The 130,501-nt window shown below is 42.7% G+C and overlaps 2 protein-coding genes across 3 annotated transcripts; one reads left to right on the top strand and one right to left on the bottom strand.

Moving 5' to 3' along the window:
- Positions 1–7,838: 7,838 nt before the first annotated feature.
- Positions 7,839–64,519, top strand: mgat3b (beta-1,4-mannosyl-glycoprotein 4-beta-N-acetylglucosaminyltransferase b). 2 transcript variants are annotated; one of them, XM_085356781.1, is made up of 5 exons: positions 7,839–8,616; positions 53,220–53,649; positions 55,469–56,106; positions 58,256–58,538; positions 58,705–64,519. In XM_085356781.1, the coding sequence occupies exons 2-5, from the start codon at positions 53,221–53,223 to the stop codon at positions 59,200–59,202; spliced, it is 1,848 nt and encodes a 615-aa protein (XP_085212907.1). In that variant the 5' UTR covers positions 7,839–8,616; position 53,220; the 3' UTR covers positions 59,203–64,519. The 2 variants fall into 2 exon arrangements, with proteins under 2 accessions (XP_085212907.1, XP_085212908.1); XM_085356782.1 differs by lacking the exon at positions 7,839–8,616 and adding an exon at positions 45,184–45,260.
- A 34,955-nt stretch (positions 64,520–99,474) lies between these two features.
- c1qtnf6b (C1q and TNF related 6b) lies at positions 99,475–114,082 on the bottom strand. The gene is made up of 3 exons (XM_085355610.1): positions 114,029–114,082; positions 108,664–108,856; positions 99,475–100,786 (listed from the first exon to the last, which is right to left on the bottom strand). Exons 2-3 carry the CDS (start codon positions 108,842–108,844, stop codon positions 100,239–100,241), a joined length of 729 nt encoding a protein of 242 aa, XP_085211736.1. The 5' UTR covers positions 108,845–108,856; positions 114,029–114,082; the 3' UTR covers positions 99,475–100,238.
- Positions 114,083–130,501: the final 16,419 nt, after the last annotated feature.

The raw sequence follows: 130,501 nt of genomic DNA on the forward strand, positions 1-130,501 counted from the left end.
CCTTGTATTTGGTTTACACACTATATCCGTCTGGAAAGTCCAGTGCTCTCGCTCTGTCTCCATATCCAGATTCCTGTCGCCCTAAAATTGTATCCAAGGAAAACTTGGAACAAAGGTGTCATCTGAGAAGAGTCTTTTGCTGAATATTTTATCCTGTGTGTGTTGCCTTGGGTGCAGACATTCTAGGAAACTTCTGTGAAAATGAGATGCGTGTTGAGAACTGGATCTTTGTTTGTCCCGTTTCTTTTAAACTGAGACTTTTTTACAGAGACTGTTTTGTTCCAGTTTCATGAACCGTTTAAATCTGCTGGTATAAAGGTGTGATTGTGTTCTGGATGTGAGATGGAGATTAAATGACTATCTGGTTCACCCGGTAGATTTTCCTCTGGAAAGGCACGCTGGTGTTTCTCCTGTTCTGTGCTCATGTTAGAGCCCTGAACGCGTTCTGTTACATGCAGAACTTCCTAACATCGACCAGGATAGCAGTGACCTGGTTTGGTTCAGACTTCTCACTTATTTTCGGAAAGCTGAAAGGAATTATTAACAACTATAAGGCCAAAAGATAACATCTCATAGTTCCTGAAAACACTTGTTTCATTCATGGCTTAAAACAGAGCCTAACCCTAACCATACCAGTTTTTCCAGCGACTTGCAGAAAGTAACCAGGTTAACACAGTTTTGCTGATGTTACATGGTAAGGCACAAGGGTCAAGACATATATATGTTTTTCCAGAGACAGTTTTAGTGCAGTGAGCATAAAATAATCCCTGAAATCAGCCAACGTACCCATGATTGACCCAGATGAATCAGAGGGTGTAGCTTTGGGTACTTTAACAGAAGCTATGACCCCGACAGCAGAGTGACAGTATGTGTCAGATCTGCTTTGGCTCTAGCTATCATTAAAAGCATCTTCATAATCCTGCTTCGTGAGACAGGACAGACTTCTGGTGTGAGCCATAAAAAAAAAAAAGTGTCGCACTCAGACTGCTGACAGGCTGATATCAATATTTAAAGTGCAGACACAGTGTAGGTCTCTAACCCCCCTCCCCCCACCCCACAGTGGCTGCTGATTGCTCAGAGGGCGAACAAAGTGAGGCTTTGAGGTTGAAGATCTCAGGCTGTTATGAGGGATGTTACGCTCTAGGGGGCTTAGCATCCAGCTGTATTTACTGTATCACTAATAAGAAGAGATGTTGCCAACTTCACTGGCTTACTGATACAGACACTTGTTAAAAAGCAATGGATCACAGGCTATTTAAAATCTGAACCATATCACAGCTGCCAAATAATGAGCATCTAGACTCCTTGAGCTCCCTCGAGACCCGAGTCTCAGAAAAAGGGACTCAAGTGTAACCTGAAACTAAAATGGAAACGGGTGAAGTCACACAAAGTTGGGGAGATATGTAAATCCTTTGTTACACCTGCTAGCGCCAGGCAGATGTACAAAGGATGAAATACTAGCTGACTTTAGATCTCTCAGGTGTTCCTTTCAAAAACCCTGGACTAAATTTGTGAAGGACAGCGGGCTTTGTTTATCCACATGAAGTAGAAACCAGAGGGCAGCTTCTGATGCTTGACAGCATCGGTTTGTATAAAAACGTTTGCGTGATCAACTCATTGAGCCTCTTATTATTGTAACTCACAGCTTCGATTGCTGTAAGGCATCTACACACCGGACGTGTAAGATTCATGAGAAAATTCATGGGTTCAAAATGTTTTTCTGACTCACCTGTTGTTAATGCAGCTGTTTACACCCACTGAGTAAACGTTTCCAATTTTTCACATGCAAATAAAAAGATCTGACCAATCAGATCACTGCAATCTGGCAGTGACTGGCAACAAGTGGACTCGTAGATCAAAGTGCGCACTGCTACTTATATAGACATAAAATAATATTGTTTTACCAGGCGCTGCTCTCTGGACAATCAGCTCTCTACCTGCTCTGGTGCTAACTCTGATAACGACAGCTCAAACTACCTCACTGACATTCTGATTTACGTCTCTTTCTAAACGCGCTCGGCGTGTGAAGGTCTTTAGGCTACAGATCTACATTGAAGCGATGGCGGTCTCGGGTACTGAGGCAAACTTGTGCAACGTGAGCTTGTAATGTGCACATTAGGTGCATTAGGAATCACTTCCCCTGTTTCTGTCAGTCTTGAAAAGAACAAGCAGAGATGTTCTTTCTTCTTTAAGCAAGAGGCTTTCGGGCCTGGTCTCACTGCATGACTTCAGTGAAACCCTGAGTTAAGTTAAGCAATGTGACAAAGAGGAACATTCACCCCTCGGAGGTTGTTTCCTTTTAAGGGTTGGTGCAGTTTATTGTTCCAGTTTATTCAAGCATGCATAGCCACAAATAGCATGAATAGTCCTCCACCCTTTGCCACAGGCAGGAGGAGGACACAAGTTGGTAGACATGTTAGAATAATAACCAGCTTATTACAGATAGCCATTAATTTTTGCTAGATTAACTCTTACGCTTCACACTGTGTGCATGCAGGAATTTGACTTTTTCTCCAAAAAAACATTTGTGTTTGTTTGAGATTTACTTTGGTAAGCTAATTAAACCAATGGAAACTTTAGATATTTTATTTTTTTATTAGTTTTAAATTCTTTCTCTGATTTATTTATTTATTTTGCATGTAATGCGTCTTAATAGAGACGTGGGGATAAGGGAGGGGCTCGACGTGCAACGCTTGTCCACACTTGTTCGGTACCAGAGCCATGATGTTAGTAAAGTACAAACTATGAAGACTGTAGCTGACGATAACAATGGAGATACAGACTCACACTTTGTGTGCTTATTCTGACTACATCTGTCATTTCTTGGTGCAGAATAACTCAGGATGAACCAACTTTAGCTTCTGCCTGGACTCTCTTGCGTGGCACAGAGTAATCACAAAACCAGATAGACATGCTTTTGTTACATACTAGCGTAGAACATAATCGTGTCATTTAAAAAAATGTTAATGATACACAAATGTGTTTGCACACTCCAGCTCTCAGCAGATGCTAAACATTGCATTTGTTTGCCTGCTGATAGTCATGGTAGCAGACACTCTCTCCTCCTACCTACGCTCATATCCTGAGTGTAATTCATTTGCCATAAAGGGATAAAGAAACATAATCAGCACACTTACATTAAATCTGACCTGAAGCATCATTATTAAAGGGATTTTTAGAAAAAGAAATACATCGTCCCACGCCTTCAGCTCTTCCTCGTTTACTGCATACATCAAATTTGAAGTTTTGAAGTCTGCATATGTGCAAGCTGTGGCGTATAGAGGACCCAGATACAGGACGCAGAACACTAAATCAGAAGTGAGCCTTTGTTGTAGCTGATAGATATACCCCCCCCAAAAAAAATACACAAAGTCTACATAATATCTAAACATTGCCAAAACAAAGAAAAAACAAACAAGAAGACCAACAGAAATGTGCAATCTAAACAGGCAGAATGAGCACAGAGGCAACGATCAGCCAGAAGAAAGGAAGAGCACGACAAACACATGGGGAAGGGAATTCAGGATGCACGCACGCACACATGCTAAACACACGAAACACAGGTGCATGCAATGAGCAACAGGTGGAAGGAATGAGGGAATCAGGGGCCAGACAGGAAGTACCAGTAACAGTAACCTCCAAAATAAAACAGGAAGCCAACAAAAGAGATTGATAGAATAACTTTGGAGACAAAGAGGGACAATTGGAAGCAATGGGGAGATTGCTGCTACTCCTTCTACTACTACTAATAGTAAACATTATAATAATAAAAGGCAGTAGGATTAGAAATGAAAAGAAAACAAGCCAGGGCGAAGGCAGGAATTAAAAAAACAGAGTAGGAATAGTTACGGATTAAAAATGGTGTATGTGTGTGTGTGTGTAAAGGAAGGTGACACTGGGCAGTGTAGTGTATATGTGTTGGATTTGTTTGGGAAAGGTGCAGGTTTACATCCAGCTCTGCACTTAATGGTGCCTAAAGAGCCAAATATGGATTTGTCATAGCAGCAAAGCGGCCGTTCAGCTATCTAAACACATGTGTAATGGATAGTATTATACTGAACTGGGCCATCATTTTAACCCGCTCATGACTGAAAATCACATGTTATTACTTTAAAAAAATACTAAGGGAGAGGGAGAAGATCTGGCGTTCTGGTTCGACTGAGACGGCGCACTTACAGACCACCGTTACCCAGTTTATTACTGGCTAATATGCAGTCTCTGGAGAACAAGCTGTGCGAGCTTCGGGCACGGATCTCATTCCAGCGAGAGATGCGGGACTGCTGCGTGATCTGCCTCACAGAAACCTGGCTATCGGACAAAGTACCGGACTCCGCAATACAACTGCCGGGGTTCTCTGTGCACCGCGCGGACAGGTCACAGGATCTTACTGGGAAAAGCAGAGGCGGTGGTGTGTGTTTCATGATCAACAACAGCTGGTGTGATTATGCAAACGTGCACCCGGTCAAATCCTTCTGCTCACCGGACCTGGAGTACCTGATGATTAAGTGCCGGCCATTCTGGCTACCGAGGGAATTTACAGCAGTGATTATTACGGCTGTTTACATTCCCCCACAAGCCGACACTGACCGAGCACTCAGGGAACTGTACAGCGCGATCAGCAGCGAGGAAACCGCACACCCAGAGGCAGCGTTTATCACAGCCGGAGACTTTAATAAGGGAAACCTGAAGAAAGTCTCACCAAAACTCCATCAACACATCCTTTTCAACACACGTGGAAACCGGCAACTCGACCACTGTTACACCTCTTTCCGGGATGCGTACAAAGCCCTCCCCCGCGCCCCATTCGGCCAATCAGATCACTGCTCCATCCTGCTCCTGCCCGCCTACAGGCAGAAGCTGAAACAGGAAGCTCCAACCCGGAGGGCGGTGCACTGTTGGACGGACCAATCGGAGTCTGCGCTGCGGGACTGTTTTGATCACGCGGACTGGGAAATGTTTCACGTGGCCGCCAGAGACATTGATGAATACACAGACTCAGTCTGTGGATTTATCAGGAAATGCGTGGAAGATGTCGTCCCATCCAGAACAGTCAAATCCTTCCCAAATCAAAAACCCTGGATTAACGGAGATGTTCGCGCGGCACTGGCGGCACGGAACACCGCCTTTGCCTCCGCGAACACATCGGACTACAAACACGCACATTACCAACTCCGGAAGACGATCAAAGCAGCCAAACGTGAGTACAGGGACAGGGTGGAACAACAGTTTGACAACCCTCGGAGTATGTGGCAGGGACTAAACACGATCACAGACTTTAGAGGGAAAACCAGCACACCGCAGACCACGGCCTCTCTGTGTGAGGATCTAAACGTATTCTACGCTAGATTCGACACAGCGAACACCATGAGACCGGACAGTGTGCGCACCGCGGATGACGTCAGTGCGCACACTGTGTCTGAGGAGGATGTGCGGAAGTGCTTCAGGAAGGTGAACGCACGCAAAGCTACTGGTCCGGACGGGATTCCCGGCCGCGTCCTCAGGTCATGCGCGGCTCAGCTGGCTGGAGTGTTCACGCACATCTTCAACCTTTCCCTCTCTCTGTCTGTAGTCCCAGCCTGCTTCAAAATGGCCACCATCGTCCCTGTACCCAAATCCTCCACCATCTCCTCATTGAACGACTGGCGACCTGTAGCCCTGACCCCCATCGTAAGCAAATGCTTCGAGAAGCTGGTCAGGGACTTCATCTGCTCTGCACTACCCGACTCACTGGACCCTCTACAGTTTGCATACCGCCACAACAGGTCCACTGATGATGCCATAGCCCTGACACTACACACTGCCCTGTCACACCTGGAGAAGAGAGACACGTATGTGAGGATGCTGTTTGTAGATTACAGCTCAGCATTCAATACCATCGTTCCCTCGAAGCTGGACAGGAAACTGCAGGATCTAGGACTGAGCAGCTCCCTCTGCAGCTGGATCCTTAGCTTCCTGTCTGACAGACGCCAGGTGGTCAGACTGGGCAGCATCACCTCATCCCCCATCACACTGAACACTGGTGCTCCACAGGGGTGTGTACTGAGCCCTCTCCTGTACTCACTCTACACCTACGACTGCACAGCCACTAACAGCTCCAACATCATTGTGAAGTTTGCGGACGACACTACAGTGGTGGGTCTTATCACCAACGGTGATGAGACGGCTTACAGGGAGGAGGTCAGCGCCCTGACCCACTGGTGTCAAGACAACCATCTCACCCTCAACGTCGCAAAGACAAAGGAGTTGATAGTGGACTTCCGGAGGTGCAGAGAAGTACACACCCCCATCACCATCAACGGCGCTGCTGTGGAGAGAGTGAGCAGCTTCCGGTTCCTTGGAGTACATCTGGCTGAGGATCTTACGTGGTCAGTACACACAAACAAAACAGTGAAGAAGGCGCAGCAGCGCCTCTTCTTTCTCAGGAGACTGAAAAGATTCGGCATGAGCCCCCGCATCCTCAGGACCTTCTATCACTGTGCCATTGAGAGCATCCTCACTGGATGCATCACCACCTGGTATGGCAACAGCACCGCCTACAACTGCAAAGCTCTCCAGCGAGTAGTGCGGTGCTCTGAACGGATAATTGGAGGTGAGCTTCCCTCCCTCCAAGACATCTACAGGAAGCGCTGCCTGAGGAAAGTGGGGAGGATCATCAAGGACTCCAGTCACCCCAGCCATAAACTGTTCAGACTGCTTCCATCAGGAAGGAGGTTCTGCAGCATCCGGTCCCGTACCAGCAGACTGAGAGACAGCTTTTTCCACCAGGCCATCAGACTGCTGAACACGTCATAGACACCTCAGCTTCACTACTGGAACTTCAACATTATGCACTCCACACTGTATATAAATGCCACTTGTTTTGCACATATTCAACTCTGTATATTTTATATATTTTATTATTATTATTATTATTATTATTATTTTATTTTATTTTTTTACTATTTAATTTGTAAAAATGTGTATACACACACACACACACACACACACACACACACACACACACACACACACACACACACACACGTAGGAAAATATTTAGTATACACATCCAGAAATGCATACACTATTATATATTGTACATATATTTATTAGTTTCAGGTTGGCCATTCTTGTATTTTGCTCGTTTGTGTTGTTGTGTTTGCACATCTCTGTTGCTTGTGGGGCTCGCACACAAGAATTTCACTCGCATGTGCTGTGCCAGTGTGCCTGCACATGTGATGTGACAATAAAAAGTGATTTGATTTGATTTGATTTAAAACTGAGAGAAAAATTCCCTGTGTTCCACTTTTTCCACTATTTACACATAACCAGCTCCTAGTTCAATAACACTGAACGAATATAAGAGCTGCACCGTTTGCGTTTAACTGAAGGGCAACATTGCCCGAGGTGAGCTCCGAGTTACAACCTGCTGTTTCTCTGGCGCCCCCTTCAGGACATACATCACATTGCCTGACAGCAGTCGGTGTGTGTGTCTCCTCACACTGTATCCAACAACAGGGTCTGGTGTGCCTCACGGGGTCCCTGCTATATGGACATACAGTTTTCTTGCAGTTCTGCAGAAAAAAAGGGGGTGGGGTGTCTTAAATACAGGCAGCGTTTACAGGCGAGCTCTGCGTGGATCACAGGTGAGGTCACAGCAATAACAGTCTTATATGTTCCAGCCGCTGCACGGTCATATCTCATTTTTCAAATCTCATGATGGGCGCCCCCTCCGTCCCGCTGATAAGCAGCATAACGGGGGGAGGAGCTCTCTCCTCACGGGGCTCCTCCTTCCGCTCCCTTAGTTTTCTTCCACTTGCTCCCCCCAACGCCACCCACCCCCCCTACACACACACACACACACACACGCACGCACACTCATCTGCACCTCCTCCTGCTCTTCGCAGCTCCGATCGAGAGGAATAGAGGGCAGATTATGAGAATATACGTGAACGCCGAGGAGTAGCGGGGGTTCTTCTCCTCCTGTGAGCGGAAAAGGCGTCGCGGAGGACGGGAGAGAGAGGGACGCATCGTGGACAGAGACCGAGGAGACGGAGGGAGGAGGCGACAGCGGCTCGTAAACACGACGGAAAACGGCAATCAGCGCGGCAGAAAGCAGCTATCACCCCCTCTATCTCCCGCCTGGCACCACCAGCACCATCGACACTAGTGACACCCCCGAGTCCCTTCGCATCATTCCGTCTCCATCCTATTTTTGTACGTTATTGCTGTTTGGCTTTTGCTTTCCGTGCCTCTGCTGTGAGTATCTGTGGGGCGAACCGCTGCTCGTGTCTGTCGGAGGAGCAGCATCAGGGGCTGAGCTAGGAGAGGAGGCTGTGAGCCATCACCCATAGGATCCCCCCGCCCACCCCCAGTCGGGTCCAGCTTGGGACGATTATCTGCACATCCGATCCGGCGGATAAAGGAAAAAAACAAAAACAGCGAAGGCGAGATAACCGCACAGTAACCCGCCTTCAGCAGAGTGAGAGAGAGAGACCCCGGCCCCAGTTATCAGCCAGTCTCCAGCATCACCGATGCGATGGCATAGTGGCTTCTGCAGTGCAACCGACAGGCTCGACTCCGATCAGCAGGGCTCTCATCCACCATGACCCTCTGAAAGACATCCGGCACAGATGGGTAAGAGATGCTCCACTCTTTTTTTTTTCTTTCCTGTTGTCTTTTCCCTTTATGTTGATTCCGGGATGTGGAGGTTGGGCGGGGAGTGTGCAGGGGTGGGGTGGGCAGGGGCGGGTTGTGACGTGTAGAAGACCCCTGCCATTGCACTGAGCCCAGGGTATAAGACTGCAATGTAAGAAGGTGTGTTTGTGCCCGAGTCAGGTTGTGGAAGTTGCTGAAAACAGAAGAAGACAGGAGCAGATGTGTAGACATGATTGTTCCTTACTGGGTTCATTGGAAATGTTTTGTCCTGTGTATGTTAGACTTGATGTTCAAGCACCATGACAGGCTAGTCTGCTGGCCATTCTGGGCACTGGAAGGAGATGCGAAATATGTGCAGAGATGTATCAGCCTCAAAGAAGCAGCGATACAAGATGCTAAAGACTAAAGCTGAGGCTAATCGTGCTCATGTTTCACGTCACTCAGTGGGTTGACGGTGCACTGGAACTTTAAGGTTTTGGCATTTGATTCTCATTAAGATACATCCATTAGATTCCCAACAGTACTCTTCTTCAGGCTGTCTAAATTGTGAGGTAAAGATCGGGCAGCATAACGGAAGGAACCAATTGGCAATCAGCTGGCAACAGAAGAACTCCTCTTAACAGGAAGAATGAGAGCAGAACCTCCGTAGAGGCTAATTTCAGCCGTTTCAAACACCTGAAACGATGGAAGCCGTGAGTCTTGTCACCGCTGCTCACAGCTCAGCGTAAAGTTCTCCCAGCACATGACCTTAGAGGTCTGAATCATCCTTTTCCAAGCAGCTGACTTCTGTTTGCGACAGCTGAGGCCTTCACTGAATAACTCTACTTTCCATGTCTCGTCAAAGTGAAACCAAAACCAGAACACAACCTCTGCTAGCTGAATTCTTTTCTAATTTCCCACAGGAGTGAGTCTGCTGCTCCCTGACTGGTGCTTTGGGATATCCAACCCTGCTGCGGTGGGGGTGCGAGTACTACGGGGTTGAATAAGCTGATCCACCATTGAGCAGGCTTTGCGTGAGCTTGATCGAAGGTTTTGACTATTAGAGTTCTGTGGAAAGAAAACAGTAAACCTCTTCCTGTTTCAATACGTCAGCCGTTACTCTGGAGCATAACAATTAATCGGCTGTAGCTCCATTAGAGAGGCTCTGTGGTGCAACAATAGCAGACTGCACTACCTGGCAGATCCCAGGTGTGACTACACGAAGCGGTGCGTCAGTGATGAGCGCGCTCATTCAGTTCTCCGAGGATAAAGATGCTTCTTTTGGGCTTTTTCTTTTTTACAATGTCTGTTTAGTAACGACACAAATTTGAGAAGTTCTAAGTTGGTCTAAGCAGGTCTAAGTTGAATCCACAGTGAGATAGTGGGCTAACACTTCGACTTTTCCTGGCAGCTGTTTGGTACCAGATCAGTACCTGGCAGGGTGTAAAGAGAGCAGGCAGGAAATGAATTTGAGCTAGAGGGCAGCAGGAAGTTTCTCACCATGCTTACAGCTTACAGAAGGATTTCTGCTGCTGCGGTTGTCTGCAGTTATCACGACGTGCGTTCAAATGGTCCACCGATGTCCTAACAAACATCCCACAGCCCCACGTTTCAAACAGCAGCATCAACAAAGACCGTCTCTCACGGGAATGCTGGCCTTTTAACTTCACAGTTGATGCTGATGCTGAGAGACAGGGCCTCGTGCAAGAGTCTGTGAGGTGTGTGTGTGTGTGGTAACGGTGGTAGTGTTTGCAGGAGGAGGAGCAGAAACTGAAAGGGTTTGAAACACACTGCAGTCAGAATGAAGACGTGCAGCGAGCAAGACAGGGAGCGAACGGATGCACTGGATGACTAGTGAGGATGAGGGATTAGTACTCGGTAGGCCTGGGTGGAGAGAGGGGGGCCCTTAAAAACTGCCTGGACTCGGCAGATCCACCTGAGCCCCACAGCTGAAGCTCGCATCATTTGCCAGATTTGATTAAGAGCACACTCAAGAGATTTCTCCCGCTGTCGCTCATACGCTGTGAGTTTCTCTTCAGGTCTGCTTTACTGGCACGTATAAGAGAGAGGAAACCTCAGATAAGGGAGTCGAAAACGTGAAGCGTGCCGCGACCGTTACGGGTAAATCCTAATCTGCCAAATCTCACGTTTTGTTTTTTTTACCCTGCAAATGCAGGAACCCCTGACTTGTGTCTAACTCCTGACAAAGAGGCGAATAAGCGTTGAACCTGTCGTTTAAGGCCGACAGATGATTTGTCCTCTGTCTGTTTTTCCCAGCGGCAGCAGAAAACAAACTTCGCTGCTGGTCCCATCATCCGCCCGGTTTCTAATACGAGGAATGCTGAAGCTTTTTCAAAACGTGATCAAATTTTAGGTTATAGTATACACAAAACCTCTTCTCTGTAGTTCAATCAGCATGCATTCTTTCATCCTTTTCTCCTCTCATACAGTTTTTTCCTTAATGCGTGCCCTCTATCTTCCCCCGCCGCCACCCCCCCCAGCCTGCGACTCAGGTTGCAAGGCCGAAACAAATGGCTTTGCTGGCACACAGAGAGGCTGTCAGTTAAAATTGCCAGGGGTGATCTGGGTTTACGCGCCCAGATCAGCAGCCTTTTTCCTGTTGCACTACATCCTGTTTCGCAGGCTCTCCCTTTTCTTTTCTTCTTTGTTCTTCCTTTTTTTGTTAGGAAATCAGCTGTTAGTGCCAACTCGCCCAAGAGTCAAATGTCTTGTAATGATAATATTGCATTGACTGCAGATCAAGTTCGAGAAGGATTTTGACGCTCTCGAATCTCAGAAGGAAACGGCAGCCTCTCCGTTGCTTCTTGAGTCAAATGCGCTGAAATTTGTAATAAGAATTTTTTTTAAAAAGCGAGAATGTGTGCAGGAAACGGCCACAAACCAGTCTTGTTGTTATAAGCAGATGGAGGCGGACATCTGATATCCTGCAGTGTGTGAACGCCACTGAAGGACAGCAAAAGGGCAGTGAAGACAGATTTGCATGAACGAAGGAAAATCCCAAACAAAGCAAGAGCTGGCTGACTTTTGTTCACTAGGATTGGCTTTCTAGTATTGCAGTAGAGTGGATGTAAACACGGGTAGTGCAACAACCCACAAAACACACACAAAGGAATACTATTTTCAGAATTAGGGTGGAGCCACCTGCATGTGTTGCTTTAGCTGCTGGCAGTGGGTGTGCCCAACAGGTGTGATCATGTTAGTGCCAATCAGTCGCTCACCAAGTTAACAGAGCTTTGATTAGCACTCAGCATGAAGCAGGCCAGCTGCCTGCTGCCAGCTCTGTTCATGCGCTAACTCGCCGCCACCATCGTCACTTCCTGATGCCCAACAGCTGGCTGCACATGCAGCTGCTTCGACCTCTTGTTTTTTTTTTTTTCACAGATTGCTTGAAAAGTTCCGCTTTTCTTGGGTTTCAGCCTAAGAAGTGAAAGCAAAAAGTGACAAATTCACAGTTCAGCGTGACCGTGTGTGAGGGCACAGAGCGGGTTGAGGTAAGAAGCCTGAAAAATGTTTGTGTGAATGCCTCCTCAGGCCCCCTTTTTAAAGTGGCCTGCAAGGTGGACCGGGGTCCAGAATGTTGCGCCGTTTAAGCAGAGCTGTTTTCAAAGTGATCTGAAACGGGTCTTGAAGGGATCTTTGAGAAACGCGTGCATGTGCAGTGAGGGATGAAGTGAGAAGTGTCAAAAGTGGTAACCAAAAAGTGTTGCAACTGAAACTAGTTCTGATTCTGGAGCATGCAGTTTTAGCCCGTGCCACATTTTCTGCACGCTCCTGAAGTGGAACAGTTGTAGCCCGGTTCAGCAGCTGCTGGATGAATGTAAATGGATCCCGGTCGCCATCACTCGTTTGGGGGAAGCAAGTTTCCTGCTGAGCGGGTTTAAAATGGAGAACGATGTTGAAGGGAATGTAAAGGATGACTGGCTCCTGCTTAGAGTAACTCTAGCTCACCTCCACACTGAGGAGTGCTGCTGATGAAACTGGAGCTGAGGGAAGCCGAATTATCCTGGAGGCCACGTTGGTCCCAGCAGTTACTGCTAACATGATCTTTATTCCGTTTGTTGTGAGTGCGTTGTTTTCAGTGCTGAGGCACAGGGCGAGCACTAAAGCAGTTAGAAGCCATTGTCTCCTCCAGCCGGCGGGTAAACGACTCAGCAACACGGCAGGAAAAGCTTCAAAATAATCAGTGTAAATGTACCTGGATCATACAATATCTATGTTGCATCATTACCGCCATGGCTGTAATCTGTGCTGTGCACAAGCTGGAGTCGTCCCAGCTTCCAGGATGTGAAGATCGTACTGAGCTCACCCCACTAGCAGGTTACGTGCACAGCTTGCCTCTGCTGCTGCTGGGGGAATTGAGCTGTGTTCCACCTCTGATCTGGCATCTGTAGACAAACGCTGGGCCTGCTGGCTGTGCTCCCACTATTCCTGGAGAGTCAGTCTGACAAACACATACATCTCTTTCCTTGTTTGACATCTTATTTCACGCCGTGTGCATACAGACCCTGCCCTAGAAAAGACTGAGCGTTGCATGAAACGTGGATAAAAAAGGAGAGTGCTGATTTGGAATCCCTCTCATGTGTTTATCCAGTGTAATCTAATCCAGATCTCCTGCACATACCTGCATCACGATCAGCCCCTTCTGCCCACATGTGCTGCAGGATCAAGTGTTTAAAGACAGCACTCGGGAAGGGGTATTTGGGGGAAGTGGGAAGGTGCACCCCCCCACCTCGCCTTAGGCTTGAGTGTTCCCAGTCCTCATTAGACGGTCGGGGAGTGTTTGATGCCTGGATGAACGAACAGCTACAGAGTTTTCCCGCCACTGTCGCTGTCACGCGACGAGCTGCGCTGATAAAAATAACATCTCGCAGCTCAACAGGTGAAAGGTGGCGCTCTGGTGTTCTATGCTGAGAAGCTATCGTGTGTGTGTGTGTGTGTGTGTGTGTGATCGAGGCCAGGTCTATTAAATAAAAACACCGGTGGTTTTAAATTTGTGGAGTTTTTGCTGCATTTGAATCCGTTTTACAGCGTTTCCTGTTGATAAAGAGCTGCACCGTGGCCGTTAATGCACACTGACAGGAAATAAATAATGGGCAACAAGCAGCAACGTGACATTTAAATGACGCAGAGGATTCTGTTTTTTCACCGTCTGTTGATGAATCACTAAAAACTTTGTTTCATAAATACAGGACAATCTGGGCGCTGAGCTGCCAGAACTACTGCTGTAATTTTCTGCATTTGTCATGTAGAAAAAGTGAGATGCGCTGCTGAAATCTTCTTTAATGTTATTTTAGGGACTCATTGAGTAGCTAAACATCTTTACAATAACAGAAGGAAGCGTTTTCACTCATCTGACCCACTTAAGATCAAAGTGGGCTGTGTGTGGCCCACGATGTCAAACAAGTTTGCCATCCCTGATGTAGGCCTGTCGCGCGGCCTTCTTTCAGTGGTCACTTTTATATTAGTAATTCTTACAGGTTCATTCACAGAAACTCTCCACAGTGACAGAGACAGTCATAATACAATATTTGTTCTTCTCTCTTTCTGTTTTTTTTGTGTGTTTGTGTGTTTGCACGCCATATTTGCGCTCATGGCAACGAGTATTGTCAGTATCTAATTACGGATCATGAATGTTCGGTTCTCTGGATCCCCCACAGTGTGTCTGTTTTAATCTCATTGCAAACTAGAAAAAGAGCTCACTCGCCACGAAAGACACGCGGTGGTTGTTTTGCGTGCCACTGTTAATTTACGCGTGCAGTAAATTTGCTGTGCTGAAAGTGACGAGCAAGTGTTAATGTGGTAACTTTCACACCTCGTACAGAGAAGGCAGTGTTTCCTGATGGTGATAGGTTCATGATAGCGAGTGCAGGATGGGACGTTCACACACAGCCTTAGTTTGCTTTAGTTGTCATTTTGCAAAAGTTTTTTTTTATGTATTGTCAGATGATTTTTGATCACTTGGTTTATTTAGAGTTCATCAAATGCTTTGCAGGCTCTGCAGGTCTTTCTTTTCCAGTTCATTAGATTAGACACCGCACAATTGTTACATACTTCACGATATTATTGCAGTTTTTAATAATCTGTGATTATACTGTGTATTGCAAAACATATATTACAATTTATCAGCTTTTTTCCAACTACAGATTGTCCACAAAGTTAAACTTTGTGGCGCCATGCAACCCCACGCACGGGGCAATCTGCAGTAACTCGCTAACTGGGATTTGCCGCGTTAATGCGGTTATGGTGTTAACTTGACTTTAACGAGATTAACGCTGACAGCACTAATAGAAATATAACCAGAATACAACCAGCATGCAGACAGTTAAGTAGAGTCCAACTTGTACTCATTGACAGACTCATTCACACTGATGGCAACATGTTGGCAATCTGTGTTTACAATTTGGTGGATTATTTGCAAACACTGGACCATCTCTCTGAGAGTGATTGCAATCAGTCCAAATAAGAATGCAACTGTTTGCAGACAGGTTGCTTCCTAGCAGGTAAAACGAGCCCTCTTGTTATCATTAATAGTGATATTTGGTGTCCCTGTATCGATACAATGTTACCACACAAAATATCATAATGATATGTTGTATGCATGTACAAAGGTCTCTCAAGCATATATGAGTCTTGCTCACCGGTTATGAAAATTTGAAGGCTTGACTTATCAGCCTTCTGAGCTTTGTGTTTACCGAGACCCGACTATTGCTCGCTGTCGTATGTGTGCTTACTCTGCCTTTGTTTGCTTTGGCTTACAGCAGCATTCAGCAGTCTTTGTCTTGTGACATCTGCTAGCCTATAAAGATTGCTGTCGGACTCATTTCCGATGCAAATAGTTTTACGAGAAGCTGAAGGTGCTTTCGTCCTGAACAAATCTTCGGATTAATTTAAAAAAAACTCTCTCTGTCTCCCAGGCAGGGTCTTTAGGGTGCTTGTTGTGATGATTAAATATGGATTTCTGCTCTGGCAGGTCAAACTTGAGTGCGGCTGGGCTGTATGTGTGGGTGTATGAAGAGCACTCCTCGTACCGCTGCTCCTTGTCACGGATGGTACTGACCATCAAAGGAGCAACATTTCCCTTCTCTTGCTTGCTCTCCCTCTCTCCCCTGTCTGTCCCTTACCTCACACTGTTTGGTTGGTACTCCCCCGTTCTAAAAAAAGGCACTTTCTCCCCTCATGTCCTCACCCCTCCTCTTGCACACAGACACACACGGCAGGCCAAAATAGAAGTTGTTTGTCCCTGAGCATGTATCGCTTCCTTTTTTTTTTTTTTTTTTTTTTTTTTTTTTTTCTTCATCGCCCCATTTTCTCTCTCACCCACTTCTCGCCCTCTCTGTTTTTCTTGTTTTTGTTTTTTTTTGTTTTTTCCCCTACCCTCTTCCATGCTCGGTCACCTTAGTGTCACCTTACAGCCACGTCTACGCTGTGGAGACAGGAGACCCACCTAGGTGAGGAAATGGTCCTGACCTGCCCTCAGCCTGGCATGTGTGTTTATTAAGGCTGCAGTGCCGGAATGTACCACTGCCACTCATTTTATGGGGGTGGGTGTCAGTTGTATGCCAGCTGGAAATGACGCACAGTTCATGCCTGGGTCAGAAATGAATATGCAGATATGTCTCTGTGTGTTTTGCCTGTGCTGTGGACCCAGATGGTTTGCATTTGGCTATCCAGAACAAAAAAGAGGAAGTTGAGATAAAGTATCGAGTTCTCTGCTGGGTAAGCACAGTTTTGGCGGTTTTGCAGATTAAACGACATCTGTGTATTTAGGTGAAAAACTCACTTTGTGTGCAAACACTGTTTCATCATTTCAGTGACTTTATTTTGACCCTTGGGGTCACTTTTGTTCCCTAATGTCATGCAGGTCAAATATGCATATGTGCACATTTGCATTACAGAGAAAACCACACGTAATAATTATGTGTCAAAATTCTTCGAGTGGGTTTCCAATCTTTACGTGTGTCGTTGCGCTGCAGTGTATGCATTCCTCCTAGTCCCACTTACCATTTTATATAGAGGAAAATATAGAAAACGTAGGCTCAGTTACGACTTGGAATGTTTGAGCATGGGTACATGAACAGTAGGGCTGCCACGATTAGTCGACTAGTCACGATTATGTCGACTATTAAAATCGTCGACGACTAATTTAATAGTCGACGCATCGTTTGAAGCTTTGTAAGATCACAAAGGACGCAGGAATGAGTAGTAGGATTTAAGAGTGTAATAACGGACTGAAACAGAAGATGGCAGCACTGCATGTACAAGGATGCCAGCTGCCGTTAAACCCCGAAGAAGAAGAAGCTGTGTCCCAGAATTCATAGCGCAGCTGTCAACAATGGCGGCAGCTAGTTAGTTTTAACTTTACTCTTATTATTCTTTCTGGGTCACAAAATAAACGTTTAACATATTTTCAGGCGAGAATGTAGCTGTGTAAACCTCAAATATCTGCTCAGTTTATCAGGACACCACATATTTTCAAAAGCGCTCCGACGTTTTCGGAGACGTCTGTTACCCACTAGCTCGTTAGCTAGGCGGGGGCAAGGCTAACTAGAGCCGTGAGAACACCGGACTCCCGGCAAATCGTTTTCAAACCCACCGCCGTCTTTCGCTAGTCAGGTTAAACATATAAGTCACTTAGATAACTTAAAAATGTTATTGTTTGGCTTTCTTTAGTATTTTATTTGTTCCTGAGTAAATCGGTTTGGCTGAGATTAAAGTTATAGTTTTTTGCACAGCTAAAACTGTCAAGCAGACAGCTGATTATCAGAAGTGTGAGACGCTGGAGAATATACTCCGGTGTCCTGTTATATTTTAGAAAGCAAGGAGTTTATTAAACTTCACCGAAACAATCTGCAAATTTCATTAAAAATTAATAAACTACCATCTTGTCTTTATTTTTAGTTAGCACAAACACTTCAAGCTGTAAGCTAATGATAGTTATATAAGACCAGATGCTGCTGGTGCAATAAGCTGTACGCTGTACGTCCAATGGATGATGATCTGATTAGTCGACTAATCGCAAAAATAATCGGTGACTAGTCGACTATCAAAATAATCGTTTGTGGCAGCCCTAATGAACAGTAAATTCAACCGAAACATGCCTTAGGTCTGTCAGGGCGAAGCCTCTGACTTTATGCTCCTCATCACTTGCTTTTTGTTTGTAGCTTGCCTTGTCATTATCTACTTTGCAAATTAGCCATTCACTTAACGACTCAGTGATTCAGGAAGTCAGATTTTCATAATATATAAAGATAACCGAGATGCTACAACAGACTGAGGTTGAAAAGGATTTTCTGTGGGTGGCGACACCTGCTATTCAGGCGAAGGCCGCAGCCACTCTGACGCAAATCTGACAAATCGTCACAGGGCTGCGATGACGCCACAGTTGTCACATATAACAGTGGATGCGGTGACCACAGATGAGGCTTTAGGCTGGACTTAGGGCTGTTCGATATAACGATATATATCGGATGACGATATAAAAACGTCTATCGTTTCATTTGACGCTATTGTTTGTTGCGTGGTGTCGCAAAATAAACTGTTTACGGCAATATTTTTTTCATCGTTTTGAAAGTCACTGTAGTGGTTATATTAATTTCTTAAAGTTCTCTCTTTCTCTTATATTTAATATAACCACACTACAGACGGACAAGCGCCTGTTTTTATGCGTTGTTGTTAGCAACAATGACGGTAAAACCACTGCGTGTCCGCTTGTTTATTAAAATAAACTGAATCACGTGAAAGAGGATGCAGAGTGTTTACGGATGAGAAGTAAAAAAGAGCCGTCAGGTGCTAAAAAAAATCAACCTTAGACTCAAACGTTAGAACAGGCTCTTCCCCGCAGCACGACGTGTAATAAATACTCACAAAGAAAACGCCGGCCGTTACAACTTGCGTCTAAAAATGTATAGTTTCATGCATCGGTTAAAACACTCGACTCCAGGTACACGAGGCCCAGCTGCAAACACTTCACGCAAGTCGAGCTGCCCGAGATTCACAGAATTTACAGAAAATGTTACATTTTTGTGATTTATATCGTCGTCGGAACGTCTTATATCGGGATATGAGATTTTGGTCATATCGCACAGCCCTAGCTGGACTGGAAACAAACAAGAAAAAAGGCTATTAGAGCCACAGATATGAGATGGAGGAGGGGATTATGATTCATATTCACCAACAAATAAAGCAGTCCGGTGATTCAATGAGATTTGTAAGGGTGACACATGGCTATCACATCACATCATTTTGGCTGTTGAGAGATGCGTACGTCAATGAGGAGGCTGTCACCAGTAATGTGAGGGAGGTGAGACGTGAACACGAGGGTGGGAGAGGAAGATGAAGGCCAACTCTTTGTCTGCGGATGGACGGCCGGCTGAATGGATGGAGAGAATGAGAGGGAGAGGACAAGCAAAGACATTTTCATCAGGATTATCCTCCAGCCCAGAATCTCATCTGGGAAAGTGGCCCAGTGCTTACCGATCACACAAACGCGCAGACACAGACACACACAGACACAATGCCGCAGGAGGCTGCAAAAACTGGAAAAGCTGTACTTCACCTCAGTTTGCCCAGGAAAGCCCCTCTTTAAAGCTGCTTGCTACACGCCCCTCAAGAAATGTTGCTGGATGTTGTGACTGTGTGTGTGTGCACAGGTCATTTGTTTGTTATCCTCACTGAATCTCAGTGGATTTCCTCCTACCTGATTTTACTGTTTATTCATTGTGTATCTCCAAACTCCTGCCCACCCTCGGTGCACCGCAGCCAGGAGGAAAGCCTTGATAGCAGCTTGCTGCTTTGTATTCTGTAGCTACACGTGGAAGCTCGAGGCCAGGGGCCTCATTAAAAAAGTTCTTAGATCCTGTACTTAAACTTAGTCTTTGGTTAAATCCTGGCAGTGTTCTTACATCCAGTACGGAGCATAAAAACCCCTCTCATGCATGTCTGAAGAATCATGATTCTGTGATGTATAGACCTAATGGCCAAATGTATCTTGTACCATTTAGCAGCACAGTCATTATTGCTTTGTAAGTGGTAGTGACATTACTAGGGTTTGGTACTGTTCACAATTGAACTGATGCCGTTACCTGGAATTTGGTATTGATACCCAGCGGTACCTTTTCTTTTTTGGTACTCTAAGCATTTTTAATGATTATATTCAAAAATTTGTCTTACAAAGTAAATAATTAGTTCTCAATTAAAACATGAATTTATGTATTTATAACATTTTCCACATCATAGCACATAGATCAGTGTCTGACAATCTTTGAGACAACAACTTATCCAGTCACCTAATTAATTACCCGAAAAAGAGAAGCTGTCTATGTTTTAATAAAGTTTCATCCGTGGCTTTAACCATAGTATTCACCGCTGACCGCTGGTAGTGACAGCAGCAGGGGTACACAAGGGTTTACAGCATTTAGTGGTACCACCCGGTTGAATGTGGCTTATACGTGTGGTCATTTTTGTTGTAACTCTGGTCATTCATGTTACTGCTACTAGCAAAATATTGGAACTCACTAATGAGTCTACTTTGGTAGCGTTGATGAAGTCGTACAACTGAAACGTGCTTGTTTTGTTTTTTGATAAACTTAAACAAAACTCCTTTTTGTTTTATCAATACTCTCCACGCTGTAAAGATCTTAACATTCAGAATTGAAAGCCCATTTCACCCTTTACTGTTAAATTTCCCTGTGTTGCTCATAGTTGATGTAATTTAGCCGCTGAGCCTTAGCCTGCTAGTGTTAGCTAGCTATGCAATCTGAACTTCACTGACATTAGCAGTTCACCATAAACTCTACCTTCATTTTTTTTATTCATTTATCATTAATTTCAGCATAAACATACTCTGAAAGTTTTATTATAACCTTGTGTAGCAATTTTTTTTTTTTTTATTTATTTTTCTGAAGGTAGTTGGCTGTATAGTAGTCTGTATGAGTTTCACTACTGTTGGCTAAAGGTTTCTGTGGTTTTACTGGGAACAAAATCTTTTCTGTTAATATTTTTAATCCACTTCTAGGAAATGTATTTTCTCCCCCCGTACACCCAGGCAGCCTCTCAAGCTGCTCTTGGTTTGTGTATTTCACTTTTTGGGTTTTTCTTATAAATATTGTTGCTGCTCTACACCTGTAGAGAGTTTTCTTGACACTATTTTTAAAAGTAGCATTACGTAGAAATGAAAAGCCTTGTATTCAAATGCACACACGTTACGGAGACTGAGGTTAACTAAAATTAAAAAGTAATTTGACAAAATTTGCCTTAAGATATTGCATTACCCTTTTAAACCATGTTCTAGCGAGACACTTAAATGAATTCAAAAAGGTGTATTAAGAAACTGTTCTTCTTAAATTGCGTTTAATTTTGGAGTAATTTATAAAACCATAAACTCTGCTGTTTGCTTCCCATTTAGCTGTTTGCTTCCTCCCTAAAGAAAAGTAAAGCTAAAAACTGGAAACTACGTATTCACAGTTGACTCCTGCCCTTCTGAAACAGTCACTTCGGTAAATTATCAGCCAATATTTGAGCTGCACTATAAAGGCTGCTCCAGATGTTTATATCCATACAAATATTCATACATTTAATTTGAAATGTAATGTTTTTTAAAGTAAGCTTTGGTCTTGACCAGGACTGTTTTTTGTATTTTGGACCAAAATTAAAACACTTCAATGTAAAACTGATCTGGCGTCCATATGTTCAAAATTGGGAAATTTGACAGCGCAGACAATCTCAGTGTGACATGATCTTCTGGGAATCCCAACACAGGATACGAGAGAAAACCTTAACAATGGTACATATTATGCGTGCATAAATAGAGCTTAAATACATTGTTTTATGACTTTATTTTTTGGCTTATGTCAGCTAATACCTTTGCAGAAGAGCTTTGTCCTGCGATTGTGACATTCTTAAATTAATTTCCTAAGAATTACAAAAAGAGGAAATGCAGCAAAGTCAGATTAAGTGACATGTACAGCATCAGTCTTACAGTTATGCTAAAAAGTGTACTGATTAAACTTTTTTTGTCCCCATGGATTTTATACAGTGCGATGCACGTTTCCAGCGAAACAGCAACCCCCCGCGCAACAATCATGCGCTTCCTGTCTCCTTTTTTAAGTTATTATTTTTTTATAATGCTTCTTAATGCTTACCGCACAAAGTGCAGTCAAGGTTGCGTAAACTGACACCACTCCCATTTGCACTGGATTTCACATACCTACAAAGCTGAAATGGGTGTCACAGGACCACAACTATTATCTATCAGCAGCTAAGGGAGGACAGATTGTGCAGAAAGGCTGTGCGAGAGACCCAGTGTGTTCGGGGGTTTGCGTGTCCAGGTCGCACACCATGCCTTATGATAAAATATCTATTTTTAAGTTAAACAAATTTTTTTTAGCAAATGATTTCTATCAGTCAAACTGAGTTTCAGCCTCTGTGTGACATGCCTGAATGTGCACGTCAACCTATTGTTATTTTAGGATCGTTAAGCTACACAGAGATTATGTTAGAAAAATCTTACATGTACTGATGCAGTCACATTACTTTTTTTTTATTGGAGCTGGTTACATTGATGTAATTTAAATTCAAAGATGGCTTTTTAAGTTTTCTGTGTATGTGTTTGTGGCTGTTCGGACACACACAGTCCCTCCCCACCAGCAGCTGTGACACAGCACTATTTCAGAGACAGGAGGTGGTTCCAGAGTTGAATGGGCTTTATTGTCTTTGAGTCAAGAGACACACACACACACACACACACACACACACACACACACACACACAGCGTCTGCCTATGTCTAAGATTCTTCATATGACATTTGACACATAAGCACAACGTGGAATGCAGTCAGTTTTCTTGGTGTCCTGGTGGAAGTCTGTTGTTTTGACAGTAGTTTAGCATCAAGAGCTCGTTTAGAGTTGGAGACAAGGACTCGTTTTTACTTGTGTTGCTATTTCTGGAGGAAAAATAAATCATGCACAGGAAAAATGTGCTTTGGTTTCTTAGATCAAGTTTAGCTAAATGGCTCTATCTTTGAGTCTACTGAGGAAATCTAACTGAGATTTCACCTTCTTCTCAATGCTCTCCTTCCCCCCCCCCCCCCTTTCCTTTCTTCGTCACCTCACATACACGGTAGACATCTGACCTTCCCTGAGCCTCGTTCTGCTGGAGGCGTCTTCCTGGTTAAAGGGAATTCTTCCTTCTTGCTTTACCCAGGAGTTCGATCATAGAGAATCATCTGATTGTTGGGGTTTCTCTCCAGTATTGGAGGGTCTTTATAGCACCTCGAGGCAACTGTTGTGAATTTGTGCTTGATAAATAAAGCCTCATTTAGAGTGGCCTTGGTGTATCTATGGTCCTTATCTCCTCCTAGATTACTGGACCAATCTTCATGAAACTGCCTTTCAGTTTGTCTCAGGCTTGTTAGCATGTGTCTCTATTGGAAAAACGTTAAAAAATATAACTAAGATAAAGATTTTACCAGCGACTGATTGGCTTCATGCGTAGCTGGTAATGTAAACTGCCACTGTTTCTGTCCAGATGAGACCTGAGCGTCTAACTTTAAGAGAACTGTTAACACTTTTTAGTTACAAAAAATAGTTTTATCCCAATAAATTAACACTGTTTGTTATAACATGTACAATTCTATGCTGGCAGCTCCACATAAGTGGCTAACCTGATAGTAAAGTGTCCCAGGCTTATCAGTGCTGATATTAGAATTTAACTTGAAGCTAAAGGGCTGACTGTATTACCCAGTAATGATTGTGTTATCTATTAATGATCTCTCAGCTTGTTGACCTCCTACCTTCCTTTTAAACAGAGGCGTAACTAACAGCAGTTGCAATATTTGACAAAGGTCATTTGTTTTGTTTTATTGCAGGTATAAAAAGCCTGAATTTTGAACTACAGTCAATGTTCTACACACATGATAATGTTCAACCGACAAAGTTTTCTTATCATAAATGAAAGCAAGAAGTCAGCACTCGTCTCATTTGGAAGTGAAGAATTCTGATGAGGAAGTTGAGCATCTGGAAGTTTTTAAGGTTAAAAATAGTATAAATGTGTTCCAGGGAACTGATTCCTTCCTAGTTTTTGTTGTTTTCATTTCAAACTGGTAAAATAACATCACGCATATCAACTCATTTGTCACAATCTCCTTTACATAAGATTTGTCAAACAAATGTAGTCAAACTAATGCAGCGCCTCACTGCTTACTTAGATGGCACAAAGGAAAAGCGCATGACCTCTGATCACCACAGATATGCTGCACTTGACGTAGATATGACGTACTTTAAGTCGAATTTCCCAGAGGAACCCACCCGAGGGATTAATAAAGTTCTATCTTATCTTATCTCTCTTAAATGAAACTAATTAATCCACTGCATGTCTGTCTTTGTAGCGCTGTTTGAGCATTCTCCTTTAGAAAAGTACGTGAATAAAGATTATATCAGTAATAAAAGCAACTGATTGGCTTCACGTGTAGCTGGTAATATGAACGTCCATCCTTTCTGAAAAGAATCGTCCGATTTAATATCGGCTGTTCCAAATAAGTGTCTAATCTGATGGTAAAATTGATATTTATTAGTATCTGAGAATCTTTTTTTTTTTTTTTTTTTTTTTTTTAAAACGACCTTAATTTTGACTGTGTTATTGAACTGCTGATGGCTGTGAGCAGGAGACATGGAGATATTATGGATCTACGCTGATGGCAAAAAGAGTTAATAGAGGTGTGATGGAAAAAGTACACTGAGGTTGGGGGCACACACACACACACTCTTAAGCGGACACATGCTTTTAGATGTGTTGTTGTTCACACTCACATATGCTCTGACACGTCTATATTCGTGTCATGCAGAAATGCGACCTCTTTTTGCTGTCGTTCTTTGACACTGTGAAGCACAATCTGTGGGTTTCTGACCCACACGGAAACAACAATATAAATTAGCTTGCAAAACATAAAGCTGCACATAGGTGGTAGAAGTGGTCGTAAATAACTGCATGTATGCAATCGTGCTGTGCACAGTTCGCTTAAGAAAATATCTGCTTTTTCTGGTGTTGTACACATGCAACCTGCACGAGATGGATCTGAGCTGGGGTGAAACAGGTGGAAGCTTCCTCTTCAACAAAGGACCCACTACCTGTTTCCCAGCAACACTCACTTTCATGATGTCTTTGCTCTTTATCTGAATATCTAATAAGAGGCTTCCCAGTACGGAATACCTGAAACACAAAAAGTAGGAATAACAGCAGCCATTCACATCTCTGACATCAACCATAACATCTCAACGAAGCTCACTCAACTTCTTGCAGAGGCTTTTGCTAACAAGCATTGATTCTTAGTTTCAAGATTACCGCAGTCATTAGCAGATGCTTACTGAGCTGTTTATTCCACTGAGGCTCTGCTATGAAGGATCTTGCTCTGTGGTCGCCTGGGTCAAGCCAACCCGCTCGACTTAATCACACCAGAAACATACAAGCTTGTTTCTTTTTTTTTGATAAGTATTGCTCGTGACCTGTGAGGACGTTTGGCATATTAAATTGAGAAGCGCAGTTGTTCTCCGATCACAGGGCCGCGCGTCTGATCAGAAACTTGTTGTGACACATGTATTCAAAATTTCCTTTCTCGTCTTATTTCCTGTCACAAGCTGCTTCCCCTTTTTTGTTTGTCCTTTTCCCTGACTGAGGTACAGCTTGTGCTGACTCTGCAGGTCGTCATTATCAAGCTGCCATCACTGTTTTTTGTCAGTGAAGGATTGTATTTTTCATTAATCAGCAAATGATTTCTTGCATCTGCACTTGGCTGTTGAGCTCTTTAATACGCACTCATGCTTTCAGATTACCTCCGAATGTGTCTTAGCATTGTCTTGCTGAAGTAAGAAAGCACTTCCCCAACGAACATTTCCCAATAATAGGATATGTTGGATTAAAAGCTGGAGTGATCATCGCACAACTTTCGCTCCCCAACTCCTGTTCCGCAGTAATACATCTTACATTAAAACGTGCATGTACTCTTCTGTTTGAATAATGGTCCTTTGACTGATATATTTGGAAGCTAACATTGACTGATATTAGCTATTTGCTATCAGTATTGGCAAAAAAATCACGTGGGAGAAACGCCTTTCAGCCTGGTCGTGGTGTTGATGATGTTTGCCTACCAGAGGAAACTCTACTCTCCTTCTTGTTGGCAACACATTTAGAAAGCTGAATGTCAACCTCAGTCTGAAGCTTTCGGTCAATCGGACTCGAGTTTTAAGCATAAAATAAAAGATTGTACTGAGATGCCTTATGACAGAGGATGTATTTAAAACATACTTTTAAACCGTTCTGGCTATTGCTGCTTATCTATGAGCAATTTGACTTGATGAGAAACAGGAACTGTGTGTGTTTGTGTATTCAAAGTGATGTGTGTTACATTTGAATGTCCATAATTTGCTCTTAAAGACTCATTGACTGGGCATGAAGTTGGAGGAAAGCCCCCTGACTGTTATGTACCCCTCACTGTTTCAGGCACATAATGCTGCATTTATCCAAAAAGAGAGAGGCTGGCTGTGTGTATAAACGATCCAGTTTATCTATCTGTGTGTGTGTGTGTGTGTGTGTGTGTGTGTGGACCGAATTGCAATTCAACCAGATGGACTGTCTCGCCATTGTCAGCTTAATTCAAGAATTTGTTGTCGCGTTGTCAGTTCAAAACTTTCTTTGTGCCTTAACGGGAAACTTCATTTGCAGCGAATCAATGAACACAATGCACACTCACTCAATAACATATACATGAATGCGACACATTAAAATGAACAATGGAGGTGGGTTGACCTTCGTCAAAGCGAGAGTTGCTATATGCAGAAAACTCATCATGTTAAGAATGCACTCATTTCACCCCACTGAATCACGTTTTGTCTCCTACATTGTCCCCCTCCTACTCGCGCTAATTAATCTCATTAAAGAAGTCCACCCACCCCTCTTACTTCACTCTTCACACATGAGTCCTTTCTGCCACGAACCTTTTTAAGGTTAAAGGAATGTCGTTTTCCTTCTTGGTTGCTGGGGAGCAGAAGCTTTTCCTTCTGCATTTAATACAGCTGGTTGATTGAAACAGAAGTGATCCAGGAAATGAACCTTATTCTTCTCCTCGTGCCAGAAAATGTAAAATGTAAGCAATGCAAAGGAGCAGGAAATTGAATGAGCAGTGAAGTGGAGGGCTGCTGGTGTGTTTCAGAGGTGAAACTTTGCAGCACACTGTTGTCAGCAAGCATAAGTCACAGGCTTTGGTTTGTGAACTGTTGTCAGCGTATAGAGTTCAGTGGGCTGCGAGTACGTCGACTAAAGAAGGTAATTCAACTTCTCTGATGGTTTTATTTGAATGATTTATCATACAGTGGGTTTCCAACTGGGGTAGCTGTAGAGGTTCTCATATCAGCGAGGCTATAGACTGGCTTTAACTCTAAGTGAGGCTCAGTTCATGAAACCTCCGGGCATAAATAGTCAGATGGGACGCAGATGGCAAACAAAAAAGAACTGGGAGCAACAAATGTTATTATTAAACTAAGAATAGAGTCAGAAGCAGGTGTTTGGTTTTGGGAACAGGTAGCTCGAGCTGATGGATGATTTAGAAATCGCAAATCCCAGAGGACGGTCATCCAGGGTTTAATCAGATTTGGCTGCTTATCCCAGCCCAGCAAATGTACTGAAAAATGATATCTGGTGATGTCACTATAGAAACATCCAGTCCATCCACGGAGAGAGCTGAGAGAAAAAATCTATTTTGTTCATGGTCACCCGTCGGAGAATGTTTCTTTTAAAGGTAAAGTTGGATATTGTACTTGTGGATATACGCAGAATAGTGTTTAATTATATATGTTCCAACAAGCTGATACATAAAATTAGAAGTGGGTTTGGGGATTTTCGGAAGCCGCCATGTTCACCCACTGTGTTTCTATACAGTTGCTGGGAATGGCATCTCCCTTCTCACTAACTGCATTTTACATATGTGGCTAGAGACCACCCACACATGTAGTACGTCAAAGTGGAGGAGAAAAGGAGTCATGGGTGTTCACGTGCTGTGGAGAGACATCGAAATTCATGCCTGAACCTCCAGTTTCAAGATATGAAAGATCAAGTTGAGGTTTTATCGTCCAATCGGCAAAGGGACGCTACTGGCTAACTGTATGCCAGCTATCGTTAGGCTCGAGCGTTCTAAAAATCAAACTTTCTGCTGAGCAAAACTACCAATTCTCAGTTTTCAGTTTCAGTGGCTTTTATGTATGCAAAACGGCACACATGCAACTATACAACAGCTCGATTTGCAGGAACTTGGACTTCATTTGTTTATCAGGCGTGAGCAGTGCATCTGTGCCTAAATATACTTCATGTGAGTTTTCTGCCGGTCAGTCGAGTATCTCTAATTTATGCTCTCAGCGCTGCCTGCAGCATCTGTCCCAAAGCAGCTACGCCTTCACAGAAACTAGTCTGATGGTTACTTAAGAAAATGACCAAATTTCCAGTGTTATTTTTGTCTGCTTTAGTTGCCTGTGTGTGCGTGATTACATGTTCTCCCATCTTAGTAGGGGTAAGGCGCTAGCTGAGTGTCACATTCACCCACTGCCTGTATCATTAACAGGTTGTCTTGCAGAGTATAATGAGCTGCCAGTCACCTCTCCCTCCTTTCACTTTTCTCTCCAGAGGCAGGTGGAGAAGCCTGATGGACCGTTTGCTTATTTGCTTATTTTATTTTTTAAATTTGTCTCCCGTCACTCAGGGTTGTACCCAAGTGACATTCTGCGTCTATCAACGAGGGGCTATATTTACCTCAACAGAAAGGGTTTTCAGGACTTATCAGTGGCAGGTCATCACTTCTGGATTGTGGTGGCTTGTGGGCACAAATTGCACATGCTTGTTTTATTCTCTCTCAGTAATTTGGCATTAAAAATATAGCACCCAACGTGTGTTGCCAGGATTGGCTGGATATATCATTTGCCTATGTTCTTGCTTCTGCGTGCAATCTATGCAAAGCTGATGTTTTACGGTGGAGTTAGGAACCCAAAAACCCTCAAACAAAACATTTTTTATGTTGCTCCAGCGAACAGACGCACACTTACAATTCATGTCACAGTTTCACGAGATTAAAGCTTTCAATGTACAGTCACGAATAGCAAAATCTATTTTGTAGTTATTAATTAGCCTGTGCTCAAAAAACAACCACAAAACAACAAAAACATTAAAGTTCTTGCGAGACCAGACTTACATGGGTTCGTGAAACTGTCGGTGCTCCAGCACAGGGAATGCTTGAGAGAAGTGAGTTTCATCTTCCCTCTTCTAATGCAATCACTCCATTAAAGCAGGAAAAAAGCAGAGAGAGAGTGAGATCATTTGCATTTCAAAATAAAATGTTCCACTTGCCTTCAATCAAGCAAAGCAAGGCAGAAGCCTTAAGTGGTTCATCAAACCCCTGACAGCCATCTGCTCCAGTTTGATTTTGTAGAATGAGCCAAAAAAGAAGCAGCAGCCAAGTAGATGTAGAGCTAGTGTTTGTTTTTAATCTGTGTATGTCCTTATATATGACAGGGCTTAGCTTTTTGTTAAGTATATATGTGCTTGTGGGAATGTTGCCATCTCTGCAATGATTCCCCCTCTCGAGTTCCTTACTAGTCAGCTTTTGGCTGCATCGCTGTTGTGACGTTATCCCAGAAGGATCTCATCCTCTGGTCAGACGTGTTCCAAACTCCACCTTCTTGGACTGCAGCAAACCTACAGCAGGTGGAGAAGTCATTCGTGGGCCGGAGAGCAGAACAAAGAGTTGGGGACAGTCCGCAGGGTAAGGGCACTGGAAAGGCGCTGGAAGGATCTAAATGTGTGGGAAACACTGAGAGTAGATGCTCATTCAACACTGTGATGTTTGAAGAATTTAGTTTCTCCAAATGAAGATGTCACAAACGGTGAAAGGGCGGAGACAAACTAGGGGAATTTTAAAAGGTCAGCACCGGTCTTTATGTGGACAATAGTTTAAAGAAGGAAAGCTGTGCCACCTCCATCTGCCGACAGAATAAAACTCGATTTCGTTGCCTAGGTGTGATGAGGCCCGAGTCACATGGCAAAATATTAGTTGACATATTTCGATAAAGATGTGTAAAACAAAGTTATTTCCCTTCGTCATGGCGCTCCGGAGTGCAAACTCGAACCAGGTGACCTGGCTGTTTCCACTGAGCTCATGCACAACAGCTGTATTCATACCTTCATGTTGTGACTTGACCAGGTTTTCAGTCTTCAATAAGTCATTTCCAGGTTCATGTAGAGGTCTAGAGTGAAAATGTAGCAGAAACTCTTTGTGAATTTGGAGCTAATCTGACACATCATCATGATCTGCTGCTACTTGGTTTCAAGCCGATGACTGAACCAGTCATAATTTCCTTCCTTGCAATATATTATTATCATTTGACTTTGTTTGCACATTACCTATTAATAAAATGTGTTCCAGGAGCACTCGCACCTTGGAGTTCATTGTTGTGTTGTCTGGTGATTTGTCAGGGTAACGATAATGAAAAATGTGCCATGTTGAGTTGATGTGCTGAATGGCTTCGCAGGGAGCTCTGAGGATTTAGCTGCTGATGTGTTAAGCTTTGCAAACCTTTTTTTTTTTTTCTCTCTTTTGCCCCGGCCGCCATGGGAAGCAGAAACTAGTGGAGACTTTATGTTTAAAGGCCTGAAACAGAGCTGAAAGAGGAAGACAGAGGTGGTAGAGGATGGAAGGAAGGAGAATGACAATGAGGTATCAGCTGGGGGAACTTTAAAAATGTTCATAGTAGTTGGTATTTGTGTGTGTGTGTGTGTGTGTGTGTGTGTGCGCTCTCATCTCTGGGAAGAGTAGCATGAGCGCTAGCAGGCGAAGGAGCACTGCACAAAAGCACATCCAGCTGACAAGAAGCTCAGGTTGCCTGACATTTTCCTCCCCCACACACACACACACACACACACACACACACACACACACACACACACACACACACCGTTCTGCCTCTACATTCCTGACCTTTCCAGTTGGTGCTTTTGGGCTGACGAAAGGGAAGAAGGGGTCGTCAGAGATAAGAGCACTTGAGATGCAAGTCGGTTTGCTCCTCTCTCCAGATGGTCAAGGTGGACGCTGGCAGGGAAACGTGAGCCAGATGTAGAGCTAAAAGGATTGAATGGATGCTTGTCCTCACGTCTGCTGCTACAAGAAAATTGGGGGAAAAAAGAGGCATCGAGAAAGAACATGTTTTTGTTTTTTTTTGTTTTTTTAATATGATAGAACAACAGCACGACATGAGAAATATCAGTGGGTAAATAATGAAGCGCTCATATTCTAATCGGGTATTATCGTTGCAACACCAAAGTTTGCAAAAGTGATAACGTGAAAACAAGGTGACGTAGGAGCTTCATATTGATACCAGAGGCTCAACTATTAAAAATCTTGGACCAGGTCCAACCTCGGTGCTTGACCTCGAGATCAGAGTACGTTTTCTGAAAATCTTGTGAAAGTGATAACTAGAGAACCAGGTGCTGTGGGATTTTGAAATTGATACCATAGGTATGCCTACTTAGCAGGCTGAGGGGTAGCACTGGCAGTTCACCAGTAATTTTCAGGGCAGGTGACCAGCTCCTTACACACAGAGGTGCCATCCAGCAGAAGTATGTGCAAAACACTTAACTGTTGCTCTGGAGGGTTGGAGCCTGCGCACTACTTATTCAGGTGAAATCAAATCACCAAAATCCGCTCAAAGAAGAAACTGATGCACCTCAGAGGCCTCGTCGTGGGCGACCGTGGCTCAGGGGGTTGGGAATCGCATCTGTAACCGGAAGGTCGCCGGTTCGATCCCTGGGCTCTGTCCTGGTCGTTGTGTCCCTGGGCAAGACACTTTACCCTACTTGCCTACTGGTGTTGGCCAGAGGGGCCGATGGCGCGATATGGCAGCCTCGCTTCTGTCAGTCTGCCCCAGGGCAGCTGTGGCTACAACTGTAGCTGCCTCCACCAGTGTGTGAATGTGAGAGTGAATGAATAGTGGTATTGTAAAGCACTTTGGGTGCCTTGAAAAGCGCTATATAAATCCAATCCATTATTATTATTGTCGAATGTGACGCTTCTATGGCAACACCGCTGGAGGCGGATCTGAGGTGTCATAAGTGTGGCTCTTGAGTTGCACCAGTGTCTTGCAAGGTCTTTTCTCTTGTTTCACAAGCTTTTCTCGTGGTTTGCTTTCTTTTCTTTTTCCCCTCTTTCCGTTTCCCAGCTCACAGAATGGCAACATGTCAGCAGTATTTTGCAATTGTAAGTACAGTGGCAATAGGTGGGATGTCCATTGTCACTATTCACGAATCAGGAAGTTTCTGGAAGTGGAAATGGATCAAAGGTCAGTGCATTTTTTCAGAAATCTGCCCAACCTTTTAGAGCCACTGTTGAATCGGCATAATTAGGAACAGAGCACAGCGCTCGTGGTGCTGTTGGAAGTATCACAAAAGCCTCGAGCTAGTTCCCTGGCTGTTTTCTTTAAAACGATCCTTTTCATTCTTGGATGGTTCACAGAGAGGTTAAAGCGGGACTTTAATCCACAGGGCGGTCATGGATCAGGGAAAAGGCAGTGGAACTCTGTTTTAAGAACTCATATATGTTGGCTGACATTTTTACTGTGGCGTAGTGCTTCTTCCAGACTCTGCTTCCCTGTGCGGTTCCTAAAATTAACTGCCTAAATGTCAAGCCTGAATATGAAAGAGGGTGTGGCGTTAAGAACGGTGTGTTGGCGAGATAACTGCAACGGACAAAGAGCCGAAGTCTCTTTTAACCAAATCGTGCTCGCTAGTGCAGGAAAGCGGTGTGGGGGTTTTCCTCCTGCCGCGATGATACGCGGTCAACTTTCCAAATACACACACGGAACCCAGAAGCTTTGAATTCCCACCGTGCACGGCGCACTTCCTGAACTGTGCCTGTAACAGATAAGTGAGCTGCGGCGTGCACACACAGGCCTTGTGGTTGCAGTTGGCACTGGTCTTGCTACAAGTCTGCACAATGCATCAACCTCCCACCCTTCATGTGCTCAGGCCTACGTTATAGATGTGCCAAATTGTGCCAAACTCAATCGGACACTTGCTCTCTCACATGTGCGACAGCAACTGCTGATCAATCTGTCACTCTGCTTGAAAACTGTGCCTCAGGCTGGAAAAAGAACCGTGGTAAGGGTGAGAGACAGGAAACAAAGGTTTTTTCTTATTTTTACCCCGGGGTTGCACAAGGTGAGGCATCTGGTTATGGTATGAGTCAACAAATGGGTTAAGCTGGCAGGCTTACACTCTCTCATATGTATCGACAGTTTCATATAAATACGGGGGGATGACTGCACTTTAAAGCAATTTAAAGCTCGTGTCAACTTTTACAAGCAACTTTTTCAAAGCTGCGCATGACAAATGAAAAGCTTTCAAAGATATCTGGGGGTTTTAATTACAGGTGCCCAGCCGAACAAGAGAAGGACATTTATTATTATTATTATTATTATTATTATAATAATAATAATAATAATAATAATAATAATAATAAATAATAATAATAAAAAAAAGTCTCAAATGACCAACTGAGTGGAATCTGGGGGAAAAAATCCTGATGAGGATTTCATTTGGTTTTAAAATGTTGCCAGCTGTTCACCGCTGTGACAGAGCTGTGTCTGTGCAGCACTCTGACAACCATTAGCTGGAAAATTGCTCTGAATGTAAACAAGTCCAGATTTGCAGCTTTGTAGTGGCTCCAGCAACAGTTTAGTCACTGTTTGTGTGCAGAATTGTGCTTTATCCAGCAGTGAAGATGAGCCCGTATACGTCCAGTGTAGTGTTTAAAGTGACATTTAGACTTAAACTACAGTCCTTTTCTGCAAACTGCTAATATCAGAATCTATTTTACACTCGTCTTAGTTGACTCATTTTTTCCGCTATTTGTTTCTCTCTCTGTATTTGACCATTTTATTGTTGTGCTTATATCACCGTGGAGATGGATGAGTTTATATTTTCAAAGCATCAACCTCCCACCCTTCATGTGCTCAGGCCTACGTTATAGATGTGGACAGTGCTAATAGCTAAAATATACTTTCACTATGCCGATGCTTAGGTTGGTCAGCCAAGTCGAGCAACATATTAATCACCTTTGAAACCACCTTTGATTATCTGCAGGATTTATGTTGCCAGCAAGGAATTTACTGGCAACATAGAAACAGTTTGGCATACAGACTTTACAGTAAAGTATTGCCAACTGTTGGTTTGCAGTATTATTCATTTCTTACTGTAAAGTGTGTATGTGTGGCTGTCACAGCACTTATTTATACATTAACTCCCTTTTTTCCTGGGGAGTGACAGTATTCTACTTACTCAACTTATTAGCAACTAGCTGATCTATGGATATTTGTGTGTGTGTGTGTGTGTGTATATAATGGCTAATAAATGGAAAATTAAGGAAAAAAAACACCCTTGAGCCATGTTAGGCATACCGGCAAGAGTGTTTGGATCCCCACAAACACAAAAACAGCTGATTACAGAGCAATCAGAAAGAGGATAAACAAGGAAGCCTAACAAATGATGGCAAATCTGTTTATCTTCCTTGTCCCTAATTTTAAATAATCAGAGATTGCCACTGTATCAGTTTTTAAAGTCCTATATGTAACATTTCTGCCTGTGTGCTAATCACTCACTTGTTGGCTTTTTAGTTGATGAAGGTTAGGAGGCGGCTGTGGGAGCAGATGCTCCTCCTGTTTATCCCAGACAAACTGAATCTCTTATATATGTACTTTATAACACAAGACAGAATCCACCAAAGCCCTTAAATGAAGAATTTGTGAGTCTGACAGGAAGTCACATCTCATCTATAACCCGTGTCACGCTGCACATCTCACCTTTTTTACACCCTCCTGCGTCCCCCCTTTTCAGGAAATGCTCACGAAGGTTTTAAGTACGTCTGAAGGCACGCGAAGGACCGGTACAGATGCCAAGTGCTCTTCTTTCTTTCTTCCTTTTTTTTTTAAAGACTTTTTCACTGCTTGTGCTTTTGAACGGAGCCTGATAGAGCGTAAGGACTGATAGCAGCTTTCTACTTTTTCGTTTTCACACAGCTGACAGTGATCACCTGATCCTCTTTCATCTTTGTGGGCATCTCACTTCCTTCCCCCCCCCCCCCCCCCCCCCCAAATCTCTTTCTTGCTCCATTTTTCTCATGCACCAGTCTACCTCACTGTCTGCTCCTCTGTCACTTGCTGTGTTTACACATATTTTAATAATTTGATTAGAACCAGCGGGGTAATATTGCAACTGTCAGATAAACCCCTTAAGAGTTATCTTACTCGCATTAAGGTTGTAATCGCAGAAGCAGAACTCGATTAACCCAGCTGGATTACTCAAATTCCTCTTGGCACCTATACAGCTTAGCGAGTTCCTTCTGTGGGGAAAAAAAAAACTGTCATTGCTAACAGCGATGGGAAAGAAAAACAGTATTTTGCACGGTGGCAGAAAAACAGGCCTATTTTTAAGGCTGCGAGTGACTGCAGTTGTGTTAACATCTGGTGAGAGAAGCAGCAAAGAAATTACACCATGTTGGACTTTTTTGGTTTAGCTGTTTTATCATCCAGCTGCTGTGATATTATTTTTAAAAAATGCCTCCTCAGCCGGGCTGCTATTTTGAACGTGTATATCCACCTTAGCTAATGTATGTGCTCGCAAACGTGCCCACTGTTTCAACTGTGTCCCCCTCAAAACGAGTTCCTCGACCTGGCTCTCCTCCTCCCTGTGATCTAAATCACACATGACCTCTGGCTTTATTTTGTTCAGCTCTGCCGTTGCTTTCCTCCCCCACATCTCTTTCTCTGCTTCTCTCTCTTCCTTCCCTCGCTCACATCTGAAGCCGCATAGCGTCCTGCTGCACCACTTCTAGCGCTAATCTTCCTCTTTCCTCGCCCTCATGCTTTCGCTTCAAACTGCCTCCGTTTCTCCCTCTACGTGCTTCTTTTTTTTTCTTTATCTCATTCCTGTCCCTGATCAGGCTTTCTCAAACGAGTGCTCGGTGATTAAAAGCAGTTGAACGAGCTGCTTTCGTTAGCCTCTGTCATGCAAGACAGGGGGGAAAAGTTTAATTGAGCAACGCCTGCCCCCCCCCCCAAAATATTGGATGTTGATTTGGCTGCTTTTTAAACCGATGTGGCCTTTTTCAGTTATGCATAATGCAGCAGAACGCTCTCTGGGTCCATCGGGCCTGATTCTTTGCGTTCAGCTATTACCACCTGCCCCGTGGACTAATGCAAAGACCCATCAGGCTTAACTGGAGCTGAAATGGAGGCTTTCTAATGGGCTCCATCTTCCTGTTTCCATAATAACAATGTTAGCTGTGCAGACAATAGCAGCGTGTCAGTGAATTTTCCAGCCTTGTTGTTGTTGGGCTTTTTGGGGTTTTTTTTTTTTCTTTTCCTTTCTTTGGGTGTTGACCTACTTCAGTTAATCCCAGCTCTGTGCACACGCCTGCAATGTTAGGCTCAATTTACAAGTAAGCAATTTTAAAGGCTGCTGTCTTGACGCTTCGCTTTAAGATGGCGGGAAAAAGCTGAAGGCGTGTGGCGAGTAGGAGAGCGAGATGGTGATCGAGGGAAACCCGCTGGTTTTCTCCCACGATGGGACCTGTTGTGTTCTCCAAGTCGAGCCCGTGCACACACAGATCCACTTGCTCTCCAGCATCCGCCCCCCCAAACAATAATAATCACGTCGGTATTTCAGGCAGAAAGCCGAGCGACAGGCAATGGGTCTCAGACCAGGCTGCGTGGGGACGAGGGGGAGGAGGGGAAGGTGGGAAAAACCTGACAGGAGATTTGGTGTTTTAATTCTGTCTCGCCTATAATCACACGCCTTGGGGATAAGCCTTGCTGCAAGCCAGACATCTTTGTTTGTTGTCAAGCTGATTTGCGGAGCCCTGTCGTTATCGCACCGATATTATACAAAAACATTAGCGTGAGTCAGCTTAGCCCGCCCTCTAATCACGACACGCGGCGGTAACGGGCCGGCAGCAGCCTAGATCTCGCAGTTGGCCTTTTAACCTCTAATAGAATGGAAGCGAGTGGGCGCGGATAACAAAAGACGGGGTGGATGCTGCAAGTGACTAAAGGGGTGAATCACTGCAGCGAGAACTGCTTTTTAAGAGAGCGGCGGTCGTTGGTGACGCCGCACAGTGAAGCACGGCGATGTGGGAGGTTAGAGGAAACTGAGAAGAAGTGACAGATTTAGCAAGTCGGAACTGGTGGGAACTAAGGTGATGGTAACGCCTAGAAATACAAAGTTTGTATAGTGAACCTTCTTCTCTGTGCGCCAAGCTGCTCAGACGCTTCAGTGACCTCTTCAGCCCGAGGTTCACACTCTCAATATTCCCCTCACTCCTTCAGCAGGTCATTGTTTTCCTGGGAGAAACCAAACTATTTATCTCCTTTTTAGTGCTTTGAAGCCAGCACTAGCTGTGGCATTGTGTTTGTAGGATTTTGCTTTTATCACAAAGAAAGGTCTAACCTGAAGGTCACAGTGACGTCTGATCTGCCTCCTCGTAAATGTGATATGTCGTCAGTACCTGAAGGGTACATGTAGCTGTCTGTTCTATTCTAATTCTGGATAGACGAACTGTAGAGCGAAATAAAAATAGATTTGATCTTCGAATAAGTTTTTGAAGAGGAAATTCTTTTGATGGACGATTTGTAAACTGCAGTTTTCAGATAACAGGACTTCGCAGGCACAGTCTGCCTGGCTAAAGACCGCCGACACAGTAACACGTGTCCTTGATCCAACACAGCTGATTTAAATGGCTAAATGACCTCCTCAACATGTCTTGAAGTTCTCCAGAGGCTGGTAATGAACTAATCATTTGATTCAGGTGTGTTGACCCAGGGTGCGATCTACAACCTGCAGGACGCCGGCCTTTGAGGCCTGGAGTGTCTCTAGGTCACCAATAGGCAGACTGCAGTCCGGATCTGAACCCAGATGCTGTTTGTTACATACTCAGATCTGTTAGTGGGCATTGATGGTCTGTTTGTGTTTTACTCTGAGCAACTTTTCTCATATTTACGGTAAGGTGAGGTTAATCTGCGCAGCCTTTTCCTGTCTTTACGATAGTCAGTGTATGTACACGGGAGTCGCACAGATCCGTCGTCTGTGTGATTCTGATGTTAAATTGTACTTGACAGCCATTAAACGTAACTTGAACACTGCTGATCTAAGCCGTATGAAGTACAGTTGTTACCACGGTCACGTCTGTTACTGAAAATAAATGGCCCCGTATTAAATCAGCGTTTCGCACAGCTTGACAGATTTTCTGACAGCATCTGAATCATTCCAGGCTACAGGAACATGTGACCTTTACAAGTGTGACCGGAGGAAGTGCGAGGAGGACAGAACGCCATTACAGTCAGAGCCACATCCTCGACAGGAATGAGACGTTTGTAGAAACGGAGCGAAAGAACCTTAAAAACAGAGGAAAATGTTTCGGCATGGCTGAGGGGCTCTACGAGATCACAACCTGTCTCTGTAAACCGCCGGGGTCGGATGGTCCTAGCTGAGAAATCCATTAAGAGAAAGCTGAAATGAATAGAAGGAAAGACGTGCGTGAGAAGAGACTGAATCAGCTGCGAGGGGGGAAAGGGAGAGTTCAGCCGAGCGATGCTTGATTGTCCCTGAGGTGGATTCACTGTGCACTTATTCCAGTTACAAACAGAAAAGAGGATCTACAAGTATACAGAAGTACAACACACATTAATAACACTGAAACAATATACAGTGCCATGTACTTCCTTAGATTAATAATAACAAATTTCTAGTGTAAACTTCCTCCAGTGGTTCAAAACAAAGGAAAGAGCGGTGCAGCGTGGGCTGTGGGGGGCGGGGGAAACACGGCTCTTCTGTTTCTGATGAGCTTTTACTGATGCTATCAACTGAAACCTTAGTTTTGTTTTTTTCAGTCTCCCACATGACAGATCTTTGTTACACATGACTGTATTTGAAGGATGGATGCAACTACCAGGTCCTAAAAGGGCCTTAACACGGAGTTCTTTTTAATGGCCAGCAGGGGGCAAACATCTGGTTTCCAAAAGGCAGCTGGTTGTATGGGAAACGTCAACTTTGGCTACGCTTTTCCTGATGACTTTGTGATCTTGGTTGTCATGTTCAGGTTTGATTTAACAGACTTTGATGTTTATCACGTTCTGCCAAGGGGGTCGTGTTTCTGGTGGCGTTATTCTGTCTGTAAACGTCATAGTTTTGAATGAATGTAGAGCGGAGTCGTGTTAACAATGCCTTCAAATTTAGCTTAGGTCTTCCATCAAGGTCTTCAAGGATCACTTGATGGTTTATTAGTCAGAAATTGACAAATGGCCTTAAAAATAAAGGCTTGTATATCATGTCACATTTGACCTCTGACGTCTTCACGTTTCTTACTGTTGTTTGTATTGACAACATATAGGAATATAAATAACTATGATTTTGTTACAACCATTTAAATATGTACAGCATAATATGTAAAATGTTCCTTTTTTTTTTTTATACAAAATGAAAAAAATAACTTTGTTTATTCCCCCCCCTCTTTTTTTTTTTTTTTTTTTTTTGGAGGAGCAAGTATTTGGGCAGAGAACGTCTCTCTGAAAGGAACCAATGAGTTATGTTATAGGAAATGTGGGATCCAGCGTTTTCAGATCTTGAACCATACAGTGGAGCCAAAATCGACTTGAATCCTTGTTTCAACTTTAAAGATAAGGAAGGGTTGCTGCATGAAAGGAGTGGAAATGTATCTATAACTTAATCGCGATTCATTCAGATTTAGCAGCCGCTTCCTTTTTTAAACAAATTGCGTTTCTTTGTTTTTTACACGTGTAGTTGAAAAGCAGGAGGCGGTTTTGTGCTGTTTCTCCTTCAGTAAAAATAGTTTTGTCCCAAACCTCTACTGTGGGGATGGCCACTGCAAAGATGCACAATCGACTGAGCTACCATAACCTCAGGGACACATGCTTTGTTATGATGAACTCAGATTATCCATAAATGTTGAGTCAAGAGCATTTTAGAAATATTCTAGGTAAAAGATGTCCTTTTACTTTGTGGGCAAAGTAATGCTCACTTTGATCTTAAGTGGTCCGGACCAGCCCTGAGATATCTTCATATAAGAAAAAGACATGCAGTCTCAACAGTATGTCTCAGATTTTTCCCATCTGTTAAATAAATGCTGCTGTATTAAAGGAAATAAATGTTTTGCATGACTGTTTGGGCTTAAATTGTAAGAAATAAATGTGTAAAATTACAGAAAAAGTAGTTCTGTTAGCTCCTTGCCGAGAGAGCGCTGTAATTATAAAACAGAACGTTTCTGTTCATTTGCAGAAAATGGTCTTTTTCATGTGTGGACACATTTGTTTAAAAAAGGTGAATAGATAAACAATTAAACAATAGAAAAGTTCCTGGTTTTTGTTTTTTTGGGGTTTTTTGGTTGGTTTTTTTGTTTGTTTTTCCACTAAGATATAACTGTGGTGTAATATGAATGACTCTGGGTTAACGCTTTATCGCCAGGAAAAACTGCAAAACCGTTTTAAATACATAAAAAAAAATAAAAAAAAAATCCAAAAATTGATGCCCTCCTTCACATTATTCAAATCTGTCCAGTGGGCCGGATTAGAGTCTTGGCGGGGCCGATTCTGGACCCCGAACCTTATGTTTGACACCCCTGCTCTAGATGGCTTTAAGGCTGAAGCAGGCAGGCCTTACCCAGTTCAACACATTCTCTGGATTCAGAAGGACTTCATTCAGTGAAACGCGCTGAGCTGCTGCTCACAGCTGTATGGCCTCCAGAGAGTTGGCGGTAGATGGGGAGAAATGGTGAGATGTACCGTAGAACACTCGTCTCCACCTTCATTACTGAAGGTAAACAGCAGAGTTTACGTTCACGTCTGCTGCACCTGAAGCGGTAATTCTTATCACTCACCTATCAGGTCCCCTCAGAGGCAGCACGCATTCACACCGCAGCTCGCTTCCCAATATTCATGTCCACCTAAACCCCAGCTCCATCATAACATGCAGTCGGCACATGCACACAACCTTTCTGAGGCTCTCACTGGGCTTGCATTATTGAAATCCATTTAGATCTCTGGCTTTCTCCTGAAGTCTCGCTCACCAAAGCAGTGACCCGTGAGCCGAGAGGAGACGAGTGGGATTTCCTGATTCTGCTGCCAAAGAGACGAGCGAAGAGGGGCTGCATTTAGCTACCTGCCAGCGTGTGCCTATGTAGGAAGTTTGAACGAGGAACGAAGTATAATTTATGGCAATATGGGTGAAGCAGTTTCCAAATATTAACCATTTTTAACCACAAGTGTACAAAAGTGGCAAAATCACCCATACGGAAAAGAAATAGTAAAAACTTACATGATTTACTCATGAAAGTGGCCACTTTCATATATTGTTTTAGGAAGTATCCAAAACATACAAGTTTCATTATATAATTTTTCAAGGGATCTTATATCTGTTTTCACACTTATATGCTTTTCATACAAGACAGATACAAACTTTATAAGATTTATATATATCTTTGTATGCTGAAGTATGCTGAAAGTCATTTGTGGTGATCGAAACCTGTGTTAAGCTAACCAATGGGAGCTATTAAAAATAGTTTTTGGTTTCCATGACGCACATGGATGTTTTCAATACCACAGTCAACCTCAAAACTGATATGGACTCACATAGTGTGATGGTGACGAACTTCAGGTTTTACGACCTTGTGATAATCTCATGATTCAGTTTTATGATCCCACCTACCCTGAAATGATGCTCCGGATGGTTGTTAAGCCAGATGGTTTGTTACGCAGAACTATGATTCTTGGAAAATGGCAGGCAATTCCACAAAATGATGATCCATAAGTAACATCTTTGTCCATCGACCGTTAGCTCGGAGCAATTGAATCAAGCAAGAGATCGGGGTAGAGCGCTCTGCGTTTTGGTCCAGGATTCGTGTTTTATTTGTAAATGTAAGAGGAACTGGCAGAAAGCCACTTTGTCGGAGAGGTGACTCTACTGGCCAGCAGTCCCTCACTGGTCTAGACAACACTTTTTAAGCACAATCTGGAGCTGCAGGTGAGCTGTGTTCCAGAAGGGCTTCAGAGCTCATTTTTTTGGAGTCGCTGTGCAGAAAGTACAAAAACTGGCGTTTACAGCACGAGTACAACACGTACTGTTATGCTTCATGTGTAGACTGAAATGGATCGAGTTAAGACAAGGGCGTATCTGCACCATCAGATTACCTGCAGCGTGCATTTGAAACAACTTGTGCAAAGAGAAGTACTTTTCTCAGATTCTGCTCTTGCACATGAAAACTGTGCCTTTCATCTAAAATTAGAGACTCAAAGCAACGAAATGACTGAGCAACAGCTTCAGTCATTCCCCGTGCATCAAGTGAGTAAAGAAATGCAAAAGTATTGACTTAAACCTTGGACTTGCTCAGAATCCCTCTAGTGCAGGACACTTGTTTGCTAATGGAGGAGCTACCTGTACGATAAGCGCCTCAGCAGGCATTAAAAGCAGGATCAAGAGAAGCTGTGATCAGCGGTGCGCGGCGACAGATTTACTGCGATACTCTGGGAGTAAGAGTGAGGCCAATAAAACTTTATGGGTGCTGTTTCATTTTAAAACTCTTCCATTTAGGAAGAAGTCGCTGCCTGATGCTTGAAAATCCACATCATTACAAGTATTTTTACTATTCTGTTTCAGTTTTTCTGCCATTACTCCCACTGATAATGTGGTCACAAGACTTAAAACAGGACTGTCTTGATAGCTCGAGCATTCCTTATGTGAATCTGCTTGGTGTCATTTTCAGCATCTTGATAATCCCCCGTCCACCCACATGATACTGATGCACTATTTTGATACTGACAGCTCTTCAGCCAATAACTTTGTATTGCAAATATTGCCCAAGGACACAATTAAGAAGTTTGGCAATTCCAGTTCGGCGCAATTAGGTGTTTGTTTTTTGTGAGAAGCACGTCTGCGGCTGACAGTTGAAACCCTTAACTAAAGACCCTCTGATTGGGCTGTGCTTCTGATTGTTTGGTTGGGAGCTGGTCTCACTAACTGCTGCACCCAAGGTGCTTTGTTTTGTTTTGATGTCTCCCCAGAGAGCTTGTTAGGTGAGGCCAGCAGACTGCTCAGAGACTTAGTGTGGTGCTGAATAAGCTGAGAAATTCTTTGTTGTCCAGATGAGACAATGCGAGAGACTTTCCCATGTGGAAAAATATTTGTGTGCCTGTGCGTCTGTGTGTGTGATCAAAGATAAGAAAAGTGGATTTCGAGGCTGCACACACACACCGCAGAAAGCCTGTGAGCCTTTCGGAGAATCTGGATCTCATTTATCATTCGACCTATGAAATATTTTGCTGATGTGGTAACATTTTCATAGCCACTTGTCCATGTTTGTTCAGGGTTCACACAAGTCCAGCTCTTGATCTGTTTGAGTACGGAAACAATCATGTGTGTAAAACGGTCTTTAGTGTGTGATTCATGCAATTTTGTCATTGTTTTTAAGTGGCGATGGGAAGTGTAATGAGCAAGTCTAATGCAAGAATGAGGCGTCTAAACACTGTTTGGACGGGCGAGAATGTTAACAGTTGTTTGAATGGCTTAATTGATGTGCAGAACTGTGACAGAAGTCTTGAGCCAGCTCACATTTTTTTATAATTTGCTTCTAAGGAGTCAGACTTTGGGTTTTTGAAGGTCTTTCAAAGTGATTCCTAAAGAGCTATTAGCTTAAAAACTTGGCACAGTGTGCAGCATGTCCTTAAAAAAATAGAGGAAACTGGACGATGCACGAAGACTTCTAAAGCACAGTGGAGGCTCTGTCATGGTTTTTGGCTGCATTTCAGTCAGTGGTGTTGGGCATCTTTTCAAATTGATGGAATACAGATGCACCGTGCAATTCCATCGAGAAAGCATCTGTTTGGAAACGGCTTTTCAGTATGACGCTGCCAGTAGTGAAACACTCGGTGTCCCATTGTGTGTTTTTCTATCAATCATAGATTGGCCTCCCATGAGCTCAGCAGTTTAATTTCATATTGACAAGAACAGAAGAAAGCTTTGAATGTCCTTCGAACAGCCTGCAGAACTATCCTGTTCTTGAAGAACACTTAAGGAAATGAAAAGAAAGCTGCCTAAGAGAGTTCAGACTGTTGAAGAATGAAGATGGTCATAACAAATATTTTCTCAGAGTATAAAGAAATGAGAGGTAGCTCTAGACTTGTGCACAATACTGCATTTTGAGAGGTATTTCAAATATTTACAAAGCCAGAATGCTCAGACAAAAGCGTCTACGGTAATGTTCAAACACAAACTGCACAAAGCGCCTCACTGATCCTCGCTTCGCGTACTACACAAAGGGTGCGTTTGTCATCGGGCAAAATAATTTTGTGTACTTGAATTCTCATAAATCAGACTGAGTAACACTGTTGATCTTTAGTTACACTATTGCACTGATGAAGTCTGTCCATCCAGACGGGACTGTGTAAACAGAGTTCTCCACAGAGCACTTCTGTGGGTCAGTGGGTGTCACAGGACTTGTTTTGTTTCTTTTACTTTTTTGCCATAGTGACACGCATACTACGTATAATTAAGATTAGTTTACAGGGGGAATTCCTCCTCCTCCTCCCAGCACACAGACCTCATATCTGCAACTGTTTATCTCTTGGCTTGGCTTTCAAGCAGCACAAACCAAATGTTTGTGCTGCTTTCGTCAGCCGGCAGTTTGGGTTTTTCTAAACCTTTTAGGTTTTACTCTTAAAAACATCCCACAGAGCTCCATTAAAGAGAGAAAATTAGAGATTCCAAAAGTTAAATTTTACAAAGTGTGAAATTTACACAGGCGGTGTTACAGGGAGGAGCTACGTTCTCTCCACCTTCACTGTTATCAGATTGTCGTCTGATAAATGTTTTGGCTGAAGTTTCCCTTTTCCTTCACTTCAGCACGTTCTGGTTGCAGTGAATTCTCCCCAGTTTTCCCAGTGAGCAGTGTTTTCCCACTCACGCCTTAAAGACATTCAGACAAGTTTAGCTGAAGCATGTGACTTTTTCTCTTCTTGGCTTTGTTTTTATGCTTTTTTTTTCTTTGTCTTAACTTCAGCATTTTTTCTGTTGCTGGAAGCGTCTTACATTGACAGATATAACCTCTTTAACTAGTCACGAGTGTTATGGTGACCCGCAATAAGATATTTTAATAATATAAGAAATTTACATATATATTAATGAATTGCTTTTATAATATTTAAACCCTCTTATCTTGAGGCACCACTGACTATTTAAAAAATATATATTTTTCTGGTTTGTGGTAAACACAAACCAGAAAGATTATTTTTCAGGTCATTAAAAGTAGAATTACATGTGTTACAGGTGGACAGACTCTGTGCCCTGTAAGCTTCAACCTTTTGCATTGCACTATCTGACAGGCGGCACCTCCGGGGCAAGGAAGGTTGCAACAGCAGACTGACAGCGAGCGCTGGCATGAGCACACTGGAATAAGTTCTGCACTGATGTCTTGGCTTAGAGGTACCAGGGCATCCACGAATCTGCACAAAATCCCGGCACGATGCGGGCGGTTGCTGTGTTTGTAAGTGCTTTTGTATATGGATTGGTGGTGGGCTGTGCAAACTGGTGATGGGCTAAATCAGTACAAACGTTCTTTCTGTGATTTCTCTGTGAAATGAAATGTAAAATAAAATATCCCTAAAAGCAGAGATGTGAGCTCTTAAATGAAGGTAGCTGTTAGTCTCTTAGTGAATTAACCTCTCTTCATAGCTCGGATCCAGTGATGTTGCTAGAATCGTACAGTATGGTTGTGCTCGCTCTGTTTGTTAAAATGAAACCTCGTCAGATTAGTGGAAAGGAGTGCCTGTTGATGTCAGCTCTGTGTTATACGTCTTGTCCTGTTGCAGCACCTTCTTCTCAGACAATGAAAGCCACAGCAGCAGGATGTGAAATCCTCACACTCACTCCTCATCCACACACACTGAAAAGCTCAGATAATGGTGCAAAACCATTTTTCTTGTTTTCACTAATACTGCCTGAAGCTCTGGCTTCAGTGCTCCAAACACTTCAGACAGCTTTTGTTTTTCTCTAATGTTTGGGCTTGGTCTGCACACCCCACCCACCGACCTGCCCTTTATATCTTTTGTCTGCGAAGAGCAGCCGGGCTTGCAAAGCGGCCTAAAAGGAAGGTAAAATGGCTCGTGTCAGACGGTGGATAAAAGTAAGAGGAGTAACAGCACGACATTTATATAGTCGTCATTTCAATTTCTTTTATTTGCAAGTTGAAGCTATGCAAAGGTTGTCATTGTAGGCAAAACTGAAGTCTAGACTCGTGCTGGGACACAAGGTCAACAAGTGCTGGTGCAGAAAAGATTCAAGAGATGCCTTCTTGCCCCTAAAGTCTTTAGTCATTATTCGGATGCTAATTGAATCAGTTCCAAGAGGCCAGAGTGTCTAGGCAAAAAAACACAAAACAAAAAAACCCGAGACACACCTTATCCACACACACTGTTAACTTTAATGTTCGCTTCCTGCCTGCAGTCCTCTTGAGTCTTGACTCTGCTGATGCCACCCAGGACGATTAGTGTGCGTTAAGCCGACTCTTTATCTGGTCATCTGCGAATCTTCAAGTGGAATCTGTGCTCATGTGAAACCAAAGTGCTCAAAAAAGGAGGAAAGAAATCATGTTTACTTCCCTCTCTGTAACTGCTTCTTTCAATTTCTCTGCGTGTGTGTGTGTGTGTTTGGTGGGGGGGCTTTCAGTCCTCACTTCCTCCTTTCTTGCATTTCGTTTCATGTCAAGTTGTGTGGGAAACGGAGACGAGCTGAACGGGGAGAGGGAGTGAATGTGAAGGGGAATTAGAGATGATAACTAAAGTCGGGAATTGAAAGGGTTTGGAGGGAGGATGTGGAGCGGCGGCGCTTCAGTAATAAACCAAGCAGCACCAGCTTTGACCTCATCATATGCCTGCTTTACCTTTGACCTCTTCCCCCTTTCTCCACCCGTAGGCCCAATTCACTGAGATCTTTTGTGCTGTCATCTAAAATGGGAAAAGACAGTAGTTGCGTATTTCTCCGAGTTTCTGCAGTATCGGGGCTCGTTAACGGCGCGATGTGCCGGAGGATGCTTTCTCACAGCATTCCCCCAAAACGGCACCGACGTCTTATTTGAGGATCGCTTTTATCTTCTTGTTGTTGGGCTGGAAGTTACTCGTTACAGTCTCATGTGACCTTTTAGTTAGCAGCGTATTTCATTAACCTGGTGTCGCTGCGATTAAGTTTGAGGAGAATTGTGTTCATTAGCATGCAAATTGAAAAGGTGCGGCGCTTGTTATCTGTTATTTACTATTAAATTATGAATTTTTTTTTAACTTTTGCGGCTCTGCATTCAGTTACTTGAATTAAATAATCCTTTTTTGTGTTCTGTCATGTACACTTAAACTGATATGTGGCAGGTGGAAAGGCTGTTTGCCTGTAAATGTGCTCTGTTTGTACCTGGTATTAACCCGCGATCCGTAGATGCTTATCTGCACTCTAATATCCAATTCGTCAGTGTAAACGCTAACATGCCAAGCTGCCCCCTCTGATGGGACATTTCAAGATTTTGACCTTCTCAGTATTTTTGTGGATGGGGCTGAATGGAAGGCTCTGTAGTGTCATGTTTTTCCCTTCATATGAGCCTCTGTGCAAGCTGGAGATCAGATTGTGTCATGTGACCGCGGCAGGGAGATAACTTGTTGCTATAATTTTGTTGTGAAACAGTGGTGCAGACTGTAATTGAGCTCTATTGTTGTTTGAGCCCTTTGCAAACCTCACAATGACAAGCTCTTTGTTTGTGTCGCTTGCTTTATTTCATATTTAATGATTATTCCAGTCATCTATAATTTCACCCACTTAAGATCGAAGTGGGCTGTGTGCGGCCTGCGGTGTCACACCCAGAGGTTTAAGAAACCTTCTAGGATTGCAGAAGCTCTGTTTGTGCCGTAGACGGCGACGGCGACAACATTAACCTGCTCTGCAACAGGTTAGAGCTGCAGCATGGGTTACCATGGCGATGCACCCTGGTAACAAACTCGAGTTAATGCAGAAGTTACCTGGATATTTTTTTTTTTATTTAATGCTAAGCTGCTTACCTTAGCAGCTTTTTGAAACACAAAGTTTCCAACTTTAACCTGACTGTTGGAAAAAAGTTCTTCAATCATTGTCCTCCTCATTTGAGTAAAACAAATCTGCATCCCACGACATCACATCCTCTCGTCCGCCCAGCTGGACCTCACTTCTTCCTGCTCCTCTTCACATTCGTTTCACATCCAGTGGAAGAGCTGTGCTGAGCAAGCTTCAAGTTCATTTCATGCACTGCTGGGAAATGTCTTTCTTTTCCTTCCTCAGTACTTTATCCCTTATTCATCTGAGCTTAACATTTTCTGGCCAACACTATTTTTTAAAGACTGGCTTAAATGTAAGAATAAATTTTGCCGTGTAAGCACGGGCCGTCACCGTTACTCGACTGAGAAATCCTGCTTCAGAGCTGCTTTTTTGGCTCAAACATGGAAATCTGGGTGAAATGCTTAATATCAAGTGGACGTGGACATAAAGGAGTGTGTTTGAACTTGAAAGCAACTTTTCTGTTATGCTTTGTAGCTTTGGACGTCATAATCATCCATTAGTAGGGACACTTTCTTATTTTTGTTCTCATCTCATCCATATTAGGAAAATCGTCCATTAGCAGCTACGTCAGGATTATTAATGATACACACTGGATGCCTGGTTGTTTGTGTGTGTTAATTAAAAAAGAAGAAAAAAGCTACAGGATTGAAATTAATTCACGTTAACTCTGCACGATTATCAGCATGAATTATCCACAGTTCACTGGACTGAGTGAGGCCAAAGTGCTGCCGTGAAGAAGCCTGTTGGGGTTTGTTTTTTTAAATTTGAGCTCCACTTTGGTCTTTGTTGACATTTATGGCTCTTTAGCTGCTAAATAAGCAGTTTTTATTTCCGCTATTTTCTGTTCTGTTTGAAAACGTTAATGAGGAGGAACTGGAGGACATAAAGAAATCCCTAAACTTTATGTCTGAAGAAATAACAACAATTTCAAAACAACAAAAACTGATACTCAATTTAATGGATGATATTAAAGAACTAAGAAGGCAGAGCGAGGAAAAGGACAAGAAGATTGCTATGCTGGAAGGACGGGTGTCAGATCTGGAACAATATTCAAGAGTAAATGATGTGATAGTGACAGGACTGGAAACCAAGCATCAGACATACGCACGGGTAGCAGCAGCAGAGAGAGGGGAGCCACCCGAGCAAGAGCTACGCTCTTTGGAAGAGCAGGTAATGGCCTTCTTTAAAAGCAAAGGTATAGAAATGGACAGTAAAAATATTGAGGGATGCCATCCTCTTCCGAGAAAAAATCAAATACCTGCCATTATCATTCGTTTTGTTAATAGAAAACAGAAAAAAGAACTGCTCAAGCAAGGAAGAAAGCTAAAAGGTACAAATGTTTATTTAAATGAACACCTAATCAAGAAAAATGCAGACATTGCAAGACAAGCAAGAATATTAAGAAAACAGAAGAAAATACAGTCAACTTGGACGTCAGACTGTAAAATATTCATTAAGTTAAATGGAACACCAGAGCAGGCTAAGGTTCTAGTCATCAAAGAGATGACGGAACTAGAAAAATATAACCGATAAATGCAAAGCAGTGCTAAATATGATGTGACCGTCCAAGTGCACAACCAACGCAGATGTCTGACAATTTTCAACTAACAACTCATATAGATATTGAAAATAAGACATTGATGTATGACAGCAACATAGATCCTGATTGTAATTTCTTTAACAATAAGACAAATGAATGCAATTATTATACAAATGAGCAACTTAAAAAGGAATTCAAGGTAGAACAGGGTATAACAATGGTTCACTTTAATAGTCGAAGCTTATATGCAAACTTTCAATCCATCAAAGACTACATAACACAGTTTGAACAGCCATTCAATGTGATAGCCATATCGGAGACCTGGATAACTCCTGGAAAAGAAGAAGACTTTAAAATAAATGGATATGAATTCCTTCATGTAGACAGGATCAACAAGAAAGGAGGTGGGGTGGCACTTTACATTGATAAAAACCTAAAGTACAAAAGAATGGGAAGAATGACAACTGTTATGGATGGAGTGATGGAATGTTTATCAGTGGAAATAATTATAGAAAAAAGGAAAAACCTAATTGTCAGTTGTATATATAGAACACCAGGATCTAAGATTGAGATATTTAAGGATAATATGGAGGACTTATTTACAAATATAAATCAGAAAAGAATGTTTATTTGTGGGGACTTTAATATTGACTTATTGAATCCAAATCATAATAAGAGTACAGAAGAATTTATTGATTCCATGTACAGCATAGGTTTATTTCCACTGATAACAAGACCGACCAGAATAACATCTCATTGTGCAACTCTATTAGATAATATATTTACAAATATAATAGAAGGAAAGATAAAAAGTGGGCTGTTAATCAATGATATAAGTGACCATTTACCAGTCTTTGCATCGTATAATTGCCATTATAAAGTGAACAACGATGGACATAAGATTATTTACAAAAGAATAAGAACAGAAAAGACCTTAAATTGTCTTAGAAATGAACTTTTAAAGCAAGATTGGAATATTGTATATGAACAAACAGAAGTTAATAAAGCTTACGAAGGATTTTTAAGAACATTTAACACATTACTTGATAAAAACTGCCCAGTAATTGAAATCAATAGGAAACACAACTATGCAGGAAGACCATGGATGACAAAAGGACTACAAAATGCCAGCAAAAAAAAGAATACCTTATATCGAGAATTCATAAAAAAGAGAACAATAGAAACTGAAATGAAGTATAAAACTTACAAAAATAAATTAACTAATATAATGAGATCCTGTAAAAGAGAGTATTACATTAAAAGGTTAGAACACAATAAAGATAACACAAGAGATATATGGAATGTATTAAACAGAATAATCAAAAATGAATCAAGGAATAATGATTACCCTGGGTACTTTATAGAAGGGACAAGAAGTATTAATAACATGGAGGAGATAGTAAATGGCTTTAATGAATTCTTCGTAAACATAGGGCCAAAACTGGCAGAAGAAATAAAGGTTGATGGAATAGAAAGGGACACTGGTGAAAATATTGAAAGGAATAGTAGCTCAATGTTTTTAAGAGCAGTGGAAGAGAAAGAGATTTATGACATGGTTAGAGGACTTAAGAACAAAACCAGTACAGACTGGAATGATATTGATATGGTAACGGTAAAGACAGTTATTGATGGTATCGTAAAACCATTAAAATATATATTCAACTTGTCGTTTCAAAAAGGAGTTTTTCCACAAAAAATGAAAGTTGCTAAAGTTATTCCCATTTACAAAACCGGTGAAAGACATAATTTTACAAACTATAGACCAGTGTCAATACTCTCCCAGTTCTCTAAGATACTGGAAAAACTCTTCATAAAAAGATTTGACAGTTTTGTGGAAAAATATGAATTAATGACAGATAGTCAGTATGGGTTCAGAAACAACAGATCAACAGCTTTGGCACTGATAGATTTAATGGAAAAGATAACGGAATGTATGGATAATAAGAGGTATGCGCTCGGAGTTTTCTTAGATCTAAAGAAGGCGTTTGATACTGTTAATCATGAAATTCTATTAAAAAAACTGGAAAAGTACGGGTTTAGGGGAGTGGTTTTGGAATGGTTAAAAAGCTATGTAGGGAATAGGCAACAATATGTACAAATAAATGAATATAAATCTAATTTGATGGATATAGCTTGTGGAGTACCTCAAGGTTCAGTACTGGGTCCAAAAATGTTTATTATGTACTTAAATGATATCTGCAGAGTATCGGAGATTTTAAAGTTTGTAATATTTGCAGATGACACAAATATACTGTGTGCAGGTGGGGAATTGCCACAGGTTTTGGAAATGATCACACAGGAATTAACGATATTAAAGAAGTGGTTTGATATAAATAAATTATCATTGAATCTCGATAAAACCAAATTTATGCTGTTTGGAAACCAAAAGAAAAACATCGAAGTAGAAATATGTGTTGACAATGTATATTTAGAAAGAGTAAATGAAATAAAATTTCTTGGGGTGATCATTGACCACAAGCTCTGTTGGAAGCCACACATTACTTATGTTCGGGGGAAATTGGCACGGGGCATTGCCGTCCTGGGAAAAGCAAAGCATATGTTGGATCAGAAAGCACTGCACATTTTATACTGTGCTTTACTACTGCCATATATGAGCTACTGTGTAGAGGTCTGGGGAAACACATACAAAAGTAACACACAAACAATAACTATAATACAGAAAAGGGCCATTAGATTAATAAATAATGTAGGGTACAGGGACCATACAAATGCACTCTTTGTCAAAATGCAAGCTATTAAATTCCAAGACTTGGTGAAGCTTAAAACAGCGCAAATAATGTATAAAGTCAGAAATAAATTGCTTCCCAAAGAAATCTGTAAATTGTTCATAGAAAGAGAAGGTGGGTATAACTTAAGAGGGAAATGGAATTTAAAAATACAAAGTGCTAGAACAACTTTAAGAACTATGTCTATCTCAATTGCAGGAGTTAAATTATGGAACAGTCTAACAGAAGAAATAAAAGACAGTCAAAACATAAAACAGTTTAAAGTAAAATATAAAAACCTAATTTTAAATAAGTATAAGAATGAAGAAAACGGGGTTAACCCAGGACGGTAATGTTGCTGGTAATGGTGTTGCGGTTCTTTTTTGGTTGTTTTTTTGTTTTTTGTTTTTTGTTTTGGTTTGTTGTTTTTCCATAACTTGTGTATCTGCAAATATACACATTCTGTATTTTTCATATGAAAGAAACTATACTGTGGTGGGGCTTGCTAATTTCTTGTTTTTGATTTATGTATGTTATGTTTTGTTTTACTTCATATGTTTATATGTTTCATATGTTGTTTGTTTAATTTAAGACAAAAAAAAAATTAAATGAATGAGAGGTAAAACTTGAGGGGGTAGGGACAAATAAGTAAATACTTCAGCCTACTCCTTTTCAAACAAATAATGGAATGATATTTTGTAATGATTGTGAAGGCACATGTTTGAAATGTTTGAAATAAAAATGAACTGAACTGAACTGAAAAAGTGTTTTTTTTTTTTCTCTCCCATATTTTACTCTTTGGAAACACATCTCGTCAAATCATGCACAATCCTTTTAAGCGAACCTCAATGTACAAAGACCACGGATCCCCAAGATTGTTTTTGTTTTTTTTCTATATCTTTATACTACAAGCATTCAGCTAAGGGAAGAAAGGGCTCTAAGATGACTCCACAAAGTGAACATTGGCAAGTGTGTGTAATATTAGAGGGAGAAAAGGCAGGTTTGTGGCTCTGTTTTTATCTTGAAAGCTTGTTGCTTCTCATGACTTGTGCCTCACCGGTGGAGGTAAATGGTGCACTGATGTCTCTTCCTTTTCCATTTGTTCCAGGATGAAAATGCGGCGGCACAGGGTGTTCTTGCTGTGCACGGTGGGCCTGTGTGTCATCTCCTTCCTCCACTACTACAAGGCCCTTCATTACGTCTCCCTGCTGCGGGAGCTCTCGGCTCCATACCCCAACATCAAGTCCTTCATCATGGTGACCGGCTTCTTCTGGAGGGACAAGGGTATGGCCACCACCCCGCTCAGCCCAGCTTCTCCTGAAGAGGCCCCCCCTCTACCCGGTCTCCGGCAGTCAGATGCCAAAGCTAGAGGCGTGCCGGGTCTCGGGGGAGGAGGCGGAGGGCAAGGATTTGGCCCAGGGATCCCAGAGGCCATAGCTGGAGGTGGAGATGAGGAGATGAGGCAACGAGAGGAGCCAGCACCACCACATCCCTGGGAGAAACCAAAGGAAAACCAGCTGGGAGACGCAGCAAATGAGGTAAGATGGGTAAACCCGAACGCAACAGCGCGGTGTCGAACGCCTCACAATTTACACCTTCAGACAAATTTATGTTTATGTATTTCAAGCTTTCAGCTCAAACTCCCACACAGATCCCTGGATCTGAGCCCTGTTTCTCATCCATTCCCAGGACTGTTGTTTTGCTTTCTCTCTAAAGCCACCAAACGTGCGCTATTAAAAATGCAAATTTTACCTCACAGCGCACCTGGGTTTGTTTTTCTAGACCCGGGTGACTCTGTTTCTTTTAAGATGTTAGTTTGCATCACAACTGTTGTGTTAAAACGTCAGAGTCACATGGCAGGGCAAGCAAGCAACCAGCCAAGGCAGCAGTATTTGACTTTTCTCCAAGACTGATGTGATGCATTGTGCAACCAGATGAGATTTCCCCAGACCTCCAGTATATTAAAATGTGTTGGTGTAATCCTGTGCTTCTTTACCTGGGGATCTTAACCCTTTAAAGCTGGTCAGAGCGGGCACGCTCCGTTTTGGGTAACTATTTTTAAATCCTGGTAGCACTGCAACCACGTGAGCTAGCGCAATAATGTTTTTTGCATATGAAACCGGAGGAGTTGTACTTACATCTTATGCCATCAGCTTGTCCTACGTCACGGTTTCCTTCCACATATAGCTTTGCAAAAACTGCACAAAAGCACTTGCAGAGATATATATATATATATATATATATATATATATATATATATATATATATATATATATATATATATATATATATACACACAATATTCCAGAAACATGCGTTTCCTTCCTTGAGATGCTCTTCCAGACCTTTACTGCTGCCACCTACAGTTGCTGCCTGTTTTTCTGACTCTCTGCTTCAGTTTTTCGTTCAATTACTGAATAACATGCTCTATTGCACTAATGTAACTGACTTGGCCACCCAAGAATATCTTATTTCTTTGCCTTGAGAAACTCTAGGGTTGCTTTTGCAGTATGCTGCGGGTCATTATCTGTTTCCACTGTGCAGTGTCATCTGATCATTGCAGCATTTGGCTGAATCTGAGCAGGAGGTATAGCCATGTACACTTCAGTTCATCTGACCGTCTCACCCTTGAGTGTTCCCAGGGGTGTGCACCTCGTTGGAAACTCTCTGTACGTGACTCTGATTACATGTTGTGAAGGGTTTTTTCTTAACCATGTTTTTTGCTGTCACTCATGGCATTCTTCATAACGAGAGTTCAGGTGAACAGCTACCAAATGCATGCTCAACATCACCAAATCCATTTGTTTTGTAATAAGGAGGGAATATTTAGTGTTCATGCAGTGATTTACTGCAAGAAACAGTAAAAAGAATTCAATGCTAAACATTAATATTAATTTGCCCTAATTTATATTGGCTAACCGTTGTGTTTAGACTTTAAGACTTGGGTCTCTGAAGTTTAAATTGTACCTGCTGTTCCCAGGCACCTGGACACAAATGGTGCTGTCAAAAAAGAATGACTCATATTAGTCTTTGAGTTTTCCTAGATGCTATGGAGAGCATGTAATTCGGACTCACTATCACTGTGGATCTTTTTTGGTTGCCAAAATGGACAGACTGGGTGTAAATCAGGCAGGAAAACCTGAAATACACCGCACTACACAATTTGCGTAACCACCAAAATTAGAAGAAACTAATTAGTCTCCTGCTTGTACCTGACAGGACACGGGTTTGTCGTGTTTGTTAAATACAATTTCGCTTTAATGTGAATCTTACAGTGAAGAGTATAATGAGTAAAGCTGGTGTTTTTATTTCAAGGCAGAGTTGTGTAACTGTTTCCCGTTACTCTCTTTTATCCAGATTAGAGCTGAGGACCGCTTAAAGCGGTGGAATCCCGCCCACCCTGCACCGCCCGATAGGCTAGACCCTCCACAGGAACCAGCAAGAAAAGAGCATCATTTCAGGGATCCCATAGAATCCATGGGAGACCTCCATACTCGCACTTTCCAGCTTCAAGATGACAAAACCCCTTACTTTGTGCGCACCAAAGCTGGAGCCCTTTGCTTCAGGCAGGGGACAGAGGTAGCTACTCCTAAAGAGTACTATGGAAAATCAGGGGGGTCTGCGGCTAACGGAGCAGTTGGTCGGGCTGTTGCTGCCGGGCAACGGAAACCTCTGGAGCTCCAGCAGCAGCCCACCATTGTGCCAAAGGTCAAAGCTCGGGCCAAGGGCAACGGGAAGCGGCTGGTCAAGTGCGTTTGTCGGCCTGGGTGGCACGGACCTTACTGCGGGGTTCCCACAATGGTGTACCACTCCAATCTGCCAACTAAGGAGCGGCTGACGCCCAGAGAAACCCCGCGGAGGGTGATCAACGCCATCAACGTCAACCACGAGTTTGATCTGCTGCACGCACGCTTTCATGAGCTCTCAGAGGCCGTGGATTTGTTCCTCGTGTGCGAATCGAACTTCACCGCCTACGGAGAGAAACGGCCTCTCAGGTATGATTCAAAGTTGTTTTTTGGACAGGTGCATGTGAAGGGATTATAAAAACCGCCCAACCCCCCGCGGTCAAGGTGTATTTGTGTGAGATGTGTAGTCCTCTGTGGCCTTCAGTTTATGACTCTGTAGTGCCCGACAGTACGCATTGTGAAATAAAGTGCAAACTCGGCAAACTTTAAACTGGATTAAGTCACAAGAACAGTGTGTATATGTTATAAAGGCCATGTTATGTCATCTTTATGTCTTTATAATGATAAATGAGCTCACATGAGGACACACTGCTAAACAATAGAAGCTCCATTTGTGCTCTTTTTTTTTTTCTCCCAGCTGCTTGGTTACAAACACACACACATACTTCCCCCTTTTTTTTCTCCTTTATCCAAGTTGTGACGGCGCCGTTTCAATGAGTCGTTATTGTTTGCAGCTTACCCTCTTTGTTTACAGCCAGCCAACCCTACTCGTGCTCCTCGAGTATCCGCGTGCGGAATAACAATTACAGTTAGCTTCCTGTGGCGACGACATGAAACGCCTCGAGGGCAAATTTTACAGCAGATTATGACAAGAGCAGCATGATTGACTCTGCGTGTAACCTTGAAGGGAGAGATCGGTGTGTTCAATCATCGGATGTGACACTGCATGAAAGAGGCTATGTTCTGCGATCGCCGTCTTTCGCTATGCATATCAACAGGTTAATTGAGTTGTTCTTCTGGACAGTTTGGCGTGAGGAGAACGGCTTTTCTCTGCTGAAAGGTGCCATTTGTCAAACAAGTGCCTTTCTGAACTGTTTCTTTATCTCTTCTGCCACATTTTGACAACCTTTTATAAATGGGCCACAGCTGGAATGTATTTTGTTGACCGTTTAATGCGATATTGGTTTGCAATTTTTTATTTTTTATTTTTTCAGAGGGGCAAAAAATTATAATTATAAGCCTTTTAAATTTGTGAAATCCATTACAGGGAACGTCACATTATGGATGCATGATACTGCAGTTCTGTTGGTGTGTTTCCCACCAGAAGGCATCGTGTAATAAATGCAGTGAATCAGTTTTCTTCATTAATTTTGTTTCTTGGCACAGTCACCTAATGCCACTCAGAGATGGGGAAACTCGGCACAACTGTAGACTGTGTCAGCAACATGCTAATACACAAATGATTAGTACCCCTATGAAATTTAAAGTTTTTGTCCAAATCTTCCCAAGACAGCATACTAAGTTTCTGTAGAGATCAAATTATTTCAGAAAAAAGACCAGAGTCATTATTAGAAACTGAAAAACTGTCTTTTTGTTTTTTTGTTTTTTTTAGCTGTAGCATATTTATTTTTAATGTTCATAGCTTGTAAAATCTAAAACGGAGGACAACCTTACAATTTACAAACCGTGAAAACTCTTTAGCTGTCACTGGAGAAAGCATCACACTAAAAAAAACATCTGTTTAGAGTAGAGAATAACGGTTTTCAATCACAAAAACAGGAGATGGATATACAAATTTAAAATAGTGTTTCAAGTGTCAAGAACTGGAGTAAGAAGTATCATCAAGAAATTTAAAACTGCTATTCACTTCTCAGTTCAATAATGGTTTTAAAAGGGAAATTTTCACAGGGGGGCTAATTGTTGAATAATTATTAATAATTCTAAATAATAAGCATTTGTGTTACCCTTTAACACAATCCTAACGTCACAGACGGACATGACTTGTAACTTTTGCTGCTCTTGTTAATAACATTACCGACATTGTTAGCCTTATTAATATTAGCCATAGCTAATAATAGCTACCCTTATAATAGCAGATTGGCTAATGTGGCTAACGGGTAACTGCTAATAGTCAAGCTAACTTTGGTGTGCACTTGCTAGCTCAAAATGTAGAAAGTGTAAGTAGGTGTTATTGAAACTGAAAATTCTCAGTGTTCGAAGTTTAGGAAAACTAAAATTGCAAGTGGCAGCCTTACTTTGACAAGAAGAATCTACGCTCTTGCTAACTTATGTCTGCTACATGTCAGTAAAGGAAAGCAATGGCTGCCTGGAACAGTAGGTAAAATTAATCTAAATGCAACTGTGTTACTTAAAATGCTGAGCTTAAAAAAAAAATCCTGTTAATTTTCGTTTGGATCAAAGAATCCACGTAATCACATTTTTGTAATCCCTCCCTCAGTTTCCTGCGGCTCCTTCTAAACGGTACCTATGACTACATACGTCACAAGATCCTGTACGTGTTCCTCAACCACTTTCCGGATGGGGGTCGGCAGGATGGCTGGATCGCCGATGACTACCTGCGTACCTTCCTGACGCGCAATGGCATGTCCAGGGTGGTCGGTGCGCGATCAGACGATGTTTTCGTCATCAACGATGCCGACGAAATCCCAGCACACGAAGGACTACTTTTCCTCAAGCTGTTCGACGGGTGGACAGAGCCTTTCGCCATCCACATGCGCAAGGTAACAGAAGTATCTCAGCTTTCGTGTGTTTTCTACAAGCAGCCAGTTTGTTACGTGAAATTAAGATCTTTTTTTTTCACCATGTAAGATTAAGGGAAGAATAAATGTGGTAACAGTATCTCATTCTTCTTGCAATTCTCCTGTACTCTTTTCTCTGTGTGTGCAGTCGTTGTATGGCTTTTTCTGGAAGCAGTTCGGGTCTCTGGAGGTGGTGTCGGGCTGCACGTTGAGGATGCTGCACGACGTGTACGATGGCGACGGCATCAAACTGCGTCGTCGCGAATATTACACTATGCCGGGTTTCCGCAAATACGAGAATGACACCGGCCACATCCTGGTGCAGTGGTCGGTGGGAAGCCCGTTCCACTTCGCAGGGTGGCACTGCTCCTGGTGCTTCACACCCGAGGGGATCTACTTTAAGCTGGTGTCGGCGCAGAACGGAGACTTCCCGCGGTGGGGCGACTACGAGGACAAACGCGACCTCAACTACATCCGCGATCTCATCCGGACTGGCGGCTGGTTTGACGGCTCGCTGCAGGAGTATCCCCCAGTGGACCCCAAAGAGCACATGTACGCCCCCAAGTACATGCTGGAGAACTACGACAGGTATCGCTACCTCTTGGAAAACCCTTACAGAAAAGAGTCCAGAGCGAATGAAGGCTAGGTGTCAGGTGGCCAAAAAAATTTAAATGAAAAACATATGTTGAAAAAAAAAAAACAAAACGCTCGTAGGGCCCAAGTGATTTTGGGGGGTGGAACGATACTGATGAACTGCTTCTCTCATTGGAGTGAAACTAAATGTATCTCCACCAGGCAGCACTGATGCTGCTCTTTAAAGTCACTACATTGGGGTCAGAAAAAAGGGAACACTGAATCACATCCATGGATTTTGAGAGGGAGCTTTGAGATGAGAGGATAATAACCACTGAATCTTAGATTTCCTCATTCCTCCCCTTTTCCGGGAGGCCCCGCGCTATCTCTCTATTTGTCACCCGTCCTTCCTTTTGTCACCCACCGATTCGACGCGCCTGTTCTCTGAGAGAAAATGGCAGCAAGAAAAAGCCAGGGGTCTATCGCCGGCAGGTGAAACCCCTCCATGGATCTGACAAACTCTGAAGGGAAGGACCGTTTTGGTTTTGTCTGTGTTTACTGAAGTTTACAGATTGACCGATGTTCCCACTTCACTCTCCACCTCCAGATGTCTTCCTGTCATATTTGGTGACCTCCTTCCAGACATAAACTCCTGCTCAGATACTTTCATTGCTCCCGAGTGTCGGTAGGACATTACAGAAACCCCCCCCCCCCTCACTGGAGCACCGACAGCCAAATGAAAGGGAATGACTCAGTAGAGATGTTTCAGCTCATACATATGCTCACGTTCATCTACATGCGCCTTAGAGTTGTCTGTGTGTGCTTGAAAAAGGAAGCGCGGGATTGGGGGTGGGCTATATGGGGTTTTTATTTGTATCATATTTTGAGAAAATGGAAAGGAAGAAAGAAACTGATGGGAACAGGAAAGGAGGATGAAACTGGGATGAGAACCTGAGAGAGAAGGCAGGAGAGAGTGTGAGGGGAGTATAGTGTGTGTGTGTGTGTGTGTGTGTGTGAGAGCGAGCAAGAGAGTGCGTTTCCCAGAGCTTACAGGCAGCTCTGAATAAATCATGCCCCGTCTATGGCATCTACGGCAGTTACTGCCATTATTGTTCGTCCAGTCCGATAGCAGCTGGAAGAATATCACCCTTCAGTTTTTCATCTCTCTCTCTCCCTCTCTTTCTCTCTCCATCTAGCGCCTCAGATAACTTTGTTTCCTTGGAAACTATGTGGAAAAGAGGAAATGGGGATGGGTGTTGTTAAGACGAGTGGGTGGGTTCATATCAGGCAAGGAGCTGCAGCATTCGGATGAGGTCGACCCCGACGTTGAGTCCCTTCGGTTAGATACTCAGCTTTCTGCTCAGCTGCCAATCACAGATCGTCTTTTTCTTTCACTTATCATCCTGATTTTTTTTCCTCCCCCTCCTCAAGTCTGTGTTTTCAGCTTTCTCTATTTTGCAAAATCTCCCAAGTCATCCTCCAACACACACACACACACACACACACACACTGTGGATCCTATCTATTCTGTGTGTTTTCTGTTATCCTCACAGGAATGCACCATTTCAATAACAGGGGTCTGTTTATCTTCTCTCTGCCTCGTTCCTTTCCCTTTGTTTTGGGGCAGCAGTTGCCATGGCGATGCCTTTTCTGATGCCCTACAGATGATTATCATCATAAACATTTAGGCAGGAGCGCTCATGCCTCTTGCCTTCTTTCTGTCGTAAACGGCTGTCGATGTGGAATGGATGCCTAGATCACCCCCAACACACACAGACACAGACACCCACCCATCCGCCCAAGTTGTCTGGCAGAAGTTGATGATGATGTAGAGCCTTGGTATGAGTACATGGGTAGCCCAGTGGGACAAGGATTAGTTCTTGTTGAGGGCGTGGAAGTCGTAGCTGGAATATTTACCGTGCTGCGGAGCAGTTAAAGATGTGCGCCGGGCAGACGAGCAGCGATCAAGAAATTATGAGCACATTGATTTTTGTTTTAACTGCAGATTGACCATATCCACCATCTACTCTTCAAACCTGTCTGGGCTTTACTTTAGCTTCTGGCTTCTTTCGAGGTTAAGACCTCTAGAGGTATAAAAACCACTTTTCTTGTAGTAAACACCGCCTGTCGCTGACGCCGCCTGAGATCATATCAAACATTATTTTGTAGCTTTAATTTCATCAGACGCTGACACAGCCATGCATCGAATGCCTCAAATGCTTTTTGTCCCCATTATTTTCACCTCCAAACTCCTCAATCATTAAAACGCTGCTCTTCCCTTACAGTTCCAATGCCATTAATATGTTTTTGGGGACTTATTTCCATAAATTGGTTCCCTTCTCAGAGCTGGGAGACCACTTGGTGGGGAAAATTAGATTAGCCAGCAGGCCGCCGACAGTTGTGTCAGGGCCCGTGTCGCTGCCTCGATGGCAGCGCGGTCTGTGCCGGCATCTGTTAGGGTTTTGGTTTTGATGCTGGGAGCCAAATCCTGATCCAAACCCAGAGGGGCTGCGGCGAGAAAAAGAGCTTTAAGCAGGATTTGATGGGAGAGGAAGCGACGATAATGCGAGATTCAACGCCCTTTGTCTCAAAATGAGATTTATTTATTTTTATTTATTTTTTAAATAGAACGTGGGTAACATACTCATAGTACGACTCTAGGTCAAGTAATGAATGAGGTGTCACATTTTTGTACTAAAGCTCTCATTTTCTTCAGTCTTCTTGCAAAAAGCACTGACTGATGTTTTCATTTGAGACTAGATCTGACTAAAGTTTCTAATGTGACTCACTTTAAACAAACAAAACCTGCCAGCCTCTGATTTCAGGGCCTCAGACTGCACTCATAGGAAGACTCACTGCTGCAATCACTTTGCACATCTTGCATATCTGCGTGTCGGCTGACAGATAAGGATGTGTGGACTGCTGAAAGACGAGTCAGGTTTACCTCGCTTGGCCTGTTGAACTGTTATCACTTAGGTCGCCACGACACGCTCCTGAGATCTACAACAGGCTGAGGTCACCGGCCAAGATGGCCGGCCGGCCAGTGTAATAACAGGTGAGGGAATGCGCATGCAGTTTTCCCCTTAATTCCTCATGCAGAACCAGACGTGAGTAAGAAAGAAAAATGCAGAGCCTCTCATCACTCAATCCTTATCACTAAATGTCACAGCGCTGCAGAGCTGGGCACAGTGTCACACACACACACACTCACCATTACCCAGCACACACCCGTGGGTTTTCTTTTATATCTTTTGTGTTTTCCCTGGTTCATCAAAGTATGCCAGTTTGCATGAGAGGCAGAAATGTCCCTAAATTAATCAGTTTGTGTTTTTTGTAAGTACAAGCCAGAGAAGAACCAAGAAGGGAAACATATTTCAGACTGAGCAGAAACAGGAAAATATAAAAAAGACAAAGAAACGAAGAAGCAGCAGCAGTGGGTTTTTCCCAGTATACAAAGTCGAAGCTTGATGAATGGAGACTGGAATCCAGAAAGAGACATTTTGGAAATAATCCTTCCGCTGCTGTTCCCAGTGACTGACTCATTGGATGAGTGCGGAGGAGGGAGGTAATACGCTTGACGGAACGGCTTCGGTTTTTCCACTTTGATGAGGGAGAGGGAGTCATCATGGCGATGAAATAAAAACCATTCCAAATGAAGGGAGCGCCTCATCCTCCCCGTAAAAAGACAAATCTATAAAGCAGTGACAGTTTAAGTGAAGATGAGGCTGACTGGCTCGTGTGTTGTCCACGCTGCCTCCCGGGACTTGCGGTGATTTTTAAAGAGGCTGGCAGGAGTGCCAAATAGGGGTGTCTTTCTTGCTCAAGGACACTTGATTGTGACCACTCAGCAGGCATTAAAGCACTGAGGCACTTATGTTTTTGGACAGCTCTGGCCTGTTGCTTTCTCTTGGGTTTTTTTAGACACCGTCAAACGTAAAGCCTTTAAAGCAGTAACAGCGGCTGTAGTTGAAGTGCAGACTCGTATAAAAGAACGGGCACAGCCATTGTGGCCTCAGCCTTTGACGTAGTGTGCTTTTGAAGCCATCTTTTTAGACATAGTTGTTACTTGGTTAGTTAAATAACTGCACAGCAAGCTTATTTCTCTGGAAATGACATTTAAAAATGTTCCCACAGAAACCTCCAATATAAATACAGTGGAGGTCCAGTTCACTGGCTTGGATTAGATGAGATGAAGCCCAGTCAGCACTCACCTTTCCACTCAAAGCAGCCACACTTAAAAGCCTTAATGATAAATTTATGTGTCACACTTGTTTATTTCGGCTCTAAAGTTTTTAACCCTCAACCCCTCCCTCAGTTTTTCTTTTTTTTCCTTTTCTATAAATGAGAGAACTGGATCCTTGCCATTTGTTTTTTCTTTTCCATTGTTGTTAGCTTGTTTTTGGCCCACAGGCTGCCCTTTTCCTGCCTTGGATGTTGTGCGCTTACGTTATTATTTTTGGAATAGCCGATCTATAACTCCCAATCTCGCCTGACCTTAAGAATGTGAACATTTTCAATATCTGTGACGGGCGTTTTACCAAAGATAAAAAGTTTGAATTTCACTCTGATCAGGTTTTTGTTTTTTGGCAGTCTGACAACAAATAACCTGCAGTAACACCGCAGCACTGTCCAGTCCGCTTTGGGGTTATTAGTAGGAAAGAGCTCGGTGTCATCTCTTTTTTTGCTTTCAGTTATTGATATTAATGACAGGAAATAACCACTGAGAAAAACTCTGTTTTGAACTGGAGAAGTCTGAACATTGGCTGTAAGTGCTGTCAGGGCTGTTTGCTGAGGGGGTGTGTGTGTGTGTGTGTGTGTGTGTGTGCGCTCTGCACTTCCACCGCTTCCTTTCCCGTACACACGACTGCTGTTGGAGGTGTTGAGATAGCCTCCAAGCTTACAGATCCTACATTTCCCATAACGCACCTCTGTGACTTCTTTTTGCTTCCATGTTAAATATTCATGTCTTTCACATTCAGTGCTGCCAGTTTACACCACAACCTTGTTAAAAGACATCTCCAAGGCCCGGGTTAAGAGAGGTGATGATCCTGTTACCGTGACATCGCCAGAGTAAACGTGTCGGCTCCGCCCTCTTTTCAGTGCATGTATGCTAATCATCCACATATGTTTTGTAGCATTTGGCTTTCGTGTGTATCGTGCACAGATGTGTTTCTGCACCACCCACACCCATCTGCTGTTGTGCTCACAGAGTAGCCGACCGACTGCCCGAACGGGCTAACATGCCATCATGGCTCTGGCCCCCCGCCAGGCCCGTGGCCCCCACCGATTGATGTTTTCCGAGAAACATTAGCAGGAAGTAGGCCAGAAAGAGAGGAGGGGTAAGTGGGGAAAGTAGTGCTCCTTTTAGAGAGGTCTTTTTTTTTTTCTTTTTTTTTTTTAAGTCAAACTTTATTCATGTCTCATTAATGCCTCCTACACAAATCTGGGAAGCATGGATGGAATGTATGGAAACACGTGTGCTCTGTAGAGAGAGGAACATGCCTGCCATCGAGCTGCTGTCGTCTTGGCTGTAAACACATAATTATTCTCCCCATGTAATAGACGGAAGCGTTCACATTCCACAAACTGAGCAATCGGATTCACTCTGGCAGCTGCACTTCGATGTGTCGCTAATTGGAAAGAACTCTGTGTTAAACCACAAGCGCTACAGGGAAACCAGTCTCTACCCCAGTGTTTCTGCAGTTACCTTTGATTTGTCAGTGATGCACAAAGTTGTAATCCAAACCAATAAATGGCCGGCTCACTCAAACAAGAAAAAAAGGAGCTTTTTCCACTTCTATGTGACGATGCTGTGTTTTAAATATGGTTTTATTTGCCCACATTTCGTGACGTGAGATTTCTGCCGCCCCCTTAATGCGGGATTAGCTGTGAACGGGATTTCATGTATCGTTTTTGGTGCTTACAGCATTTAAAGATTAGTGTCACTTCAGTTTTGCTTGGAAATACCAAAGAACCGGTCCTTACGACAACTATTGACAGTGAGTCCTGTGGATTAGCTGGAGCAAGCACTGATTTCTGATGGAGAATCAACAGCAATCTCTATTTTTACGATATCCCACACACGCAACGACAACGGAAACTAGTTGCAAGCAAGACTATTTCAGTGAACGAGTCCTTTAAAGCATTCAAACGTTGCATTCACTGTCAAGTAAAAGCTCCCTTTTTTTTGTTTACAGTTCATCAAGTGGACGCACTCGCTGCAGTTAAGCAGAGCAGCCGACTGGTGTAAAAGAAAATAAATTGCTCTGTCACACAATGTCACATCAACAAAGAAGCACATTAACATATTAACCAGCAGTTTAGAAGCTCTGTTGAATGTGAAATAGTGGAATTGGCTGGCAAATTCAACCTCTGTAAACATAACGGGCTTTATCAAAGGAATGTGCCTGGAATTTATAGGACAGGTGAGCGTGTCTGGGTGTGTGTATGTGCGGGTGCGCGAGTGTACATGCTTGTAAGTCAGGAGTCATAACACTTGTGAATGTGTTCCAGGACAGATTGTTGGCAAGTCCAGGCGTCCATATGTTGTGACACTGCAGATCAAAAAGATGAAAGTCAGCGGAGCACCGCGGAGACAGATGGACGCGGTGACACATACTGTACGTGCGAGAAAAGTCGGGCAAGCAGACAGGCCGACACCTGGCTGCAGATCAAACGCCGTCAGAAACTGAGGCGGAGGTTGGCGCGTACGCGTTTGTGTGCCATTGACGACACTCTGTGGCCAAAAGTACGACGACGTCCCCTCGTCAGTGCGTTTATGCGTTTATGCTTGCTGCTCGCAGGGAGGTTTTTCTCGCAGCCTGGTTTTGGAAATAAATAAATTAAATACCTGGGACTAGAATAGTAAAATTAAAAGCACTATTTATTCCGAGTTTACAACAAAAATAACTCCGGGTTTGGTTTAACTGGAGTCCGTCTTAAAAGAGCCTCTTTGCTTTTCAGCAATGCTGCCACACTGAAAATGGCTGCAGTTCACCTCGAGGGCGCTCATGGGAGCTTTGGTGGAGTAGCGGTGTATGCCGCTAAAACAAGAACGAGGGAAAGAGAGAGCCTTACAATCAGACACATCATTTCCACATTAACACCCCCCCCCCCCCCTCCCCCTTCATGTGAAGTCAATCAGTGTGTTTGTCCTTGTGGAGTTTTTGCTTTTTAAGTTCTTATATTGTTTTCGGGGGTTTTGTGAACATCTGAGAAATGCAGAGATGACGAGTGTCTCTGTTTTTCTATTTGACTTTGTTTTTGTACTTTTTTTTTTTTTTTTGTAATTTCATCCTCTTGGCAGCTTGATATTTAATGTCTTTTAAAGGCTGTGTGTGTGTGTGTGTGTGTGTGTGTGTGTGTGTGTGTGTGTGTGTGTGTGCTCAATAGCACTGTCTTAGTCTACTGCTAGATTCTAGATTAACTTCCCTCTCAACCTCACAGATCTTTTACCTCTTTTGATGCCATAAAGGGGACGTCGCACTGTGGCGGCCATCTTTTTTTGTTGTTGTTTTCTCTGGGATTGTTTATTTTTTGGGCTTTTTTTTTATTTTATGACATCATCCTTTCCTTGTGACAGCACAACATAACCACCTGATTCATGTATGTGTGTTTAAATCTTTTTTTCCTTACTATGTTGATTTATGTTCCCATAGTAGGACCGACACACTCGCACTCATTCACACACACTCACAGTCTACGTACATGCTCACAGAGACGCACACAGTCCAGCCTCTGTTTTTTTGTTGTATTCTTACTGTGCTCTGATTGTGTCCGAGTCCTCTGCTGGTCGAACAGTCAGACTACTGTAGGCGCTCTGTTTGTGCCCTCGCTTTTATGCGATCGCTATGAAGGCTCGCCATTGTGTGACCAAAAAGCATTTTTGTCGTTGCTCAGCCACTCAGAACCGGTTTGGGCCAGAGTCTTGATCCAAGAACAACCCAAATGCCATTTATCTCATGTTTGGTGTTCCTGTGTCTGTCACACAGCAGTGTGGTGCTGATTTGATGCTTTCCTTCCTGCTTTGTGTGTGGTGTTTGCTTTTTTTTTTTTGCTTTTTTTTTTTCTTTTTCCTTCAAACAGACAAAGATGTCAAAAATGATCAAAACATATTTGGAAAAATAGCTTTTTTTTTATTTTGAATTGCATGCTGAAACACAGAGACTACTTCTGCCTACAAAACTATGAATTGCACCTTAACTGGAGGGATGTGTTTTTCTTTTAGGTGGTTTTTTTTTTTTTTTGGTTTGTTTTGTTTTTTTTGTTTTTTTTTGCATACACACAAATAAATGCATGGGGGGGGGAGCGTGAACTGTTTGTGTACTTCTGAGATAAAACACGTAATTGTCAGCGTGTCAGGAAATCTGTATATCGTAAAACAGGGTTGTTTTGTTGTGCTTATCAATGCCAGATTTCACTGTAATTGATTCAGTCACCAGTGTTTGGGGCACGATGGCTTCAATAAGCAGCTTCAGAACATGCTTTTTTCAAACAAAACAATAATCAGTGCTTACGGGTTTTTATAAAAATTGATTTTATTCAAAAAAACAGACTGTATTTAAAAGATGATTCTTTTTGCTGCCAGATGGTTCGCCCCCTGCTGGCCATCAGAAGAAATGTGGCTATCCATCTTCTATATACAGTCAGTGGCCTAAAAACTTAACACAGCATTAATCCAACAAGTTATCAACAAAGTAACATCTGCATCTGCTTTCATTGGCCTGGCCTCACACGGTGACCGTTAAGAGGTTTTCTGCTCATCCCTGTCATAAAGCACATCTACCTGCCGTCCATCTTGTCCTTGTGAAAATTTAAAAATGACGCTAGCATACACAACACACACGTGCACATATCTACAGTGGAGCGTCAGCAGATGATTGGCACTCACCACGGCGTTGCCACCCGGCCTCGTGTCCCCAGGGGCAGAGTCATGTCTGCAGCCAATTAATCAACAGGGCAGTCAGCCACATCCATACCCATCTGATGCTCACCAACCTCCTGCCAGTGTGCCAGATTTAGCTTTCCCCTGTTTACACAGACTGCGTTTGGTTAATAAGAAAGGAATTTAAAACGCTACATGACAGGGATACTGAAAATGTTTTCGAGGGGTGTTTTTTGTTGGAAAGATCCCAGTGAAATGTCTGGGTTTCAGCACTTTGTTTTGTTTTTTTGGGTTTTTTTTGTTTTGTTTCTTTTTTTTAATATTATTATTAGTCTTTTGCTAAATGATTGCATTGTTTAAGAACTCAAAACATGTTTGCAGAGACTGTAAGGTTTTTCTTTGTTGTGCAGTGGCATCATATGACTTTACCACCTGGGACGTATGTAATATAATTACAGAATTACTGCCGCCCCTGCCTCTTCCTGTCCCCGAGCACTGATGATGATTGTAAATGTTCACATAGTTTTATTTTTTATATCATTGTTGGGGCTTAAATTTAGTTTCTTCTTTTTATCTTTTTGTTTTAGAACAGTTAATGGGTGTCTGTGGGGAAAGTGTGTGTGTGTGCGTGCGTGTAGTTACGTGTCTTACTGTATGCGTGCGAAGGATGATGCAGGGTGTACGTTGTTTCGTGGCTCCCGCTGCACATCGGCCCCTTTGCCCGTGTTCATCATCGTTCCAGTGTGTTCAGGTGTTCCCACGCCTCTGCGTCCATTCATCCAAAAGAAGAGTGAGGGAGAGAACAGGAGATGGAGGATGTGGAAGAGGAGAGTGCAGAGGGGCTTTTCCCCTCAGAAAGGGGGGGAAAAAACAACCAAGAGAACATACTTTTGAGAGGAAAAAAAAAAGATATTTTTCTCCTCTGCTGGGTCACAATGAAGAGTGTAAATTTTTAAATTAACTGAAAATGATGAATAAAAAAAAAATCATTTGTTCTCTATATGAATGACTATGTTAACCATGAACAAAAAGTAATGACTTCTATGACAAAGACATATAATAAATTAATTTTAAAATTTTAACTCTGAGTTCTTCGAGGCTTTGGTTGAAGGTGTTTGGCTGATGGGAAGTGTGTTTAATAAATTACGGCGACTTGCATCATCTCACTAGAGGGCAGCACTGCAACACACATCATTACATCTCATTAGGATGCATCACTTTAGAGGCTCTGGACACATTTTAATAGCAAACTTTTAATGATGAGAAATTCTAAGTGCTGCAGAATGAACATTTGTGCACCTCTGCAACGATCATTAACAAATCTATCATTTAAAGTGTTCCAGTTACTTTTAACTATAAGTCTTAAATCACAAAGATTTTGACAGAGTAAACACTTTAGGGTTGGAGCTCAAGGAACAATGCAGGTTATTTGGCATCTTTAGTTTAAATGTGCAAATGATTGCATCATAACATGTAATAAATAGGGAGCTCTGATCAGACATAACATTATGACCACCTGCCTAATATTGTGTTGCCCCCCTTTTTTGCTGCCAAAACAGCCCGGACCTGCTGAAGACTCCGCTGGACCCCTGAAGGTGTGCTGTGGTATCTGCACCAAGACGCTAGCAGCAGATCCTATATGTAGTGGACGTTTTGAAGTGGGGCCTCCATGCATTGGAATTGTTTGTCCAGCACATCCCACAGATCCACAACTAGGTTGATATATGGGGAGTTTCACCAAGTCAACACCTCAAACTTGTTGTGATCCTCAAATGATTCCTGAACCTTTGTTTTGTTCAGCATTATCCTGCTGAAAGAGGCCACAGCCATCAGGGAATACGGTTTCCATGACAGGGAAAGCTGCAGGTTTGGAGATGACCCAGTCATCTAGCCATCACAGACTGGGTCATCATCAAACTAGCTGTTATCCTCATGCTTGCCCAGTTTTCTGCTTCTAACTCACCAACTTTAAAGACAAAACGTTCTCTTGTTCCCTAATATATCCCACCCACTAACAGGTGCCATGATGAAGAGATACTATTAGTACCTGACCGATGAAGTGTTCACTTCACCAAGTTATTGATGGGTTACTGCCAGCTCCCTTTTATAGCGGGGTGAGGGTCGTTTGCTAGTTTCTATAAATGCAGAGAGGCCTGACAGTTTTAAGGAGAGGGATTAACCTGTGCTACGCTGCAACATAGTCGTTTGGCACTATATTTATATTTGTATCACCTGTTGGTTCATTTTTGCTCCACTTCTAATAGTCTCACACCTCCACTGGGATTATGACCTGCTCCGAAAACAGAACAGAACCCACAAAACTCATTTTCATGTGTAAAAAGTTCAAAGTTATAAAACAAAAACAACAACAGCAATAAAAGGCTGGCAAACTACTCAAAGCCCTAAACCTCTACCACATCAGTTAAGGGTGTTCATTTTTGAAAACAAAAGAGACGAAAACAAAAAGCTTTGAGGTCACGATGCATTCAGCTGGACAGAGGGAGCCACTTTATGTCTAAATCTTTGGTTAATGTTGAGTTTAAGTGCCAGATCAGCCACAGTGGACCAGGGTGTAACGGCTCCCAGCCCAACCACACACACCAAGGAATGTACTGCTGCTGTTTTTCTCAATCTGAAGTGGAGGCAACCACAAACAAAAGGTCTTTAAATATCTGAAGACACTCACACACACACGCAGGCACACTGACGCCAACAGCTGCAGGCACAGTACGGACGTAAAATAAACAATACTTTCAGCCAGCAGGATGCATGAAAACACACACTGACATCAACAACCGTGGATGTGCTGCACGAGAGTAATCGAGAACAACAAATGTCACTGTAAAACAAATAGGACATTCAAATCAAAGGCACAAACCACTGGCTGTTACACAGCCTCCAAGAACATATCCACAGTTTCTAATATGGTGCTATGAACTTTTCCCTCCTTAAAGCTATAAATATATATATATATATATATATATATATATATATATATATATATATATATATATATATTGTAACGTTCACAAGACGGTTGGGGTCTCAGTTTGTCCGTTTATTCGGCACATAAGCCAGCGGGTTGTTAACTCAGGGGGAAGCGCTCTCGAACTACACCTCTCTTCAGCCTGGCACACACACAGAACAACCAGGTCCCCCCACCCCTTCCTGTACACCACCCTCACTACTTCCTGCAGCCCAACCAAAGATGAATCTTAAAGGAACAACAACAGTGTGCAGAGAAAACCAACATGTCACTGTCCAGTAACACTTAACCATCGTTACACTGCCCCCCCAGCAATAAGTTCCTCGTCCCCGAGGGAACGACACAGTCTCTGAGGCGGGGCGGTAGCCTACGTTCCCTCCTTGACCTCCTGAGCCCCTGAGGAGGACGCGGAGCTTCGGGGCTTTGGGGTGAAGAGTCCGAGGGGGGGGAACGCAGCCCCGGTCGGGGGCCCCTCTGAGCAGGGTCATGGACGCTCTGTACACGTCCCTCTGGAAAGGAGGGGAGGGACTGTCCTCTGTAGGGGGCCATCCGGTCTCTGTGCAGCGCTACTATCCTCCCCCTAGGAGGCAACTGCACCCTGTAAACAACCTCCCCCACTCGCTCTAGGACGCTGCAAGGCCCCACCCAGCTGCTATCCAGTTTAGGACACTGTCCCTTCTTCCTCTTTGGGCTGTAGACCCACACCAGCTCCCCAGCACGGAAGTGCCTCCCTTTAGTGGTGATGTCGTAATTCCTCTTTTGGCGCAGGCCTGCCTTCGCCAGCTGCTCTCGGGCGTAGGAATGTGCAGAATCCAGCCGGTCCTGCAGCTTCCTTGCGTAGTCCCGGCCCGGTGGTGCCTCTGGCGCGTCCGGGGGTTTCCCAAAAGCCAACTCTGCAGGAGTTCTCAGCTCTCTCCCTAACATGAGCAGGGCAGGCGTACATTGGGTGGAGTCCTGCACTGCCGACCTGTAGGCCATGAGGGTAAGGGGAAGATGGTAATCCCAGTCCCGTTGGTGTTCTGAGGTAAGGATGGCTAGCTGCTGGGCCAGCGTCCTGTTAAACCTTTCCACCAGCCCATCGCTTTGGGGGTGAAGTGGGGTGGTGCGGGTTTTCTTAGTCCCAAGGCGTTCACACATGGCAGCAAATACCTTGGACTCAAAGTTACGCCCCTGGTCACTGTGGAGGGTCTCTGCTGTTCCAAAGCGGCTGAACATCCCCTCCACTAATACATCAGCGACCGTCTCAGCCTCCTGATCTGGGATGGCGTATGCTTCCGGCCACTTGGTAAAATAGTCCATGGCCACAAGAACATAGCGGTTTCCTCTGTCTGTGCGAGGAAATGGGCCCATGACGTCCACAGCTACTCGCTCCATTGGGGCTCCTGCTGGTTGCTGCTGAAGCTGAGCCCGGGACTGGTCTTGTGGCCCTTTGTGTGAGGAACATGCATCACAGCTGCGGCAAAAGTCCTCCACGTCCCTCCGCTGTTGACCCCAGTAATAGCCCTGGCGGAGGCGGCGAAGAGTCTTGGAGACCCCAAAGTGGCCAGAGCCAGTGCTCCCATGGGGCGATCGTGGCTCAAGAGTTGGGAGTTCGCCTTGTAATCGGAAGGTTGCCGGTTCGAGCCCCGGCTTGGACAGTCTTGGTCGTTGTGTCCTTGGGCAAGACACTTCACCCGTTGCCTACTGGTGGTGGTCAGAGGGCCCGGTGGCGCCAGTGTCCGGCAGCCTCGCCTCTGTCAGTGCGCCCCAGGGTGGCTGTGGCTACATTGTAGCTTGCCATCACCAGTGTGTGAATGTGTGTGTGAATGGGTGGATGACAGGTTGTGTAAAGCGCTTTGGGGTCCTTAGGGACTAGAAAAGCGCTATACAAATACAGGCCATTTACCATTTACCATGGCAGGCTCCCAGCACAGCTGACCTCAGCGACCTTGGCACCACAACCTGCCACCTCTCCTCCCCCGTGGCAGGATCCTTCCAGGCACGCTCCAACACCCCCTCCTTCAGCCTGAGAGCTGCAAACTTGGCCCACAGCCCCCTGGTACAGATGGAAAACCCAGTGACCTCATCCCAAAGGGGTTGCTGCCCCTTCTCCAGCCACTGCAGGACCGGCAGCAGGTCTGTGTCTTGTTCCTGCCGTGCCCTCCACTCCGCTGCATCCACCACCAGAAGAACCCTGCAGGCGAGCTGTGCTGCTCCGTCTATTGTCGTGAGTTCCCGCTCTATTTCCTCTCGCTTCTCACAGTAACGGCAGCCAGCTGCAGCACATGGGCGGCGAGAGAGGGCGTCTGCGTTAGAATGGTGCGTCCCTGCTCTGTGCTCCACGGTGAAATTGAAGGCTTGGAGCTCCTCCAGCCAGCGAGCCACCTGTCCCTCTGGCTCCCTGAAAGACATCAGCCACTGAAGGGCAGCATGATCAGTTCTGACAACAAATGCTGTGCCGCACAGGTAGTATTTAAAGTGTCTCACCCCCGCCACCACAGCCAACAGCTCTCGTCGTGTGACACAGTAGCGCCGCTCGCTCCTGTTCAGGACCCGGCTGAAGTACGCCACCACCTTCTCCCCTTCCGGTCCAACCTGCGACAACACCGCTCCCAGCCCCACATTACTTGCGTCAGTGTCCAGGACAAAAGGCAGGGCGGGGTCAGGGGGGGCAAGGACTGGGGACTCTGTCAGCGATCTGCGGAGGGTGTCGAACGCCTGCTGACAGTCCTGGGTCCAGATGAAGTCACGGTCCTTCTGCAGCAGGTGGAAGAGTGGTGCGGCTATGGAGGAAAAGCCCTTCACAAACCTCCTGTAATAAGACGCCAGTCCTAGGAAGCTTTTGAGCTGTTTCTGGTCTGCTGGTGTGGGCCACTCGGTAATGGTGTGAATTTTTTCCTCCAAAGTGCTGATGCCCTCACGACCCAGCTTGTGGCCCAGAAACTCCACCTCCCTCCTCATGAAGTGGCACTTGTCGGGATGCAGCTTCAGGCCTGCAGCCGCCACCCTCTCCAACACTTGTCTCAGGGCATCCAGGGCAGCATCAAAGGAGCTCCCGTGCACTAGAAGATCATCCAGGTAAACCAGACACCGTTGCCGTGGGACGCCAGCCAGCACACTGTCCATGAGCCTCTCGAAGGTCGCAGGAGCGTTGCAAAGGCCAAAACTCAGGACTTTGAACTGCCATAGTCCCCTGTTAGTGCAGAAGGCTGTCTTCGGTCTGGATTCCGGGGACAGTGGCACCTGCCAGTAGCCACTCCGCAGGTCCAGGGTGGAAAACCAGGAGGACCCGGCTACTAAGTCGAGGGACTCATCAATCCTGGGAAGGGGGTAAGAGTCTTTCTTCGTCACTTTGTTGAGTGGTCTGTAGTCCACACAGAAACGCATCCTAGGACTTTTTTTCTTAGGCACCATCACCACCGCGGAGGCCCACGGGCTATCAGATGGTTCTATGATGCCCGCCTTCATCATTTCACACAGCTCCCTGTCTGCAGCCTCCTGATGAGCCAGGGGCAGGCGGCGGGGGCGCACTTTAATAGGCTGGGCATCCCCGGTCTCAATGACGTGCTCTACCAAGTGTGTCAAGCCAACATCACTTTCTTTCAGGGCAAAAATGTCACTAAACTCTTTTAGTACCTGCCATAGACTCTCTTGCTGCTGTGGAGTCAGCCCCTCACAGTTCTTTGACCAGATACTCCTCACTGCTGAGAGCCTCTCCTCCTCCTCCTCCTCCGCTCGCTGTTCTGCTGGCGGGTCTGCAGGGGTCTCTGCGGTGGAGGTGGACGCCGCGGCAGATGCTGTGCAGACCGGGGGAGGAATAAGCGGCACCTTCTTCCCATCAGGGAGTACGAGGAGGCCTTTGCCTAAGTCCAGTACACCACCAATGGCTCGTAAAAAATCCAGCCCAAGGATGCAGGCGTCCTGCACGTCAGCCACCCAGGCAGCATAAGACACACCGAGGTCCCCCACCTTGAACTGGAACACTCCCTTCCCTCTCATTGGGGCCAGATCACCGGTCACAGTCTTAAGTTGCACGTTAGTCGGTTGTACACCAGCTCCGGTTGGGACAATATCGGGTCGGACCAGCGTTGCATTGGATCCCGTGTCCAGCAGGGCCGTACAGGACACCCCCGCAATCGTCACTGGAACATGGCAAAAGCCGCCAACCTGGGTCCAGCCCACAGTGATGGCCGCACCGGGTGGAGGTGGCGGTGGTGTGGGGATGTCGTTCTCCCAGGCCTGTTGTGGAACTCCGACCTCAGCAGCACTGGTTGGTTATACTGCCCGAAGCGCCTCTGAAGTGCTCCGACCAGAGCATTATAATCTCCCCTCTGCTCCTCGGTCAGCAGCAGCAGGCATGCAGCTGCATCCTCACACAGGCACAAAGCCAATTGGAGAGCTTTATGTTCCTCAGACCAGCCAGCTGCAACAGCTAACAGCTCGAACTGTGCGATAAACACTTCCCATGGCGTCTTGCCGCTGAACTTAGGCGTTTTTATATTCGCTGCAGCTTGCTGGGCGCTGCCATGTTTGTTTACATCACGTGACGGCGCGCCAAGCGAGGTCGACTCCTTCCCGCCGGAATCGCGGCCGCTGTGCGAACAGTTCCCGAGCCTAGTCAAACCTGGAGAAAATCCAGCCTCGGCAGACAGCCGCAGCGCCGTTTCCCTCACTCCATGGGCGGGCGAGCGCGGACGAACCTCCCTCTCCTCCGTCTCCTTCTTAATCCTGCCCGGCAACATCCTCGTCTCGTAACGGCAAGCGTCGCCGGCAACAGGGTCTCGGGCGTTCTGGGGTTCTTTTTTCTTTCTTCACTTCTGACACCAATGTAACGTTCACAAGAACCAGACGGTTGGGGTCTCAGTTTGTCCGTTTATTCGGCACATAAGCCAGCGGGTTGTTAACTCAGGGGGAAGCGCTCTCGAACTACACCTCTCTTCAGCCTGGCACACACACAGAACAACCAGGTCCCCCCACCCCTTCCTGTACACCACCCTCACTACTTCCTGCAGCCCAACCAAAGATGAATCTTAAAGGAACAACAACAGTGTGCAGAGAAAACCAACATGTCACTGTCCAGTAACACTTAACCATCGTTACAATATATATATATATATATATATATATATATATATATATATATATATATATATACTGTGAGGTAAAGGCCCTACAATAATAATAAGCAAGCACTTGACAACAGTGGAAAGGAAAAACTCTCGTTTAACAGGAAGAAATCTCTGGCAGAACCAGGGTTGGGGGTAAATATGTGATTTTTTTTATGTGTAATATGATAGAAGTCAGAGGATGAGTCAGCTTTGTGTTTCTCTTTCAGCTTTCTGAAGCACTTTGGGGCCAGAACAGCCGCTGATCTATCAGCTATTATATTTATCATGTTAATGTGGACGAGACACAGAGGTGAAAGGGCAGCACATGCTGGCCTTACTTTTTTCATCTGGACTTTAAACAGTTTACTTGATGTCTAGTGTTGTGTTTGCAGCGTGTTTCCACTAAAACATTACCTAAACTGTTTGTAGTAGTATTATCTTATACCAACAGTATTCTCTGCATCCCAAATGAATACATCAGTTCAAAGCTGAAGAAGGTAACATATTTTTCTGTATTATTACACATTCAGAACTGTCAGCGTGTTGTATTTAAAGTGGTCTGACAGAAGCTGACCTCACCAGGGATTTTTCCAGTCCCAATGAGCTGATCAGGAATCTCTATAGATAGGTATCTGTATATGAATATGCAGCATTATTCAGAAAGCTTTCCTATTTCCACTGTAGCCCTGAAAATTCAAAATATCAAGTGATTCAAACACTTTCTTGATGTTACCGAGATTTACACTTTCAGACAAACGTTCTGACAACCTGAACTTTCCTAGCAGTCTGTGAAGGAACAAATGAGGGAACAGATTCATGAAGCACAAACTCAAAGCCATCAGCTATCAGTTGACAAGGACTTTTATTAGGTTTATAGAGAAAAACATTTTTTTAAGCAGCACAGGATACAAATATCTGTTAGGGTGTATAATAATTTTCTGAGTCATCACCCAAAACATCCGTCCAAGATCGCCAGTTTTACTGTAGGCAGAGTTTAGGTACCTGTATGCAGGGTTGGCTGAACACTGTATAAGCTTGATGGCGGTGTTTGGCTCAAATCACGAAAAACTGCACTTGCACTCACATAAGTTATATTACAACTGTACACGCACAGCACACTCAGTGCCCTGGATTTTCATATGCGTATGTTTATTTCTTGACCTGTTGTTTCAAGTGAAGCAAAATGATTGTAAAATAACTCAATTTAGACATACATAGCTGTGCCTTTATCATTTATTACTACAATGCAACTTAAAAATGGAACTCGAATCATAGTAAACTCCTGAATATGACTTGGTCCACAAAAATCTCATACTGGGAAAGTAAAATAATTTCACATAGAAGTTGGAATATGGTCCAGTGAGGAACCAAAAGTCAGCAGGGAGTTTAATTTTTTTTTAATCCATTTAAGAGGCATATAGCATGGTTTGCTTAGTGGGCGGGGCTAAGAACTGCAGGAGAGGCAGACCCAGGCTTTCCTGGATTTTTGCCTGCTGTAGGCCTAAGTGATGAAGATCAAAAAGATGCACGAGGAGACACAGAGCTCAGCCTCAGGGGAGTCACAAGCTACTGTGATAACACTCAGAGCCCAGATAAATAAGAGGAGCGCCAAATCAAATATGTGAATCCATCCACTGTGGTGAGCCCTAAGAAATAAGGGAGCCCTACCTGGGTCAACACAACTGATGAAACCTTCATTTTTATTTCATTTTTTAACAATCTTCTCAATTAAGATTTGGTATTTGATTAGAAGTCAGAGTTTTCTCTTTACTTCTGCACTTAACAGATCTCTGTTTGTGCAGCATGTCAGGTGTACTGTATAAACAAAAGTCAGATTGCAGTCTTTAAATCTAAGCTGGGCCTTTATTGTGAAACCCCCTCCTCCACATCTGGTCTCCTGACAGACATGGTCATCGGTCCAAAGCTATAATCAATCTTCCATTATTGATACGGGCTACATGCTGAGGTGGTGTTCCTGTCAGGGGAGAACTTCTCTGCGGTTTCCTTCACAGGTTGCATTTGAATAATAGCAGAAATCAGCAGAGGTACATTATTAAAATTGAAATCTGAATAATAACTCACAGAGGTAATTCACATCTGAATAGCCATAGGCACAGCGCTGTGTCATAACTCACACAAAGCACAGCTCTGCTCCCATTTTGCCTTCAAATCATTAGTGATCCACAGTTAAAGCTCTTAATCTTTGACTATCAGAGAGAAACAATGGACGCCACACTTCCCTAAACATAAAAACACAGGATTTGAGTCATATCCTTACAAGGTTTGCGTTTCTGTTTATTGGTCCTTTGTTGTCTTTATTTACCACATCCCTCATTTTCCAAGCGATAAAGTTCCACTCATCATCTTGTAATATCCTTTTGTGTTTTCCCTAATTGCTAATGACTTGCACTTCTGTCCCAGCACTTAATGACCTTTCAATTAAATAGCTCTTTCTCCAGAATTACAGTAGACACGCTATATATCTGGAGCCAAGATGGATAATTAAATGTGCTGTAGTGCGAAAATGAATTATGAGGCAGGAAATGCACGGCCCCAAGTGCAAGAAAAAAGAAGGTAAAAAAATCAACAGGAAAAACTGTGATTTTTCCCACAGAAACGATGAAGCAGAACAGCAAATATTTAAAAGCCTTGTTAGATTCTACATCGTTTATCTGTTATGTGTGTTTTGCTTTGCAATACCAAGCACCGGATAATCACAGAAATGAACGTTTTAAAGGAATGAAAACAATATGCAAGGAAATGTATTATGACTCAAGTCTGCTGCCTCACAGTGTTTACATGTAGAGAATAGGAAAGAAAAAAATGACACATAGAAACCAGCTTTGCTGAAAACAATACAGAATTATAACCAGGATACTTAAAACTAGAGTACGTGCACATGTTCTGCTTAATAATCAGGCTGCTTCATAGGCTCTATTGTTTAGTGGCAATTGCACATTGCCTTTGTTCTACTTAAGGACCAAAGCACAAACAGTGTAAGTACACACGGTTAGACACCACACAATTACCAAAAAGTAATATGTCAAAATATGCAGAAAACACGATGAATATTTCAATCATATTTCTTGCAAAAGAAACTCAAGACATGCCTGAAAAGAGTAGCTGAGTAACTGAAGATATTTGCAGGAACAGCAGAAGAAAAGCCCCACTAGCAGAGGTGGGAAGTAACTGTAATCCGATGACTTTTTTCAAGTAACGAGTAAAGTAAGCGATTACTGATGCAAAAAAAGTAATTAGATTACTGTTACTTTCCCGTAAGCACGCTGCGTTACTGTGTTACTAAACAGTCATGTTGTTTGTGAGAGTGTCTCATGACAATTGATGTACGAGCTGATCAATTCTGTAAAAAGTGACTAAAACATTAGCGTCCACTGTTCACTCTGTATGGGAAACAACTTCTTTCCACAGCGAAAATTACACTTCAAATCTGAAATTCACAGAGAAACCCCCGGAGCCCCCCACTGACATGACTGCTGTGGCAAACCTCCACCCGCCCCACTCCTGCTAAACAGGTAAAAATAGATTTAAGAGCGACAGGACTCTTTGATTTTATTTATTTTTTGTTGTGTTTTACTTGCAACTATTTGAAAGAGTGAGTGTAAACACTAAAAAAATGTTTTATTTGATATGCTGGAATAGGCGGAAACTAGGTTTAAATGTTAAATAATTTTTTTCAAGTCAAAGACTGTTGCACTTTTGCTTAATGCAATGTGCATAAAGTTAAAAGATTAAAACTAATAAACTAAATAAGTGAGGCAACTAATCCTAACTCCAGTTCAGTTGTGGTTTTAGAACAGAATCTGAACAGAATCTCAAAAAGCTCCCTATTGTTCACATCTTACTGCAGATCAGGTGCAGGAACAAGTTTATCATGATCCCACAAATTGTACGCGAGCAGGACCAAAGTGTGCTTGACTGGCAAAGCTCACTGTGCAAGTGACTCCAAGCAAATCCCCACTTGTCCAGATTCTGCAGTTCTACCCATAAAAACCAAAACCCTGATTTGTTCACATCTTCACCTCACTTGCAACATTCACAGAGCTCCTGATTCATTTCCGAAGGACTTTGGGATTCCATACAGTTTTTGTGGTTTTCAGCAACTCTCAAAAATGTATCAACAATATCAACAATCGATCTCTTCACAGTCACCTTTGGGATGATTTCTCTGTGTGGAACCCCATAAATGCTTAGAAAGCACCTGGTTAGACTCCTGACCTGATGTGCTGCTTTTCAAACTTGGACTGAGTGAACTTGTTGACTAGTCGTCTCTTTTTTTTGCTTTATGGGTGGATCTTCAGGAATCTAATATTTCTTGTTTTTTTCTAACAACAAAGCACAAATTCCTTTTGAAATTTTAGTTTTTCACCAAGTTAAAATTAGAACAAATATTTCTGTTGCTTCAATATATCACTCAGCCACAGTTTCACTTGTTGCTAGGTTTAGAAACATGTAGTATGTATCCCTTCAGCGATGGACCCACACACACATCCTCCACAGCATTCAGCGGGTTACATTTAGTGTATATTATGTAGTCCCTCAGTCCTGCAGTACTTTTCCTGAAATTCTCGACAGTGTACTACATTAAGTGGAAAAGTCACAATAATTACAGGAAAATCAAGCAGACTAGAGCCAGAGGGCCCTGTGCGTGTCAGCATTTATGACAGTAACTTCTATAAACCTCCTGCAGATGGAAGACTCTAGATAGCTGCTGCAGCACCGGATGACAGAAATTACAGAAGGCCTGAGGCTGAATGAATCTGTATTGCGCCTGTATTGCATGGTGGTGGCAGTGGAGGCATGTGTGTGTGTGTGTGTGTGTGTGTGTGTGTGTGTGTGTGTGTGTGTGTGTGTGTGTGTGCAGCTTCTCAGAAAAGAACAGGGTGGAGTCAGGCAAGTAGGGCAAGCGAAAGTCTTTAATTCGGAACCCAAAACTGAAGCCAGACAGCCCGTCATTTTGTGTGAGCGTGTGTGTGTGTGTGTGTGTGAGTGCGCGCACGTGCATGACTGAAGGAGTACCTGCAGACTACTGTGTATACGTGTACTGTATACACAGTAGTCTGCATACGAAGTCTGCATACGAAGTCAGCAAAGACTGCTGACTTCGTATGCAGCTGTTGTTATGGTTGTTTAGGTTTGTAAGATAATGAGGACATTTTGAGCACATTATTAGGTTTTCAGAGAAACTTTGCATGATTTCTAAAGAGCGTCTTACTAACTTTAACTATAAAAACTACAGGTTGTAAAGAAAACGTGTGAAAAGAAGAAAAAGGCCTATCGCAGCTGCTATTAGAGAAGAGGCTGGATACATCATGGATAGGTCAGTCATACAGCAAACTAGAGAGACAGACATCCATTCACAATCACTTTTACACCTACTGGTAATCTGGAATCCCCAATTAACCTAGCTCTGCTAACTCCATGTCCTTGGAAGGTGGGAGGAATCAGAGTACCTCGAGAGAGTCAATACAGACACATGCAGAACAAGGCTTAGGGTCAGCCTTGCGTACAACTCAACAACAGGATAGATGTACGGTGGCTCTGAAAGGTCAAATGAACTGCATCTTAAGAAAACACTGGGAAAATGGGGGGAAAAAGCACACAAAGCACAACTGAAGTTGAAAAAAACAAAATCGCACAAAACGTGATGCAGCACGTGATGCTGCGGAAATAATGTGGAGATTTCATGAGTGTTTTGAGGCAGACAACGATGCAGGTTAGTGTCCGTGTTAATCACCTTTGTAGCTATTTTTTATTTGCTGGTGTTTTCTTGAGCTGATAGTGCTATCTGTCTTCTAGGGCAGGTCTACAGTTGATCCTTCTTTGTGTGTCTGTGTTTCTGTTCATCTGTGTTTTTGTTTAGCAATTCAGAGCAACAAATAACATTTATTTCATTGTTCACATAACTGTATCTGTATCATGGCGAAATCAGAAATCTGGTAGTTGTCAGCACGTCGCTGACTGATCTCTACACTTCTGTAAATGAGGACTACAAAAGCAAACAAACTTTATCTAAAATGCACATGTAATTGCAGGTGGTGCTGCAGAAAGAAGGAGCTACAACGGCAGCTGCAGCCACAAAACCTATTTAAAAACAACAACAACGTAAAATGGTAGTTAAGACTGCACTACTGACATGTTTTAAATGTTGGTATAAAAATAAACTATTACTGAAGATGCCAAGTCTGTTTTGGTAAGCTGATCCAGTATCTGGGAGGTGAAGCTGTCAGTACTGATGGAGACCTTGGGAAAAACCAGGTGTCATCTTACAGATGACAAGTTCCAACTACAAACTGCCTTTAAAGTTTGCATCATAACTTTAAAATCAAAGCAGCTGTTGGGGCGTGTCTCAGGCATCAAGGATTTATGGCCAAAGTCGGTTTTAAGCTGTTCTTTATACTCCACACCAGCCTCCAGCCCTCAAGCAACAGCAGCAGGGAGATGGTTTGTTAGCGGCCTGTCATGGTTGCAAATTGCTCGGCTGCGATCGACATGTAGCCGCCTGAGGCTCACTGGGCTACCTGAAAGAGAAAAGCTGCTTATTATTGTTTTTACTATGAAACCTTTAGTTTGCATTCAGTATTTAGATGAATGCACACGAGAGTAATCAACACAGAAACTTAACGAGTAGCCTACTTTAAAGCAGAACCTGAGATTTCATTTGACTTACCTCTAATAAAGACTGTTTATATTTACCCCCTCGTTACAGCTATGAACCAAACTGTTTATTGCTGCAGAAATAGCATTCAGGAGAAGCTGCTCTATTGCTCCTTCATGTATAGCCTGCTGAGACAGTTCAGGCATCTGATCATTCCTTTAAACGTAGGGGAAGACCCAAAACATGCCAGGGCCTCAGAAGACCTCAGGATGTTCTCAGATGAATAAAATCTGTGATTGAAAGGGAGTTCTTGACTTCAAATGAACACCTGGTTAAGACCTTCCTGTGCAAAGCATTCTTTTAGTCTTTGACAAATGAGACATATCTTCTTTTCAAGCATAGATAACCTTTACATGCACTGGAGCTCTTTGGCAGCGCAACATACACATACCTCCCAAATGCACTGACACAGAAGTATCTATACTGACCCAGAGAATCTGTTTTCTCTTTCCCAGCTCAACACCAGACACTGTGTAGGTAGCAGATAAGAGCTCTGACCTGGGGCAGATGTTTAGGACAAGAGAGATGGATCTGGATCAGAAGGGGAACCTTATCTGTCGCCTCTAGGATCCCCCTGTCAGTTGGCTTCCCTGGCTTAGACAACCAAACGATTAAATTAGCCTCTGATAAAAAGATGAGTCAAACACAGACGCACTTTTTTCTGCCTCTACAAATGCAGCAGAGAAAGCACTGTTGGTTTTACTGGGATGATATTTTACAAACTTCAGAAACTCAGAGTGTGGGATTGTGAAAAAGTAAAAGATTTTTAGTAGAAATCATACTTGTAGGATCATACCCTAACATACAAAAAAGTATTTACATAAATATGTTTTAAAAAAATCCATGTATGTCTTAAAAACTACAGCTGCTGAATGCGTTTTGTTGTCAGAGGACACAAAACATTTTAGCACGTTGTGACTGAACAACGTGTGAGGCTTTAGAGCATCAAGCCTACAATCACAGGCCTTTTGAATCCCACATGACGTTAGCATTGATCAATATCTAGCAATGTCTATGCACCTCCAGGAGGTTTTTTTGCAACACTTTATAACTCAGGGTGTAATTCCACTATAATTAAATTGAGAGAGATAGATGAGATGAGATAGCCTTTATTAGCAGTTGCAGGTCTTTTGCCCACAACTGTGATGACAGACCTTGCCGACAGTACATACAATACACAAACATCACATTGGGGAGACAGGTCAGGCTAGGTAGCGAGGAAAAAAACATCGAAATGTGCAACACAGAAGGATAATACAGGAATGCACAGATATCATCACACCATAACACAATAAACACAGACAGCAACATGGGAAAGTGTTCCAGTGTGTACATCTGATCTGGGACCGCTGCAATCTTTCGACTGCGCCTCCAGCTGACCCGGTGTCCACATCAGAGGGGAGGTAAGCGTTGGAGGTGGCGTTGGATCCGGGGTAGGGAGGGTGATGCGTCAGTGAGTGCTTATCAGTATCAGTATATGTATGTGTGTGCGTGTCCATAGTTCAGCTGAGACAGTGTCCTTCGCCCTGCCAGGCTAAGTAAACAGTCTCCCAGCCAACCCAGGTGGCCTTGCATGGAATGGGAAGGAACAGACTCAACACAGTCGTTATCAGGGAGTTTTTGTTCGGCTCCGGCCTTGAGCTCACAGCTGGCGCCGAAGGGGTAGCCGCATTATGATGGTGATTTTTCTTTTACAAACAACTCATGAGAATTTCAAGCTGTTTTTAACACTCCGACAGCGACACTGGTCTCTCAATCTCCTGTTAACAGCTGCGAGTCTCTCCATGATGTTATTTACCTTCAATTCTGTGGTCTTTTCAGGCTTTTGCTCACAGAGCAGATTCTGAGACCTCATGACCGCAGCCAACTGATCCGCGATGTAATCCAGCTTCCGCCCAGAGGCGTTGCTCCGAGTGGATTCTTTCCTGATGTAATCCAACATACATACGCTCAGAGGTGTTATTCTGAGCATTCACTGCAGTTGTAAGCGCCTCCAAGCTCTTAACCATGCTGCCTTCAGTGAGCCCTTTCTGAGAAGTCGCACTTGTCGTTCCAATCCCAGCGGGCAGCCTTGTGGGGGGTTGAACAGCCGGTTCTGCTCTCTTAATTCTCCGTTAAGCCAGGGCCAAGCCAGCTCCGATCAGCAAGAACCCTGTTATCATGGTTCCGAATGGGTAGATATCTTCAGAGTCCTCGATCGACAATCCCGCCAGGCACACGATCCTCTGCCACCCGTCCATCGTGTATCCGGCAGGGAAAGTCCCTCCAGGACGCTTGGGCTCTCCCGAGCCCAGACTTCTCGTTAAAGGGTGTCAATAGCATTCAGAGACCAGTTGATCAAATCCATAATTCTCTTTTAGGTTTTAGACACAGACTGTGAGAGACTTTTCCAGGGAAAGCAATACAAAAAAGACACGAGACTAGACAAGGACAGAAGAACTAAGCAGGGAAGATAAGGGAGAGGAGAAAAAGTGCGTCCACCTCCTCCGAGAGCCAAAGAAAGAAGTGTTTATTTTGAGTTTATTTTAAGTTACAATGTAATTATATTTACTTACAAATTCAGCAAGAAGGTCCTGAGTTCAATTCCACCATCAGGCTGAGGTCTTGCTATGTGGAGTTTGCCTGTTCTCCATGTGTGGGTACTCCGACTTCCTCCCACAGTCCAACGACATGTGGTTAGTGGGGTAAGTCTAAATTGGTGTGAATGTCTGTCTCTATGTGTTGGCCCTGCGACAGACTGGTGACCTGTCCAGGGTGTACCGTACCCTGCCTCTCGCCCTAAGACAGCTGGATCCTTGAAAGTTATTTCTAAAACCTCGCCACATACCAAGGTTTGTGAGGTAATGAAAAAACTAATATTTTTGCATACAAAATACAATAAAGGTATAGAATTTCAGACAAACTCTAGAGTTCTACCTGGTGAAGCATTTTCTTTGGCACTGATCAGTGTTGCCTTTTTAGCTATAACACTTTACTTCCTAGTAAATGTTCAAAGGAAAACATTAAAATTTACAAGGACTGAAAACAAATGTTATTTCAGCTCCGGTACTGTGCTCTTCCTGATGATACCATTAGTATTCTACACATGCAACCCACCAGCAGTTGGAAAAGGGAACTTACAGAAGCCTATTTTCATCAACAAAAACATGCACACAGTCAAATGGCTCTGTTGACTTCCTTGCAATCTTTCTGCTAAATGTCCCCCACATGAACCGAATGGCACCAACTTCTCAGACTTAAACTGAGTGTGCATAGACGCTGGAGTTTGTCATTAAAAGTTTAAATGGCGTTTTGAAGAACTCCTGCTGCCGCTGTCCTCACTTGACTCGCCAGCTCAGTTGAACAAGACTTTACCTCATTTGCACAGACCTGAATCTGCTTGTCTTTGCTCAACTCATGACCTTCACAGCAAGATAAAATAAAGCCAGCGGAGCCTGTCTGGCAGTGCCATATACCCCCCTCCCCTGTCTCGTATCTGACTCATGCAGCAGCGCTCTGGCAGTGCTCTCCTAAGAGCCATTACCCAATTATTAAGAAGTGATGCTTTTACAAGCTGAATGGAGAGGAGTGAGGGATGATGGGAGGACAGACAGAAAATATATAATGGAGACAGCGAGACGGCAGTTAGAGCCTGAAAAACTTTAGTCAGTCTTGTGTCTTAATGGCTAAATTCACTTTAAGTTAAATGTAAGTGGACGCTTGTTTGATTAGTCAGAAACAATAATGCAGTTTGACTGCAGTCTTTCTTTTAAACAAAACCAATAAACTACAGAAAGAGGCCATCTTTAAAAGACTAGAGAATCAGTGGAACTGTAGCCTCTACAGTCATTTCCTATAACGCTTGAACGGTTAATGTTTATTCCCGACAACACTTGGAAAATCCCAACATCAACTAATATTCCAAACTTTACCTTAACTGTGTAAGAATCCAGACTCTGTAGCTGACTGGAGCAATTTCGCATGCATTATGCATGGAGTATAATGCACATCAAGAGTTTCTGTGAACCCTCACGGTGCACTGTGGTGTCTCTTGATAACAATCAAGTATGATCAACATCCATAAAAGTTTGAAACCATGAGCTCAAGCATCACTCAACCCACTACCTTAAAGCGTCTTTAATATTTTCACATAAAAGGTTACAAGGTGCTTGAGCTTCCAGACTTCCACTTTTAATGCTTTTGTTTTCAAGGCTCTGAATTTTATTGTGGTTTTACTACCAGTAAACACTGTGATGGTCTTATCCTTCTCTGTCATACAATAACACAAGAAGCCAAGTCATAGCAGTGAATAACAAACTGGGAACCACTGAAAGGAAGCAAATACATGACAGTAAGGCTTAAACATTAGGCTAGTGACAGATGATCTTCTTTATTATTCTTTCTGAATATGTTACCATGTGTTATTGTCACAGTACAGTGTTCTGCCTCCATGTTTAGTCTAGTTGGTTCCCAAGACTAACTGTCCTGTCATTACAGGCCCTGTCACTCCCACCCTCCTCGCTAGTAACATCACGTGGGGCACATTGAGTCTGAAACCTCAGGGCAATTTGTTGCATTTTACAGTCGAACAGCATATTTCCAAGAAACTGTGTCCATTAGGGTTTGAAATGCATTTTCTCTCATTTGGCAGGTATGTCAGAAGAGTTATCCTGTCTGCAGTGATGTGTATATAAGCCCTGCTGTATTAAAAAGCCAGTGCACTCAATAAATGAGCTGTCAGAGGGGTGAGCCTTGGTTAACACAACTGGGTGTGCAATACGTCACTGTTTCTATTTTTGAAGGGGGAAAAAATCTGCTATATTTTACTGCAGCTGAGCAAAGCAACGATCCTTCTCCATTCAGCTGCATCCATCACTCTCAATTTCTTGCCAACATTTTTCCCTTTACTCTCACTACTTTCTTGATTTGAGATTTTATGGAGTTTCTCAGAAGTTAGCTGACAGTATTTAGGTCTGTGCTGTAGAGAGCAATACATTTGAGAATTGTGGAAGCTTTCTGCTAGATCAACACTGAGCAGGCCACTTGCAAACAATTGCACTTTTAAGTCTTGCTCAGACTGCGGCTCTATGAGGATGACTGTCATCTCATTCCAGGGTGTTGAATACTGTTCTGGGAGATCAGTCATCAGTTTCAATCACTGACAAGTTTTCTTGTCATTGGCTGCTTGGCTGGGTTTAAGTACCTCAGCTGGTTAAGGTTAGGGAGAGATGATTTTAGTTAAAATACACTACATCATTAACTTTCTGTATTTTAGGACTCTAGAATCCCAGAGATCCCACTTGCACGCATGCTTTTTCCTTCTTGTCTTTGTGTAATGGGGAAGTCTTTAGGACCCAGGGGACCCAATGGAGGGTATAAAAGAGGAAGTAGCAGCAGGTGCTCTTCATTTCCACTGACGAGCGGCTGTGAACAATGGTTGTGTGAGTAGGTGAAGAGCCTGAGAAGTTTTAATTGTCTGCTACACAAACAGTTGTTTTAAACCTCTACAGCAGAGGTTTGAGGTACAGGCTGTTTTTCTTTTAGTGTTTTTTTTAAATTTGTTGAAATGTATTTGATGTTTATTGTATTTTATGTTTTAGTAGTGATTTTTACAAGATAAGCCAAGATAAGCCAGGTGTGCAGCAAACACAGTTGTCTGCTGGAGGGCAGGCTGCACATGTGAATTTGTCACTGTTTTCTCCTCCTTCTCCTTGTTGTTGTGTTTTTGGTTTTGGTAGGGTCACCTTTTAAAACTGTTTTTTTATGCCGGGTTTGTTTTTATTTCTACTGGGCTGGTGCAATATTAGTCGGGCAATGTGCAATCCCTGAGTGGGGCTCTTACCTTAGGGGAATTAGGATCTTTAGAGGTGCTCTGTGTGGATTTGCAGTGAATAAGTTTTTATTAAGAGTGATTTTTAGTGCCACCGATTATTGCCTGAACTAGCACTTAGTGCATGCGATAAGTGTTCTGTTGGGCTCGTATTTATTTGGGGTGGATTTGTTTCTTTTAAAGCAACGAGCATCTGGGACCGCCAAGGGAGAGCAAGCCCTCAGGTGATAGTTGCATTGCTGGCAGGTTGCACCAATAACACTATCTTGTGGTCGTTAGTGACCTTTACCATTTTGATGTTTTAGGCCTTTTGCAAACCCTTTGTGTTCTTTTAAAATAATAAATTTTAACATACCTGACTGATATTGACCCTCTTGTCCTGTTTATTCTGGGCTCGTTCCTGTGAGAGCTTTGGGCCTGAAAGTTTGCACAAGTAGTATAGAGGCCCTTAGCGGTTACTCGGTGGCTTTCGCACGCTACATTTGTGACGGTGTGTGTTCGAGGTACTTAAACTTCTAGCTTGTGCCGCAGAAAAGTGAGAACATTCAGTGTAATTTTATAGAAATGCGAGGCAAATTCAATGTTTCAAGTAGCTCAATATAAATGGCACACAAACCATATCCTGTGCCACTGGGCACATTTCTTTGCTAGTTAAGGATATTGCGGCTGTATGTCCCTAAAAAAGGGAATTCTGCTCTCTGAGATGTCTAACGATGTAAAAAGAGGAAGATGAGAGATTATTTTTCTAAGGTAGATGCTCATCATGTGCCATCAGATAAACTAGAAAATTAAAGCGTACATTCGTATTGTGCCGCTAGAGGTGAAATTCTTGGACCGGCGCAAGACGGACGAAAGCGAAAGCATTTGCCAAGAATGTTTTCATTAATCAAGTTCGGCGCAAGACGAACTTAATGTTCGTGTTAATTTGATTTGAAATCTGCTCTGGTGGTTGCCAAAGTTGGTGAAATGACTCCTGTTTCCATGTACACGCCCTGCAAATCTGGGGCGATCGTGGCTCAAGAGTTGGGAGTTTGCCTTGTAATCGGAAGGTTGCTGGTTCGAGCCCCGGCTCAGACAGTCTTGGTCATTGTGTCCTTGGGCAAGACACTTCACCTACCGCCTACTGGTGTTGGCCAGAAGGGCCAATGACGCGATATGGCAGCCTTGCTTCTGTCAGTCTGCCCCAGGGCAGCTGTGGCTACAACTGTAGCTTGCCTCTACCTGTGGGTGGATGACTGAGTGTGTAAAGCGCTTTGGGGGACTAGTAAAAGCGCTAAACAAATACAGGTCATTTACATGTAATGTTAAAAATTCATTTTAGAGTAAAAATTGGATCTATGTATGACTGCTTACTGAAGTGTCGTGCATGGTGAGAAGAGGGAAGGAGATTGGACCCAAAATCCAGACTCATCAGGCAGAACTGAACTCAAAACTCAGCTTTAGTGATGGATGGAGGAATAGAAAACTACACTGGGAATACTAACTAAGACTAGAAACACTGGATGAACACAAGAGTGTAAGCAAACTAAACTGGGAAATGTAAGATACACAGAGAACAAAATGAAGACAAGACACCAAAACACAGTAAACACAAAACACTGGAACCCTGACATGAAGTCATCTCAGTGTTTACATTAAAAATTATAAAATGTTTTTGAAAGCAATTTTGACAGCAAATTAAACCGCATGTTATTCAAAGGTTGCAGTGTTGTGGTTCAGTTTCCTGATTTATTTTTTTGTATGTTTTTCACAGATCATCAAACAATGTAAATATTCAACAAACAATAACACAAGTGAACACAAAATGCAGTTTCTAACTGAAGGTGTTTATTATTAATGTGGTGTATCGCATCTTTGGAAAGCTGAGTTCAATTTCTGCAGCCACATCCCGGACTGATTACTGCCACACCTGTTCTCAGTCAAGAAATCACTTAAATGCAACCTGCCTGACAAAGTAGAGTAGACCAAAAGATCCTCCAAAGCCAGACATCATGCCGTCAGCCAAGGAAATTCAGGTACAAATGAGAAAGAAGGTAATTGAGATCTCTGTCTGGAAAAGGTTATAGAGCCATTTCTAAAGCTGTGGGACTCCAGCGAACCACCGTGAGAGACATTACCACAAAGAAAACATGGAACAGTCTCCCATGGGCAGGAGTGGCTGGCCGACTGAAATTACCCCAAAAGCCCAGCCATGACTCACCGAAGAGGTCACAAAAGACCCCAGAACAACAGCCAAAGAGCTGCAAATCTCATTTGTCTCTTCATGACTCCACCATAAGAAAGAGACTCAGCTAAGATGGCCTGTATCCAAGATGAAAACCACTGCTGAGCAAGAGGAACATGAAGGCTCGTGGACTGATGTGACAAAAGTTTAATTTCTTTGAAAGGTTGATGTGTCCCATTGCATCTGGCACAAAACTACCGCAGCATTTCAGAATAGAGACATGATACCAACAGTAAAACATGGTTGTGGTAGTGTGATGGTCCGGGGCTGTTTTGCTGCCTCGAGACCAGGGGCCTGTTCTTCGTACGTCGCTTACTACATCCAAGATCAAATGACACATCCAAGATCAAATCATCGCGCTAACCGTGAGCTCGCTAATCCGGTTCCCCGAACACACCTGCTGTTGACGATTACTACAGCTGGACGCAGGAATGTGACATCACTGGGTGTCGTAAAAGGGGCTACGCATCGATAGTAGAAACATTGATCGGCAACCCGCTGATTGGTCGGCGAAAATGTCCAAGGGGCGTGCTCGGTATTTTCCGGCAGCAGAGCAAGAACTCATGAGTGAGGGATTTCAGGAGTTTCAGAGTTTAATTAAAACGCAAGAGAACACTGCAAAGGCTGCAAAAGCAAGGAGAGAGGGCTGGCAGAAAGTTGCTGACAAATCAAACTCGTAGGTAATTTAATAATAATAATAATAATGGATTGGGTTTATATAGCGCTTTCCAAGGCACCCAAAGCGCTTTACGATACCACTATTCATTCACTCCCACATTCACACACTGGTGGAGGCAGCTACGGTTGTAGCCAGGCTGCCATATCGCGCCATCGGCCCCTCTGGCCAACACCAGTAGGCGGTAGGGTAGATCTATCATATGACACTATATTGTCCAATATCATATGGCATTATATTATATTATAATATGTTATATTATATCCCCTTTCACATTAGAGCCACAACAGGACCCACAAGAACATGGGAACAAGTAAAAGTGGAATACAGGAGTATTCTACAGAATGGTAATATTTATCTCTTAGATTGCTTTGCGTCTCTTGGCAAGGTAATACTGGCCTGTAATACTCTGTTAGTTTGTTCATAACAGCAACCAAGAAAAGGGCAGAGCAAAAACAAAGACAGGTGGTGGTCCTGCACCCCCTCATCAACAAGTTGGTTAAGTAAATAATACCCTCACGGGAATATCGATATCTCTCTATGAGCACACTGTCGCGCTGAGCTAAAGGATCCTGTCTGTCCCGCAATATACGCTGGATTCTGAGGACTCTCCTTATCAATCTTGCACCTTCCACAATGGGCTGCTCGCGTATACGGACAGGACATGGCTGCGACAGGCTTCCCAAATCCACCTTCGCTTTTATAGCCGTGGTCTCTCATCTTGATTACACGAAGTAATTTACAATTACTACTCTGAAATATGAATTACATCTGTAATAATCACATACATGTAATAGAATGTTAATAGTACATTTCCCTTTTTTAGGAAATGACCTGTATGTATCTGTGTGAAATCAATAAAAGGATCAAGTGCTGCATTATCTTTAGTTACATTGATAATATTTATTTATGGTGAAACAGTGGAAAAATATCGCTGTTGCTTTCGTATAAATGAAGCGGACATACCTGCGTGGCCGCGATCTAATCCTGTTTACATAAAGTAAACCTGCTCCCGAGCAGGTTTACGCTTACGGCTCTGTTGCTATGACAGCAAGTCCCGGATGAGCTTCGGGGAACCGACTGATCCAGGATCACGCGAAATCGTCAACAATCTAATCCGGCTAACCTACTTAGCGAGGTACGAAGAACGGGCCCCAGGATGACTTGCTGTGGTCAATGGAACCGTGAATTCTGCTGTTTACCAAAACATCCTGAAGGAAAATGTTCGGCTACCTGTTTGTGACCTCAAGCTGAAGTGCATTTGGGTTCTGCAGCAGGACAAGGATCTAAAACACGCCAGCAAGGCCACCTCTGAATGGCTTAAGGAAAACAAAATGAAGCTTTGGAGATGCTGTGGCATGACAAAAGGTGGTTCATGCTTGAAAACCCTAACATTTTGAAAAGATAAGTGCGACAAATTCCTCCACTGCACTCTAAAAGACTAATTGCCAGTTACTGCAAACGCTCGATTGCAGTTGTTGCTGCAGAATCAGTTTTTAGGTCTAGAGGCCAATTGCTTTTTTACACAGGGCCATGTAGGTTTGGATTTTTTCCCCCTTATATAATAATAAATACCTTCATTTAGAAACTGCATTTTGTGTTTGCTTACCTTATCTTTGTCAAATTTTTTTAAATAAATTACATTTCTTTGATGACCTGAAACATTTAAGTGTGAAAAACATACAGTGTTTTTCACATATGGACTGTTATACCCTGGGTCACTGCTAGCTTAGGTCCTAGGTCAGGGGTGGGCAACTCCAGGCCTCGAGGGCTGGTGTCCTGCAGGTTTTAGATCTCACCCTGGGTCAACACACCTGAATTAAACGATTAGTTCATTACCAGGCCTCTGGAGAACTACAAGACATGTTGAGGAGGTAATTTAGCCATTTAAATCAGCTGTGTTGGATCAAGGACACATCTAAACCCTGCAGGACACCGGCCCTCGAGCCCAACCCTGACCTAGGTAGAAGTCGAAACCTTTAAAAGAGAGATATGGCACTCATTCAACAGAAATGTATGAGAATTTTAGATGAAACAATAGTGGAGAAACTTTTAAAATCATCTTTGTGTGCAAAGCCAATAAACTTTGGCAGAATATTCTGTACATAAAGTTTTTACATCCTGTTGGTCTTTGAAATGAAAGACAATTTATATAATGCTTCAAAAATAATTGTAACTATAAATGCTCAGATGCTTTTCAATATCACAGGATCTCCTTCTAGAAGATGTGATTAGTTTTCATTTAAAATTGTGTTGTTTAGTAACAGCTGCCAAATTTTTGCTTCACACTGATGTGGAGTTGGGATGAAACCATAATTACAAATGCAAAATGTAGCTGACTGCACTGCCCTGCTACATCTGAAATCCCACTTTACACACTGGCCACACCTGCTGACGACGAGGTCAATAAAGTGCATTCGATTAGCAGCGTCTGGCTGCTACTTTCTGTATTTTTGATTTCATTTCTGAGGTCGTGTTTACCTCATTTTAAACCTGCCAAGGACCAGGCTATTGTCATCAACTCCTGATAGGTAAAACCTTGTAAGTGAAAGAGAGTAAACTTCTTTTTTACCATAACTATTAAAATAAACTCTTGTAGGTTACACTAATATAAAAAGATCTGCTTTTGAAATCCAAGAAGAAATGAAGAACTGATGGGAATAAATACCAAAACAAATCGGAACAAAACAACAAATTAGCAAGAAGATTATTATAATCCAGTAAACAACAGACTACTGTCAGCCTGAATATGCAACGAGTATGCAGAGCTCCTGACAGCAGTGCAAAATCACGCCGATAAGCGTTCAGCGAGATACAAACATTCAGTTACTGTTAATTATAGCGTCATCCTCAGGTCCAAATTTCTACTTTCTTCAATGCTTCTGAGATGTTTGAGATTAAACATTAAACAGGATGATTTGCTGTAAAAGTAGCTCTATAACAGTACAGATGTAAAACAGTTTGTCAGTATGTTGGTTATCTGCCTGCAGGAGGACTGACAGCCCTCTAACTTAAGCCATCACAGCTGGTACTGTGGTCTAAACCTGTACTTTGGAGAAAGCAGAAGTACAGACTTTTTATTTGACCTTTAACTTTCACCTTAACAGAATTAGCTACATTTCCAAATAATCTCATGTTTTTTGTTTATTTCAGTGAACATACCTAAACCTTTCATGCTAGTGTTGACGTTATTGCAACTCTGATCAAACTGTTATGGGCAGAAAGCTGTCAAGCATTTGTAATGTCCTACATAATTTTATATGTTGCACTTTCCCCCCCTTTTTGCAGTCTTTGTACATTATTATTGAAAAAAAAGTTTCCTCCCTATGACCGTAACCATGACTGTAAAGCAAAACAAGCACAAACCAGCTAGCAAACAGTGGAAAGTTTGTAAATTATTGTTTCTTTCTGTATTTATTCTCACGTGTTTATGCTAAAGCCCACCAACATAAACCTGCTGAGGCACTTGTTTTTTGGGTGATTCCTTTACTTCCATCTGTCAGTAACAAAAAGCAAATGCAGCTGCAGACTGTTGCCAACATGAGACTCTGAATGACCTCAATGTGTCTCCGTTAAGGAGCACACGCACACACTGACACTGTGTAGCTCACTGGTATTGCATGCACACTCCATCTACAAGCGGCATAACTCTCGGCCACTCTGAAATTATGTTGCTTACTTTGGAGTGAGTATGAAAGGGCAGTTGGCTCTGTCAGCATGCCTTCCTGTCTGCTCTATTTATGCTGCAGTGGTGGATTGTAGAGCTAGAAATTCTACATTTTCGAGATTTATATCCTGGGGTTTTCTGTTTCAGTGAGCTGTAATTTTGTGATTTCAAGAATCTGTCAGGAACTGGGCTGTCTTTTGATCCATACTTATTTTTTTTTTCAACGTCCAGTTAATTATTATTATTTTCTTTCCATGAGGCTCCTTGCTTCTGCCTTGTTTCCTTTTCCTCCTTCCAGCTCCTCTTTCTTTCCCATCTCCTTGTGACAGATGAGTGTGGTCAGAGGTCATGTGTTTGTAATTAGGTGAGCCCTGCCTCAGCACTCGGCCCTGTTTCCTGTTTCTAATCTACAGGGGGAACAGACTGCAGTTCAATCAGCCCTGAAAACAGCTGTTAGCCTCAGGCTCAGCCTTCAAATGCCACAACTTAAATAAAACTGTCTTTAACCTGTCTTCACAGTCTCATAACATTTATCAAAACCTTGTCCTCCACCACACCGGCTCCACACACTGACTTCCTTTTGCTTTGCCTGTTACATAACTGCAGAACGACTAAGACACAGGAATGCTCAAGGCTTCAGAAATGATACACTCATACTGATAACAAGCCCCATTTTTTATGTCCTTTGCTTTTTTTTATAGATTAACTATTTCCAGCATCTTTGGGCCTGTTTCCAACTCACTTTGCTCTTCAGGTGGTTCTTATTACGCTGGTTTAGTCTTTGTGGATTTTTCCAGCCTTCAGTGGTTTATTTCTTCTAAGTCTGTCAGCATAAAAAAACGTTTAATCTAGGGAACCAACATCAGCCGTGACAGAAGCAGTTCATCAACGGATTTACGTTATATGGGAATTTTTTTTCTTTTTGATTATTATTTGAGCGCAAACAAATAAAAATGGACGACGATATCTAATGAGTAGCTCTCTTCTTTGTCTTTTTTACAACTTTACACAAAATGGTACTATTTTCCTCTCCACTGAGGACTGGTGTAATTCTTGTATGCAATAAATGAAGTCATTGATGTCATTAAATGACTCAAATTGAGCTGAAGCAGTTAGCATCATCTACAACTGCCAAAACACACAAAGGGTGTTTTTAGCATCATCTGTTTATTTTGAATGTCTCTCATGGTACCAGCAAATTCAGCCCAAGGTCAGGCTGTGCAGTGCTCACAGAAACTGAAAAAACAAACAAACCAAGAGTTACGTCTCAGCTCTACGCTCTTTAGTTTGCAAAGTTCTTCTAGAAGAACAATGTCTTTTGCATGTCTCCACTTTGGACATTTGGACCAAGTGGCGATATTTGGCCATAATGCACACACTTGATGAAATCTAAACACCACAGATCAACGCAAACACCTCACACCAACTATCAGCACAATGGTGGAGAGGTGATGGTTTGGGCTTGTTTTGCAGTCACAGGACCTGGGCACCTTGGAGTCACTGAGTCAACCAAAAACTCTGTTTACAAAAAAATGTAGAATTGCATCATCGTCTGGGCCGGCAGGTTGAATTTCTTCAGCTGCCTCAGGAAGTACATCCTCTGCTGGGCTTTCTTTATGACAGAGGTGATGGTGGGCTCCCACTTCAGGTCCTGTGTGATGGTGGTACCATGGAAGTGGAATGAGTCCACAGTGGTGATGAGGGTGGCAGTCAGGATGATGGGGGGGAGTGGGGCTGCGTGCTTCCTGAAGTCCACAGTAATCTCCACTGTCTTCTGGGCATTCAGCACACCAGACGTTCAGCCTCCATCCTGTTGGGCCACAGGTGTCGAACTCCAGGCCTCGAGAGCCGGTGTCCTGCAGCTTTTAGTTGTGTCCTTGATCCAACACAGCTGATTTAAATGGCTAAATTACCTCCTCAACATGTCCTGAAGTTCCCCAGAGGCCTGGTAATGAACTAATCATTTGATTCAGGTGTGTTGACCCAGGGTGACATCTAAAACCAGCAGGACGCCAGCCCTCGAGGCCTGGAGTTTGACACCCCTGCTGTGGGCAGACTCAACCCCGTCCGAGATGAGTCCGATAACTGGTTAGTTTGTAATAGTCTTCAGGTGCTTCAACGAGCAGGGGGTAAAGTGGAGTTTGTACTGTGTGCGATGATTATTATAGATCATCTAAATGAATCTGTAGCCCACCTTTCTACCTGAAGAATGCTGCCAGACGCAAAATGAGAATTTCATTACTGCAGTGATAGCTGGTGTTTTTCACTCATCGGGGATAATTGGAAGGAAAATGTGTCTCAGTTGCTTGTTCATTGTTTAAGTTTAATGGGATTAGTTGAAACAGCCTGAACCGGACGGTTGTTTTCATGAATCCTGTAAACTTGAAGTTAATTGAGCTTATCGCTTTAACCGACTGTGAGAGTATTTATTTTAAGTGCTGTTGTTGTTAATGGGCAACATAGTGAGCCAGTTTACACACTATGTGTAAAGCTTTTCCCATTAGACTTCTTATTGCCAATAGTTTTGCTGGTTTTGCCACTGGTTCACTGCTGATTTATTTCTCTCTCTAATGGTGCATTTAATTGCCTTTGATGTAAAGAGTATCTTTTACTCAAGTATATATTTTGACCCATTTATTTGCACGTAAATATTCTGTCTGTAATGGCAAAACATAGTAGGAAAAGCTAAACCAAACCAAATTAAACCCCTAAAGTACTCATTTGAACTAACAGCTTGCCTGCTGTGCATGTTGGAACAGCCTCCACTAGTCTGGGCTGATGATCCAGGAAAGCTGTCCTGCTTTGTTTCCCATCACAGTTTTCAGATCTCCATCGAAGGCTTAAAGTATTTACAGTGCTGCAGTCTGCCTTTCCTCCCCGAGCCTCCCTGAGGACGGCATTACAGCTAATGGGAGATATATGGCCAAACAGATGGAGCTGGCATGCTGTGGACTCATAAGCGGTCTCTCAGAGTTTGAGATGGGTTTTTGTTTGCTAGTTTGTTTGTTTATTTTAGAAATCTGGCCAGTTTTCAGACTTGATCACAAGTGTCATTCCCCTCATAAGGTTGAGTGGCCAAGCACTAATCTGGAGGGTGCAACATGAAGAGAATTAGACAGGTGAGGAAAATCTTCCAGAATTGTTAACACACAAAAAAGCTCTTTTGAATCTTGACACAGTATAGAGCTCTTCATTTGATATAAAACTACAAGCCCTTTTGTTGCTCACTAATACAAATGAGGAGAGACTTGGTTTGTGAAGGGAATACTGTTTTTATATGTTATATAAACAAACACACGTAGACATACACAGTCCAGACCCAACAGCTTAAGTGGTAAAACATATTAAAGCTATTATAGAAAGCTCATTTACAGACATTTACATAAACTGCTCTGCAGCCTCAAGTCCCTAAAACAATAAACAATAACTGTCAAATACATTCCTGAATTTGATAAAAGCACCGTATGTATTTTCATATGCTGGGAAAGTGGTCAGCTCACCAAAATTACAAAAAGACAATAATGTAAATCCAGTTGTGCAATATTTTCCTGCCACGTCACTGCAAATATAAGCACTCGAGTTGGATTATGATTTTCGTTATGTATGAGAGCAGATGCTCACAGCCATTGTGATCCACTTGAAAAAAAAAAAAAACGGGCTGGAGCTCACTAGCAAAGAAGAAATGTGAAGGAGTGAGAATGAGAATGACTCGACCTCAACGATCTCACTGCCGTTAAGTATTTGTAGGTAAATATAATTACAACTGCTTGTTTTGTTTTGACAAACAAATTATGATGTATGCAAATATTTATCTGTATTATTTTTCTTCTTCTTTTGAGATTGAACGACCCACTCTGATTTCTTTTGTATTTGTTTTATTATTGCTCATCTTCCCTGTGCCTTGTCCCCGATGTTCGTATTTTGCATTCTCATGCATGACCTCTGAACTGCTCCATGATCTTTGCCTTTTCCCTGCACCTCATTTGGATCGTTTGCTGTGCTGTCTGATTCTGACAGTGTGATCTCTGACAGTGTTTTGCATTAAAGATTGGGATGTTTGGACTTTTACCTGATGTCTTGTGTTTGGGTGCATCCCTGTAGAATTTGTTCCACAAAAATTCTGCAAATATTTGGTAGCATTTTTGTAATAAAACTCACAACTAAGGGTGTAATTCAATGTATTTTATATGAAATTACAATGTAATTATATTTACCGGCAGGTACATAAGAGGGTAACAAGTCAGGCTTTTGCAAGAAACCTGTAAAGTAATTTTAAGTATTCGGTTACTTGCAGTGAGTAAATTATACTTTGAGTAAATTACAGTATAATGTGTAAAGCCTGGAAGTCAAATGTGTTTAAGTCCCTCCATAATGTAATAATTTCCTGTAAAGCACCTGAGGATATGCAATGCTTAAAATCGACCCTGTTGTCTGTTAGCTGGTGTTTCGTGGAGTTGCATAATGTGTATGCAATCATTTTATATTAGGACAGTGGATCTTTTAGATTCAGCATTTCCATTTCTGCATGGCTCCATACAGATGGTGGAATGGTGGCGGCTGTGGGACATTTTTGTAATTTGGATGAACTGACATTTTAAATTGCTTCTGTGAAAGAGGACATTTGTTTAATGAATAGCCGACTGCCACAATACATTTCACTCTGACAGATTCTATGTTGCTAAGAGGCATCGCACCATAAATGTCACATAAAACTGATTGCACAGATTTTAAACTCCTGAAAAATTGGTGTGACGTCTGATTAAAAAGTACCTGAAAGCAGGTGATCATGGGAAATGGCACAAAAAGTAAGATCTTTGTACGATAAAGTATTTCTAGTACAAAGTAATTATTTAAACTTTTTTCCCCTATGCTGTACCAGTTGTGCCTCCTATTTCCTTTTTCTTTTTAAGGTTTAGATTTAAGCATTTTGGGCAGTCTTTATTTAACAAAACAGCATTTTCCTCTCTGGGTTGAAAGGAATATTTAAGCACCTAAATTGTTTTGTGCGCTAATAAGTACCTGTTTCTTGGCACAAAGTAATATCCCTGGGAAAAAGACTTAGTAATTGGACCCACACAGCCTCTCCATCCTGCCTTCTCCTCACTGGATGCTGGGAGCCACCAGGTATCCGTTGAAGGTGATGTAAACATCCACGTCGTCGCTGTAAATGGCGTTGTCCCGCTCCCTTTTGTAGAGCCGCACCCAGACCTCGTCATTCAGAGCCAGATCCAGCATGACGCTCTGACTCTGCATGATGGACCGCTCGCTGGGCTGAGCGTACAGGATCACCTGCTCCTTGTCGTTGTGCATCAGGTGGAGGTATGTCTCCTTAAAGTTCCACGTGTGGATATTGACGTTGAAGAAGTAGATCCCGGGCACGTAGCAGTAGAACTTGCCTTTGAACATGTTAAAGTGCTCGTAGAGGTTGACAAACACAGTGTCAAACACCAGCGCCTGGTAGTAGTCCAGGCTGTGCAGGGATTTGCGGCGTCCCACAGAGAAAGAAGAGTGAGGGATCTTGCAGGCGTCTCCGGGTGCACCTGCTTGGCCTTTGCTGCCTTTAGGGCCCATGGGGCCTCGGTAGCCAGGAGCGCCCTCCAGACCTGGTTTTCCGGGTGTACCTTTGTCTCCTTTGTCTCCTTTATCACCTAAAGGGACAAAATGAAACATGAACAGGGAGGGAGACAGAAAACCCACACGCGTGACTTGCATGTTTGAATATTTTAACCCTTTAAAGCCTGAACCATGAAATAATTGCCAGAAAATTCTATATTCTTGAAAATATAGTGTTTAGTAAACCTTCTGATGAAATCTTTCATTTTTAAATTTCATAAATGATTTTATATGAGTAGAAGTCTCAAAAACTCACAGGCTCAACACATGTATCAAATGTGATACACTTGGCTTAACAGGGTTAAAAGTAAAGCTCTTAACAGACATTTTAATAAAGAAGAGGTTAGCTTTTGCAAAGTGAGATATACTACTGCTCACTGTACCCATTAATAGCAAAGGCATGTCAAGACCACATTAATTTATTCCCAGCTGGCTGCACCAGATGTTTCTTTCTTCCAAGAACTCAAAGTGATCTTGTCATTTAGCAAAGTGCAGCATTTAGTTGGATTCAAAGATTTTCTCTCAACTCTTCCATTTTCAGGTCTCCGTTTTATTGTGCGCACAGTACCTGCCTGAACTTTTTCATAGTGGCTACAAATCTAGAAGCAGCAACAAATTCCAGTAAACCTTTTATATCTGACATTTCAAATCCTGCTTATAAATCTAAAGGAACTCTTTCATTCAAAGTAGTGCTTATTTTAAACTTGACCTCCTCGTGGACTTTAAGACGAAATGTTCGGGTAGACCTTGTGAGGACAGCATGTCTGTAAAAAGCAGTTTGTTTCCAGAATCTACTGCCTCATTAAATTTGAAGTAATCACAGCCAAAGACCAGAAGGAACTGTAATCATTTCAGTTAAACACATTTATTTCTCCTTTTTCTGCTGCTGTTCTAGGCATCTGAAGGTGAACTACTACTGCTGACAACTTTTGCTTTGTGGCAGGGAGCATTATCCTGCTGGATGAGCCTCCAGTCATCAGGGAACACCATTTCCATGAAAGGGTGTACATGGTCTGTAGCAGTGCTTAGGTAGGTGGTACAAGGTTTCTCAGCAGAACATTGCCCATCACACTGCCTCTGCCAGCTTGTCTTCTTCCCATAGTGCATCACTCTCACACTGCCATCTGCTTGATTTAAAAGAAAACGTGATTCATGAGACCAGGTCATCTTCTTCCATTGCTCTGGTATCCAGTTCTGTTGCTCACATACCCATTGTTTCCAGGAGTCAGCATGGTCACCCTGATTGGTGGCTGTACAGTCTTCTACATAACAGCCTGCGATGCACTGACATCTTTCTATCAAAAACAGCATTACATTTTTAAGCTACAGTAGCTCATCGGTTGGATTGGATCAAAAGGACCAGCCTTCGCTCCCCACGTGCATCAGTGAGCCTTGGCTGCCCACGACCGTGTCGCTGGTTCACTACTAGAACACTTTTGATAGATTGATAGACTGACCACTGCAGACCAGGAACACCACACAAGAGCTGCAATTTTGAAGATGCTCTGACCAAGTCATCGCAGTATGGCCCTTCTATCAAGCACATGAACTGTGAGAACACAATGTTTTCTTGCTCCCTAATATATCCCAGCCACTAGCAGGTGAAAAGATAATCAGTTTTATTCACTTCATCACATTACCTGATTGGTGCATATTCAGCTTAAAATATGTTTTTAAAAAAATTACTTGGATATGTTTTCCTAGTTTTTATTTGCTCTTTTCTTGTTTATATCTGTCTTCCCTGGATTCTGCTAAGCTGCCACCACACGCCACCAAAACGTCCTCTTGATTTTAAATTTAAATGCGATGTGACAACAAGCTCTAAAAATGATTAATGCGATTTTGTGACTACTGACTGAAATGTCTCTATTTAAGCGAACATTTTGAGTGGTGCTATTATTCCCGAAACACAAGAGAATACTTTTGAGCTGATTGTACATTTGCATGTCAAGTGACACTGCTTATTCGGTAAGCCTTCCTACATGCCATCACCATATCGCTGTGGAACAGCTGTAAAAAGATGTGAGCCAAGAAAAGGCTCAGGCATACATAAACAGAAGCTAATTTAGGAGCAGTGCAGCTTACTGAAATTATGGGATGAAAAGTGGGTGACCATTTTCACTTTCAGCTGACAGCAGAGTTGGCTCAAATCTATCTATCATCAAGGATCTACGTGCAACAATTCGAAGATGGCTTGACAAGCCTAAAGGCAAGCACTTGTGCTCCCTATTTTCTGCCATACATACTGACTGGCCGCTTCATTACACCTATTCAACTGCTCGTTAATGCAAATATCTAATCAGCCTGTCACATGGAGGAAGCCTAGTGCATTTAGGAATGTAGACGTGGTCGAGACAACCTGCTGAGTTTAAAACTGAGAATCAGAATGGAGAAGAAAGATGATTTACGTGACTCTAAAACTGGCATTAGTTCTAGATGGGCTGATTATTGCAGAAACTGATGATCTTCTGGGATTTTCCAAAACAACCATCTGTAGGGTTTACAGAGAATGGTCCAAAACAGAGAAAATATCCAGTGAACAGCAGTTCTCTGGGTGAAACTGACTTGTTAATGTCAGAGGTCAGCGGGAAATGGCCACACAGCTTTGAGCTGATAAGAAGGCAACAGTAACTCAAAAAAACATTAATCACAACCAAGGAATGCAGAGATGCTTCTCTGAATGCACAACAGACATGTTGTGCATTCCCTTGCAGCAGAATGGCTACAGCAGCAAAGGAGCACAGTGTGGGCTTTTGGCTACAATTTTTGACACAGGCTCACCAAAATCGGTCAATAGAAGATTGAAAAAATGTTGCCTGGTCTGATGAATCTCAATCTCAATTTCTGATGCAACTTTCAGATGGTCAGAACTTGGCGTAAACAACATGAAACTATGGCTCCATCCTGCCTTGTACTGTCCCAATCAAAAATTTAAGACCACTTAAAAAATGGCAGAAAATCATATTTTGCATTGTTGGATCTTGACAAGGTTCCAAGCAGAGCTTCAACATGCAACAAGAAGAAATGGGAGTGAGACAAAACATATTTTGAGCATGCAATTTATTAGAAACAACGTTTAAACGGAAACAGGCTGTTTATCAAAAGTTTAGGACCACATGCCAAGAGTTCATGATCAAGAGTTCAGGCTAGTGGTGTTAACTGTTTGGAAGATACTGGGGATCATATTATTGGTTGGGTTTTCTCCTAAATACTGTAGTGCCTGTACAAAGAGATTACACTATAGCTTTTAGAAAAAAAACTGGTGTATGATAGTTTCGTCAGTTTTGAGAGGCTCTGAGGTTATAGGGTGATAAAAAGAAACCTGTAAATATGACTTTCTTGCGAAGTCTTGCTGAGCTTGCTCTGCATTATTTTAGGCAACTAAAACTTCAGTTATGAGTTAAACACCTCTGGGATCGCTAAACCCCACAGGAAGAAGCCACAGTGCTTCCCTCTTTAACCATGACCAACACTTCCTGTAGAGGTAAGCACTGCTCATCCTCTCCACAGAGCCACAGTGACGTCTCCAGCTGTGACCAGCGTCCAAGCAAAAAAGTCCCGAGCAGAGTTACAGCAGTTTCCACAAACAGTAGCTTAGCAGCACATCTGGTCACAATGACCTACAGTGAGTGACTTATCCGGCAATAATACACAGTTACTGTTACATGTTGCAAAATACTTAGATGAGAAAAAACCCATTGTTTCTTTGGTTTGGAAACCTTTACATGTTTTTTAACCTATTTTTAACAAAAAATAAAAATATAAAAAAATATAATGGCAAACAAGGAAATGGTTCTAAGTGTGAAATATACACGTTTACGTCATGGGTTTTAATTTAATTACTAACTTTCATGTGCTCATTTTAATACATACACTATATACAACATAGAATAGTATTTTAAATATCACTAAGACTTGCTGTTGCTCTTCTTGTAGGCAAATATAGGTCTATGACACTGTAGGTTTAGGATATTACGATCAGATGGTTATGAGTCACTGAATGTCTGGAAAAAGATCACAGACGTTGCTCCTTTCCCAGGCCCGAGGCCTCAAAAGTAGTATACATGGCGGTATGGGCGGAGATTGTAACAGCAGTTACAAGTGGAAAGTTAAAGAGATGAGAATTGCTGCACAGATTCAGGAATGACTGCAACAATAAACTTGTTATCAAAGAGAGTCACATGCACTTAAAAAAGCACCAATTAGCCAATGGTATTGTTGCTTTTCTTTACAACTATGCAGCTGGAATGTGGACACTGCTGTTCCATGTATCAAGTACATCAAGCAACACTTCTTTTTATTTGCTTTTGATTTACTTGGGATGAATCTAGAGTCCGAAAGTGGATCAAGACCCACAAGTTGAGCAACTTAAAAGATAAATTTTAGATAAACATGTTAATTTGGGAACTGAAAGTACACTGACACTGAAAGCAGCAAATGTTAAACTGCAGGGTTTCATAGAAACAAACATAAGATCCTATTACTAAAATTAAGCAACATTGCACGACACCAAGACTTAACTCCAAAGTCATGCATTTTGGAATCAACTTGACAGAAAGGCAGACATGAAAGGTCAGAGGTCAAATGTGACCTGATAATTGGATGGAAACTATAACGTGTATTTAAACAATACCTAAATGTTGCAAATACAAACTAAGGCAACAGATTTTTAAGCATAGTTTTAGAGATAAAAGACATTTTATGAAAGTTTGGTCTTATTTGACCTTGAAGAAGCCGTCAGAGGCACAAAGTAATTATTATGATGGCTAATATGTTAGGATGAGTGACAAGCCCTGATCAGAAGACCTGTGAGTCCTGCTGGTGACATATGGATACAAACGTTTGCTAATATAGGTGGGCGATTCACCATGCACAGCCCTAAAGGTGAACAACAGAACTTTTTCCCAGAGTGCAGTCAACTGACACTGAAGAAATCACCTGAATGTTGCATTTTCAGTCAGTCATCCAGGTGATTTCTTCAGTGTCAGTTGACTGCAGGTTTCCCCAACCTTATAAAAAGTACATTATAGGCCGTGAGTTCAGTATTATGATCATTAATATACAAATTGTCATGACCTTTGATGAATGGCCATGAGTACCATTCACAGAGAGCTGGTTAAATGCTGCAGTTGTAAGATGTTTCAAAATGCACCATTAGGCCCCCTCCTTGTTTCTACCAATAAAAACACAATGTCCAGATGAACAGAATCAGGTTTCTGGGATTTTGAGGATGGATCAAGACACCAAATTAACTTTTCAATGTAATGCTACTAAAGGAAAATGTGTGGGTGTAAATTCTGATTTGCCCGTGACTGAAGGTTCGTGTTTCTTTTGAGAAATTTGGCAAACTGAGATTGACTTACTGACTATGGTTACACTGTTTGAGTAAAACCAACAGCACATACTGCTGCATTTTTGATCATGCACTTAGTTCAGTTTGCTTGCTGTGCAACGCAAAGTTGCTTCACATTTTGACTTCCCACTGAGTCCATGAAATTACAGTTGGACTTCGATGAGGAAAGTTGTGACATGGCACAAAAACACTTGAACTGTGTTTGCATGTGAGAAGCTTAATGATAGACCAGCAGAGACATTTTTGTGGTTCAATGGTTGGACTGGTTTACGGGCTGATCGTGGGTCAGAACAGACTTGGCACGTCCGGTAATCAAAGAACCAACAGATAAAACAACAGAGTGATGACACATCATCTGGATCGCTCTGGCTGAGTTGGCTGACTGACTTATCATATTAAACACACATGTTCTTGCAAATCCCTCTCCAACTCGATCTCTTGCATTGGGAAATCCCACTGATTCCCACTTTTTAACCCCACTGATTCTCTCACAACACTTCCCCCTCTTTCTCTTACCTTCATTGTATATATATATATATATGTACTAGTATGTGCACGCACAGATAAAGCCACACAGATGCACAAACACTGACACTCAAAGTCTTCACTGTTGGCCTTCCTCACTGCCTGCAGTAACAGTAACTCAAACAAGCTGTCATGGATTTGACTGTGTAAGCAGGTGTAGTAAGCACAGGATCCACAGTGTTTATAGGACGGCAGATTAAGGAGTCAAACTGGACCACTTCCAAGTTTTATTTAATCTGCTTCTTTTTAATTTAAAGTGGGCCTGAGGTTAGTAGGACATGTTTTGTTGGTCCTTTTCCCCCACGTTCTGCTTGATGTGTGTCTATAGCTGTGTAACCGAGCCCACGTTTACTGGTGTTAATTTGTGGTTATTGAAGTAACCACGGTTTTGGTTTTTTAAAGAAAATACACAATGTAGGAACAATTTGCTCGGAAATATTTGTGATGTTGAAAGTGGGTTGTGACAAAGAGCTTTAAGATCAGGTAAGCTTTAAGGTTTCTCACATTTATTTTAATATTGCCCTGTAATTGGTAAGTATTAGTAGAAGCTAGTGCAACAAGACAACCTAGGACTTTTTGGACCACTGAAAATCTGGGACACCAAAGTAACTGCCTGCTTATTTGGCAATGCAGTCTAGAGCCTGGTGAATTATACTGTGGCAAGCATTGTTTTTCTCTCTCTAAATGGGTCATTTTGTAGTGTAATTATCTTTGAGTTTAGTTTAGACCAAGTCTGAGTATCCTGCAGCCCGTTTCAAATGAAGTTGCCCATTCTCTTAAAACTCATTGCACGAATATCAGGTTCAGGTTAGATGCAGTCCAGAATTGGATGTATGGTCAACCTGCCATTGGTTCAAACTCTGAACCCCATGAAGACTCTTAGTAACCTCCAGTAACACAGTACCATGTAAGTCAGAGGTAACAGACAGGGAACAGTCTGTTTATGTAGACTCCAAGTTAAAATGTCTTTACTGCAGAAACAAACATGTTTAGAGGAAGATACATAAAAAATACTAGCAGCCACCAGTGCTGGTCCTCAGTAGATACGAAGTCGGGTGTTCATGCTACCCACCCATCCAGCTGGCACGTTGGCAACAATACCCCTCGGTCTGTTTAAATCAGTGAACTGGACCTCTTTGATGTTTGTGGTGTTGGTGCTTTTATTAAATATTTGCAACTGTATTAAAAGTAATATTATTTGCCCAGTTACCGAACAGAATATCCAAGAAGTCTGTGATGGCCAGTATGTTGCCTGGATTCCTGACTATCTATCAGAGAGGCCTCTATGTGGCAGAAGACAGGAGACTTTACTATACAGTTTATAGCTGTATATATTATTGTGACGTGCTTTTTAACAAACTGCAAACTTCCCTCGTTTGGCCTTTGAGCTTTGGCTTGTTGACTGATGCATTTATTATAACAAAATGTCATTCCACCTTAATGAAATCCTTGCATACATTCATATTTTGATGCTGATATACATTTCCTACCACAGATACTGTGAAAAGCCACCATTGTCACTAGTATTTGGCTGCCTGCTGCTTTACAAAATGTTAAAAAGCGGCTGATTTTTGAAGTGGTTCCAGATTCCTTCTGTTGCGCGAGTATCTAATTTCCATTTCACTGACAATCTCTCATTTTACTCTCAGTTCCACTTAGCCATCACTGCATGGCTACACTTAGTAGCTCTATTCCATTATTATAGATATGTGATTACTCTCCTGATTAAGGAGTACACACACACACACACACACACACACACACACACACACACACACACACACACACACACACACACACACACCTGGAAAAGGAAAAGCGCAGACTTTGTAAATGCAGCTTAAAATAGAGCCCTCGTAGTACACACTTTAAAGAGTGAATGATTTTTTTTAGTAAATTAACAAGCAACGATTCTCCAGTCATGGTATCATTTGCATGATTGACCATCAAAGTGAAGCTGCAATTATCAACTGAACGCAGTCTGTAATCAGCAGTGTTTCAGAGCTTAACAGATGCTTTTCAAGTCCCTGGTACCTTTGAGGATGGTCATGTTAATGACAGTTCGGACTTCAGGCATTTGATACTGAGCCGTGGCTGCGGGAGAATCTTGCTGGTCGCAGCATCGTCTGCAGAGTCTGGAAGGAGACCTGGAGGGGGAGGGGACACAGCAAACCAAGGGAAGGAGCAACAGCAGCCCAAAACACCCCGACAACATGGCTGTCTCAACCTGAGGATGGAAGGAAAGAAAAGAAATAAGCAATCAAAATAATGGTAATGCTCCAGGACAATGTTAAACTGTATGTCCATATGAGGCCACAGTGATGGCAGATGTTTACAGATGCATGCAACTTTATGGCTCATATAATAATAATGGTGTTTTTACTCTCTGATAAAGAGGAATTTGAAAGTGAAAAACGATCAGCCCCCAAACCAACATTTTTTGGTTAGTTATGTTGTTTGTTGGTGTGCCGTATTTTTCACATTCCTGTGGAAATCTGGTCTATAAATCTGGACTGTAACTGCATCTTCTCAGGAGACAATGATATTGACAGTATTTCTCAGGTTTCTCTTGCAGCCCTTATTAGCCATTGTGCACCTACATTTAGTGATCTATACAAGATGTAATATACTACAATGCAATTTTACCATGACATTGTGGTTTTAGAGTTGCAGCAAGAAGTATTCAAAAACAAAGGCTTGAAAAAACCGTACTACTTCTTAAAAGTATGTTTGGCATTTTGAAATGTAAGAACTTAAGGTCAACTTGACAGACCAGATTATGTTATTTTAGGATTATCGTATAGTATCCAGAGGATCAAGAAGTGAAATATAAGCCTTTCTATAGACTAAAAACAAGAGTGAGAAAGTTTTCTGAGGCTGGAACTTTGATCACAATATAAAACAAAATTAATATTTTGGTTGAGAATCTTTTCAAAGCTGTTCACTACAAATGAAACTTGACTACATAATTGAAGGTTATGAAGAAAAAGACCCAAATGTGTCCATCATTATGTGCCTGTGTAACAGTAACCATAGCACAGACAATATGACACTTGATTGATGCTTTACCCAGAGTGCTTTATGGTAACGTGAGTACATATGTTTCCAAGATGCACAACCCAGAGTCAGCCAGACCCTCCCACCCCGAAACTGTAACCACTGAGAAACACAAGACCATAAAATCCATCTGGTTAAAAGGGGAATGCTACAATCTTTTCCTTTGAGCTTCCTTACACAACTAGAGACACAAACTTTGATGTTATATTAAATAAAAATCTCAAGATTAGTCTACATTGGGTTCTACAGTGAGCCCTAAGGAGCAGGGGATGTAACACTGACCAACTGACTGGTGGACAGTGAGCACCCCTCATGATGGATCTCAGCACATTTTGTTTTCTGCTGCCCTCAGCCTGGTTCTGCTCAAGGTTTCTTCCTGTTAAAAGGGAGATTTTCCTTCCCACCATCACCAAGTGCTAGCTCATAGGGGGTCATCTGGCTTTTGTCTTTATTATTGTATTATCTTTGCTTTGCTCGAGGCAGCTGTTGTTGTGATTTGGCACTATAAAAAATTAAATTGAACTGGAAACAATTGCCCAGTTTGTTGTTAACTACATATTGGCGCCTGTGGCTCAGGAATTAGAGCAGGCCATCTACATACTTAAAGGTTGGTTGATTGATCCCTGGCTGTTCCAGTCTGCATGCCAAAGTATCCTTGATACTGAACCCTGATTTGCTTCTGAATGACACATGTTGTATAAAGTGCTTTGAGTGCTCGTTTTCCCTAACATGACCAGCAACAGAAAATAGTCCATCAACAATTAATCAATAAAAATCTGAATATTGATCTAATATTTTTCCATTTACATGTGTTGTAATTTTCTGTTTTCTCAGAGAAGCATCTAAGTCTCTGAAAAAAGTCTTAATAAAAAACTTTATTTGATAGAATTAGAGGCCTGCTGCTGCAGGAAATGAAGCCCATGAGAGTTGTATTCTTAGGCCATAAAAACAAAACTGCATGTGCTTGTCTGGTCTGCATTTTTCACCTTTTCCTCTCATTCGCTCTTATCTATTTCATTTTCATCCTCAAACGCAACGCCTCTGAAAAGGAAAAGCATAACAGAACGAGAGGAAATGTTTGTGTGAGAAAGGAGAAAACTGAGGAAATGAAATAAACAGGGAAGAGACAGATGAGAGATTCCCTGAGGTTTTTACAGTGATGGATGAATGTTAAAAGGATTTGAGATGACAGATGGCGCATGACTGTGAGAAAAATGAAATAACTGGAGCGCTGCCCCAACGTTTTTATCTGACTACTGATAGTAAAATATAACAGTTATTATCTGCCTCGCTATTACAGCCTGTCAGATGTCACGCAACGCATCTCTGCTCTGTTCTCCAACATGTCTGAAAAATTAGGCTCAGATTTATCATATGAATTTGTATTTCTGTCATTTTGGCAATATTCTGCGGCAAATGCAACAAGAAATGGCCTTCGGTTCCTTTTAAAGACAATCCAGACTAAAGCTGTATTTCTGTCACAAAGCAGTAACCATAAGAAGAGGATGAGTGGTGCAGCTTGAAAGTGCTTACGTTGGAACGTTGAGCTGGTGTGGAAAATCCAAGTGATTATTTGGATTTTTTTCTTGGAAAGCTGTCAACTGTGGATTCACTGCAGTTGACACACAAAAAATATATATTTTGCAGACTTCAAAGAATCCCACATGCTACTGTATATTTGCTCTCCAGTTACCAGAGTGTCCCTGAATGGGTGGCTTATTTTTACAGTGTCACAGGAACGCAGTGCACAGGACAGGGAAGCGCTCAGCAGGCACTCTGCTTGACTGACTGGCAACCTGTCAGCTTATAAAAAGCCAACCCTTAGTGACAGGAAGTAATATTTCTACAGTCCCAAGATAGGAAACACTTGTTGAAATTATAGGTTTTGGTCAGTGGAGGCAGTGCCCAGCCGCTGTGCACCGAGATGAAGAAAAGATGCATCTTCTTGGGTTTTCTGAAGCAGCTTTTGCACCTCAACCTTAGATATTGAGAAGAATCGTGTCATTCTGATGTCCTTTCTCTCATGTGGCGTGCAGAAGGAAACATATGTGTTCTCACTAATGTAGGACTGAACACAGAGACAAGGACACTCACTCACACCTATGGCTCATTCAGAAGCATGAGCTGATATCTCTGTGTTGGTGTTGCTCTTATATTATGACACTAGCACTGGTCAAGGATCAACTGGCAGCAGCCAAGAAGTTAGCTAACGTACTTAAAAACTATCGCTAGCAAACCTACATTTGGCCAACAACAAAGCAAACTAAATAAAATATTTGTTCGTTGTATAAATGAATGAAGAAAATGCTTAAAATGTTGACCATTTGTTCTTAAAGAGAGTTTTATATAAAACTCAAAGTTATGACATTACAAAAATTACAATTACAATGTTGATCCTGGACCAACATTATTATGATGGGAACAACACCAACACGGGGATATCAGATACATCCATTTAGAATTAGCATTTCACCTGTAACAAGCATGTGTTTGCACTGTGAGCGAAAACCAAAGTTACCAGAAAGGACCAACACAGGCAGGAGGAGAACGTGTGTACCTCTGTCTTAACAAGTCCTAAAACAGTTCAGGGCTCCAGCGTGTTCATGAAAACAGCCTGAACAGGTCAAAACTTCAGCAATATTTGTGCCATATAAAAATACTGTACAAATGCCTACATGCATATCAGCGAACCAACTAGAGGGACTATCATGGTGTCATGCGTGTGTCCTACGTAGCGCCTATGCATAGCTTTTCAGACCATGTCCACATATTGTAGCTATTAACTATCACCAGGGGGCAGTGTCTGTGGGGCTCACTATTAAACCAATCAGCTTTTGACCCATGTATGCCATCCTCACCTTCAGGCCAGCACTGTTGCTTTTTGTAGGACTGCATGCAACCACATACGTATAGGATGCATATCTCACATCCTTCACCCTGATAGCTGAATATCAACACAAATGAACACCAACAAGGTTATATCAATTCTGCTTCAAAGGATGGGTTGGAAATGTGATCATGTGGCTTCAGGCCAATCATTGTAAATGGCAAAGGTGAGGGTCGAGCATGGGTAGCAACATTATTTGATGCATGAGTGCATTTAAAGGTATTGTTTAGGATTTGCCCCTAAAAGTACCACTTGAGGTCCTCCACGTTGGTCTAACTTGGTATATCCCATCCACTACTCACCCCATTGGCAAGAATATTTATTTATTTACTGATTGATTGATTTTTAATAATTAATATCATGGTCTCCAAAAAATGAAGTGACATTTCCTCCAGCACCATGTGTTATCCTTTTGTGGCTTTTGGTAACACGTCTTGGCATGACCGTAACATTTGTCACAGATCTCCGTGGCAGAGGATGCAGCCAGTTCTTACTAAATTGCTTGTTGCAGTTTCAGAATCAAATCTCCACCTGTCTTTAATAAGTTCTACATTTACATGCTTAGGTTTTTGAAAACTAATGACCACATTAATGACCTGCCTTACTGAAGACTATGTGGTAACCTTCCATTCAGTGTGTTTCTGCATTTTGGCAAAATTTGAAAATACTGCAGAAATGTTAAGGGGGATAAACAGAAACATGAGTTACACTTGAAGATTTCGGGCAAACACACAGCAGGCTGACACACCCTTGGCCTTATTTTATTATGCAGCATGCTGTCAAATTGATTAGGCCACACGTTCAGCTTGCTTTAAGGCAGGAAAAGAAAGTGTGCAACAGACGTTTTAAAGTTACTGAAAGCTGTGCAACTACAAAGGCAATAACAATTAGTCAGATTTTATAGCTGGTTTAATATCATCAAACGGGAACAAAAATTAATCTCTTACATCATACTCTACCAACAAACATCACCCCAATGCGTGCCTGCGTGTGTGTGTGCGCGCGTGTGTGTCTGTGAATCATAACAAGTAACAACCACTAATCAGCTGATCAACACACACTGCACTCATGCAGCTGTTATAATGAATTGGTTTAAGAAGCCACGTCTACAACGCCAGAGCATCAACTTGGCATGCATCTGCACTCCGGATAAAGCACATACGCGCGCACACGCACTCAATGTCGGGCAGTAGGCCGGCGCGTGAGAGCGTGCGCGGTGATATAGCTGCCGGGGTAAGTTTGCAAAAGAAAAAAAAAGCTACTGCTGAGTTGGCGACTTGTGAATAACTTCTTCAGCCTCTGCACGTCTCTGCAAGCGCACCGCCGGCTGCTTTTTTCTTTACCTTCATTCACCGTTTCTTTTCCTTTTTTTTGTACAGCATTACGATGCAGAGTCGGTCGATTGTCATAAAGTCGCTGTCACATCTTGTCAGAGTGTCTGGTCGCTTTTCTTACCTGCAGGAGTCTCAGACGAGGAGGAAAAGCAGACTGCTGGTGTCAGACTGAGAGGAGGAACAACTGAGAAGAAACCTCTCTCACTCTCTCTCCTATACACACACATTCCTCCCTCCCACTCCTGTATATAACCTACCCTCACACACACACAGCACAACAAATCCTCCTCTTTCATCAAATAACATAAAGTCAGTGTTACTCCCTTCTACCTGGTGTGTTCATTTCCTGCAGCCCCTCCTCCACACAATCTCTCTCTCCTTAAACTCCAGATCCATCATTCTTACTTAACAGAGAGTCAAGATAGCTGCGTTTCCATCCAGGAGTTTTATAACAGGGAGCTCAAAGTGGCACGAGGAGCTGTCACCACCCAAACTCTAATATAGGTCATCGCTCTCCTCTGTTCAGGCAGCGCAGATGCCCATGACTCAGATTCTGGACTGCAGCAACATACTTTCATTTAATTTGTTCCATTTCAAAACTATCACCGTCATAAAGTCCTGCTGTAGCTGCTGTTAAGACTGTGAAAATGCATAACCAGCATTTTCTTTTCTAAAACATGTGCTGCAGAATATCAGAATGAATTCAGCAGGCATGGGAGTATCTATCATCTGGGTGTCCTGGTGGTCCAAGCGCATGTGTGCACAAAATAAATAATTTAGCCAATTTAGATTCTGTTTATTTTGTTTTATTGGTATATCAAATTGTTCTAATTCTTAACAAAAATGTTATTGACATTTTCTTGGTGTCTTTAAAAAACAACATTACTAAAAGTGGCAGGCAGCCATGAAAATCATAGGTCAGACAGCTCATCAAAGACCTCAGTCCCTTTATGGACAGTGTGTTACAATAAGCCTGGGGAATTTCGTGTGACCCAACTCACATCCTGTTCTCACAATATGAACTTTGTACTTTCTGGCAGAAGATACAAAGTTCCACACTGTAAGTTTGACAGACTGAAAGTCATCAGTTGCTTGTTCAATTGATGCTCTGAACAGCACTGTGTAGTGTGGAGGTCATTGGGTGAGAGCAACCTATCAGTTACACGTACAATTATTGTTCATGTTGATTAGTGTTATTAAAATGTGATTTGTTGTGATTGGTATTCTTGGTAGTTTTAAAGGCTGTACTGTAAACTTGGATTTGAAGTCCAAAAGTCCAAAACTCCTCCTTAGGGATCATAAAGTAAACACATTCTGAAACACCAAATGGGTGGCTTCCATGCCCAGTGAGAAACCACTGTTCTCAGAGATTTCAGTCAGCTGATATTGCAGTGCAAAGACTGAAAAAGAGCTGATAGCAGTGAAAGTGAGCTCTTAACTAAGCAGCAACCCGAATGGCAGAAAAATGAAGCCAGTGCAGACCTACCAAAAATTATAGTTCCTCCAAAAGCCAGCTGAGGCCGGCTGCACACACAGGACTCTGTCCCCATCTCACGTCTTTAGCTATGAAAATAACGTATTTACATCCTGGTACAAAATGCTGGTCTCTGTAGTTCAAATCGCTATTGCTATCATTAGCTAATAATTTAGCTCTTCACCTGTACAAACAAGGTCATTCCTGTTTCTCAAAAGAACATTTTGCTCATGCTGAGGCCTGGATGGTGTTGTGTAGATTTCTATAAACTGAGAGCTAAGTTCATTGGATGCCAAACTATCGATCCATCTCTTTTGTAAACTGGAAGCTGTGACCAGATGTCACAGAGCGAGAGGCGGGTTACAGCATGGACAGCTCGCCAGTCTATCACAGGGGCCACAGTGGACATCTGTATCCTCCGTGTCTTCCCTCACTTTAACTGTTAATAATGTTCACCTTCCAGATATGATCTTTGTGTGTGCCTTATCAGTTACTGCCATGACAGTGGTCTCAGATGAGCTTTCTTCTCTTGAGATAGGTATAAACTGGTGTTTCAAATCCATCAGGGGTGAAGCACAGTGACTCTGGTAAAGGGAAGATAGATACCCTGCAGCTTTTTTGTCCAAGGCCTCAAATTACCTTTCTCCTGGAGGAAAGGGTGACAGAGTTTGGTTAAATGGTGATTCTAAATTAGCCATAGGATTGAATGTGAGTGTTAAGGGTTGGCTGTCTCCTTGTCTTAGCCCTACAGACTGGCAACCTGTTCAGGGTGTACCTCTTGCCCCATACAACCCAGAACTGGCTAAGTGGAAGAAAATGGATGGAAGGATGGATGAGTATTAACTAGGAACCATGATGCAAACCATGCCAAAAAATTGATTCTGTTCATCTGGATGCAGACGTCACTCATCCAAGTGACTTCTTCAAACTTCTTAAGTCTCTGGAGACTGGAGAAGTCACTTGGATGAGTGACAAAACGTTTTTTTCACTGAAAACGCTGCATCCAGATCAACAGAATCAACTTTTTGGGATTTCCTCAAATAAGTCCATTTGAATGAATCCACTGCCCCACCATTTAGGCCACCTGATTAGGCACCTTCCTTCAAGCCAAATACATGAAAGCATTATGGAGCTTTTATTTCCCCAGGTCTACTCTACAGTTTTCTGTTTGTCAGTTATCTTGCTTTCATTCTCAAGTGGTAACACCTTTACTTTGGAAAAAAGATCCTCTGCCTTTGCTAGTCTGGCTAGAATCATTAACAGACATGATTAGTTTGGGTGTTTTTGTTTTTTGGGAAAAATAAATTAGCCTAGTGCATCTGTGCTCAGAGAAGCATTCATTTAGGCTATCTCTGTAAGATCAACAGAGGGGAAATTCCCTGCTATTAGCACTGATTAGAGCCAAAAGTGAAAGTAAGTAAGTAATAAAGTCACTTTTTAGTTGCCTCTACCTGAAGCCAGCTAGTACGGATGATCTGATATCCTCGTGTTGGTGTTGTTCCCAGACCATCATGAAAATGTTGTTCCAGGTTCAACATTGCAAGTGACCTACTTAGTATTTAGTATTTAGTATTTAGTATTTATTTATTTATTGTCATTGTCAAGAACAATGAAATTGCGTTTGGGGCTTCCATACAACCCAAAAAAAAAAAAAAAAAAAAAAAAAAAGAAGAAAATAATAAATACCCCTTAAAACCCAAGTGTACATATTTAACCCAGTGTGACTCCAATGCAATAAGACAATCCTTAGCAATAATGTTCGTAGAAATTCAGACAAAGACCTGAGAAACATGACAAAATACAACAATGCAACCCATTCAATATTATTGTACTGTGAGATATGATATCAGATATGATAGTTATCTATTTAAGAAAGAGGGGGGGGGCAGGAGGGGGAAGAGAATAAAGATATGATGCACCAATGCAGACCAGTTCATTGCTATTAAGAAGTTGGATATGGTTATTGTCCGTGAGAGGGGGGCAGAGAGTTCAGGAGCCTCACAGCCTGTGGATACAGGCTGTTGGCCAGTCTGGATGTTCTGGCCTGTATAGACCTGTACCTTCTCCCTGAGGGCAGCAGATGGAAAAGGTGGCGCGCAGGGTGATGTTGGTCCCGCAGGATACTGTGCACCCTCCTCAGACAGCGAGTGGGGAAGATATTACTGATCTCTGGCAGACTTGTTCCAATAATTCTGCCAGCTTCTTTCACCACCCGCTGGAGTGCTTGCTGATCGGCCTTGGTGCAGCTGGGGAACCACACTAGAAATCCATACGTCAGAACGCTGCTGATGGCACAGTTGTAGAAGTTCAACATCAGAGATCTGGGAATGTGTGCGCTCCGCAGTCTCCTCAGGTAGTAGAGGCGCTGTTGGGCCTTCCGTACAACTGAGGTGATATGGTTGCCCCAGGACAGGTCCTCGGTCACAGTTACCCCCAAGAATTTAAAACTGCTCACCCTCTCCACCGCCTCACTGCCAATGAAGAGAGGCAGATGGTTGTTATGACCCCTCTTCCGGAAATCTACAATGATCTCCTTGGTCTTTTTGGTGTTTAAGACCAAGTTATTGTCGTGGCACCATGACTCTAGTTGTTGCACCTCTGTCCTATAGTTTGTCTCATCATTGTTGGATATAAGTCCGAGCACTGTAGTGTCATCTGCAAACTTAACAATGAGATTGGACGCGCAGGAGGAAATACAGTCATGGGTGAAGAGAGTGTATAGCAGAGGGCTCAGAACACACCCCTGAGGGGCACCGGTGTTGACCACAAGGGTGGAAGAGGTGTTCTTACCCACTCTGACACTCTGTCTACGGTTAGTGAGGAAGTCCACAATCCAGTTGCACAGAGAGGAGTTAAGCCCAGTTGGTGGAGTTTGGGACGTAGTTTGTATGGCCGGATGGTATTAAAAGCCGAGCTGTAGTCTACAAAGAGGAGCCGTGCATAGGTGTTCCTGTGTTCCAAGTGCTTCAGTAATGTGTGCAGCACTGTGGCGATCGCATCCTCGGTTGACCGGTTCTCCCTGTATGCAAACTGGTGCGAGTCCCGGGATGGTGGAAAAGCAGCTCTGATGTGTTTAATGACCAGTCTCTCCAGGCATTTGGTGGGAATGGGGGTGAGTGCCACAGGTCTGAAATCGTTCAGACATGTGACATTTGACTGTTTTGGGATGGGAACGATGGTTGCTGCTTTGAAACAGGATGGTACCAGTGAACAGGACAACGAGGTGTTATATATAGAGGTGAAGACGTCCGCCAGGTCCGCAGCACAGTCTTTTAGCACCCGGCCCAGCACTCCATCCGGCCCGGCCGCCTTCCTGGTGTTAATGCTCCGGAACACACGCCTCAGCTCATGAGTGCTCAGGACTGGAGCAGGGTCGGTTGAGGGGAGAGGGGACAGGACAGGGTCGGTGTTCTCCCTGTCAAAACGGGCATAAAAGAGATTTAGATCCTCAGCCAGAGTAGAACTGTCGGCTGAGGGTGATGGTGTTCTCCTTTTGTAGTCCGTGATAGCCCTGATGCCCTCCCAGACCTGCCTTGGGTTTGTGTTGTTCTCAAACCTGGCCTCGATACGCCTCCTGTGCTGCTGCTTGGCAGTCTTGATGCCTCTTCTCAGGTTGGCCCTGGCAGCACTGTATGCCTCCTGGTCCCCGGATTTGAAAGCGTTGTTCCTTGTTCGAACAAGTTGTTGAACTCCGTGTGTCATCCAGGGTGGATTATTAGGGAACACACGGAATCGTTTCCAAGTTGTTACATTGTCCACACAGAAACAGATGTAGTCCAAGACAGTGGAGGTGTAACTGTCCAATGCGACACGATTGTCAGTGTCCTGCACCTTGAATACATCCCAGTCTGTGCAGTGGAAACAGTCCTGAAGCATCGGAATAGCATCCTGCGGCCATGTTCTCACGGTTTTGGTTGTAATCCCAGTGCTCTTGATCTTTTGTGTGTATATTGGGTGTAGCAGAAGGGAGAGATGGTCTGACAGACCCAGGTGGGGATAAGCCTGGGCTCTGTACGCATTCGCCATGTTGGTGTACACCTGGTCCAACGTTCTATCTCCTCTGGTAGCACACTTCACATTACGGTGGAAATTGTGAAGTACAGACCTATCACATTGTTGTGACGTTATTCTTTTGCGCGCCAAGCCATTCGTGCATTTATGAAATTCCAATGTTGCAAGGACAATATCAATTCTGCTTACTGTTTATTAAAGGGTTACGGTTAGGGTTAGTGTCAGGGTCCGTTGATCGGCGGACAGAGGCGGTTTCACGCAGCTTTAGTACAGGTTTTTGTTTTACGCCAGTTTTTCCCGAAGTCGCAAAAGTATGACGTCACAACATTCTGATTGGTCACTTGCAATGTTGATCCTGGAACAACATTTAGTATGATGATCTGGGAACAACACCAACACGAGGATATCAGATCAACCAGCTAGTACTTACTTAGCACATTCTTTGGATAACACCCACACAAAAGGATAGCTGTGATGGTAAAAACAGCTAATTATAAAGCAAGCGTACCCAGGTGCTGTTTTATAAAGATCCTTTGCCTTTGATCCGTTCTCTTTTACCAGGTCCCTGCTTCACTGAAGTCTTCATGACGCTTCAGCAGCAAACGCGGTCAGAGGCTTTTAAAACCCTAAGTACACCCAGCTTACAGGCTTAGTGATGATGTCATGGGTTTTGGGGTTTAGACACTAATTTGGTCATTTTTTTACTTTTCTAGTCTAGAAGCAAGACAGCAACAGGGTTTAGAAAAATCAAACTGTGTTTCGTTAGAGTTACCTCCCACGGCAAGGCTGGGATGGTCAGTTTGGTAAAGTAAATCCGTTGGGCATCTTTCTTTGCCTTTAGACAACAATTCTGATGGCAAAAGAGCCAAACGGGACAGGCCAAAAAAAAAAAAAAAAAAAAAAAAGAGTTACCTCCCAAAACTTCCCATGATCTATCTTTGTCTAAACTCACAGCCCTGCTTCCTCCTCCCCCTCCTCCTCCTTCTAGCATTCCATCACACGGGCTTTCGTCTATTCTCCGGGGTTTTTGATTGGGTCCTTCATGTTTTGCTTCCTGTCCAGGTCAGTGCTGAGCCCTCAGCCAACCAGACGCCACAGAAGTGAAAGTAGAAAACAAAGCAAAAACACAGAGAATACTCATGAAATCTGTGTCAAGAGCTTCTGACTGACCCAAACAGTGATGGCCTTGAGCATGTAGGACCGTGCTGTATGCTGGGAGAAAGGAGTGGAAGTTGGGTTCCCTACCAATAAATTACTCTCTGTCATATTTAATGGGCGACCGTGGCTCAGGGGGTTGGGAATCGCATCTGTAACCGGAAGGTCGCCGGTTCGATCCCTGGGCTCTCTGTCCTGGTCGTTGTGTCCTTGGGCAAGACACTTTACCCTACTGCCTACTGGTGTTGGCCAGAGGGGCCGATGGCGCGATATGGCAGCCTGGCTTCTGTCAGTCTGCCCCAGGGCAGCTGTGGCTACAACTGTAGCTGCCTCCACCAGTGTGTGAGAGTGAATGAATAGTGGTATTGTAAAGCGCTTTGGGTGCCTTGAAAAGCGCTATATAAATTCACTCCATTATTATATGTTTATTTTAAAAATGTAACACAGCCATCAGCACTTCTGAGGAAAAAAAAGTATTTCTGAAAAACGTCATTTAGACATGTTTGTTTTGGCAGCTCTGCAGAGTACACTAGTTCAGAAGTTCAAGACTGTAAATGTGAATGCATAATGATACATAAAGATATAAAACCTCACACTGCAGTCACGTAAACAAGAGTCACGGTTTTACATCTCAGTATTCATTTTGTTTTGGTTGCCTGGGTTACATTTTCTCAGTCAAGCCATTCAAACAGATGATCACGTGCAATGTTCTCTTTATAATATAAAATAATAAAAAATGATGTGAAACGTTTATGTGGCCACATTTATGTCACTTACTGATTTATGGAATTGACTGAAATAAAAGTGATCCATTTAGACCAAAACTAGTTTTATGCAGGCTGTAGAAATGCTTTTTATTGCAGTTATATTGGTCATTTGAACACGTATGGGTGCCGACTTTGTTTTGAAGTCAGTCTCAAGTGACGCCTCCAGGAAATGAACAATTTGGCTCTGTTGTGTTGGTGCCAGCCAACAGGCTGCTGCTTGGTTATTACAGTAAGAATGTGCAACAGGAGTGGGGAGTGGTCTTTGAGGAACCTGTTCTCTCTCAGAAGTGTTATAGAGTCAGCAGCAACATGTATATAAATCTCACTGTGCAAAGAAGATCTGGTTTGGCTCGGACCAGACTCAACATTTGAAAGCACAAATGAATTGTTCCCTTTGTGTGCTTTGGGAACGCAGGGCCAGGGTTAAATTGGCCCAATGAATCAGCGGCCTCTGGTGCAACACTCGGGTAATATAACAGTGTGTCCAATGTAGCATCGCTTGCTTTGATCAAATGTTTTGCTTTGTTTTGTTGGAGACAAAAGCAGCTCATTTCTTTTCCACTTTCCTACTCACCTCCATTCACTCATAGCTTGTGTCTGAGAATGACGCCTGTGCTTTTCTGCCTCTTTACTCTTTGTGTGTGAGTGAGTTGTTAAGTTGTTGTTGCTTGCCTTTTATTTCTGCTTGTTATTGTAGAACTCCATTTTTAGTTGGCTCTTCTCAGCTCATTTGCAAACTTTGATCAACTTTTGACCCGTTTCAGTCCGTGCTTTTTGACTTTTCTGAACCACATCACATTTTTAGCAGTGGTTTTAGTTGCCTTAAACTGTGAAAGAAGTGGGCTCATGTTCTCTCAAGTCAGGGGGACTGTTTACTTATAAAAGCTCTTTTTCTTCTTTCTTTTTTCAGTCTTAATTTATTGTTAGAGTTATCCACATTTTGTTGGCTCACGAAGAGCCATGTTGACATTAATATCGACAGGAACACAACTGAGGAATTCAGTTTGTGACTAAATGAACTACAGAGGCTGTCTTCTGTTTGTGCAACAACTCCGCTGCAATCAAAATGACAAGCCCAGGGGTTAAACAGCATTCAGTTAATGAGCATTTAAATCTGATCTGCAGCTAATGAAGATTACTGTCGAGTGAGTTCATTTTTTGTGTCCTGCAGCCTGGCGTTGCTTCCAATGATGGCTTGGAGTTGAGTAATAAGACAATAATGAAAATAATGACATCCTGTGGCTCGCTCGCATCGTTTTTTTCTAATCCCTATGATGCAGTCAAATAGAGTTGGTCACAGTACTTGAGGATCTACAAAGGAGGGTGGCATAAATAGAGTAAAGCTTTTTTAAGTGCCAGGCAATTTCAAATGCAACTTTCCAAGATGGAGAAAGATGTAAGAAAGGGGGAGCAGAAGAGGAAGAAGATGAGAGTTAGGTACAGTACTTCCAGCTGCTGACAATAATCTTTTTTATACAACTGATACTTGTTTTGGGTTGCTGAGATATTGTTGAAGCACCGTCTGCTTTGATAGCAGCCTTCAGCTCTTTTTATTTTTGGTTCAGGTGTTTTTCATCAATCCAGAAGATTCTCCGTGGCTCTCAGGTCGGAGGAGATGACTGGCCAATCAAGCAGTGTGAAAAGATGGTCAGCGAACGATTTGGTATTAGTTTTGGCACTCAGAGTGTGTCAACAGATGGAAGCATGAAGTGCTCTGAAGTCTCCATGCAGATGGCAGTGTTGACTTTGGACTTGACAAAGCAGAGCAGACCAACCACCACCAACAGCAACAGATGAAACCTTAAATCATCACAGATACCAAAACGTCACACTGGACTTCAGAAACCTTGGATTGAGCCTCTTCCTACAGAATCCAGGACTTTGATTTACAAATGAAATGAAGAATTTACTTTAATCTGACAAGAGTATTTTAAACCACTGACTGATGCTCCACTTCTTTTTTTTTTCTGTAGCCCAGGTAAGACGCATCTGATGTAACTCTACTTGTTTCTGATTCAGAATGGCTTCATATAAGTGACAGTTGTAGCTGTTTTTTGGAAGACTTCTTGATGCACTGGCAGCAGCTTCAGTCCACTCCTTGCAAAACTCTCCCAAGTTCTTGAATTAACTTTTCATGACAATCCTCCCAAGTCATCCCTACTGCTTTAGCATCTTTTTTTTTTAATTTACCATGCTTCTTCCTTCCATGTTGATGATCATCTTCTTCATGCTCTTCTTTTCACTTTTCCATCACGCCACCAACCCTTCATACCACATAGCTTCCCCTCTGAGCCTGGCTCTGCAGGAGTTTTCTTCCTCTTAAAAAGGAGTTTTTCCTTCCCACTGTTGCCAACTGCTTGCTGAAAGGGGATCGTGTGATTCTTTTCTGCAAAATACTTTAGGGTCTGTACCTTGCAGTACTGTTATTATCATTTCCTAATCACAATAACAGTCAATGCGCTATATAAATAAACCTAAATTTGAACTGTGATCTGAACTGAATTGAATTTGGACAACTTCCCACTGTCCATGGTTACATATACTGCACTGGACCAAAAAGACTGCATTTACACTCTTTGAATAGTACTACTAGCACTAGTACTCAAACTCAAAATGAAATATTCTAATAATGTTTCAATTTTTTTCTGATTTTCATGAGCCATTAAAACAAAATGAATTACCCAGAAAAATTGCATTCTCATTATACTGAAATCATTTGAGATGTTCTAGTATAAGACTGGGACTGTGGTTTCATGGTGAGAGTCCTCAGTTGACCTGTGAGAAAGCTTAAAGTTGGCCATTGTAACAGTCCAACGATAACCTCGGACAAAATTCTGAGAGAAAGAATCAAACCCAGAAAAAATAAATTGGGGGGCTTCCAGCCAAGAAAAAAATGTTTGCATGATTAGCACAACTGTCATAGTCGATAAAAAACAGACTTGGGGTCTTTTATACAGTCACTGGTTTTATCATTATACAGTATACATAAAGTTTATTTAATAAACAAAATGATTAGATCCATGTCACAGTATCACATGCAGTAAACACAGTCTCAGTCTTTTGGGACCTTCAGCACGAGGGGCCAGATAACCAACCATCTTCCAATCTTCAGAGCAGGTATTTTGGTACATAATCTTAACAAAACAAGTATGTTTGGCAAAGTCGGTCTTTCATTTTCACTTTCTCTTTAATGTTAAAGTTAATCTTCTCAGATTTCCATCCATTCATCGCCTTCCAGCTACATTATCTGGTTTACATAATTACTATTAACAGAGGAGTGCTCCATGACTTGGCTGCAGATGTGCCTTTCTATGAAGCCTGTTTAGCTGTTCAGCTTATGACAAACAGTGACCTTGGAGAAAATAGTTATAGTTAGCCTGGAGGTTGGGGTGTCTTGAGGTCTTTTTTAACAGATGTGATGCCATTTAAGGGGTATTTATTATTTTCTTCTTTTTTTTGGGTTGTATGGAAGCCCCAAACGCAATTTCATTGTTCTTGACAATGACAATAAATAAATAAATACTAAAAATACTAAATCTATAACCAGACAAGAGTATTAATGAATCCAGATTTTCAAATAGGTGAATATATGTTGGCTGAACATGATTTGTTTCTAAGAGTCTTTTCGAAATATCTAAAAATCTCGATTTTGCAGGGGAGAGATGGTGAGTATCAGTTTCAGAGATCACGTAGTTCTTTCTCTCCCACCGGACCTCCATGGTCAAAAAAAAATGATGCCTATAGCTGCAGTTGGTTTAAAATCTCTCATTGTGGGATACATTTTCTAAAGCCTAGAAAACAAAGTCAAAATGAAAAGGAGCGGCTTATTTCTCTCGCAGGCTGCAGACAGTACACTGAAAGGTTATTTTGCTCAGTGACGCCAAATAAATTACAGCCAACACCAGCGTAAATCAAAGCTCACACTAATTTGAAAAGGTGAAACACACCCCCACAAACCGCTGCACTCTCCTCCAAGATCGTACTTAGTGTAGCTGTGATCTTTGTGGAGACATTCAGTGTAAGTATTATATTCCACTTCAGGCTGGTGATAAGTGTTTTTCCACTCGACTCCACTTCTCAAAATCATCCACAATCCATTTCCTCTGGTCACCTGCATGAATATAACACTTCCTTTCTTTCTGCTACTTTATTTTTATCCTTTGGTCTGTGTCTGTGTCTGTATCTGTCGATAGCTTTACCAGCGATTTTCTTTCTTGCATCGAGTTATGTTATTTCCCAGCTCTGCATGATTCCTCGGGTCCCATCTGTGGACACTCAGCATGGAAGAAAATTAAACAGATGGTGGGGCAGACAGGGGGACTTAACATTATGTGTGTGTGTGTGTGTGTGAGTGAGAATGTAATCTGGACTGCAGTTTCTGCAGTCTCTCTATGTGGATGTATCTCTTTATGTTGGTTAGTTGACAGTAATAATTCTAGGAGCTCCATATAACCTAAAGTTCTGAGTAATTAGAGATGACACTCCAGACACTCTAAACCAAGGCACAATGTACATTTCAATTCCTTTAATTTTAAATATGTTTATATTGTCTATCCTGTAAAATAGTCAGATGTCTATTCATATTAATGTACAGAATTCACCTGCTTGCTGCTACTACTGCACATTCACCCAGTGTATGTATATGTATATATATATATATATATATATATATATATATATATATATATATATATATATATATATATATATATATATATATATATATATATATATAATGTTCTTCCTCTACACCCCCCCCCATTTTTGCACATGTCGAGGAGCGTGTCAGGCTACATTTCACTGTGTGTTATACTTGTATAACTATGCATGTGACAAATAAAGAACCTTGAACCTTGAACCTTGACACAATGGTTTCTGTCAAAAAGTAATTCTGTTGTTCCACTAATTTTTATTTATCTCTCCTGTGTTTACCTCCCACATCCAGCATGAGTGTTGGCTGTAAGACTCTTTTAGCAGCAGACGTGTAAAGTAAAATTTGCACGTTCATAATATTTTGACCCACCTATTGTTGATGCAGCCATCCATACTGACAATGAATAATTTCCATTTCGTGTGTGAATAAACAGATCGAACCAATCAGACCACTGCATTTGCCAAGAAGTGTCCTCGTAGTTCACTGAATATACAATCACATGGAAATGGTAAAGTAATATTTTTTTTACCTCAGGCACACAGCTAGACACCACCATGATACATAATACATTAGGTTATGTTCTTTGCTGCAGCAGCCAGCTGTGTGTTCTTGTGCAAAGTTAATAACTGCAACGTTACCCGTGCAATGTGTGTGCAGATGTTAAAGTTATGTCACCTTAAAAGTTTTGAAAGTTTGCTCAATTTTGCATCCTGCTCTGTCCCTTTAAAATACTGTTTCACTGCTACAGCTGAGCTCCAGTTAGTGAACTTAGCACCGAGATGATTTATTGCTACAGTTGCAGAGCTGGGCCAAAATTTTTACACTTCACTCTCTCTCTCTCTGTGCTTTTCTTTAGTTTCTGTGTCACTCGCAAATTTGATTTCCGTTCCGTTCAGATGCTTCGATGCAGAAAAAATATGAAAAAAAAAAAAAAAGATTTGTCAAACCTGCCAAACTTTCATGTGTAATTCTTGGGCGTTGGAAAAAAAATGGATTTGTGTATTCATTGTGGGAAATATGTCAGTATGTTTTAGTGCTTATTTAAGGTTCTATTTAAAATCTATTTAAGATAGGCTTTAAAATGGTTTCTAGTCATCATTTGTAAATCCAAATCAATTAAATCAAACCGCAATCTGCTCGCTGCAGAAATGTCTCGTTTCTGTCAGTCTGGATACGTGTCTATGGGATTACAGTTTCCTCTCTATATGACAGGTTTTTACCTCAAACAATGGAGAACAATGTTTTGTAACTGTCTCCAAAACCTATACTGACACAAAGGTTCGATATACAGTCTATGTTAACTTTGAATATGAATGTGGATCTATATGTTAACATATTTATTCATCATCTAATGATATCTGGGATGCAAACTTGTCTGTAGCCCATTAAGACACAATTTTTAATGACAATATAAGGGTCCCCAGAGCTAGAGATAAATAACTAAACATGGACAGCCAAGAGAAGTATCAGGGAGTGAAGGACCAACTGATATAGATGGACAAACTGGTGATGGCTGACCAGCTGCACATAGTAGTGATGGACAAGCAGAGAAAGGTCCCTGAGTCTGACAAAAGCCACAGACTGAGCAGCTGCTATACCATCGCCTCGTGTTGCATACAAATGACATCACGGGACTTTTGGGTAATAACCCAACGCACATTACTCACCATAACTCAAAAATGAGTCACGCTGAGCCAATCAGAGTAGATATTAATGAAAAAGGACTAAATGTGATTGTGTTGCCTTGAATGAGTTCAATTCAATTCAGTTTTGTTTATATACATTAATCCAACAGTTCAAGGCACTTTACATCGTAAGGTAAAGACCCTACAGTAATACAGGTAACAGAGAAAATCCAAACAATCATATGACCCCCTATCAGCAAATGCTTTGGTGACAGTGGGAAGGAAAAACTCCCTCTACCAGAAACCTGCAGCGGAACCAGGCTCAGGGAGGGACAGCCATCTGACACATCCAGTTGGGGGTGAGGGAAAGAAGATGGCAAAGACCCACTGTGGAACAGAACCAGAGATTAATAATAAGTACTGATTAAATGCAGAGGGGTGTATAAACACATGAGTGAGTGAAAAAAGTAAGTGAAGAAGAAACAACCTGCAGCCTAGACCTACTGCAGTGTAACTAGGGAAGAATTCAGGGTCCTATAACTCTATGGTTTATCAAAAAGGAAAGCTTTAAGCCTAATCTTAAAAATTGAGACTTTATCTGTCTCCCAAATCAAAGCTGGAAGCTGTTTCCACAGAAGATGGGTCTGGAAACCAAAAGGCTCTACCTCCCATTCTTTTTAATATGCTACAAACCACAAGTAAGCCTGCAGTCTGAGAACAAAGTGCTCTAATAGGGTGATACGGTACTATGGCATCATTAAGATAAGATGGGGCCTGATTATTCAAGACCGTGTATGTGATGAGAAGGATTTTAAATTCCAAGTCACATGCAGTGGCTTGTTTTTTTTCCCATGCTCTACATTGAAGTTCACTTTTGTATTGGAAAACTTTAATATGTCTTGTATCAAACTAATCAGAGATATTGCCAAACTTTTCTGCTTGCAACGCCCCCTCATTCACCTCCTCCTCCATATCTTCTTCTTTCCACCCTAATATCTCCCTCGCTCTTTCAATCCAATTTTCTCCTCTTCCTCCATTCTGTCATCCCTTGTCCTCCTCACTGTCCGCCCCCACTCCCTCACATCATTTAGGTCTTTTCATCTCTCGGTCATGCTGTCTATTTGATTGGAGCTTGCCTTTATGGAATTTCATTCTTTAGCTTTGGGGTCATTTTCTATCTGTCTATCCTCCTACTATATTCCTCATTTCCCTTCTTTTTTTGAACTGTTTTCCTCACTTCTTTATCATCTTTCAATCACATTTCCTTCCTTTTTTATATCTTTCTGTGCCCAGTCTTCCCTCTCCCTTTAGTTGAGCTGTTCCCTCAGCTCATTTATTGAACTTTAGCCTATGTTCCTCTGATAATTCATATTCTTCCTCTCCTTTCCATAGTGCATAGTATTATGTCACCATTACATTAATCATTTCCATAAGTTTACTGAATAATACTAGCTTAGAAAGTTTACTTCTGAAACCATCAATCATTAAGAATCTGGACATGAAAATGTTATTTTTCTTTGCTACCATTAGCTAATATTTCCCTTTCACAAACATTACACCTATATAAACTAAAGTCATCATATTCTATAAATGACCAACACTGATAAAATCTAGATATATTTGGAAATCTTGTGCCTAGGCTTTGCAACACATTTGTATGGAGGCATGTTTCTAGGTGACTCACAACTGCCCACGTTTGACTTTTGAGTTTGAGGCCTTGTTCTGTGGTAAAACGTGCAACCCATCACCTCTCTGTTCCAGTGCTACATATTTCATAAGGTTTCTCTTAAGGTCCCATCACAGCTTTTGATAGAATCCTAGCAATGCTGAAGTCTGGAGTTTGGTCTTAGTCACTAAAACACCTTCATTCGTTTCTTTTTCAGCCATTCTGTTGTAGACTGCCCTGTTTCATGACTCAGTTTCAGCCACACATTTGCTCTAGAATACTGTGGTATACAGAGGAGTTCACAGTTGACTCACTGACTGCAGGGTCCTCAGGTCCTGTGACTATAAAACAAACCTGAATCATCACACCTCCACCACCATGTTTGACAGTTAGTATGAGGTGTTTGTGCTGATATGCTGTGGTTTTCATCAAATGTGAAACTGAGCATTGTGGGCAAACATCACCACCTTGTTCCTAAGCCATGCTGTCACCTAAGCCACGCTGTCATGATCGTTTTCTCCTGTTTTCTCTTGACAATCCTCGTCACTGATGATAAATTGTATTAGTATTTAGTATTTATTTATTTATTGTCATTGTCAAGAACAATGAAATTGCGTTTGGGGCTTCCATACAACCCAAAAAAAAGAAGAAAATAATAAATACCCCTTAAAACCCAAGTGTACATATTTAACCCAGTGTGACTCCAATGCAATAAGACAATCCTTAGCAATAATGTTCGTAGAAATTCAGACAAAGACCTGAGAAACATGACAAAATACAACAATGCAACCCATTCAATATTATTGTACTGTGAGATATGAGATATTGGAAACATTGGCTGATCAACTCAGTTCTAACACAAACCCTCTGATTAGATTCTTTATTTCGAGGCTGGCTCTCCACTCCAGTGATAATCGTGCTTATCATTCCAGCCCTGTTTCTCTGTTTTGTAGCACCATGTCTGAGGCTGATACAGTTGGTTCAGTGTACACCAGACTCAGAGTGGAAACTTTTGAGATTCTGCTGATCACACACGGAGGCACTTGTGAGCGTCATTTACAGAACTTTATTTACAAGCCCAAGATAATAACGAAGGTGATTCGACTGTAAACTGTGAACTATGACAAATAACATGAGACTCTAACAACATTAGCAAACACAAGTGATACTAAACTATGTGAAATACTAGATTTACAAAAAGGCACTTGGGGACTGTGACAAGGGAATAGGAACAGGAAACAC

This window comes from Diplotaxodon limnothrissa, linkage group LG6, assembly GCF_057381915.1.
Source record: "Diplotaxodon limnothrissa isolate DT_005_m linkage group LG6, D_limnothrissa_male_GT1.1, whole genome shotgun sequence".
Taxonomy (NCBI): domain Eukaryota; kingdom Metazoa; phylum Chordata; class Actinopteri; order Cichliformes; family Cichlidae; genus Diplotaxodon; species Diplotaxodon limnothrissa.

Coding starts and splice junctions, on each gene's coding strand:
- c1qtnf6b (XM_085355610.1), bottom strand. CDS start 108,844: ATGTTGTCGGGGTGTTTTGGGCTGCTGTTGCTCCTTCCCTTGGTTTGC. Junction 100,787..108,663: donor TAACATGACCATCCTCAAAG/GTACCAGGGACT, acceptor TTGTCCCTTTAG/GTGATAAAGGAGACAAAGGA.
- mgat3b (XM_085356782.1), top strand. CDS start 45,184: ATGTCTTGGCTTAGAGGTACCAGGGCATCCACGAATCTGCACAAAATC. Junction 53,650..55,468: donor TGGGAGACGCAGCAAATGAG/GTAAGATGGGTA, acceptor TCTTTTATCCAG/ATTAGAGCTGAGGACCGCTT. Junction 56,107..58,255: donor GGAGAGAAACGGCCTCTCAG/GTATGATTCAAA, acceptor TCCCTCCCTCAG/TTTCCTGCGGCTCCTTCTAA.